This window comes from Sander vitreus, chromosome 12 (assembly GCF_031162955.1).
Source record: "Sander vitreus isolate 19-12246 chromosome 12, sanVit1, whole genome shotgun sequence".
In the NCBI taxonomy this organism is placed as follows: domain Eukaryota; kingdom Metazoa; phylum Chordata; class Actinopteri; order Perciformes; family Percidae; genus Sander; species Sander vitreus.
Window position 1 is genome coordinate 16,699,392 of NC_135866.1, and position 130,251 is coordinate 16,829,642.

At 38.7% G+C, this 130,251-nt stretch overlaps 4 protein-coding genes across 8 annotated transcripts; 1 reads left to right on the top strand and 3 right to left on the bottom strand.

Annotated features, from left to right (window-relative positions):
* Positions 1 to 10,754: 10,754 nt before the first annotated feature.
* Positions 10,755 to 26,682, top strand: cacnb2b (calcium channel, voltage-dependent, beta 2b). Its single transcript, XM_078264331.1, has 16 exons — positions 10,755 to 10,799; positions 10,837 to 11,273; positions 11,580 to 11,829; positions 15,601 to 15,666; positions 19,326 to 19,448; positions 19,616 to 19,755; positions 20,855 to 20,916; positions 21,012 to 21,037; positions 21,388 to 21,468; positions 21,653 to 21,711; positions 21,818 to 21,927; positions 22,833 to 22,841; positions 23,669 to 23,820; positions 23,986 to 24,081; positions 24,889 to 25,062; positions 25,957 to 26,682. The coding sequence occupies exons 1-16, from the start codon at positions 10,755 to 10,757 to the stop codon at positions 26,680 to 26,682; spliced, it is 2,556 nt and encodes an 851-aa protein (XP_078120457.1).
* A 7,950-nt stretch (positions 26,683 to 34,632) lies between these two features.
* On the bottom strand, positions 34,633 to 65,211 carry LOC144526589 (macrophage mannose receptor 1-like). Of its 2 annotated transcripts, XM_078264144.1 has the most exons (33): positions 65,000 to 65,210; positions 64,250 to 64,606; positions 61,808 to 61,969; positions 60,800 to 60,955; positions 60,516 to 60,626; positions 59,164 to 59,301; positions 58,873 to 59,052; positions 58,179 to 58,333; positions 57,734 to 57,847; positions 56,503 to 56,618; positions 56,179 to 56,327; positions 55,523 to 55,722; positions 54,682 to 54,803; positions 54,199 to 54,271; positions 53,943 to 54,093; positions 53,659 to 53,697; positions 53,410 to 53,573; positions 53,232 to 53,293; positions 46,300 to 46,400; positions 46,021 to 46,163; positions 45,747 to 45,852; positions 43,766 to 43,893; positions 43,439 to 43,477; positions 43,159 to 43,197; positions 42,881 to 42,919; positions 40,107 to 40,209; positions 39,687 to 39,919; positions 38,213 to 38,375; positions 37,792 to 37,962; positions 37,562 to 37,678; positions 37,003 to 37,161; positions 35,560 to 35,589; positions 34,633 to 35,471 (listed from the first exon to the last, which is right to left on the bottom strand). In XM_078264144.1, exons 1-33 carry the CDS (start codon positions 65,061 to 65,063, stop codon positions 35,215 to 35,217), a joined length of 4,341 nt encoding a protein of 1,446 aa, XP_078120270.1. In that variant the 5' UTR covers positions 65,064 to 65,210; the 3' UTR covers positions 34,633 to 35,214. The 2 variants fall into 2 exon arrangements, with proteins under 2 accessions (XP_078120270.1, XP_078120271.1); XM_078264145.1 differs by lacking the exon at positions 42,881 to 42,919 and having other exon boundaries at positions 65,000 to 65,211.
* Positions 65,212 to 76,315: 11,104 nt separating this feature from the next.
* LOC144526592 (macrophage mannose receptor 1-like) lies at positions 76,316 to 103,751 on the bottom strand. 3 transcript variants are annotated; one of them, XM_078264148.1, is made up of 31 exons: positions 103,588 to 103,750; positions 102,868 to 103,224; positions 102,432 to 102,602; positions 102,017 to 102,169; positions 101,703 to 101,825; positions 100,860 to 100,994; positions 100,550 to 100,729; positions 99,164 to 99,318; positions 97,877 to 97,990; positions 97,562 to 97,677; positions 97,235 to 97,383; positions 96,945 to 97,144; positions 96,207 to 96,325; positions 94,275 to 94,347; positions 93,999 to 94,152; positions 93,790 to 93,828; positions 91,173 to 91,336; positions 90,993 to 91,054; positions 90,443 to 90,543; positions 88,441 to 88,583; positions 87,768 to 87,873; positions 85,686 to 85,816; positions 84,999 to 85,049; positions 82,852 to 82,954; positions 80,525 to 80,757; positions 79,784 to 79,934; positions 78,485 to 78,652; positions 78,280 to 78,396; positions 77,894 to 78,052; positions 76,997 to 77,032; positions 76,316 to 76,909 (listed from the first exon to the last, which is right to left on the bottom strand). In XM_078264148.1, exons 1-31 carry the CDS (start codon positions 103,649 to 103,651, stop codon positions 76,659 to 76,661), a joined length of 4,278 nt encoding a protein of 1,425 aa, XP_078120274.1. In that variant the 5' UTR covers positions 103,652 to 103,750; the 3' UTR covers positions 76,316 to 76,658. The 3 variants fall into 3 exon arrangements, with proteins under 3 accessions (XP_078120274.1, XP_078120273.1, XP_078120276.1); XM_078264147.1 differs by having other exon boundaries at positions 79,769 to 79,934; positions 103,588 to 103,749; XM_078264150.1 differs by lacking the exon at positions 77,894 to 78,052 and having other exon boundaries at positions 79,769 to 79,934; positions 103,588 to 103,751.
* Positions 103,752 to 110,766: 7,015 nt separating this feature from the next.
* LOC144526595 (macrophage mannose receptor 1-like) lies at positions 110,767 to 126,681 on the bottom strand. 2 transcript variants are annotated; one of them, XM_078264153.1, is made up of 31 exons: positions 126,514 to 126,681; positions 125,789 to 126,145; positions 125,302 to 125,472; positions 124,867 to 125,022; positions 123,713 to 123,823; positions 122,954 to 123,091; positions 122,665 to 122,841; positions 122,200 to 122,354; positions 121,910 to 122,023; positions 121,558 to 121,673; positions 121,290 to 121,438; positions 120,995 to 121,194; positions 120,013 to 120,128; positions 119,661 to 119,736; positions 119,390 to 119,543; positions 117,907 to 117,945; positions 117,409 to 117,572; positions 117,220 to 117,281; positions 116,726 to 116,826; positions 116,472 to 116,614; positions 115,560 to 115,665; positions 115,183 to 115,310; positions 115,043 to 115,087; positions 114,703 to 114,805; positions 114,202 to 114,434; positions 113,719 to 113,884; positions 113,048 to 113,212; positions 112,769 to 112,885; positions 112,096 to 112,251; positions 111,609 to 111,638; positions 110,767 to 111,432 (listed from the first exon to the last, which is right to left on the bottom strand). In XM_078264153.1, exons 1-31 carry the CDS (start codon positions 126,614 to 126,616, stop codon positions 111,185 to 111,187), a joined length of 4,299 nt encoding a protein of 1,432 aa, XP_078120279.1. In that variant the 5' UTR covers positions 126,617 to 126,681; the 3' UTR covers positions 110,767 to 111,184. The 2 variants fall into 2 exon arrangements, with proteins under 2 accessions (XP_078120279.1, XP_078120280.1); XM_078264154.1 differs by having other exon boundaries at positions 119,661 to 119,733; positions 126,514 to 126,680.
* Positions 126,682 to 130,251: the final 3,570 nt, after the last annotated feature.

Genomic DNA, 130,251 nt, shown 5'->3' on the forward strand with positions numbered 1-130,251 from the left:
CTGTATGACTTCCTGAGATACTTCTTACCTTACTTGAGCAGAACATTTCAGTCATGATGTTATTGTAGTGTTCCAGTGACTTACATCATTCTCATCATTTGCCTGAAAAAATGTATTTTACTTACAATTAAAATACCAATATTAAAGCCACATGCAGAGAGAGAAGTTATCTATTTTAGTGAGCACCTACCCCTTTGTGCTTCTCATGCATGAGCATTACATTCAAGTCACAGAGTGAAGTATCCACCTGTCAATCTTTGAAAAACCCAGAGGGTTGGTTTACAACACTTACTGCTGTTCTGAAGGTTTATCCAGAATCCCTAAATACTCTTCTAACCATCTGGATAAAGAAATTCTCTGTCTGCTGCACGATAAAAATCATTTTTTTAATTTTTGCAATTCTTATTTCTTATTCCAAAGATGGTAGCTGGAAATTACACATTATATGTCCTTGCTTAATTTCGACAACGTGAACCAAAATTAAAACGTTTCATCATCAGTTTATAATTTGTCTGTATGAAAGTTACTTGCCACTATTTTATATTTTAATATGAAATAATACATTTCCTCCATATCTGCTGGATGTGTAAATAAGCAACTGCTTTCTAACATGTTTACCATAGCAACTAAAAGGTATGTCAATGTGTGGTTTATAAGTGGCCAGAAAATCAATTAATGCCGGTTTAAGGATTCTTGAAATACTTTCAGAACAACAGTTACCGTTGCACAACATTCTGGGGTTTTCAAAGATCTCAGGGTATTTATTGAAACAGATCCTCAGCTCTGTGACTCAAATGTAATGATAACACATGAGGGACACAAAGTGGAGCTTGAGGAAACCTCAGTGTCTGGATGGCATACTGTCCTGCATTACAGTGTGCAGGTTAGTGCTGGCCCACTGCTTGTTACCTAGAATAGGAAAAGCCTCTTAGTAGCTGTGACTGGGGCGTGACGTCCAGAGACCTGCTCTCCATCCAGGCAGGAAGTGAAGCAGTAAGGTGAAGAATACTGGGTAGACCTGTTTCCTTTGGGACAGTTTCCATGTTGACGATAGTATTGTTTTAATTTTTATATATCTATCTTTTTTTGTGTTTAACCTGACAAAAATGTCCTCAATATTTTCCATACCAAGAGTGACAATGTGTTAGTGGTGGTTCAATAATTGCCTCAGTGCAACAAATGAAAAAAACAGGAATGATTGGCAAATGTTTTTGTTTTTTTTATAATCCCCAAACACGCACACCCCTGCTGATACCAACAGTATTCATGATAACGCTGTGCAATTCATACGAACAGAGAGACTTGCCTTCTATGAACTCTAGATTAAATATCCATTATAGGAGCCAAGCAAGCCAGGAATTAAGTTGCATAGATACTATTAATGCAGCTATTGTATCTCTATCTGATAACTGTCAGGGAGTTTGAGCACATGCAGTCCAAGCAGCAGTCTGTCTGTCTGCTGTCTATGAGGAGGTTGCATTCGCTCTCTCTCGCCCTTAATCCTGGATTGACGCATGCCATCTTAATCTCCTTATTCAGAGACAATCATGACCCAGAGAGAGAGGAGCCCAAATACACATAGTTTTTTCCCCCTGTAATTACTTTTTTCTTCCAATTTAGTCTTTGATTCTGTGATTTTCTTTAAGGCAAATCATTTTTGTCTCTTTGATGTCCCTTGAAATGTGCAGATTCTCTCCATATTAGTACCATAGACTGTTAATATTAATGGACAGAGCATGTGTGATGTCACCCATTGGTATGTGTAGATCTGCTATGAGTCATCGAGTTTGCTGTTAGGGGCGCAGCCATCCTGGTTGGGGATGTGACTATTTTAGACGAGAGGGAAGAGTGAGGGAGGAGGCCTTACACTCCACGTTACGTTACACACTTTCACTGGCAATCACGTCATAGCCACGCCCTAAAACACCCCCCGTTTTATTGCCGATTTTAAAATCAAAGAGACCATAATTAAAAAAATTAACATCATTCTGTATTGCAGAAGACTTAAAACTAGCGATTGAGACCATAAACTCATTATGAAAATGTTTACTGAGGTAATAAATCAAGTGAGAAGTGGGTCACTTTCTCATAGAGATTCTACAGAAACCGACCTCCTTTTGCAACCGCACGTGTCGCCCCCTGCTGGAATTCAGATAGAATGCAGGTTTAAGGCACTTCCGCATTTGCAGCACTTCGCCGAACCGGATAAAATCGTATATGATGTTAAAAAATCATGTTACTCTTATTACTTTTACCTTAAGGGTAACATCTGATCGCAAACACTGAATGAAATTAATCAAAAAGGAATTGACAGTTCATCAATCATTCAGTTACACAGTGGTATGCATGGGGCAGTAGTCAAAGTAATACTCTGTTTATAAGAGATAGTGTTTTCTTTTTTTCTCACCCACCCCAAAACCAAAACCATTAAAAAAGTGTAATAAGTGGATTACACAATGTACACCAATGTAAATTGCAAGCTAACAAAATGCCCTTAGCTAGCAAAAAAAATAGATTAGATATAAGCATATCAAACCTTTGTCTACCAGAGAGGACCAGTTAGCTGTTAGTAAGCTAATGTTAGCTATGTGTTAGCAAGCTAAGGCACTTGCAAAAATAATAGTGCGGTATGCAACTTGTGTTATAGTGAAATGTGGATAATCAACATTTCACTATAACCCAAGTTGCATAGGGTCAAAAATGCTTTAGCTTAATTTACAGAAATATAGTTAGCTTAAAACTGACATATGTCAGTGCACACGTAATGTTAGACATACTTAGGGTGACCCGGGACAGTCCCGATTTTGAGTTGTTTGTCCCGAGTCCCGACAAAAGCCTATCGGGGCGCTAAAATGTCCCGGTTTACACCAATTGTAAGCGATTACATAGCCGACGTGAGCTTGCACACTGCCTGCGTGATGACGCCTATTTTTCACGCGACACGCAAGCGTGTTGGAAGTATTTCCAGGCAAAATAGAAAACAAAAAGATGTTTATATGTCATTTTGACACAAATACATATTAATAAATGACATTTTGAACAAAATATTCTGTCTGTCAATACTGACGACGTTGTCTTTGGGGTGCATTTCCAAAAGAATGCTTTAATTCTAAAAAATAAAGTTGGTCCCACATGAAACTCACTCAATGTCTTTTAATATTATTTCTTAGATATGTAGGCTACATACCAAGAAAATTCATGAATATTAACTGAGCTACCCCATTATGTTGTGAGCAGTAGGCCTACGTGTGCTGTTGGCAATATTGTGTCTAATCTGTCTGTGTCTATGTCTGACCTGCGCTGGCACAGGTTCACGTTAAAAAGCGTGTGTGTGCACGAGCACTACGGTCACGTGCAAAGTGTCCCGGTTTTAGTTCCGGGAAATTTGTTCACCCTAGACATACTGAGTGTCAGGATCCCACAGTTTTCCCGTTCTTCCTGCTGCTTCCTCTCATGTCTTATTGCCTGTATTGACTTTTGTCTTCCTAAAAGCTCAGTTATTTGGTTCGGCAGCTTATAAAAACTAAGTTATGGGTTCTTTAATGTGTTGTGAGTGTGCATTCCACCACACAGCAGCTTTTATGCATTTTTCTGTTGTTTGCTAGCAGACAGAATTAACAAGGAGGCAGCTTCACACAATACAAAGTCAATGGAGAGCAATGAATTGTTTTCCCCTTCCGGTGTGGGCGGGACTTAAACGCGCTCTGTCTCTATGGAACGGAATGCTTGACAGGCCTAGCAACAGTAACTAAGGGGGTGAGGCTTAGCGAACTTAATTATTTGTAGTTTCCACTTTTCAACTCTTCACTTCTCTTTCATTTTGTAACCACAAGCTGGCGACATCAGTAATAATGATCAAACCCATATTAACATACTGTAGCCTATAGACATAAATTAGTTTTAGTGCAGCACAGATCCACTGCCACTCTTGATCTATAATTGGAGATCTAAAGGGCCTTGATGCAGCCTTTAACTCCACAGACGGAGACTTGTGCCAAAGTAAAGGTGGCGGTGCCAGCCAGGCCATATCTGCTCTATGGTAGCATCAGGCAGAGGGCATGGAGCCAGCCTCCTTCAGACAGATGATGCAGAGCAGCTGATTAGACAGGGCTTGGAGAAAACCGAACACACACTGCATGTTAATGAAGGAGAGAGAGAGTAGCAAAGAAATCATCACAGTATATGGAATAACACAGAGTAAATTAGTAGCAGCTAAATTGCAAGAGGATTGTTGTTATCAGATAACATTTCACTGTTCTTCTTCAGCAGAAAGAGCCAATACAAAAAAATATGTATAGGCGAAATTGGGAATTTGTGAACACCTGGGCTTAGTGCCAGCAGCTCATTGGAGGGACGACAGGAAATTGGTCATAATTAGATTAGTGACCTGCCCTGCATACAACAATGAACTGTAGTAAACGGTGCTTTGGAAGCAGGCTGTGTTTTTATTGGTTTCAGATGCACAACTCTATCCACTGAAGCTCACCAGCGAGGTTTTTAGCAAAGCTTATTCATTTAAAAGCTACAAATGTTTCTGCAGATCAACTAGAATATCCCAAGATATGAGGAAACATATTTCAGTTTTAATCTTCTGTCATGAAAACTCTTTTACACTAGATCAAAGCACAAGCTGCTCTACTCTCCACTAGAGTTGTGAATGGGAGGAGTTATTTTGGCATCCATGGTTTTAGAAATACAAGTTATGTTGACTTGCTGCAAAGGCAATTTTTAGAGGACTGGGTTTTTAGAGGAAGTCTGAATCTGTTATCTGTACATCTCTGGAGGTATATATGCGGAATCTTACCCTTGTGAGCAGCAACTGACCCACTATCGACTTGTGCAACCTCTGAACAGACAGATGAGACAGACATGATGGGCATGTCCCAAAGTTTGAAATATGGCACGTCAATAATAACATGTTGAATAAAGTAACTAGCACTGTTTTGCAGTTTTCCTGTATTGTTAGATTTTTTATTTGCATAGCTGAGCTTGTTGCAGGTTTACAATCCCTTGAACGTTTCCATCACACTGCTTCACTGATCTGCTGCTCCTACTGGAGCTGCTTTGTCGAGGTGTGGAAACACTGCACCCTAGTTGTCTTTTCATAGCTACAAATGAGAGCTAGATAACAGCAGCACCTGGGGGAGCAGCCAGGAAGCTGCAAAAATGTGGCAGAGCGAGTGGCAAGATTACACACACACAACGACACACACAGACACACACACTTCTTCTCAAAATGCAAACAATCAAGATAACAGCCCACCCAACCACGCAGACTTTCTCTCTCACACACACACACACACACACACACACACACACACAGACACGCACACACATACTGTAGTCTGCCACATACCCTTCATCTCGACATGAACCCTGCTTTCTCAGTCACCGTGGAGCTACTCTTTCACATGATACACCTCACCACTGCACCACTGCTGCTTCCATATGGACTCTTTGATGCTTACATTTTGTACTGACATGTAGCCAGCTTGAATGACACTTTACCATTTGATGTTTGACGTCTTTGACTGTAAGATGTACAGTAGCAGTGATGTTGAACGCTGCCAAGTTGACTTCATTATATGGACATTCTCTACACAAGGTCTAACTGCCACTTCAGTAGCTCCTCTGTGGATCTCCCATTGATTTCTCCCATTGATTTCACTGTTGGCGCCTTTTACAGTATGAGGATGTCGTGGATTTTACTAAATGTGTTGGAGGTACTGACGCAATACAGCATACAATTTACAAAGGGAGACGTGTTTTGCATCAGTGGGAGTCATTTATGCTTAGGTGGCATATTTCTCTAGATGGTTGCCATGGAAACGTCTCCACATATGTTGAGAGTGAATGTACATAAGGAATGATATCTTTAGTAACAGAAGTGTATACTATCTGCTGCAAGAAAGAAACAAAAAAAAAAAAAGCCTGGTTGGTTGGTCAGATGGTAGGTATTCCATCACAGATAGTTCTTCATCCGTATAGCATTTCTATCAGTATTTTCATCAGTGTCAAAGATTTCCATGCTTTCCATGCTCTAATATCTTCAAGGCTCGATTTTTGCAACTCTATATTTTAGTATCAACCAGGCCTCTGTTCACTGCTTACAACTGGTACAGAATGCTGCAACCAGAATCCAATGCAAACGTAAAAAAGAACACATTACACCTGTACTAGCATCTTTGCACTGGCACCCCGTTCGGCATTGAATTCCTTACAAGATTTTTCTGTTTGTGTTTAAAGCCCTGCATGGTCTCACCCCGAGCTATATCCCAGCTCAGGCTAGGCCTCTCAGATCTATAGATCAAAGGCTGTTAACCATCCCACGATCTCATCTAAAACCTTTTGAAGACCAGGTCTTCTCAGTAGCTGCACCAGGACTCTGATAAGAACAGCAGAATCTTGTGACTATTTTAAAAGGTGTCTCAAGACCCACTTTCACTCCCTTGCCTACACCTGCAATAATTCTTAACATGATTTGCATTCTACATTGACATGCATGAATGTCTGTATGCGTGTGTATGTGGGTATACTGTATGTTTATGTGTGCACTATGTATTTCTGCATATATTTAAGTATTTATGCTTTGTGATAATCCTTTAGCTCAGTTATGTTTGTTGTAGAGCACTTTGGCAGAAAACCTGGTTTGTTTTTAAAGCGCTCTATAAATAAATTTGACTTTGACTTTGACCTTTCTAGTTTACATTAAATGCCTGAAAAAAAATAGCAGTAGCTCAGTCTGTAGGGAGTTGGGTTGGGAACCGGAGTGTCGCCTGCTTTCTCTTGACTGTAAAGCAGTGTATAACTTAACCCCTTTCTGTCATGTTAACCTGACAAATGTCTTACATTAACCAACCCAAGTTAGTTCTCCTCCTTTTAAGCATTTTTTTTTTTGTAGAATAGTGTGTCTTCTTCATCTCTCTTGACATACTCAAAATCAAACTCATACAAGACACAAAGCTGAGGTTAAAGGTACCATATGTAACTTTTCTGCTATAAAATGTCTAAAAACGACCATACCTATGTTATATATTTTTTTTAGTTGTGTAGTTACACTATCCCAAATGTTTCCACCAAATGGCAAACCCAGAGAAATGTGTTATTTTGTTTCAGACACGTCACGTTTCATTTAACCATATAACCTTTCACCATCTAGTTACTCGTAACTTCCGTCAAAACACGGGCACCCAGATGCTACGTTCGAGAGTAATTGTAAATCATACAATGTTACAGAAAAAAATACGGGTAACACTGCCACAACACTGCCAAAAGGCATCATTTTGTGATTAATTACATGCCACTTTACAACACAGTAATACAGCAGAAACCTTATTTATTGATAATATCAATATTAATCCAGCTTAATGTTACTACAATGTATGTGCTGGTTGACAGTAGCTAATGTTAATGCTAGCTAATGCTTGGTGGATAACATTATAGGGTTACAACATCGTTCATCACGCTCATAAAGTTATTAGTAGTATGATTGTTTTGACCATGGATAAAAGCAGCACTGCGCTAACCCACAAATAAGTTTACTAGTAACGTTAATGTTAGCTGTATAGCTAGATAGACGATTAATCTAATGCTAATTTAGCCAGCTAGCTCACCCCGCTCTGCCTGCCTCACTCCCCCAGCACAAAGAGACTTCATTCAGGATGATAGCTGACAACACAGCCGGGACATGTAGCAATAGCTAGTTACCGTTAGCCCCAGCCGGTGTCGGGTGCTAATGACGCTAACGGCAGTTTAATGAAGTGTTGGGAATTAGAGAATAGCAGACTCAGGCATCCTAGTCACAACATCGGCCATCCATAATGTTAGCTACCGGTGTTTGTACCGAAAATCTCCAAAAGATTACAGAAAAGTGAAGGGGGAGATCGGCTAGCTAGCGTTACAACAAACCCCGTCCGCCAGGTAAAATCCAAAAGGTGACATTGGCATGTGAAATATACTGTGATAGTGTGATTTTAGCTGCTGGCTAATCATTAGCCAGCAGCTAAAACCTGCTAACGTTAGCCCTGGCTAACTAGCTAACCGGTCAGCTAGCTACCAATACAGATTGAATCAAGAAAAACGTAACTATGTTGGGGAAACTGCAGCTATTTTATTAGCATGACATGAATAAACGTTACTAAACGTAGCGTGAATAAACTTGAATGGGTAAACTCGTCCGTGAACAGATACATTCTAATCGACGTTACGATAGCGTTTAGCAATAAAAACTCCCATAATTCCATGCAAGCTTCATCAAACGTCTGTGTTTACAATCCATTGTTTTGGTTGAGAGACCCCTAGCGGCAAAAAGTTACATATTGTACGTTTAAAGCATCATTGTAAGTGTTTTTAAATAGTATGTTTTGGTATAAGAGAAAACTTACAGGATGAAGACTAACTGGTTGGTTTGCAAATGTACATCAGTTTAACTTCCCTGCTTTTGATGAAGAGCAGTGCATAGCCTGTTCCCTGAGCTTTTCAATGGGAAGCATACAGATCAAAGACAGTTCCAAACGGCCCTACGTCCAACTAAGACTGAACTGAATGAATATCATAAAAGTCCCTTTATTCAAGGGCCCCAAAAGCACTTGAACATGGGCCCCTTTCTTTTTCCTCTGTGCCAGTATTTTGTGCACAAAATGTGTTAGTGTTAAGTCTATTTTCTTTGGTCAGAGATTGGTTGTGAGAAAATTTACTTTGTTGTATTTTTGCACACAACAATGTTCTCTTTTGTTTAGGCCCGTTTTGCACATGTGAGCAGGGCTTTGAATCAATTGTTGTATGTAGCTTATTTTATAAGACCAAGTAACATGTCATCTTGCATACAAGTCTGTTTGAGAAAGACACATTTTCTCAGCTGCTCAAACAAATCAAACATTAAAGAGGTAAAAAATGACAAATTTGTAACTGCTTGAAATATCTTTCATGAGAACATAAGCCCCATCTCAGCATTTCTTTAAGACCCAGTCCAGAGTTAAGTTTCTCCTCAGAATCGCAGTGCTCCAGGCCTCTGATTATTTCAGTTTAGGGATGGAGTCCATCTCCCCAATCAGACGCTCCTTTCCTAATGTACTCCTTTGGCGTGTGCAGAAAGAGCTGTGTAAACACTTTTGTGCAGGAAAGGAGTCACCTTCAGGTAGCACACGAGAGAATGTGGCTTCACTTATCCACCCACCCTCCCATCATCCTTGTCCTCTACCTTCCTTTGGTCACCCTCTAAGCCACGTAATCACGTTAATGGGCTAGGATAGCTCTCCAACTGGGAGGGACAGTGGGGAGAGGAAGCAAGGGGGATTGGTGAAGAGATGGAGAAATGAATGAATGAAGAAGTGGGCTAGAGAATTTGAATAAAATACCAAATTAGAAAATTAGAGGAGCCATATTAGATTTTTTTTTTTTTTTTAAAGAATGGCATGAAATAAGAAAAGAATGAATAAATATAAAATACTGCACAGTATAGTATTATTATAACTGTTTAGTAATTTATGGCAAAGCCCTTGTTTTTTAATATCACAAAGTGCTCTGTAAAATGTAACAGGTTGCAACTAATGATTTTTTTCAGCCATTTTCTTGATTGATTTGGTCTATAAAACGTCAGAAAAAAGTGGAAAAACACCCATGTTAACTGGTGATGTATTCACCATCATTCCAAAACTCAAACTCAAAAATAGCTTTTATAAATCACAAAGAAACACATTTGAGGAGCTGAAACCAGAGAATATTTTGGCATTTTTGCTTGAAAAATTATTGAAACAATTCATAGAAAAGCATAATGCGTTAATTTTTTTAATCGTATTAATTGCATGCCGCCATTTATTAATTTATTTTCACTTTACTCGGCTTTGCGTCGTGCCTAACAGGCTACTATTTTGCCGTACTTCCTCGTAACACATCCTGCTGCTGCAGGAATAGCAACGCGGATTTCAGTGCCTCATTCTGGTGCCACTGATATGTCTGCACTTCTCTCTGATGCTCTGAAACAGACGTTACAGGCAACAGAAACATTGCTGCACGTGACGCTAGTTAACACTATACTCGACAGCAGCTAACGTTAGCCTACCGCTAGCTAGTAGCATAGTTACAATGCTGACAGCTAACGCTAAACGATGTAAAGTTTGTCTGTATTTCACTGTAGAGGATTCCGACACCGGGATGTAACAATCTGCAGCTGCTGTTGTCAGAAAAAAACAGATTGAGCAAACAACAAACAATGAAACTGGTAATTTACAGCCTCGTGGTGCATTCAAAGTTAAATGCCCTTTTCCCATCTGGTGGTTGTTTTTGTCATTCAACAGCTATTTACTAGTGAAATAATTTATTGTTATAGTGATTACATTATTATTAAACATTTAATTTTGACAATATGGCCTTAGCAATAAACAAGCCATTCTTTAATGTCGCCAACTGTTTGGTACCCTTCTTTTTTTTTTTACTTTCTTAAAAAGTATCCATTAAGGTACCGGTACCATTTTAAAAGTACCGCTTTAGCACCGGTATCCAAACCAAACAATACCCAACCCTAATATTGACTCTAGATTCAAATGTATTAAATATATAATAAACAAATACAAATCTTAAAATCAAGTTCATAAGTAATTTTTTTTGCATTCATTTGATTCCCAATCAAGATACACTGGTAAGAATTGCTTTCTATTGTTAATATAAAACAGTTCTGAAATGCAAAATAATAGAATTTTAATCATGTGATAAAACATGCGATTAATCGCGATTAACTATAGAAATTCATCAACATCATGAAGACCTTCGAGAGGCTCGTCCTGGAGCAGCTAAGGCCTATGGTCAGGCCCTTCACTGATCCACTACACTTCCACACAGCCCAGCCTGGGAGTTGAGGACAGCATCATCTATCTGCTGAACAGAGTCTACACTCATCTGGACAAGCCTGCGCGCACTGTGAGAGTCATGTTCTTTGACTTCTCCAGTGCTTTCAACACCATCCGTCTGGCTCTACTGGGTGAGAAGATGACTGCGATGCAGGTGGAGGCCCCCATCGTGTCCTGGATTGTTGATTACCTGACGGGAGGACCACAGTACGTACGCCTAAAGAACTGTGTGTCTGACAGGGTGGTCAGCAACACTGGGGCTCCACAGGGGACTGTCCTCTCTCCCTTCCTCTTCACCCTCTTCACCTCGGACTTCAACTATTGCACTGAGTCCTGCCACCTTCAGAAGTTTTCTGATGACTCAGCAATAGTTGGCTGCATAGAAAAGGGTGATGAGAATGAATACAGGACTGTTGTGGGCAACTTGGAGTGAGCTGAACCACCTGCAGCTCAATGTGACAAAAACGAAAGAGCTCGTAGTGGATCTGAGGAGGGCAAAATCATCTGGGACCCCTGTTTTCATCCAGGGGGTCCCTGTGGACACTGTTGAGGAGTACAAGTACCTGGGGGTGTACTTAAACAATAAGCTGGACTGGACTAGACACGCCGAGGGTGTCTACAAAAAGGGCCAAAGTCGACTCTTCCTCAGGAGGCTGAGGTCCTTTAACATCTGTCGGACGATGCTGAGTCTGTTGTGGCCAGTGCTATCTTCTTCGCTGTCACATCCTGGGGCAGTGGGATGAAGGTTGCAGACACCAACAGACTGAACATACTGATCAGGAGGGCTGGTGATGTCGTGGGGGAGGATCTGGACACATTGATGACCGTGGCTGAGAGGAGGATGCTGTCCAGGCTTCAGTCCATCTTGGATAATGTCTCACACCCTCTCTACGACACACTGGCCCAGCAGAGGAGCACCTTCAGCAGAAGACTCCTCTCACCCAGATGCACCACAGAGCGCCACAGGAAATCTTTCCTGCCTGCGGTCATTAAACTTTACATCGCCTCCATCAGAGAGTCACACACCCCCTCTCTGTAATAATCTCATCTCAAACATAGACAATCACTTCTCTTTTTTATTGCACTATTTGCACATTAACATTGTACATTTCATATTTTATATATTATTACTGTATATTTGTTTTTATTATATATGTTAAAAGTCTGGATAATATATGTTGTTTGTTTACCTGGAGTGGTAACAAAAATAATTTCCCCCTGGGATTATTAAAGTATTTCTGATTCTGATTCTGAAATTCAACAATTAATCGCGATTAAGAAGATTTAATCGTTTGACAGCCCAATTTACTTTACATACTAAACCTGTGGTGCCTTAGACCGCTGAGCCATCACGATGGCTCACGTTTAAGAGATGAATCCTATTTGGATGATGTGGATATATAATCTGTGACCTTTTTTGGGTAGATATTCAAATTAACACTAATGCAGGACAAAAATAAAAGCCAGTGAATAATTCATATAATTCCCTTATTGTTGCAGACATTTCTAAGTCACCTGCAGTAGAGCTCAACATTGTTTAATAATTCAGCGGGGGCGTTTTGTACTGTTGGCTGGGTGACATTGGCTTGCAGGAGAGGCGTGCTGTGCGAACAGATGTCTACACCCGCCATGGGTAAACAAAAAGCCATGCCTGGGCATAATTCTGCCCCAGGGAGATTTCCTTCCTCCTCCTCTCTTATCCCCTCCTCATCATGTTGAATTCTCTGTCTTGACATGTTCTTGCTGGATCCTGAATTTAAGCCATAAGTATTTTTAATAGAAAATGTAATACATTTTGAATATGATATTGGTCACTGTGTTTCACACAGTTTTTTCATCAGAATACCCCCTTTGCCCTTACTTGAGTTATGCTTGATATTGTGAGCTATTTTGGACAGATCTGGTCTTTTTTGTCTCGCCAATTCAGATTAATTTTGACACTGTCAACACTTACGTCATTTGTTTTTGCCACATATCCTCGTATCACTCCACTCTTTACTGGTACTGTCTCTTTTTCTCTCTCACTTCCCTCTCTCTCTCTGTCATCCCACTTACAGTAATTTCATAATACACGCTATTAAAGCTGAGTCTTTTGGACTTGAAGATAGGTCCATCATAACTATTGGCATATAGTAATGACATGCTGTATAATCTGTCATCGTCAAAGTGTCAGGCAGCGCAGTGTGCACTCACTTGGAATATCGTAGAGAGTAGGAGTGGGTGTCGGGGTAAAGAAGAGCCAAAGGGAAGTTGTTCTCTGCTGGTTGAGCATAAGGTTTGAGCAGTGAACACAGTCAGAACTGACATTCATACTCACCCTGTGTATTCTTATTGCTCTCTTTAATTAACATAAAATAGGGTAACCTTGTCTCCTACTAAATGCTTTCATATTCTAATAATTTGCTTTTCCAGAGAAGTTTTGTAGGACACATAATTGCTCCTTCGCTGAAGGAGGGTCTGGCTACTCCACATAGCATTCGGGGATGGGGGAAAAACATGCTCTGGTTTATTGGCATTTCTTTAAACCAATCAGAATCGTTATGTGCGGTGCTAAACTCAGCACAGAGCCGCTGCAAAATAGTTGTGCGAGAGAAAACTCAGATTGGACAGATAGTCTAGCTAGCTGTCTCAATTTGCCCTGCAGAGATTTGAGGAGCAGTCAACAATAGTCCTCATTAATCCACAGAATTTAAAATTCCAACACAAAGAAGGCGGAAGGAAACGGAAAATACATGCATGGAATTTTCTGCTGCACCGGAGCAATCCCGGAAGTGTAGCGTCAAGGATATAGACTAAAATGCACCAGACTGAGCAGAGTGTCAACCAGGCAGCTGATTTGTGACTTTGGGATGCAAGTGGGTATTTTGAGTGCCAGATTGACGCAGAGGGTTGTGCCACCTCCTGGCTATGACACAGAGACCGTAATTACCATGTCCTTGGGGGGGACAATCTAATCGCTGGGACACATGGCACATAAACCTGAGCATCACAGGAGGGATCTGCTGCAACACTTCCTGACAATTAAAGACAAGAGGGTTCTGGGGAGAAGGGAACAGTAAATGAAAAGGCATGTCTTGGAAATGTTGTTAGGTCAAAAGCTTAACAGTGAAGCGTTCAATCAGTGTTTGCATCCTACAGTTTAATGGGCATGAGTTTCGAGGTCTTCCCAGGTCCGAAATGTTACCATATGTGCATAAATTATTGTTTTTGTGAAATAGAGACCTGATCCATTTAGAACGGAGGATATTAGACACGATACAAAATACTCAAAAAAAGGCCATAATAGAGAGCAACGGTGCCCGCAGCAGCATGATGCTCTATCAATGAACAAGACAATTCTAAAAGCGAGTGTAAAGTCATAAGTTTTATTTCAATAAAAGAATTTGTTTAAACTTTATATGCTTCAAAGACTGATTTATAGAAATAATTGTTCCGTAGCCAACTGGGCAATATATAAAAAACTATTCTCTAGCCAATTTAACATCTGTAAATGAAATTCCAAAAGGCTAACTGTCATTTTATAACATACACCTGTGAAGACCTTTAATATGAGGGTAGTAATAAAGCAGAGACTTAAGCTATAAACATCCACCATCATAGCTCCTCACATGGCTACTTACACGTCACCATCAGAATCCCTCAATTGTGAATTAAAAGGGGCACTCCAATGTTCTGTTTTTGTAGTCACTGTGTAGTACTGCTTAGTCTGTAAGAGTAACCGTAGTAACAGTAGTAATGCTTTCTGTGGCCCAGGAGGAGCTTAGACAAGTCTGAGAAAATGTAATCAAGTGACTCTTTTGGTCTGCATTAGTACTGTACTGAGTTTGAAAGATGCTAGCATTCACCAGTCAGGGAAGGTCTAACGTAGGATGCTTTATAGGAGGCGTAGGCTCACGTGTTTTTGGAGTGTGACTGACACTAGTGACTAATCAACCATTGTTCTGTCTCTTGCAAGTCCCCCAACTTTATGGTGTTACAAAATCAAATTTCCCGTCTGGCCTCTGATGTTTGGGGATAAATTTGAATCTCAATGTGTTAGTCTTAATTTAGTGTTTTTATAGTCTTGCATTGCCAGACCATAGTAAGATCTGGCTACAACACCTTTTTATTAAGGGATAGGGGGGAAACAACGCTCTGGCTTGTTAGGATTTCTTTAAACCAATCACAACTGTTCTGGGTGGCGCTAAACCCCGATAGCGGAGATAGCGAGTGGGGAGGAACATCATGTCAGGCTACATCCCAACAATGTGCATCCGTTTAGCCAGACTAGTGTTTTTATAGATCAGAAAAAATAGTCATCATCATCATCATTTATCGATATTGATCAGTTTGTCTTGAAGAAACTTTGGTCGTCTACATCATTTCCATTAGTTATTTTATTTTACGATTTTATTTTGTTTAAACGTATTTTGTGTCATCTGTATATAATTAGTCTGTAACTCATTGTTATCACTGCCTCTCTTTAATCCCAATGAGGCCAAATAAATACATTATCAATACAATTAAGTGTTTCCAACCGCAACTTGAATCAATCACACGACACATTTTATCTGTAAGACTGATGTGTTTAAGTGATTTATACGCAATACTTACAATTTCTTTGTGTACTCCATCTTTCTGTCTCTCATTCTTTTCTTACTTTATAAACAAAAAGGAATTTTCCACATCTTCAAAAAGTCTATAACACAGGGCAATGCACAATGATCGAATCAATGCAGATGATCAACTAATCATCATTACTCTCCCTCTCGTGCAGGGAGAACGTCAGGACTCGGACGTCGTCGAGGAAAGAAACGCCCAGGTGCAGTTGGAGAAGGCCAAGGTACTTTTTCACTGTTCTTGGTACCATCACAACCCGACCCACCGCGGCCCTCACAGACACATTTTTCAGAGTGGCTGCTCTCAGGGAAATTATTACATCACAGACAGTAAACACAGACATCAGGACATCAGATTAGCGGAGCAATATTCTGCTACTGAAATGAGTCATTGAAGTCTTCATCCTTGCCATCCCTTTGTGTTCGATGTCTGGAAAAGGATAATAATGAAGGATATTAATTATTACTGATTCAGTTCAAATTAATTCTGACCTTGTCTTCAGCCGACTGCTTTTATAGCAATATAATATATTTCCACTGAAAGAAACCTGAGTCTAATGCAACAACATTCAAAATGTTTTTGCATTAACAGCTATAATGATATACGAGGACAATAATCTGTAATCCAGTGTGCTTTGAGGTAAGGGAAAGCACTTAATCTCATTTTACTACTATGTGTTCGAGCACAAATATTTCTACTTTATCATTTATCCACATACAATTCAAGGCTATATAAGTAGACTTCTTAAAGTATTGATTGATTGATTATGATTATTTTCTCATTTATTTACAAGATAGCAACCAGATTGCTTCATGAAAGGTATGAACGTCTGAAGGGCATTTCATGAGAAAAAAAACAAAGATTCGAGAAATATGAAAAATGAACGTGAATGACAAATTATTTTGTGCAGCAGAAATGTTTTCCCCTCTTCTTTCCTATCCCATTAATCATCTTGAAACCACTTGGGGGTCCTGGCCCCCAGGTTAGGAACCAGTACAGTATGAAATGACAGAAACTAAAGGAGAGGGTGATGCAAACATTTATTTAATTGTTTCTGATCCGTTGTGCCTCATACAGTACAGTACACCTACAGTACATGCCTTGTTGAGCTCTTTCAGTTTGTGAAATGGAATCCCCATGAACAAATAGTCAAGTAATCCGCACAAGAATGCACACTAATTAATTTAAATAAATCAACAAACTGAGTAAAACCACTTGGGCTGTGACTTAAATGTAATTTATGTATCCTTTAACATCAAGTGTATCCAGAATTTACCTGCTAGGTTTTCCAGTCGATCACTGATGTGTGTGTTAAATCCTTGAGTATATAGTCTGATGACGATAAAGAAAAGATATTCACCACTATGACATTACGTAGGTTGCATTTATGAATAGAAAAACACTGCACATAAATTAAGAAACAAGCCAATTAAGGAATAGATTTGCTGGATAATGGAGCACATTTTCAGACAGTCTCTCCCTGTAGTTCACATGAAAAGTTCTGCCAAGAATGAAAAAACATTATAGAGAGAGAAACTCAAACTCTGGCTCCTTTCACACAGATGGCAATTTACTGTTTAAAATGGATGATAATGTCAAGGCGTCGATTTGAGAAATGGTCAGCCTGTTTGCTTGTGTAACAATACGTTGTGCTCTCAAAGCCACTATATGTAATACTGGTATATCATGTGCAGTACAAGAACACAAACTGTATCTGAGAAACTATCTGTGGAGTGCATTTTAGAAAAGAAAATCCCAATTGTGCCAAAATTTAAAAGCAATCTCAAACCAAGTCAAGTTGAACCATTTCAACCTGTTAAATAAAACTTGTTGCCAGAATTCTCCCTGCACTGGCAATCACTGTTTAGAGTGGCCTACATAGGCCAATTACAGAAGGTGAGGTTTTCTACAGTTTTTTATGAAACTCTCTCTTATATCAAACTCTTATCGCTCAGCGCCTGCTGATACACGTCCCATTGAATAGTGAATTAAATCCTCCCCCACAGATTTAATGTGCCCCCACTGGCGCTTTGTAATTAAGGCAGAAAACACACTCGACCTGTCTCCTGCTGTCCCCACAACCTCTCCCACAGCCTCATTTTTCCCAAAGTGGAATAATTAGCAGCTTGATCTCTGTGGCTACTGACATTTGACTCTGATAGGATTACACCTCCAATAGGCATTAAATCAGAAGGAAGCATACTGTAGCTTCTGTGAAACAAATGCATGGGTCTTTTTTTTTACAGCAGGCATTTTGCATTTGTCATAGTGGGAAAGGAACAGGTAATATCATTAAGGATGGCTCTGTTCTGTTTAAGTGTCCCAGTAAGCCATGACATGTGTCAGTGAGCCAGCATACACAATACCAGGACTCTGAAACTGAAGCAGCTAAAGTGAAAGATGCAAGAGGAATGGTATTCTCGAGTTAAATCAGTTTGATAGAAGACATTTAAAAACAGCAAAGTATTTTAGAGTGAATTTTTAAATACATGTATATAATTAAAATGCATTTAGATAAATAATTAAAGAAAATAGAGCATAATGTAAAACAATTTGTAATTTTAACATACGTTTAAGGGACACTATATTGTTCAACAGGCAAACAGACTAATTCCTGTATATCCACATATCTCTGGCTCATTTAGATTAGATTTGCTATGCTCTGACAACCGTCACCATGTTCATTTTGCACTGCATTAGGCTGCACAGATGGATACATGCACTTGAGCCAAAGCTGACCAGTGTTGCTGACACAATGTTCAATTTAGTTACACAACTCGAAGGGACAACCAAATGTAATGAATGTGATAACCTAATGATATTAATGTGGTGGAATGAATCCCGTATTTGTACCAAAACACAGCATGCTCTTCCTGCTGCTAACACTCCTACTTAACTGACTATAGAGTAGCCACATTAACCTGTAACTTCAGTTCATACTGTTTTTACTGTTTCAGTAACTTGATATTGAGTTTTAGCAGCAGGTTGATTAAATTGTCAGGGCATAGACAATGCAATTTAAATATGCTGCTGGGATTTCATGTAGTTTTGTATTGATTTTGTAAGTTTAGATATGTATATGTAGCAATACTTGAATTTTCAATGTTGTGTTATCTTTAATATCCTTACGTGTGGTAATTATATTATTTCTGATATATTTTGTTACTTTGTGTGTCCAAATTAATTTGTAATTTTGGGCACAAATTAATTCCAGAGCACAATTAATTAATTTCTGTGGAAAAATGATACCAGCTGGGTTCTGTATATCTGCAACACATTTCGCTATCTTTTCCAAATACATCCTACTTTAACTGTTTTGCATTATTTATTAATTTCCTTTACATAAGTACTGTAAGGTCAAATGCTACAATTTACAAGTTATTAATATTTAAATGCAGAGCTGTTTGGGCAGTAGGGAAAACGACCCAAATCAAGACATGCCACACACACATACACACAGCATGCATACAGGCAGGTACAATGGCATGCTCTCCGGCATGCACACCATAATTATGCTGGTATCATGATGTTTAAAAAGAATATTTACAGCTTAATACAAACTGAACTATACAAAAAACATTTATTCTCTCGTTAACAAATACACCGATGCTTCAAAAGCACTTTTGGGCAGATTACAGTATTTAATGTTTCTGTGTGCAGATGGCTTCATTTCACATTAGTTCCACTCCTCCAATACAACATTAGTTGTTCCTGGTTGATGTAGATTTATTATAATGTGTTATATATAATATTAAATTGAGTAAAATATGAATGATTTTTTTGTGTAAAAATGTGTATGTGGGTAAAATCTGGGAATTAAAGAGAACTGTGACATCCATTAGTAATTACATTCTGTTAAGAACACCTGTCCTGTGTCCCCAGTACAAGCCTGTGGCATTCGCAGTACGTTGCAACTTCTCATATACGCCAGCAGACGATGACAACGTTCCCGTACCAGGCCAGGCCGTCACCTTTGAGGCCAGAGACTTCCTCCATGTCAAAGAGGTTTGAAACAAACACACTGATCACACTGTCACATACATGTGTGAGGTAACAATGACATAAAATGCAATAATGCAGGTGTTGAATAGACTTATAAGCATCATCAGAGTAAGAAATAAATATGAGCCAGGCCTTAAATTCACCCCTTTTTTTTTTCTTCTAATTACCAGAAATTTAACAATGAGTGGTGGATTGGACGGCCAGTGAAAGAGGATGGTGTGGTCGGCTTCATCCCTAGTCCAGTCAATCTGGAAACCATTCTCATCAAAAGAGAAGTCCAGGCGAGAAAAGCTGCCAAGGCCTTAGCCAAGTATGTACAGCATTTCCACTTTCCAAAAGTTTCAATACAAGATTCATTCGTAATCCTACAGCCTAATAATAATCTTTATTGGTCCAGCACACATACAAACACAAATATCACTACAAAGTCACATACAGAGGATTATATGGCAAAAACATCCACAGATTTGTCAACTATATGTTGAGTAAAACAGTGCTTTCATTGGGAAAAGGTCACACCAGGAATTGTTTTTTAGATAGAAGGAAAGCAAGCGTGGCTGGATCAAACTGCAAACCACTGCACTGTGGCAAAAATTAGCTGAGGGCCCCAACTGACCCTCCTTTCTCGCACTCTCTATGCATTAGTGAGCAAAAATGAACCAAACAAATACAATGTACACACTTAGGGGTGAGTTGAGGTCAAGTCAAGTCAGATTTATCTATATGGCCAAAAATAACCAATTTATGTCAAGGGCCTTCACAATCTGTACAGCATACAACACCCTCTATCCATAGACCCTTATCATTTCAGTGGAACATACTCCTGAGCAAATTTGTAATTAATCAAATACTGCAAACCAGCTGTCACACAGTGATACTGCGGCTTTTTGGGGCTAACATTTTTTTAAAGATTTTAAACATTTTCCATAGCTATCAGACAGCCATTGGTTTCGATTTATTTCAACATGCTATAAAGTCCACTTTCAAAGAAACAAAAAAACTAGTTTGAGAATCAGGAATGTTTACCTTTTGTTCAGTTAGCAGGTTGCTTTTACTCTAATCAGCCTGGCAGGCAGGACGATCCACTACAGACTGAAAGATTTGGACTTTACCTAGTTAGGCTGAAAGAAACTCACATAGAGGATCTTGGAAATTTGGCTTCGGTGGCAACTGTGTGTGCTGAATCATCACTTCAAGGGATTTACCCTCTAAGCTTTATATAGCTGTGTCTTATAAAAGTAGATATACAGTCTTTAAGCACACATTCTTTTATTTCATAGATACAGTACATGGTGCTCTTTTTTCACCATGAGTGAAACATTAAGATTTTGACCCTAAAGAAGAAGGCTGTTTGTCTTTGTCTTTAGTGAAAAGATCTGACCTAATTCAGGACTTTTCTCTCATTCCAGCAAAGCAGCGTCTCAAGTAGCTCAAGATTTGAACTCAAAGAAATATACTCCTCCATCACAAGGTCAGTGTGTGTGGTCAATTAAAGATGATTTTGTTGTTTTATTTTTGGTGATTGAGTTAACATTAGATACCTTTTTTATCCTTCTGCATAAACAGCCAATCAGCAGGTGAAAAAGAAACCGGTAAGTGACCCAATGTTTGTTGTTCTGCTGACATCTGTTTTAACCCATTATTTTACATCAGTATCTGGAAACCTTTGGTAGACCTTTTCTTTTATTATAAAGAGCTTTATAGAACATTAGGGCGAGAACAAACACTCACATTCCATCCATGTTCACTTTGTTTTTCCATCTACTTTTATGTTATCTTAGTCTTTTGTATATTTGCACTCTTTTGTTTGTTCTGCAACTTATGAATAGCAATTTCCCTTGGGATGAATAAAGTTTTATCTTATCTTATGTTTGCCCTGCATGTTGCATCAGCAGCAACTTGTACAGTGACTTAAACTTGCGTAACTTCTTTGTGGCTATAGGGGGAGCAGGTGGCTATGTATGATGTAGTGCCTACAATGCGTCCTGTGGTTCTAATGGGACCATCACTAAAGGGTTTAGAGGTAAGTCTGCCTCACGCACTCGTTAATGTTATCTCTTAATAAGTTGCCTTTGTCTTGTGAAGGGCCTAAGATGCTGTAAAGCTGAGACAGCTAATCTAGTATTTCAAATACATATTGATGTTTTGTATTGAGCTTGAATAGAGGGAAATTTTATTTAAAATCCATGTTTCTTTTGTGATTCCAGGTTACAGATATGATGCAAAAAGCACTATTTGACTATTTAAAACATCGATTTGAAGGCAGGTAAGTTCTGATTTAATTCTTTAGTGCCACACCTTTTTATGAGGAAATAAAACATAATGCAAATCACAACTGTGTAACAATCCCTGCTTCTCTGTGTCCTCTCCAGAATTACTATTACACGGGTAACAGCAGACATCTCTCTGGCTAAACGGTCCATCCTCAACAACCCTGGCAAAAAGGCCTTAATGGACCGGTCGAATACCCGCTCCAATTTAGGTACACAGCTTTATCATCGCAACATGGAGCCAGTAGTCGTGACAAATTTTCTTTGGCACCACTTTTATCTGTTTTAGAAGCAGGACGGTTGGGGTTTAACTCATCAGTACAATTCACAGAGTATCAGTAACAGAAAAGTACACTAAATTGACTTCTAAAATAACTTTTTGTAATTGTCTCAGCTTTCTGGCACTCGTGTTGTCCCTGGTGGCAAACCTCACCCATTTGCAACCCTAATTAGGTTAAAACAAGCAACCAATACTATCTCACCTAAGTCTAAAATGAATGTGTCATACTTTCCCTTTTTCTTTATCTCATTAAAACACTGCAGTTTGGATTCACAAGATGTTTTGTATATACTGTATACTGCATATGATGATCCTTTACTCAACGGAATAATAATGCCAGAGATCACTGTATGCACCACAATGAAGATAATAATAGGAATAGTTCTACGTTTTGGTAGATACACTTATTTGCTTTCTTGCCGAGTGTTAGATGAGCTAGCTGTTTCCCCCCCATTTCAATTCTTAATGCTAAGATAATTAGCTGCTAGCTGCAGCTTCATAATCAACGTACACATATGAGTGTGGCATCGACCTTTTAATCTTATTCTGGCAAGAAAGGAAATAAGTTAGAAATATTCATTTAAGTGTAAGTTGGAAAACAGGTTGACATCTGAGACATAAGTAGGTTGTTGGATTGTGTCAGTAAAGCTTGTATGGTAATAATTGTAGTTGATATTTACTGGGCATTCACTGTCTTTGCCCCAGTGACATTGTGCAGTAGGATAGGTTAAGTCCCCACTTTGGTTACAAAAATAAAGAATGGGTATCAGACAGAAGGGGGATAAGATTTACTTGGTTTTCTCTACTCTTCTCTTCCTCATTGCTCTCTCATCCCAGATGCTGCCGGTATGTATGACTGAAAGCACTGGTAGTCCATGTCTGTTTGAATGTCCACCTTCCTTTCATTACCTCATCAGCACCAACAGCCACTGTTCTGACACTGTTACTGTGTAAACATACACCAATGTTTTCTCTGCTGTCTATTTGTTTTAGTAAGCTAACTAACTGAGATGTGTAAGATGTAATTCAACCCTTCTTAAAGGGCTGAAATGTGCCATGCTTTCCTGTTCTCCCTCTAGTGGACAATCTTTGAATTACTCCTCCCATACATCCTTTATTTTATAACCATAGTCTCACAAGTGTTTTGTCATAGGTCACCTTTACAATTTTTAATCTGTTGAAGGGTTTTGTAAGCCGTCATGTGAGTTCTTGTGATTCGTTCAGCTACTGCAGTAAATTGATCATTTTTTTTGTCAACTGCTGTTTCAACAATAAACCTTAAATCTCAAAATATAACTTGATAATTTAATTCTTACCTTACCTCTGGTTTGGTAGGTCTAACCTTCAAAATAAAAGATTTCAGATTGCATCGTCATTTCTTCATCTTGATTAAATACAATAGAGAAGAACGAAAAAAAATCTTCACTTACCAGCTCTTGCAATGCAAATACATGTGAAATAACTTAAAATTACACACAGTGGCATAATGTAGGTGTTTCAAATAAATTATCGTAAAGTTGTGCAATAACAATCCAAAGCTATGGGTCAGTGACAGGAACATATAGACTGTAAGTTAATAAGTTATATTTTAACAAGGAAATTAAATATGCACAATTGATGGATTTCCTAGATCTTAGTTGTCAGAGTCATGCTTTTCTTCCTTGCTTTTTCAGCCCAGATCCAAGGGGAGGTGGAGCGTATCTTTGAGCTCGCCCGCAGCATGCAGCTGGTGATTCTAGATGCAGACACAATCAATCACCCGCTCCAGGTGTCCAAGACCTCCCTGGCACCCATCCTTGTCTATGTCAAGATCTCCTCACCAAAGGTAAGCTTTACTAGAGACCTGCACCTTCTTTGGCCTGACTGTTCCTAAGTTCTCTCAATATTTTGTACTGCATGTGTATACTAAGCAAACATGATCCTGTAAAATGCAGACAGCCACCTAACCTTTTTTCCTCTGTTCTTTTTTCTCCTCATCTCTTCACTGTAGGTGTTGACGAGACTGATCAAGACTAGAGGGAAATCACAGACCAAGCATCTTAATGTTCAGATGGTGGCCGCAGACAAGCTCGCCCAATGCCCGACGGTGAGTGCCATCTAGTGGCCGGTGTGTGATATTGCTGCAGTGGTAGTTACTGTTCAGAAATACTAATACTGTAATCTTTACAGTCATGCCCCGAAAGAACCAAGCAGGACTGCGACATTGCACAATCCAAATTTTCTTCAAAACTTGCCATTTTCAGCATGTAGCTTGCTAGCTCGAAGTTTGTTGTTTCCCGAAGCGAAGGGATTTTGAGAATGGCAACACACAGAGAGCAGAAGTAGAGGGACATCCGGCGTGTGAGCTGAACGGATGTCAGGCAATTATACTGGAAATGTACTTCTGTTGATCCAGACTATGTCCCCATAATTTTTTTTCTTGGAATTTGGGGGGGTTAAACAGCTTGATGGGAATTTATATTCTACAATTTTAAAACAATGTTTGTGTTTTTTATTTTTTATTTTTAAAGTATTTCATTTAATAAAACACAAATGATTAAACCACTAACAGAATAAATAAATATGAAAAATTCAATAGAATTTTTTAGAGACTTGTCAGACTTGTTGTTGTAGACTACATAGTCAAATTCAGCATATATTTCTGTTGCCAAATTCAAAGTCTTCACTGAATGCTCATGTCGCTCTTCACATTTTTGAGATGACCTTATTTCCTTACTTCCCTTTCCCTGAATCTGGTCGCAATATCTCATTACAGGCATACTTCTTCTGCCACATTTTCAATGGAGTCATAGATTATACTTTCAACTATCGTCTCGATTACAGGGTAGTCCTTTGTTTGTTTCCTACTGTTGGTCTTTTACGTATTCTTGTCCTTATTCTCATTTTCCTGTAGGAAATGTTTGACGTCATCTTAGATGAGAACCAGCTAACTGATGCCTGTGAGCACATTGCTGATTATCTGGAGTCTTACTGGAGAGCCACTCATCCACCAGAGATGGAGCCTCCCAACGCAATGTTGGCCCAGCTGGCCGAGAATACACTGCCCACCAGTCCTTCAGCAATACCGGTACATGTAACACAGACACATACTGTATATGGGAAACAACTACGTTAACAATAAAGTTATAGGATGTAATATAATTTGCAAAGATTTCATACATCTCATCTCATCTCATCTCATCCCACCTGCACATGCAGTCTGCTGAATGTGGAAAAACTGTTTGCACAGTAAATTATGAGCTCAACAGGAATGTTATTTTTCTAGACAGAGGAATTCCACAGTGTGCTGCATCTGTATTTGTTTCCATGTATTCATCTAACATTTTCATTTCATTTCTCCTCATCCTACTCCACTGGAAAGTTGAAGAAATGAAATAGGTCTACTCTGGTGAGTGAAATAATTCTGTGTATTGTCTAAAAAAAATTAGATTAACAAAGATTACCATGGGTTTTCTGTTTAGGGTTAGACAGGTGCAGGCAATTTATTGCTTTAATATGATAGCTTATTTTTTATTTTTAAAATTAAGAAATAAAGCAACTTGCTGAAAACCAGTAGAATGACTTTGTAAAGGTAAATAAATCTGCTGCCCTCAACCATGCCACATGAAATCTGTGTCAGCTATAGCAATGCCGTGCAATGATGGCCCAAGGTCCCATGATAAAACTGAGCATTATCATCCAAAAATATTCAAATTGCCTCTGGTAATTGCCAGTTTAGGCACTTGAGAGCCAGCTGCCTCTCTAACAGCAGCTGTGTTTGTACATATGGACTTACAAATACAAGTGTGTAGGTGAAGACATACAGTGTATAGGATTGGGCCCAGTATTTGTGTGTGTGTGTGTGTGTGTGTGTGTGTGTGTGTGTGTGTGTGTGTGTGTGTGTGTGTTAGAGCAAGCTGTCTACATATGAGTGTCCTTCGTGTGGATGTATGTGACATAACGTTGCATTTTCTTTTCCCAGGATGGGCAGAAAAACAAGAAGTCAGCTGCCCCCAAGAGGAAGGGTTCCCGAGAGAACCATTTAGACCAGGAGCAACCTTTAGCCCCAGCACAGGAGCAGAGGGCTGAGGAGGGCCAAAAAGAGGAGGAAGAGCAGCTACTGAGGCCTGAATCAAAGAGACCCCAGCACACCCACCACCATCACCACCGCCGGATGGAGCATCACAGCCACAGCCAGCACAACCAAACATCCGGTGGCATGGAAGTACGGTCGAGCAGAGATTATAGCCAGAGGCTTCCCCGCAGGCGCCTGCCTGAGGAGAGGGAGGAGGAGGTGGAGGATGTGGTGGAGGAGGACGAGGAGGAGAAGCGCTATAACCACCGAGGCCATAACCACCACCATCATAACAGCAACCACCACCATCACCACCACCAACAACAACAGCATCACCGTGGGAACAGCCAGTTACACGTTAAGGAAGACTATGAGCAGGAGCACAATGAACGCAACCGTCAGCACAGACATCACCAGCATATTCCACCACGGACACACCAAACAGGTCACTACCCTGCACACAATCATCACAACTACCACGGCAGAGACAGGGACAGAGACAGAGACAGGGACAGGGACAGAGAAAGACACAAGGACAGGGAAAGAGACAGAGATAGGGACAGAGAGAGAGATCGAGGTAGAGATAGAAACAGAGATGCACGACAATTGCACAGGGATTCCTATATACACTAGTGACTGTTGTTTCTTCTGTGGGTTGGTGCATGGTTTTATGCTGCTCAAGTTATAATGCACTAATGGACAGGACAGAGTGTGTCATCTTTGTAGAAATGTTACTCCTCATGTTGTTTGACTTTTTTTGTATGCTCTGCCACTCACACACACTATCCTTCTTTGTTTTTCTGTTTTTTTTTCGTATTAGTTCTTATTTTCCTTATTACATTAGACAAGATTATTGCAACGTTGTGCTCATGCAGCATGTGTTTTTGATTTTGCATTGGTCACGCAAAATGTACAGAAGCCAAGAACAGTCGAGGTTGCAATAATTTCATTTTATCAATTAAATTACTTTTCTGTTATCTCTGGTTTATTTTATTGTGATAACCTTAGTTAAATAAGATAAGATAAACGTTATTGTTCCACAATGTGGAAAATTTAGCTTGGGCCAACCCCCATGCTGCTGCTATTACCATTACAAACATACAGACATACATACATAGATGTTATTGAACAAACAACACAGCAAGGTTCCTAAAACATAATCATTTATCAATGAAATTACTTTTATTGTTATCTCTGGTTTGTTTTATTGTGATAACCTTTCAATTACACTGAGATGCTGGTTTATTAGGGACACCTAGCTAAAGAATGCAGCATAATACAACAGTCCTGCAACAATGTTGGTGGCCTCTAGCTTACCCAGTAAGAGTGTTTGCCCTATGTTGGCTGAGTCCTGCAGCGCCGCGGGTTTGAATCCGACCTGCTGCCCTTTGCTGTGTGTCATCCCCCATGTCTCTCCCCCTTTCATGTTTATCCACTGTCTCTACACAATAAAGGGAAAAGCCCCCCCCCCAAAAATTTTTATTTAAACTGTTTAAGAGTGGTGTTGATTCAACCTCATGATCATTTTGGAGGATGTAGTTTGTAAAGCTGTTGAATTGTATTGCATTATACTGACAGGTGATTCTCTTATGTTGCCTACCCTCATTGATATAAATGGGGTGACCACAATTCAGTTCAACAGCATCACAAATGACATCCTCCAGAATGATCACACCTCTCTATAACAGTTTCAATTAAACCGAACATTATAACCTTTGTGAAGGTAGGAGTTATTACAGGAATGTTGTATTATACAACTGTAGTATGAGAAAAACAAAAGGTTCTTTTATCGAGATATCTCCAGAAAACAATTTATTTTCTCAAGATAGCAAAATAGTTATCCTTGATTAATTTGTTAGTAGCTAGTTTTTAATAGTTCCAAGCAAAAATGCCAAATATCTGGTTTCCGCCTGTCTGTTTTAGAACATTTTATTTAAAAAATAAGATATCTTTGGGTTTTGGACTTTAAGTCGCACTAAACAAGCTATTTGAAGATATTACTTTGGCCTCTGAGAAATGATGATGGGCATTTTTTCACTTCTTTTGACATTTTATACGCTAAATAGTTCATTGATTAATCAAGAAAGTAATAAGCAGATTAACTGATAATGAAAATGATCATTAGTCATAGCTCAAATCAGGTTATCATGGACAACATCTCAGTTATCCCGACATAATACAATAAAAAAAACTTGTGATCGTGAGATAATGGGATACAATAAAATAATTGATAAACGGCTGTTCTCGGCTTTCGTAAAAGGAATGCATCTCATGATTTTTCTTTCTACAAAGTTACACAAAGGGATGTTTTGTCTGATCAGATGGTAAAAAAAAGACTGTAGTACAACAGACTTGTGTGTTTCAGTGTCACATCTGACTCTGCCCCCATGTGTTACAATCGGTGTATCTTCAAAAGCCAACAATTTATTTTAAACATTGGTAAGGAAAGTCAAACTATTTTTCTATGTGATTAAAGGGAAGTCATACTTTGCTTCCTACTTTTCTAAATGGTGTTCAAGCATATTTATTGACTTGCATTTGCTCTGTCTGGAAGCATGAAATATCTTTTGGTGACATTGACCTGTGCTATATGCTGGATACTCTATGCATCTTCTTGTGATAAAATATATTGCTTGAATACAATCTCTATGCATTTGTACATACTTCATAATTGCCTTGTTAGGTAAATGTAAGGAGAACCAGAAAGCCTGTTGCACTGTTTGGTAGAACTTGACCTACTGTATATGATTGCTTTGAGTTGATGAGATTGAGTTGACTCGGTTCTTTTCAAAATGATTTGTTTTGGTTATTTTTGTTTTGTACAGCATTCAGATGTTAATTTTGAAAATTATTAAAATGTAAAACAAGCAATGTGTTAATTAACATTTAATGTAAAGATGTCAGCACCTCCATCACTTATTACTCTCCAGATTTGTCCTTGACATGAAAGTTGCATGATACTTGTGTTGTCTTATGTTGCAGCTGATAAAAGTGTGCCTAAATTTAATTATTTTATACATTGGTTAACTTGTGAATGTCCCCCTGAGGATCAATTATTTTAATCTATATAATATAACATCTATATATATAAATTACATAAACATTTAGCCCCAGCGCAGGAGCATTTAGAATTACATCAACATTTATTTGTTGATTATATTTTGTATTATTCATCTGAATTTGCAAAGTACGTAGAAACTAGTTTTAAGTTATATAAAATAAATGTAATGGAGTAAAAAAAAATATTTTGTCTCTGACATGTAACGTTAGTGGAGTTGAAGTATAAAGTAGCACAAAATGTTGGGCAGGCTACAAGTAGCCCATCTCAAATTTGTACTTTACAACACTTGAGTAAATTTACCGGTACTTAGTTACTTTCCACCACTGTTGCATTATATTACATTTTTATTTAGCTGACGGTGCTTTTATCCAAAGCGACTTACTGAGAGGAAGTTAACAAGGACCTACGTAAGCGGTTGCTGCCATGGATGTAGGCTACCGGTATTATACGACCGACCCTTTACTGTCTATGGACCGGCCGAGCACAAGGAATTCCATGAAAAGGTCCAAATCCGAAAATAAGTATATCTATCTATCTATATCTATCTATGAAACAGCGCCCCTAGCACGTAACGGCTGGTAAATGTAATCCAGTCGTGTTATGTGTAGAAAGATGGTAACGAAGTCTACTGAATAGGTAAGGTTGACATTCTTTATGTTATTTTTAGGGCTATCAATCAATTAAAAAATGTAATCTAATTAATTACATACTCTGATTAATTAATCAAAATGAATCACATACATAATTAACGGTGCCTGAACCGATACTTTTTAAGAAAGTAAAAAAAGAAAAGAAAAGAAAAGGGTACTAAACAACAGTTGGTGACATTAAAGAATGGCTTGTTTATTGCTAAGGCCATATGGTCAAAATTAAATTATTTATTAATAATGTATAACAATAACAATAACTTATTTCACTAGTAAATTGCTGTTGAACGACAAAAACAACCACCAGATGGGAAAACGACATTTACAATAACTTCAAATGCACCACGAGACTGTAGTTTACCAGTTTCATCAGTCTGTGTTAGGCAGCTGCCTGCAGATTGTTACATACTGGTGTTGAATCCTCTACAGTAAATTTTACACCATTTAGCATTAGCTGTCAGCATTTTAACCGTTTTTAATCCAGCTACTAGCTAGCGGTAGGCTAACGTTAGCTGCTGTGTTAACTAGCGTCACATGCAGCGGTGTTTGTGTTACCTGTATGTCTGTTTCAGAGCATCAGAGAGAAGCGCAGACATATCAGTGGCACCAGATTTCGTTAGCCAGGGTTGGCAGATTTTTACAAGTAAATGTTCCAATTAATGATCCAGGCAGAACATTCTCGTCTCCCTCCTTCATTTTACAGTCGAATGGTGGCTAAAACCCCACCGGGTCAAACGTCAATATGGAATGGATTAGTCTGCGTTATTTTTTTAACGTGTTATTTTTTTCTCATATTAATTAATCAAAATTAACGCGTTATTTTGACAGCCCTAGTTATTTTACATTAGCTAGCTAGCTAGAATCAAACAATAAAATGCGGTCACACCACTGCGCAAAATGTGAACTGTCAGGTTCTCTAGAAAAAGAAATACTCATACCTTAAAAATCAAACATTATAAATTTAACAACTAAAAACAACAGGGGACAGTTGTTTGCGTTGGCTAGCTTGTTTTCCAGTGTTACGTTAGCGAACTTAATGTAGGGTGACCAGACGTCCCCGGTTTCCGGGGACAGTCCCCGGTTTCGGTGACCTGTCCCTGGCTGGAGCTGTCCCCGGAAATGTCCCCGGTTTTCACTGTGACTGACAGAGCCGAAATTGGAATGAAATAGTCGTGCACCCTACACGCACAGGCTCAAGACAGCCAGAGCAAGCCTCAGAGCTCAGAGATGTTCTAGACTGCCCATTTTACGATGCTAAAATTACTGTTTATTTACATGGAGTCTGGTGGGTTCAGCGAACGCAATTTCGCGGACTTTTTATGTTTTAAAAAAAGATCTTACTCTTTAACAGAAAGGTCGACCTCCTTAGAAATACTTTCCATAATGTTGTCAGACACTTAGAATATTAATCTGAGTCTGTCAGTGGCAAAACAGGCACTTTTATGAACGTAAAAACAAGCTGTACAATTGACGTCCTATTAACTTACATTGTAGCTTGTTTCGCTGTTGCCGACTGCAGCAATCTCGTTTAATACTAATTTCCTCAATAGTTTTAACTCAATGAGCTGTTGCAGAAACAAGCCCAGCGTGAAGCAATAAAGCAAAAGCTGTCAGATAAATGTAGTGCAGTAAACATTACAACATTTCCCTCTGAGGTGTAGTGGAGTACAAGTATGAAGTAGCAGCAGAGGCGATTCTATGATCAGACCTTTAGGGGGGCTCAGCCCCTATGAGAATGTGACATGGATATGGCGCATGCAAAAGTGTTAACCCCATTGCTGTGACAAATTGCAAGAAAATTAACATTGAACTTACATGAAATGTTATCATATTTGCATTCTGCATAAATCTCTGCACACCCATTATTCTCTGTGAAATATCTCACAAACTCTTCACTCAACACATGCATCAGTACAAGCGGTCCCTGAGTAATCCGGTTTTGAAATTGCAACATAATTTCTACATGATCTACAAAATTATAATGTATTCTCATGTAAACTATTGATGTCAGCACAGATATTTTTTGTAAATTGCTTAGCCAGTGTATTCCACCATAATGGTTATTATATTGCCAGATTCCAGACAATCCCACTTACTTATATATAACCCACTTACAAATATGAATATATATTTCTACTGGTATGCTTCCTAGTGACATTAATGCAAAAATATGAAGAAAAAAACTATTCCACCTGTGTGTGCATGGTTAAAATTCTGAAGTGCAAAATAGCTCAGGCTACAGCACAAATATTTCCATCCATAGATATATGAATAATCAAGTCTAACCTCTGAATTTACACCAGATTTGAATTTGCACCAGATTGATGCATTTAAACATTAAAATCCACAAAATTTTCTTACAGGGGAGCATGCCCATGCTGTGTATTTAATCGTTGGCTGTGTTTTTGTTAATGGATGTTATGGAGGTTATATTATTTGCTCTGCAGCCTGGACTATATTGCTCTTGCATTTTAACTGTTGTCTGCATTGATGCTTTTTGATGTGAACATACACTGCTTTAATGTTTTTGGTCTTTTCAGTATTTAATAATATCTATGGAAAGTTTTGAAATAATGTATTGCATAGGCATGGGCCTATACGATTCTGATGGTATGACAACCTTCAGCAAAAATCTTATTTTTAAATGCACTGCACACTGGCAGGGAGAGGGATTTCTAAATTACACTTTCTTTCCTTGACTCATAAAAAACAGCTCATACTGCAGGAACGGTATGACGGAAAATTGGAGTGGTTTTGAAACCGTGACTTTTTTCAAACCGCGATATACCTTGAACTACTACCTATAGAATTGCACACTTTTTGTATGCAGAGAATATTACATAAGAAAGTAATGGATTTTAAAAGTTATTTTGGCATTGAAGAAACACTAGCCCCTGCTTCTCAGTGAATCCACTGTTACATTGTCACATTGCACACAAGATGTTGCATTTATATATAAATAACTTGAAAACAGTGAAACCGTTGGCCTTAACAAATCACCAGTGTAAACATCTTAAACAGTCAAATTTCCCTGAATAGTTTTCCCATTGAACTTTTTGAATTCCCCATCAGAACACGAGACAAAATAAGAGTTTACTTGCAAAATTGAAAGGTCCAATATGTAACATATTTACTGTAATAAATCCAAAAATTACCCCAATGCGTCATCAGATATTAAGGAAACATGCTAAGTTGAAATACTATCTTTTCTGACAACAATGCTAATGCCAGTATTTTCTCCTTTTGAAATTTCTGTTCCGTGATGGAAGTTTGTTGTTATCAACTGCCCAGTTTGTCAGCCAGGCCGGGTTGCCAGATATACCTGTAAAAACGTAAACCCAGCGCGCTACAGTTGTTAGGTTAGTACAGTCATAAAAGCAGCAAACAAACGAACAGGATCAACGGAGATTGATTTTACCCGATAAAAAAAAACCCCGTCTGGGTAAATATTGGAGATGTATTTGAAAGATGGAGACAGCTTAGAGCCCAAAAGGACGCAGAGTTGGCTAATTTCCTCCTGAACAGGTAAGCATTAGCTTCAGGCTAATTTATCACAGCTACTATGGACGGGCATTTTATGTCATTTCAACATTTGTGTAGCTACTCACATTGAATTATATAGCTAGAGTACCCGAGTTGGTTACTCGCAAAAACAATTGAGACACAGTCAGTGAAGTGATCCCGACTGGTCCTGGCTAACGCCGCCATGCTAACCCTGCTAACTGCTAACATTACCAGGACCAGGCAAGCAGCCACGGCTGATTACAACGTGTTCAGCCGCTGTAGCCGACAACGGTGAGTTATTTGAAGCCAAGAGAGGGGGGCTGTAAATCGGAAAGAGAGGACTTTGAGTTTGCAGTGTGTTTAGCGATTGTTGCCGTAATTTTAAGCCAATAAAGTGTGTTCAGTCGGGTGGAAAAGGACGCCAACGTAGTGGTATTTTTAGCGGTTCCTATCGTAGTTCTAAGCCGAGGAAGTGTGTCTGTCTGGCGCGTGGAGAGGATGGCGAGGTTGTGGAATTTTTAGCAGTTCCTACGGTAATCCTAAGCCGAAAACATGTGTCTGTCAGTTGGGTACACAGGCTTTTATGACTGTCAATATAGCCAGCATCTAACGTTAGCTACTCCGCTGTGCTATGGAGTGATGTCTGGCTATGTGAGACAAGCGTCTAGCAACATTGTTGTGGATGCTCCGGTATCAGCCTGGCAACCAACGTGAACTTCGAGTCTGGGGAGGAGGGGGGTGGAGGAAACGACTCTCTCCAGTATTTTGAATTTGTACTGCAGTAACTATTTACAGCACCTTTTTAATGTGCAAAAATTAATTATCTCGAGTACATTGTTTTTGTGATCCAAAATCGAAATCACGATCAAAATCTGATTAATTTTACAGCCCTATAATGGCGTTTTAAACTTTCCGCCACTTCTTTTTAACAAAAGCTTTCATAAAAAAAACCCTGAATAACTGTTTTAACTGTGACTTCACATAAACACTGCCTTTTCTAGCATCCTCTAGGTAGATAATACTGTTGTCCGTATCCTGTTTGTCCAGGTTATTTTATTGGTTCTCAGTAAACATAGCTTTTAAATAATCAGTAACCACAACCAGCAGATATAGGTAAAGGATATAAAAGGACTATATTTTTGTTTAAGAAGTGGTGGACTAAAAGTATAACCACTTCAAAATGCTGGTAAGTAAGGCACCTGGGTAGCTCACCTGGTAGAGCGCAGAGGCTCAGTCATGTCATTCCCCCTTTCTCTCTCCTTTCATACCTAAGCTGTCCTATCAAATAAAGGCCTATAATGGCAAAAAAAAGCATGTCAAAATACACCCTTTGACCTTTCTTTTTAAAGTTTAAGAAAAAGTCAAACACAATTCAATCTTAATGCCCATGGGTATTTATTCACAATGCTTTTTAATACAATTGTTTTAATTCTCATGTGCAAGACATATCTTTGGAGTCACCTGAATTTTTAGACCGATGAAATGTTATCCACAGTAGCTTCAACAACGATGAAATGCAGTGGGCATATACGGTCCTTCTTAACTCATACTATGGTCCAGTAGGGACATTAATATTTCCGCCTTGTTAAATGTCTAGTAGACATTTCACAATCCTAGCAAGCATAGTTGTTTAAAGTAAAATATGGTATGATTCAATGAATTAAATCAATCAATAAATTCTCCATCCATCCATTAAGATCCCCCCTGTTCATTCAATCAATCAGTACATTCTTAGTTGCCATAAAATATACAACAACAAACATCATTTCAAATTTTTTTAGAGATTTTTATACCAAATAAGACATCCTACAGCTTAAATTGTTTTGTTCATTAAAGCCAGTTATTGCCATCTACATTGATACTCTCATTTCACTTGGTCGTGCAAATGAGAATGCCATCAACCCTCTGCCCATGATACATTGAATGCCCCAGTAGATTCTGCTGGTATTTACATCACACAGTTATAACAGACCCAGAGTTCTCTTCCTCTGCATTTGCTACCAGTTTATTAGTGTCGACCAGATCAGGCTGGGACCGCTCATTGTTGAAAAAAAGTGGGTTGTCAAAGGTAGATAACCTTTCAGGAATAGGTAAGCTGAGGCCAGACTTCTTGAAGAGAAACAATGCGATGACTATGGCGATCACAGTAATGGCCAGCACAACTGCCAAAATGATGTGGCCACGGGTTTGATGTTCCAATATAGGATTTACTGCACAGATTCAACACGTAGATGATGAGCCAGAAGAACCAATGTATAATTATGAGTCAATTAAAATGGATAAGGAGATGTAACTTACCAACAGGTGTCTCTGGCGCTTGTTTTAATACTAGAAAGATAACAACAAAAGGCATATCATTTCTGTATAATTTGATTGATATTATATTTTACATATCAAAATCAATTTATGAATATATTTTTGATTTCATTTGTTTTAACTAGGGCTGGGCAATATATCAATATTATATCGATATATGAGGCTCGATATCGTCTTCAATTTTAGATATCGCAATGACACAAATGTTGTCTTTCCCTGGTTTTAAAGACTGCATTACAGTAAAGTGATGTAATTTTCTGAATTTACCAGACTGTACCTAGCTGTTGTATTATTTGCCTTTTCTAGGGCTGTGATGGTATGGATTTTTTCACCGCAATATGGCGGTCAACCGCAACCCCGTTACCGGTAATTTTCACTGGATGCGTAACAGCTGCGGATCCGCTCCGGAACGTCGGCGGAGTCATTAGGTTTCCATTAAAGTCAATGTGTGTATTTCCACTGACTGCGGAACGGCTGCGTTCCGACTACGTCCCAGCTCCGGCAGTCCGCAGCCCTCCGGAGCAGATACGCAGAGCTTCTATTTTTGCTCCGCAGCAATTCAACACACGGCAGATAGTGCGGGACAGGAAGTCGAGCACAGAAACAAAATAAAAATCTAGTTAGTTTTCAAAATAAAATACACCGTGCTCACGGTAGATCATATTTCCCTGCACTACACCTTGAAAACACAGCACAGAGTTGTTTCCCCTCTACTCCTCTGGATGGAAACAAACTGTTGTTGGTTTTGTGGTTCTATTCTACGTGAATTCGCGAGATATTGTGGGTCCTCGTGACTACAGCTGTCAGTCATGGCTGCAGCCGTGCCGTAACAAATCCGGGCCTAGTGGGTATTTACGGACGGCGGAGCACGCAGCCGTTCCGCAGCGGAGCCGGTCCGCAGACGTTCTGCATCCAGTGGAAATCCGGAGTTACAAGAGTAGCGTAAGTTAGAGCGAGAATGGCAAGGTGCGTTGTGTGAGTGACGTCAGTCCCTGTGTGCAGTGTCGGAAATTAACATTTTGACTCACCGGCCAAGTTGGTGGGTAGATGAAAAAATCCACTATTCAAGCATATTTTTTACTGGACAAAATATTAAATTGTGTTTTTTTTAATATACATCACAAAACTGCTGGTAGCAATGTTACTGATTAACTGTTCTCTAGCCTTTACCCACGTCATCATAATATACACGTTATTGATGATTATTTATCAACAATTTGTGTAATTATTTTGCAAAAGCACCAATAGTCAACCTTACAATATTGCCGCAATATCAATATTGATATATTTGGTCAAAAATATCATATTTGATTTTCTCCATATCGCCCAGCTCTAGTTTCAACAGTTTATGTGTTAACTATTCCCTGTTATTGTAAAGGCATAAAGTTAATTCAAACTGAGTTCTAATAAGTATGATGATCTCACCTTTTGGTGTTTTGCAAACATATCCTCTGTCATACCAGTGTTGGCCTGTCAACCATTTCCCATTTCTAATTGTAATCAAACCATAACTGTTGCCATCAGGTTGACCTTCACGCCAGTTAGTGTAGTCCATGGTGGTTTTATCCAACCACTTCCAAATTCCTGGGGACAAATTGAAATTCAGTATTTTTCTCTCTACAGTTTCTTTTTGTGTACTAGATTAAGCATTGTTTTAATATCAGGGGGCGGTGTTTGTGTTTCCTGTATCGTCTGTTTCAGAGCATCAGAGAGAAGCGCAGACGTATCGGTGGCACCAGATTTCGGTAGATTTTTCTCAGATTAATTAATCGAAATTAATGCGGGATTTTGACAGCCCTAATATAAATATATATATATATTTATTTTTTTGTTGACCAAACATAGTTTCTATGCCTTTTATTATTGCAGGAATAAAGATACAGTAATTTTGTAACCGCTTTGTGTCAGATCTTCTGACACACTTTTTATGTTCAAGTATAGCTTAATGTTTCTTTTCATGAAAGAGCAGACAATTTGACTGTACCTGTGTGAGTTTTATACAAGCCGATCCAGAACGAGGATTGGCTGTCTTGAAATATTTTAATATTGCTCTCAATGAATTCTTGCTCAGAAGGATCTTCAATGCTGGCGAGATTTCCACCTTTACAAACAAAGAAACAAATGAAACAAAAAAAAACAGTAGGTATTTAGTTAAAGCTAAACACAGCTCAGTGATTAAGAATATGTATTAGACCATCCAAAGGAAATCCTTACCATGTCTTACACAGTTAGCAGATGCATCTGGCCACTTAGTCCTATCTTGGATAATAAGGTAACAATAATGCCTAAATGGTAGCCAGCTGTTCATCTGTATTAAGTGTCTAGGTGATTCTGGGTCTTCAGGGCAATATCCTGGGAAATCGCTTGACTCTGTTGGTGCCACATCTTTGAATGAGAGAGACATTGATGACACTGGGATTAACTACTTACTGTATAGTACATGATTTCAAATCCAGTGCACTGAAAAAAGCACCTACTGTATGTGTCAATATTATAGAGTGAAAGAACTACGTCGCATCTACGTCGCAATTGTAATAATGTTCCAAACAAGTAAACACAGGATGTATGTGGAAATTAACAGTAACATTTAGGAATGAGTCACACATGAATTTATTAACATTTACATGAGCCTTACCTGTAGACTTCATGCAAATGCTGGCCATTTTCTGTTTGCAGTCAGAAGTCTTCCATTTTCCATTCACATTTACAAACACACAAGGTTGATACAGTGGTTCCCGGCTTTCCCAATTGGTTAAGGTGAGACGCCGGCCGTCAATATATCGGAAAAATCCACCAGTCTGAAAGCAAAGATTGATCAAACTGCATTCGGCATCATTAATTCAAAATATAGTCAAGTTATTTTTTTAAGGAAATATTTATATAGTTAAGTATTTACTCTCACCTTCTTCTTACAATTAACTAGTCTCCAACATTGATAAAAAGTCAGTTAAGAAAAGGGGACTATGCTTTTGCTGCGGCAGCTCCTAAACTGGAATGATCTGCCTCTACCCATTAGACAGGCATCTTAACAGTCTGTTTTTCAAACTCTTCTCCCTGGCATTTGACACCTGATGTTGACATTTTGTTTTTATTTATTTTTATTGTATGGCTGTTATTTTTTCTTATGTTTTATGTATTGTTTTATTTGTATTTTAGTAGCATTGTGTGAGTTATGTATTGTATGTCTTTTATTGATTCCTCTATACAGAACTTTGGTCAACATTGGTTGTTGTAAAGTCTTGAGTTAAGTCTCATTCACACGTTAAACGCAACACACAGTTAGTAGTTTAACCTTAAGCAGCTGTGTTTTATTGTTTAACGAGCCCAGGTTAACTTTAGTGTTTGTAACACTATACACAGCCATATAGTCTAGCCTATCTAACAGCTTGAACCCAGGTATGTGCAGAATAGGTATTAAGGAAAAGTCAGGGCAAGAGGGAAACATAGCAATAACAATGATGAGTAATTTACATTTTTGAATCACAGTACCCAATGGTGTCCGCTCTGGCTGTTCTAGTGTTAAGGAGATTGAAACCGCATGACTTATTCTAAATTTTTATTAACAGTATAGGCTACATTTGTATACCCTTATAGGCTATATATCATGCTTTATTGTGAGAAACCCACGCCATTCTATTTAAATTTAGACATTCAGCATCCATCATATAGCCCAAATTTTTTTTTGTGTGCGTGCGGGGTTAGGGGGTTAGGACTTGATTGCACAGCTTTGTTCCTATCAAATTTTATTACAGTAAATTCATACTTTTACATACTTGTGAAGGAGTGGGGGGGACTGGTTTTAGGATCTGGAAATGACTGAGCCCCTGATAATGTTATTGCTGCAACTTTGCACATATTTGCTGTGAATGTGTTTGTCAAATTGTATATTCTGATGTTTTGTATTCCACTTGCATTGAATATTTATTGCTCTACCCACCTGCCCAGGGACTACGGGTGGAAAATAGCAATTGGGCTACATCCTGGTGGATGCATTTCTCCTTGTTTTATACTATGTTAATGTTTAATTATGCACTGTCCCTGTTTAAATAAAATTACATTACAATTTCTAAGGTAAGCATCTTAAGTTTAAGAGGCTTTCTGCCCTGTACCTCCATTTTGTTCAGTCCAATCCACAGAGGAGCGTTGAGATTCAAAGCCAGCAGCTCCACATAGGCCTGTGACCACTCGTTTCGCAGGCTAGCCAGTTTGGCACCATCATCTTCGCAGTGCTTTTTGGCTTCATCCCAGTTCATTTGTTGAGTAACAACCTTGATAGAGTCATTAAGTATTTTGACATAGTCGTTAGAAGTTGTTGGTTCTAGGGAGTCTGGGAGAGATGGGTCTGTTTAGGGTGAGAAATTAGATACATTTAGTTTTTCTATCCTTGTATCGAAAAATTGGAATATAGACCATGGCAATCTCTATATGTAACAAATACAAATGGACAATATTGTGCCAGCCATTGTGAATTTAAAACATTCTACTCCATATGAAATGCATTCTAGAGAAAGGGCAGAGAATAGGCTTACCAACATTTTGAAGACAGACATATCCATTGGTGTCATTGCAGGAGCTTTTTTTCCATTTCCCTATACCAGTGTTGGGATTGGTAGTCATCACAACACATGCTTTCTAGTGAAACACAGCAATGGTGAGTTAAAGAGAAAACTATGGTAAAATCCAGGTGACTGACAGCATGTTTCCCATAAAAAAAATTACTATTTGGCAAAATATTATCATTAGTTGACCAAGATATCAACTATCTAAGAGGAGGCAGCCCTAATGTCGCTGCCTGCACATATAAATCACCAACATGAACAAACCAATTAAAATAGCAGGGCACCCAATCATTTATATACAGTATACTGTCCTTTTAAAAGGGTTCATTGTAAATTCTTGATTTATTTATTATTTTATTTATTTAGACATATTATTATAAATATCTTTACAAAATAGCAAATAATCCAAGTCAAGACAAATTAAGTTGTATTGCACATTACAGTGTGTCAAAGTATTTTCTCATAAATCGTTGGCCAATTACATGGTTCAATATCCATTATCTTAAATGAAAAATCAGGATGTCAGAAATGTGTATGCATATAAACGGAAAATATATTACAAACAATACAGATGCATATTATTAATCAAAAATAACCCCAACTTGTCAAAGTGTAATTTGGCTCCAAGTCTAAACAAATGAAATGGTATTACATAGGCATGGGCCAGTTACCGGTTTTAAGGTATACCACGTTATGAAACGGTATCAAACTAATTCAAGGTAATGTAATGCTGTCTTTGAATGAACGTTTGCAATCAGCTTTGAGATTTAACATAGCATGTCTGATAGTGAAACGATTACTTCATGCTGCTACCGAGGCAGATAACATGGCTAATGTCAGCTATTTTCCTTCCTAACGTAACTGTACTAAGCAGAAAAGTACACATTTTCTGCAAAGTTAGTACTTTTGCTGTGGTGTTAAAATAAATTCAGCTGGTGTCACGTCTGTTGTTTAAATCTTTCACCATTGTGTACATCTGGTTTTGCGACTATCTGTGTTGTACAGAGAGAGCACATGTATGTATGTGTGCACAAAGTAAAATGTACTTTTTACATAAAAACAATTAGATCCAGTGTTTCCTCTATGTAGATTTGGAAGTGGCGGCCTGCCACTGCAAAATTTCTGCCGCCACCGTATCAGTAATAGGGCAGACGCACAATGTAGTCGCGGTTGCCTTTTAAATTATCCTGCCTGTTGGAAAGCCTGTCCATGCCCCCCACAGGTGGACGGCGATACTGTAGTCTGATGTCGGTTGAGTAAGAGGCAATGCGCCTTGATGTCTGTTTAGAGAGGCAGCAGACTTTTTATTTATTCTTTTTCTTCATTCTGTCTGGTTTGTGCGTTCGTGAGGAAAACTTGAGTATTGTAGGCTACATGTGGAGTTTGTTGTGTGACACCATGCAGGACAAATATATCTGTATAGTTTAACAATTTAGATTGAAGTTATGGCAGGAGTTGTCATGAAAGCCTTATTTTCTTTTCTCCACGGCACACTTGTTAGAGTCTACTTAGCTAATCATCGCCGTTAATATGTGATGTGCTCTGTAGGCTATGTGCATTTAACCACCTCGTGATTTATTCAATGCTCCATGTCTGTAGCCTACTTGTAACATTGGTAACAGCCACAGCTAATATCATTGTGCACTGTAAGTTTATAGCTGCTGCTTTTAGTTCACTTCATAACTATATTATATATACTGTGTACTATATATTGGAGCCTGATTCTTTGACCGGAGTCAAGTCCATATCCATGTCCTCAGATGTTAGACGTTAGCCCCAGATGAGAAGCTAACGTTAGCGAACGCTGCGGTCCCTCTGCTTCCCCACTGCAGGAGACGCTGTATTAAAAAAACTGTATTCCTCCTCCGACATGATGATTAACGGTACTGTTTAAAACGCTTTCCAGGTTAGTGGGTATGCATCGCTCAAAACCAACATTAAAAACGTAGTAATCTTCCCTCAGCGTTTAGTTTTGTTGCTAAACTGTGTGTAAAATGAGCAGTGACGTTAAATCATGTTTCAGGTACCGGCACCGTCTATTTGCTGGATTGTTCCGAGGTAACCGTCGGTAGCTAACGTTAGCAGATAAAGCCGTTGACAGCAACGGTATGTTGTTCGTATTTATGCACAATGACAAATAAAACCAACTTGCTAGAAAAGGAACTCCACACTGTTTTCAGGTAACGTTACTGTTGACGTTCAAACAGGCAAATCTAAAGTGCAGTGTTATGGAAGAACCATTCCAATATCCAACTAAAAAGATAGATAGATATCTTTTTAGTTGGATATTGGAATGGTTCTACCATAACATTGCACTTTAGATTTGTGTGAATTTCCCACACCAGGAGTAATTTATATAGTTCTATTTTAGAGCGATCGATTATCTATTCAAAAAATGTTCTATGCAAAATGTAAAATTTCTCTATTAAAGAAAAGTTAGAAAATAAATATTTGTGTGTGCTGTAAAGTGGTTAGACAATATGAACTCGGAATCGGCTAAAATCGGTATCGGCTGTTCAAACTCAATGAAAAATCGGAAATCGGAATCGGCCTACAATATTGTAATCGGTGCATCTCTGTGTGTTCAATGGAGGAAAAGAAGATGTTGTTTTTTACCCAGACATTTCAAAATAATACGTTTTAGAGCTGTAATTGCAAAACTGATATTTTTGCTGAAGGTTATCATACCATCAGAATATCATACCAGCCCATGCCTAGTATTGCACATTACAATAAGGTTTTACCTCAGAATCGTATAGACTATAGCCATAAAACTGTCGCCTCTGCAATGGAAAATAAGGATGTTAGAAATATGTTATACCAAAAAAAATTATTATAAACATTACAGAAGTTGACACAGTTGTTCAATACCTCTTGCACACATTTCAAAATAATACGTTTTAGAGCTGTAATTGCAATACCATGAAACTGTGGTATTTTTGCTGAAGGTTATCATACAGTCAGAATATCATACCAGCCCGTGCCTAGTATTGCACATTACAAATTGTCAAAAAGGTTTTACCTCAGAATCGTGTAGTCTAAAGTTGTGAAATGATGGCCTCTGCAATGGAAAATAAGGATGTCAGAAATATGTGTTATACCAAAAAAAATGATTATAAGCATTACAGAAGTTGACACAGTTGTGCAATGCCTCTTGCACACATTTGAAAATAATACGTTTTAGAGCTGTAATTGCAATACCATGAAACTGTGGTATTTTTGCTGAAGGTTATCATACAGTCAGAACCTCATACCAGCCCATGCCTAGTATTGCACATTACAAATTGTCAAAAAGGTTTTACCTCAAAATCGTGCAGTCTAAAGTCGTGAAAAGATGGCCTCTGCAATAGAAAATAAGGATGTCAGAAATATTTATTATACCAAAAAAATTTATTATAAACATTACAGAAGTTGACACATTTGTGCAATGCCTCTTGCACAGTAAAGTTTAAACATGTTAACTACTCCAAAACAGTCCTCAATCATTGTAAATGAAGGATATTGGTGCTGCAACAAAGGTCACATTTTCATTAAAAAAGGTAAAGGATTAGTTAGTTATTTAGTGTAGCACATACTTCTTGTACTTTACAACTTCACGTTCTAATAACAAAATTACAGTGTCCACTTACTTCATTCCCCCAGTTGGTGTATCGCATTGGTCGCCCATCAGTCCAGAGAAATGGATTGCCACGTGCATTAGACAAACCAATCCACAGGTCTGTGGTTGGTGCCTCAGCCATTTTAGTAGTCAAAAATACTGAAAATGTAACACACATTGATCATTTGAAGTTGTCAACAGTAACGTTACCTAAGTGAATACAGCGTGTAGTTCCTTTTCAGCAACAGTTTGCTTTATTTGCACATATGTCTTACAATTACATTCTAGGATATAGTATTCTTTCTCTCACAGAGTCTTTGGATCAAAATAAAGTCCATTCAGCTTTACGGATATCACACATAACGTTAGCTAATGAACATCTCGGATCACATTTTCACTTATTATTACCACTACTACTGTCATTACTAAACGTGCCAAAATATAAACATAACGTTGCAGTCAGTAGGCTTATTTGCTAGCTAACCACTGCTAGGGACAAATCCAGCACATATATGGTGCCTTAGGATATGTGAAACAGGGAATTTAGGGTGTTTTCACACATGAAAGTCTGAACCAAGGTCCAGACCAAGGTTCATGTTTTTGTTACATTGTAAACATTTGATTTGGTAAGTTTTGGTTTCACACTGCAGTTATGCAAGCGCACTAAAGATCTATACGTGACAAAACAACGTCCTGCCGTCATCACATACGTGAGCTGCCTCTCCAGATACTTATAATTGATTGGTTTGTAGACGGGCTTCTCCGTCCTCTCGTATCCTCTCTCTGTGTTGGAGGTTTTTCAGCTGACTGCTGCTCTCCCATACTGCCACGGCTCTTTTTGTTTTGTTGCAATGTTGAGAAGCAAGACACGGGAACTTTCTTTCTGGAGAATTTATTCAGAGACAAATGGAAACCTACACTGTACATTTACTACCACTTAACAAATAAACTGCTGATGTATTCTCAGCTCTGATAGCCGACAGCTGTCTGCTCTGAGCGCATTCACCGTCACTCTCTCATCTAGCATACACACTAAGCACCGAGCTATTCCTTAAAGGAGCTTCCCCGGTCTTGTAACACAAGGAGAGCCTGCCAGAGCTTCTTGTATTTGGTCTGAAAGTCCGAACCATCCAAAAAAATCCCTAAATGTCACCGCTCATTTTACATACAGTTCAGCAACAAAACAAAATGCTGAGGGAACATTACTATGTTTTTTTTCATGCTGGTTTTGAGCGGTATGCATCCCCACTAACCTGGAAAACGTTTTAAACAGTAAGTGGATACGGTGTGTCGGAGGAATACAATGTTAGCTTTTTGTCTCACCTGTGGTCTGGTAAACAGTAACTTCATCAAATTCAGTGCGTACCGTATCAATGTATATAGCGGAAACACTGACCCAGCCACAATCTTTTTCAATGCAAACAACTTCAAATGTGTATAACGGTTCAATAACAAAGCCCATTGTCTCTACCTGACTCTATTTGGACACCCAGCAAACATTTACATTTTTATAAAATATGCATATGCATTTATGGCATCAGGTTTATGTGCTGCTTAGTTTTATCCACACAGGTGCCATTAGTTTCCTCTCCCTATGTTTTGTTTCACGCTCACAGCTGCCTGTACATTTCTCGATTCTTAAATTAGCGCAAAGAGTAATATCTGCACGTGTGAAACAATATAATTTGCTCGTGAGCATGTTTTATCAGGCTCACAAGATATGACATAAACCTGATGACATATGCCTTCTGACAGGAAGTTAACATTACTGTAACTTCAGTCTTGCTTTTAAATGTGTTTTTGGGAAGAAAAAACTTCACACTGTAACAAAACTATTAAATAAGCATCAAACCACTAATTCAAACTGTTTTGCCAGTGTGGATGTGAAATAGGTCTTAAATTGCATTCATTCCGGTCTTAAAGTCTTAAATTGTACTTGTAGAAACCTGCAGACACCCTGAAAAACAATAGTTTTCTGGAAAAAACATACTGTAATAGTGGAATAAACACACCTTGCACTTGTCTTGAGAGAATTGAGGCCAGATTTCCTCCCATTGTTTTGCATTCTGTCCTCGCTCTAACCCACGTCTCCTTCTGGCTATTAATGATGCGGTAACACTATAGGTGAAAAATCAACAGCTTAGTGTGATATCTCAAAAGAGCAGTAGCTTATTTTTTAATCCACAAATAGATAAATGCCTTTTAAGATTGAAGGCACATTTCATGCAACATCAGTTGTATTCCCATCTTATCAAACAACTATAAAAATGTAAAGTGACTTCTGACCTTCGAGGCAAATTTTTCCCAGTTCTGTTGACAGCCACCTTTTGGAGAAACTGTTGGTGCTACAGTGGTGTTGGCAGGTGGTGAGCCACTGCGTTTACAAATTGACCTATGCTCATACCCACAATTATAATCATGCCAGAACCCTGTAAGTCAATCAAAAAATATTAAATAAATAGTTCAGCAAAAACAATTTAAAACCTAATCTCAGAACAATTCTTTATTATATATTTATTATATGAAAGTATGCCAGTGCAGGTTAATCAAATTTAAGTTACTCACCCATTGATGTAGTTATGACAGCACAATTCTCATCATTGCGTAGGAAAACAGGTTGATTTTCATCCCACCGTGTAAACACCACTGGGGAACCATCCATCCACCTTTGGGAACACAATAAATTCAGTTGAAAATTTAAAAGACATCATGGCACGCTCTTACTTTCATTTCCATCTTGTTTTTTTTTTTAATAATAAGTAGTAATACATTGCTATACAACGCAACATAGTTTAAAAAATAAGCTCTGCTCTTGAATCCAGACAGAAAAATCCACCAGATTTTGTTCATATTTAAAGGGATACTTTTACAATTTAGCATTAAGCTTTGTATCAGTAGAAACCCGGTAGTATTTTTGAATGACCGTGCTTCCCTCCCTCATGTCCCCCTATGAGGGGAGATCTCTTTATTGTGGGTCTGGAAAAAAGCCTCTTATGACGCAAAAATTGTCATTTTGCGTCATAAGACGTCGCAGAGGCTATGGACTACAGTCCAACTTCCGCATATTTCCAACCTGCCCATAGGGGGGCATTCTCCGAAATTTCACGAAACAAAACGAGTGTCAGCCATCTTGAATCCTCGCGTAGCTTAGTGGCTTCTCGGCATCAAAACTTTCGATAGATTTATTCATCCCGACGGAAATTTTAATTATGTGCATTCAAACTACCGCACACGTGTACCAATGGGATACATTGGTACAGATCGGAGATATGCAGGACACTTTATAGACGGAATACTCGAAACAGCTTCGCTCGCCTGCTATGGAGACCTGCTCGAAGCCTCTGGCCGATAAAGGGACATCATCAGCGGGGGACGTTGAACGAGTTTGCGGGTGGAAAACTAACGTTAGCCGGCCATCTGTTCCATCAATCCTGCTTGCAAGTGTCCGCTCATTAGACAACAAACTGGACTGCATCCAACTTCAACGAAACTCCCAACGCGAGTTCAGAGACTGCTGTGTTTTTGTTGTTGTGGAAACAATTGCTGAACAACAGCTAACGCCGGGTAAGACTAGTGGAGGTGGGCTGTGTTAACACGGACTGGTGCTTGTATCCAACTAACTGCTAACTGCTGGTGAAGTTTGTGACTGTTAAATGCCGACCATTCTACATTACACGCAAATTTGTATACTCGGTGATACAGCCCACCAAGCGCTAATGCTAGTAGCTAGCTATGTGTTAGCTGAACCTTACGGAGCATATCATGTGTACTAAATGTAGCCTGTTTCTTATGTCGTTTTCATATATTTTCATTGTGTAACCAATTGAGCCACGGTGAAACGTTTCGTGTATATGGTTGAAATGACAATAAAACGGACTAAAGTTGAGTTGACTGTCTCACTGTCTGTCTGTAACGGTAGGCGTGGCTTGGGGGTAGACACTAAAGCAGCGAAGCAAGTGCATTCTGGGATTTGGTGTCTTTCATCCACATGAGCCAAAAACACATTTTCTGGCTTTTCTCGGCCTAGAATCCACCAATTTCTAAAAAAGAAATCACATTTCTACTACATAAGTGACCCAATTTAAAGATATATTCATCTTTCCAACGGTGAAATATCCCTTTTTAAAGCTGCACTAATTAATACTTAGGGCTGTGCAATTAATCAAATTTTGATCTTGATTTTGATTTTGGCTTCTAACAATCACAAATCACATCACAATGGTAACGAAACGATTATTATGCACATTACGTTTTGGAAGTAAGCTATTTTGTATTGTGTTCTGAATGAAAAAAAACAACTTTAAAATGGTAAAAGTATTAAGGAAAATTTCACAGTTCAAGGTGTTTTCACTGTTGATTTGTTCAAAAGTCAATAAGTAATCATGTTAAATAATCATAACAAATAATTGTTATGATTTTTTTCCATTATCAAGCAGCCCTATCAATACTTTACTCTCTCTAATACTCTAATATTAACAAGTCGTATAAATGAGTTTGTGTAGTGTGAAAGAGGTTGCTTGAAACCACAGAACTACAACCCAACTCTGCAGTCCCCCTCAGCTCTCAAGAGTCCTTTAGTCCAGGGGTCTTCACCATTTTTTTTTAAGCCAAGGACCCCTTAACTGAGAGAGAGAGTTGGATCAGGGACCCCCTACTACACATATTGTATAAAATGAAGTTGCATATTAAAGTAACACTAGAGAACCTTTCCCACTTCAGTCCCACTACAGGTTGGAAGCGGAATTGTCCCATTATGTCTCATTCGAACTATAGATCCGCTCCCCGATCTGGCAAACTTGCATAGTGCGGTTATAGCCTATAAAGGGTCGCAAAGTGAATGCAGAAGTGCTGTACACCCTGTTTCGAGTTAATGAACCACTGATATGATTTTGGAAACATTATTTTAAGTTACAAAAAGGTCTCTAGTGTTGCTTTAAACTGGGCCTAAAATAATGTGTGGGTGGCCTAAAGCCTTCTTACATACCTTTTTAGTACATAGAATAGAATAGTATACACTTTGTCCCCGAGGGGAAATTTGTCTTGGACATAGTGCTACAATCTGTTGCTTCACAACATAAACAACAAAAAACATTCTCAGATTAACATAAAATACAAATACAATACAATAAGATAAAATCAACATGAAAGTGAGATCAGCACAGCATCCTAAGACACAAAAGAAGGACACACATGACAGCACGGACGACACAACATCCTAAGAATGAACTGTAATAATTAAAGTGTGAGGTGCAAAAAGTGCTGGTGTATTTACTGCACCCCAGCTCTGCTGGGCTAAGATTTACTATTGGAGTTCAGCAGCTTGATTGAAGTTGGAATAAACGATAACTTTAGTCTGTTTGTTTTACATCTTGGCACACGGAATCTCCTCCCTGATGGCAGAAGTTCATATTCATGGAAGAGAGGGCGTAGAGAGTCTGCAGTGATTCTTTCAGCTTGTTTTCATACATACATAGAATACTAAGCTAATAAAATAATAATTGTTGGCGTGATTTTATAAATCATGTTTTAATGTTAAGCATACATGTGGCAGAGTGAATCCTTAGGATTAACTGTATCTGTGGATAGCTACCTTACAGACTACCTTACCTGTAGGCCAGTAAGCCTATCATCAATGTGTGTTTTTTTTCCCCCCACAAGCCAATTTATATTTGCAAATATGTTGGATTCATGTTAAGACATTTACATTTTTGACCAAACATTATACAAATTATTATACATTGTACCATAATTTGGCGGCCCCCCCTGCAGTAACTCTGAGTTCCCTATCTGCTTTAGTCTATTTTTAATCATTGTTTTGGTTTTCTGGCCTGCAAACTCAGCTCTCATCAGCTTCTTTACCAGCCACGGCAGGCATCTGTTATAAAAGTTATGATAAACCAATTGTATACTACCTGCCCGGCGCTAAACAGAAGATACTTAAAGTTAGAAAACTAGCTAGTGAAAAGAAGTGACGCATCTACTTTGTAGTAAGCTAAAGAGAATGATATTTCCCTCAGGAGTTGGTAAAGACACTAAGAAAATTAGATTGAATATTTGGCTTACTTATTTGGGTGGCCATAAATGTGTGATGGCCATGACTAATAATACTGATAATGATTAATTTGACATGAAAACATAAAGACAAACTGGCATTGTTTCGATGCGCCTGAAGCTAGAGCAACCAAATTAATAATGTTTACAATAGACACAAAAATCCTATGAAAAATCGAGGAAGGGATGAAGTGACCCTGCCCGGAGGAAGCCCGGGGCCCCCGTCTGGAGCCAGGCCCAGATGGAGGGCTCGTCAGCGAGCGTCTGGTGGCCGGGTTTGCCACGGAGCCCAGCCGGGCACAGCCCGAAAAAGCTACGTGGCGGACATCTCTCCATCCCATGGGCCCACCACCTGTGGGAGGAACCGCTGGGGTCAGGTGCGCTGCCACATGGGTGGCAGTGAAGGTCAGGGGCCTCGACGGACCAGACCCGGGCAGCAGAGGCTGGCTCTGGGGACGTGGAATGTCACCTCTATGTGGGGTAAGGAGCCGGAACTTGTGCGGGAGGTGGAACGCTACCGGTTAGATCTGGTCTCGGTTCTGGAACCATACTCCTGGATAGGGGTTGGACTCTTTTCTTCTCCGGAGTTGCCCAGGGTGTGAGCCGCCGGGCAGGTGTGGGGATACTCACATGCCCCCGGCTGAGCGCCGCTACGTCGGAGTTTAACCCGGTGGACGAGAGGGTCGCCTCCCTACGCCTGCGGGTTGTGGGGGGGAAAACTCTGACTATTGTTTGTGCATATGCACCAAACAAGAGTTCGGAGTATTCAGCCTTCTTGGAGACCTTGAGTGGAGTCCTGCATGGGGCTCTAGTCGGGGACTCCATAGTTCTGCTGGGGGACTTCAACGCGCACGTGGGCAATGATGGAGACACATGGAGAGGCGTGATTGGGAGGAACGGCCTCCCTGATCTAAACCAGAGTGGGTGGTTGTTGTTGGATCCACTAGTCATGGATTGTCTACAATGAACACCATGTTCGAACATAAGGATGCTCATAAGTGTACTTGGTACCAGAGCACCCTAGGCCAAAGGTCAATGATCGATTTTATAATCGTTTCATCTGATCTGAGGCCGTATGTTTTGGACACTCGGGTGAAGAGAGGGGCGGAGCTGTCAACCGATCACCATCTGGTGGTGAGTTGGGTCAGGGGGTGGGGGAAGACTCTGGACAGACCTGGTAAGCCCAAACGGGTAGTGCGGGTAAATTGGGAACGTCTGGAGGAGGCCCCTGTCCGACAGACTTTCAACTCACACCTCCGGCGGAGCTTTTCGTGCATCCCTGTGGAGGCTGGGGGCATTGAACCCCAGTGGACAATGTTCAAAGTTTCCATTGCTGAAGCTGCGGTGAGGAGCTGTGGTCTTAGGGTCTTAGGTGCCTCAAGGGGCGGTAACCCACGAACACCGTGGTGGACACCGGTGGTCAGGGAAGCCGTCCGACTGAAGAAGGAGTCTTTCCGGGATATGTTATCCCAGACGACTCTGGAGGCAGTTGCAAGGTACCGAAGGGCTGCAGCCTCTGCTGTGAAAAAGGCAAAGCAGCGTGTGTGGGAGAAGTTCGGAGAAGACATGGAGAAGGACTTTCGGTCGGCACCAAGGTGCTTCTGGAAAACCGTTCGCCACCTCAGGAGGGGGAAGCGGGGAACCATCCAAGCTGTGTACAGTAAGGATGGGACGCTGTTGACCTCAACTGAGGAGGTAATAGGGCGGTGGAAGGAGCACTTTGAGGAACTCCTAAATCCGACTAATACGCCCTCTATGGTAGAGGCAGAGCTGGAAGATGATGGGGGATTGGCATCAATTTCCCTGGTGGAGGTTGCTGAGGTAGTTAAACAACTCCACAGTGGCAAAGCCCCAGGAATTGATGAGATCCGTCCAGAAATGCTTAAAGCTCTGGGTGTGGAGGGGTTGTCTTGGTTGACACGCCTCTTCAACATTGCGTGGAAGTCTGGGACGGTGCCTAAGGAGTGGCAGACCGGGGTGGTGGTTCCCCTTTTTAAAAAGGGGGACCAGAGGGTGTGTGCCAATTACAGGGGTATCACACTTCTCAGCCTCCCCGGTAAAGTCTACTCCAAGGTGCTGGAAAGGAGGGTTCGGTCGATAGTCGAATCTCAGGTTGAAGAGGAACAATGCGGATTCCGTCATGGTCGTGGAACAACGGACCAGATCTTTACTCTCACAAGGATCCTGGAGGGAGCCTGGGAGTATGCCCAACCAGTCTACATGTGTTTTGTGGCTCTGGAGAAGGCGTATGACCGGGTGCCCTGGGAGATACTGTGGGAGGTGCTGCGGGAGTACGGGGTGAGGGGGTCCCTTCTCAGGGCCATCCAATCTCTGTACGACCAAAGCGAGAGCTGTGTCCGGGTTCTCGGCAGTAAGTCGGACTCGTTTCAGGTGAGAGTTGGCCTCCGCCAGGGCTGCGCTTTGTCACCAATCCTGTTTGTAGTATTTATGGACAGGATATCGAGGCGTAGTCGGGGTGGAGAGGGGTTGCAGTTCGGTGGGCTGGGGATCTCATCGCTGCTTTTTGCAGATGATGTGGTCCTGATGGCATCATCGGCCTGTGACCTTCAGCACTCACTGGATCGGTTCGCAGCCGAGTGTGAAGCGGCTGGGATGAGGATCAGCACCTCTAAATCGGAGGCCATGATTCTCAGCAGGAAACCGATGGAGTGCTTTCTCCAGGTAGGGAATGAGTCCTTACCCCAAGTGAAGGAGTTCAAGTACCTTGGGGTCTTGTTCGCGAGTGAGGGGACAATGGAGCGGGAGATTGGTCGGAGAATCGGCACAGCATGTGCGTTATTACATTCAATTTATCGCACCGCCAGAAGGCAAAGCTCTCAATCTACCGGTCAGTTTTTGTTCCTACCCTCACCTATGGTCATGAAGGCTGGGTCATGACCGAAAGAACAAGATTCAGGGTACAAGCGGCCGAAATGGGTTTCCTCAGGAGGGTAGCTGGCGTCTCTCTTAGAGATAGGGTGAGAAGCTCAGTTATCCATGAGGAGCTCGGAGTAGAGCCGCTGCTCCTTTGCGTCGAAAGGAGCCAGTTGAGGTGGTTCGGGCATCTGGTAAGGATGCCCCCTGGGCGCCTCCCTAGGGAGGTGTTCCAGGCACGTCCAGCTGGGAGGAGGCCTCGGGGGAGAAGGAAAGGAAAGGGAAGTTTGGGGTCCCCTGCTGGAGCTGCTACCCCCGCGACCCGACCCCGGATAAGTGGATGAAGATGGATGGACAAAAATCTGAGTGACAGTCTGGTGGTCAGCAGTCAGCATGACTGGCGTCAGGCTAACCTTGCAACAGCAACTATTTAAAAATGTTCCAATGATATTACTTAGCCTACAGCACAATACATTATTTAACTGGTCACACCATCTACACGTCACATAGTTTTGATCCTTTTTTAAAACGTATTTTCTCATTTTTATTTAATCCATTTAATACATACTCACCCATATGTTCTATCAAGATCTACGTTCAGGCCTATCCAGTAGGACCCATGACTTCTGGACACCTACACACAAACCGAGGCACACAGTAATACCAGCAGTATTTAAATTGCAGTTTGTTTTGAGCTTAAATGCTATGGCTAGTAAGTTATGTCAGTAATGTAGAATAAATGTCACTCACCTGTTTCCATAAAAAGACACTTTCAGCTTCACTGTTGATAGTTACCAAGTCACTATGCCTCTGTTGGCAGAAGCGACGCGCTTCTTCCATGGCCATCGAGATCTTGTTAATATAATACTGAGTCCCATTCCATTCTAGCCACCCATCTGACGTCTTATTGTAGTCTGAAAATATACACAATATGTAATGTATTACAGTACATTTGCGATTTTTTTAATATGTAGTTGCATAGAAAATATTTCCACTTACCAGGAGTGACACGGTCTGGAGGTGGTTTTGGAGTCACTCCTGTTAGAACATACAGTAGATAGAAGAACATTATACTCAGAACACTAAATAGTGAGTGCACGGGAGTGATAGTAGGCAGCGCTGAGTTGCGAATATGTTCACCTTAAATTTGAGGAACACATTCTTGGAAGGTCAAGCTTGCTCAGTTACGCTTCAACAAAGGTTACAAAAGAGTGACATGCTCTTCTTTGAAACTTTGGTAACCAAACAATAGAGAAAAAAATGGTTTTAGTCTCTCATTTTACCTATACGGATTTGGCACAGCCATCCACGGTACACCTCACAGTGCAAATCGTTCCAAGACCCACTGCTATGCCCCCAGATTCCAGATTCAACGCAAGATTCCACATTGTTTTTATTGTTTGGCTCTCCATCCGACCAGTGTTGGAACTGCAGCTGTAAACAAAAGCAAAAAAACACACTGTGGTTTATAATGTTGTCTTTGAGTGTCCTAAACTAAAAATTATTGACTCAACTATTAGTAAAATACTGTTAACTTACTGGGGATCCATCGCTCCATACATAACCGGTGTCTGGGTCAGGAGCACTAAGTCCTATCCAGAATGACCCAGAGCTATAATGGACAATATTATATGATTATTGTTAGGGGTGTCACGATTCTCCAAATCCTCGATTCAATTATATTTTCGATTCTAAGGTCACGGTTCGATTCTCAATTTTTTCTTTTTATAGCATAAAATTATTTATATCTTTTTATAGATAAAAAAAGAAAAAGTAAAAATATGAATTTAAATGAACATTAAAAGATGTAAACATGTTTAAGTTGAAACAAAATACAAGTATGAACCTTAAAACAAGTATAATAGGTCTCCCTTAAGTTCGGCAAAACTGTGTTCTTTAAACAGTTATCTGTAGAAGCACTGTCCTATTGCTCTGCTGGACTCTAGCCACTTCCACCAGAAGCAGAAGATAAAGTTAAAGATGTATTTTCTTAATTATGTACTGTGAAAGGTCATACTGTACCGTTTTGGTAGCTTTTCTTGCTCATCAGCACTGTGGATGCTGAGCAGGTCTCCTCCGATGGCCCTGCAGTAATCTCTGGCCTCATACCAGGTCCTACTGTTTGAAGATGACTCTGAAAACAGCTTGACCAGAAGACAGAGGTTCAACATGGTTTGGTAGTGTGACTTTACAACAAGCAAACAGTGTTTTATTGTCTTTACACTCTTTGTATGTGTGCCTATTAGTAGTTTCAATATTTAGTTTATAGCCCAAGCGTATACACATTTCTATGTATCTTAACCGTTGTGCTTGAAATGTCGCTTACACTTGAAGGTATCTACATAAGAGTGACATGACACTGTCATGAATGTGTCATAAACATAAACAAGTCATAAACGTTTATGACATAACGCTGTATTTAGTTAAGTTATGGTTAGGGTTCATGTGTCATGACAGTGTGATGTGTTCATGACATTGTCATGTCACTCTTATGTAGATACCTTCAAGTAAAGTGTTACTGAATTGTCTAACTTATATGTCATACTTACACTTTCAACTGTTGAATAGGACATCTTTTTACATTTTGGGTAGTTGATTTTGAGTGAAGTAAAAGCATGTGATTAACTATAACGCTTTAACTCAAGTGTACATTTTGTATGTACACTTGAGTTAAAGCGTAATGTACATTTTGAAATAAAATTACTCCATTTTTTTTCATCCCATGTCCCAAATTTCTTACAGTATAGATGGAAAATAAGGGAGCAATTATTTCCGTGTGTATGTAGGGTATTTGAGAATTGTATTAAGACACGTAAACTACCATACTTTTATGCTTTTTAGTTTTTGTTACATGTGGCTGTACCTTATAGCAATATTGTCTTGATCCTATTCGAGTCCAGCCGTGCACACACGTGGCAGGGGTAAAAGTGGGTGGTGCAGGGGTTAAAACTGCCCCCTCAGCCAGGTGTTTGCAGATGTATTTTTCCTTATTGGTGCAGGACAGCACATCCCACAGGCCAGCAAAAACCCCAGTTGTCATGGCAACACAGCCCTGTCGGTGACCTTGCATTTTTGAGGTAGAAATGGTGAAATGTCAGTTGTGTGGCCACTTTCAGACAGATTTTACAGATGGACTTTAAAGTGTATCCGTACTAGAGTGCGGAACGGGCCGCATTTTTCTGTCCGAGCCCGGCCCGCGTCCAACAGAGCAGTAACCAAACCCGGCCCGAGCCCGACGGGTATTTTTTCTCATACTAATGACACATACGTTTGTTTGTGTGGAAAGCCCGCTTTATTAAGCAACTATAGGAAGGCATTTGGAAATGTCAACAGATGAGCGCATCAGCGCACACGGGGCAACAAGCGCACATTAACACAGGCGCCCACCTACATAATAAGCTTTTTAAAATTTAAAGCCCGACCCGAACCTGAACATCATTTCTAAATATCTGTCTGAACCCGGCCCGGCCCGTCGGGTATCAACAGGCTCGGTTTGGGTATCCATCCTCTAATCCATACCTGGCATTTCAGCATTCCAGTGAGTAAACCTCACTGAGTCTGTGTTGGTCCACACAAATTGATCAATGTCTTTCTGGTTTGAGAGGCCTAGCCAGAAGTACTTCTCTGGTCTCATCCCGACCAAGCTGATGAGGAAGGCATTATCCACCCTGAAAATATTTACACTATTAGGATCGTGAAATGTCTTGTGTCACTAAATGTTGTATAGCAACAAAACCTTACATGATTTTTTTCTGTTTAAATTATGTTTGCAAATCCCAATACATTACACTTATGAAATGCAGTATTGCTCAGAACATTTGGAGTAAAAATAAATGTTCTTACCCATTTGAAACATCAGCTAAGTAAGAATCTGAGCTCTCGCATTCATTTTTGGCTTCATCAAAAGTTTTGGTCTCTATCCCTATAAAGTAGCAGTACGAGGCGTGTCTTCTCCACCCCTAGATTGTAGGAAAACAAAAAAGTGAAGAAAGACCATTGTTTGATTTTTCATAATTTACAGTGATTCATAATTTTTTTTAGAGGAAAAAAATAGACAGCAACACACCCCACCAACCTAATAACCTGATGCTGAAATATGCTGTAATCACTACAATCACAAATATATAAAGTTAAACGTAGCCCAAATGCAAGTGGCCTAAATTATAAAGTATTATGAAGTTAAACATCTTATTTAATAATGCATTCATGTAGTTGATATACATTGTACCATAGTAGGAGGAGTAAGGAGGGGCATTAGCATTCAGTTGAAACCACCTGTTAATGTGAGAGTAATATTTAATCACCTTTTAGCAGTTTATTTGGTCTCTATATCATATAATATCTGTCACTTAATCTGTTTGGTTCTCTACTGTGTTCACCAGCTATCTTGCCGAATTTATTTGTCTGCTTTGTCGGTGCTGGGCAGGTTGAGTATCATGAATTTATCAGATCTTTGCTGCGCTGGAGATAGAGATGTTCCGATACCAGTATCGATATCGGCTCCAATACTGCCTAAAACACTGGTATTGGTATCGGGAAGTACTGGAGTTTATGCACCGATCCGATACCACGTAATAAAGCCCTAAAGAAAAAATACGTTAAAGTAGTTTATGTTCTTTTTCCGTTATAACTGACGGTCAAACTGGATAATAAAAGAACGTTCTGTGGCATTCATGTTTCACAAAGAGTTTAACCTGAGCCAGACTGACAACAAAGAAATAAATCATATCACATCCATACAGGGATAGTATACAGTTCTTAAAACATGATAAAATATATGACACACTAGTATCGGATCGGTACTCGGTATTGGCCGATACGCAAGTTCAGGTATCGGAATCAGTATCGGGAAGCAAAAAATGGTATCGGACCATCTCTAGCTGGAGACAACCAAAACACTGAGCAAAATAAAGGCTAAAAATCTCTGTTGAGCTTTAAGAGGGTAGTGAATTGGGTTAAGTGCCTTGAAGTTTTTGGGCTACACCCAAGTTAAACTTTGGGGATTATTTCATGAACAAGCCATAAACTATTTTGAAATATAAAAAAAAAAAATGAATAAGTAAACTTAACGCACAGTTTTGCAGCCTAAATCCTGCTCCACTTCATCTCCAGTGGATTTTGAGGCACTCATCTTCATACAAATGGAGCCATGTTTTTCCTCACACACACGGTCAGCCCAGTTCCCATTCTGCAACAAAGTACCGTTAAATATTTATACATGTGGAGACTGGATGTACTGGAAGGTACTACAGGCAATGCACTGGTCAATCAAATGTAAAACAAAAACACCAAAGTCTTAAAACTGTACAGTATGAATATACTAGACAATGTATTTAATTTAACACATGTAGAGTTAAGTAAAAGATGTGTATTTTCAAAATGAGCCATTTTGCTGCCTGATAGATCAGGTTTCAGAGCATTATTTAATGTCACTTTATCTCATTTTTGTTTGTGTATGTTCTGTGCATATACAGTACATAAAGGTAATATGTCCACCATATCTACATGATGCTCCTTACCTCTCCCCTGATGAGAACACAGTCCTTTATATCAGTGGAGACAGCTGGTGTCCCAAATTCCCAGCTAGTGAAACTGACCGTTGAGTGATCAATCCAGTCAAACAGCCCCTCCATCTTCCTATCATTCAGTCCAATCCAAAGCTCATCAGTGGATGCTGCAGACATGAACATAAAAAACAAGATCTTTCCAAAAACAGTTTGCCATTAACTTGATATGTTACTAGTGAATAACCGACATCTGCACATGGTATTTAGGCTATATGTGTTTATTCATATGTCCTTATGTTGTACCAGCTGGCTAGTATTGTTCAATTTCAACAACAAAGCAAAGTCTATCTAGTTTTCTGCAGCCTATTATAGCAGAGGCGGGCCACCTTGCCTGAATTAAAGACCACCTCCACTGACATCATTGCTAAGAAATAATTCTACAAATGTAATATTGACCTTCAAAGTGTACAGAGGTGGATGCTATATCTAGTAACTAAACTGATCATGTCAAAAGATGAATGAACAATGACAATGAATGATTGTAAATTGTACATTCCACTTGAGGTAGTAAATCAGGGCGGCACATCACAATGCCAGGGAAAAAGCTGAGAGAAAGGCCTGAGTGCTTAAAGGGGTGTTCTTTGTTGTAACTAAGGTTTTCTTACTTATAGATAAACATGCGTTTATTTTTATTGTTTTCACGTACTGTATCCAAGTTGAGAGATGACAAAGCTTTGGTCCTCCACATTGCGGATGCTGACTAGGTCCCCTCCTTCATTACGACACTCTCTTTGAGCATCAGACCATGTTTTCTGAGTACGATTAAGGTGGAAGCAGTGGCCATTGTAGGGAATCCAAGGTCTTGAACAAAATGCTGTCTCAACAGCTGATCAAGATAAGAACAGAGAAATATTATGACTGAGTGTCAGATGTACAATATAGCTATATGGTTCTGAGTGGATGCGTGGAATATACTGTAATAGATCTTTGTCTTTACCTTGTGTAGGCAGTACCTCGGCCGCTTTACTGTAGCAGATGTACCCAAGTTTTTTGCTGCAAGTTGAACTTTGCCAAGAGTACTGTACAGCGGGATCAACAATTGCACAGTTTTGTCCCGGATCAGGAAGTGGATGTCCTAAAACAAGCAAATGTGAGGTTAAGATATTTTTCTGTATTAAAATGTGCCTGATGAACAGGAACTGGCTGGCCTGTGAGGTTTACTACATTTGGTCTTCCATGAAGCAGCGAATACATTTGTTCATTTGTTCATCGGTAGAACGGTTTTGAATACAGTTACCAGTACTATTTTTGGCCTGTACATGCATTTGCCAGGGTGTTAATGATCTATTCATTTCTTAGGATTGCTGATAAAAGATTTGTGCTGACTCGCTCATAGGTCCCTATCTTGCACCTGGCGCAGTTTAAGACCGACGCAAATATATATATATATATATATATAAATAATATTGAAGTGAAGGAAAAAGCTACCTGCAGGGCTCAACGCTAACTTTTTAAAGTGGTTGCCGGCTTGGCAACCAGGCATTAGCTTTTGGTTGCTGAAATTGATAATATGGTTGCCATGTTTTAAACTGCCTATATTTGGAGCAATTAATTTCTAAACCACACATTTTAACAATGAAACAATGAGATAATGGTGTGCAATATAATTTCCCATCCCTCTCAAACAGGGGTGCAACGGATCACAAAACTCACAGATCGGATCACGGTTTTGAGTCAAGGATCGGATCAATTTTCAGATCAGCACAAAAAAGGGGGGAATTTAAATGATTAAAAATTTAATAACAATAACTTAACAATAATTACTTTTTTTCACCAGTAAATTGCTGTTAAAAGACAAAAACAGATGATAAAAGGGTATTTTACAATAACTTTGAATGCACAACGAGGTATACCAGATTCAAGTAAACACAACATTTAGTCCCGTCTGTGTTGTTTTTCCGACAACAGCAGTGACCAGTGCTAGTTTGTCTTTTAGCTCATAGCTTTAGTGGCAGACTGTTGTACGTCCCGCTGTTGGAATCCTCTACAGTGAAATACAGTCACACAGTACACCGTTTAACTGTCCGCATTTCAACCATGTTTAATCCAGTTACTACTGTAGCTAACGGTAGGCTAACGTTACGTAACGTAGTGTTTAAACTTTAACCAAATAAAATATTGACTTGAAATAATATTTACCAGTTGTGTAAGTTTTGATTTGGTTTTATATATTAAAAAACACAAATATTGAACAGGTGGTTGCCAAAGGGGGCAACTAGAGGCCACAAAACGGTTGCCAATTGACTTAATCTGGTTGCCAAGGGCAACCGTTACTGTCAAACCCTGCACCTGAGTCCCATTTCAGATAGCGGAAAGGCCTCCCATTAGACCACTTCCAGCCATGTTCTGGATCCAGGATCAGCCCCGTCCAAAGCTTATTGCCCCCTGTACCTAGTAGTGCTGTTGGGGACATGGGAAACAAAAATGACAAAATAATGAGTCTTTCCCTTCTGTCATGCATTTAAAAATGTATGAAAAATCATCTTTTTCATTCAGTACTATTATAAATCTAATCCATTAATGGAAAAACATATGCAGATGCATGCTCTTGTATAGAGTCACTGTTACCTTACCTGTGACATAAGCCTGCTGGTGAGGATCGGTGATACTAAGCAGGGAGGACCCCTGCTGTTTACAGCTGGCTTCAGCCTGGGGCCAAGTCAGAGCTGCCTTTGTGTTGAGCTGGTAATACGCTCCTGTTGTTGGGTGTATAGTCCAGCCTTCTTTTGCTATGAATGTACAAAATATGGATAGGTTATGTTTGCTACAAAGTATAGAACGATACAGCATAGTATCACAATATTTTCCTTGGTACAGTGGTACTGTATCGATACACAGGCGCCAAGTATCAATCTATTGCACGTGAGATTTAACTTTTTGGGACTAGAATAATAAAATCAATAGTTTTTTTTCAGTCCACTAGATGGTGCAGTTGAGTTTTTTTGTCAAAACAGAAATGTATCTTTTTAGATAAACAGATGTTGACAAAGTTTTCCTTAGGGTACATCATTTAAAGTTGGAAAAAAGGTATTATATGTTTAAAATCGCAATAATACTGTATAGTGACATAAGTATCATGATACTATCGTATCAGTGGGCCACTAGTGATTCCCACCCCTAATACTTAAAGCATTGTCTACTGTCATGGCTACAACTTTATGTTCTGTCCTGTTCCTCTGGTCGTCTACCACAAGCTCATTGGCTTTGCTGAAATTAAAATTCAGGTATTTGTCGTCACCATGTGACGAAGCTTTCTATCAATCCTCTGTACTCCTCTTTAAAAATAGTCTCTAAGTGAAGACAGCATCCAGTTTCTCACTGGAAATGATTCACTGGAATCATTCACTTACATTCTGATAAAAAAAAATACACGTAATACCCTTTATTAAATTCCTTCAAAGTATTCACTACATATATTATAAATCCTAATAATGATACAGTAAGGCTAGTTAGTTAGTCAGTTAAGTTTAGCTTGACTTAATTCTTTTTACTTTAATTTTTTTTTTAAATCTTGTATAGTTACGTTGGCAGTACTGGCTCCTGAAAGATTTCATGACCGACTTTTGACGTACAGTACTCACAAGTTACTGGGCAGTAGCCCCAGCGTTCACTTTGATATTTAGTTTCAACGGCACACCAAAGATTCTGTCCGACCGTAGTGCAGTCTGAGTACCATTTGTCTTTGTACTGGAAGGGAAACATGCACGGGAGTCCAGCAGCATTTCCACCAATGGCATACAATTCTAAGAGGTGATAAGAACAAAACAGGTCTGCAGTGTTGTACAACATACGACAAACAACTTCAAAACATGATGCTAAATTCTCTTTTATATGCTGAATAGAATTCTCAGTTTATGTCAGTTTTATCTTTACCACATTTTGAATGAAGTACTTAAAGCTATAATATATAGTTTGTCAACCCCATGAGGAATTCTTAGTAATGACAGCACCACTGTTGCATCCACATGATACAAGCCTTCCGTGATCGTGCTTTACCCCCAACCCTCCTCCACACAGTTTCTAGTAGCCAAGGAGGACACGGAGGATTACAGAAAAATTGATGTACTCTTCAGAAGAGGTAATTATCTTTAGAGATGCACCGATAGACCGGCCGGTGACCGGAATTGGCCAGTTTTCACGTGCTCTGCCATGACCGGTGACCGGCAGGTCAGTCTGACATATGCCGATTTCATGCCGGTCAATGCTACAATTAACTGACAACATAAGTTATACGAGTTACAGTTCTCAAGGACGCACGCACGCACGAACGACAGCACAGTCTCTTTTTCCTTTCGCTCAACTTTTCCGCCGTGTGTCGCGCGTACCCGCGCAGTTCTTGAACATGTAGGGAACCTCGTGAATTAACCTGCAACATGTCAGCTGTTTGGAAATTCTTCAGCGTGTGTGCAGAAGATAACAAGTTTGCAATATGCAACACCTGCAAGGAAAAAGTAGGGCGTGGAGGGATGACACCAAAAACCAAAATCACATTTTTTTTTTGTTGGATATTGGATGTGAAAAGAAGGAAATGGTTCTAACATTGCACTTTAGATGTGTGTGAATTTCCCACACCAGGAGTAATTTATATAGTTCTAGTTTATAGTGATCCATTATCTGTTCAAAAAATGTTCTATGTTCTGTGCAAAATGTTCTATTAAAGAAAAGATAGAAAATAAATATTTGTGTGTGCTGTTAAGTGGTTAGAAAAAATGAAATCGGAATCGGCTAAAATCGGTATCGGTTGGCCTAACTCAAAGAAAATCGGAATCGGCCTAGAAAGTTGTAATTGGTGCATCTCTAATTATCTTCACTCAAGTTTCTGTGCGCTAAGTCGCCGGACGACACCAGTTTCTGAACTTAGCCATACTGAGAATTACAGAGAGAGTTTTGTGAAGCTGATAGGCGTAATTAGATTTGTATCAACTAATTTGGCAATGGCTTGAATGTAACGGACGTTCATTAATATAAAAAAAGTTATGCACTAAAGCTTTAATAAGTAAATAGTAGGGCTGTCAATCGATTACATTTTTTTTATCTAATTACATACTCTGTGATTAATTAATCTAACTTAATCGCATACATAATTAATGGTGCCTGAACCGATACTTTTTAAGAAAGTAAAATAATAAAAAAAAAAAAAAGGGTACTAAACAACAGTTGGTGACATTAAAGAACGGCTTGTTTATTGCTAAGGCCATATGGTCAAAATTAAATGATTTAATAATAATGTATAACAATACAATAACAATAACTTATTTCACTAGTAAATTGCTGTTGAACGACAAAAACAACCACCAGATGGTAAAGGACATTTACAATAACTTCAAATGCACCACGAGACTGTAGTTTACCAGTTTCATTAAACGCACCGTCTGTGTTATTTTTCCGACGGCAGCTGCAGATTGTTACATACCGGTGTTGAATCCTCTACAGTAAAACACAGTCAAACTTTATACCGTTTAGTGTTAGCTGTCAGCATTTTAATTGTGTTTAATCCAGCTACTAGCTAGCGGTAGGCTAACGTTAGCTGCTGTCGAGTATAGTGTTAACTTTGTGTTGCCTGTATCGTCTGTTTCAGAGCATCAGAGAGAAGCGCAGACATATCAGTGGCACCAGATTTCGGTAGCCAGGATTGGCGGGAAGAAGATTTTTACAAGTAAATGTTCCAATTAATGATCCAGTCGAATGGTGGCTAGAACGGCTCCGGGTCAAACGACAATATGGAATGGATTCATCTGCGTTATTTTTTTTACCGCGTTATTTTTTCTCAGATTAATCAAAATTAACGCATTATTTTGACAGCCCTTGTAAATAGCAATGCATGGGTAGCTGTTTACCAGTTTGACCTCCTGTTGCATAAAGTGAACATGTACATACAACGTAAATGTAATGTTTAACATAACCTCATCATCTCTCTAAAAACATAATCTCTAAAACGGTTGTCTTCATCATTAAATTTTATACTTGAAATTCTATGAAAATTGTTGTGATTTTGTGTTTAACAACACAGTTGTATACTGTACCTCTGTATGTTCTTGCACAAGCACCACTGGAGGTCCCTGAAATTGTGAGGTGGTTATTGGGTCCTATTGTTTTGGAGAGAACTGCTGTGTTATCTGCAGTGAGCTCAATGTAAAGCTCTTGGTCTTTGAGGGCGAGCACTGTTCCATTCTTGCATTCCCACTTTTGGAGGTCGCTGTTTTCATCACAATCGTAGAGGCTTATTTCACTTCCCACACTTTTCCCTTGGACGCCCAGGCACTTTATCCTTTGTTGAACAAGAAGTCGGTCACCAGTTGTCCAGCGTAGGTCATTGCAGTTGATATTTGTTTTAACCAAACAAAAACCAGTGTCCTTGTTGGTTAGTTGAAATGGTGAATCTGTATCGAAAGAATTACACACTCTTCAATGTTTATTGCAAAAGAATTTAGAAAATCCTTTGAACAATTGTTTGCACAGTCCATCACTGGGGTTGTTTTAGTTGTGTCTAATTACATTTAATATTATTTGGACAATATAACTGAGGTATTCACAGAATAAACAGAATATTTGTAAGCAAACAAAGTTACAACCATCCCATGTCTGCAAAATACAAATGAAAAAAGTTAAAATTGCAATCACCTTGATTTTACGCTGGATCAAAATTAAAAGAATGTAACCCAGGTGACATGCACTGACATATGGTAAAGGCCAAAACAGTCTCACATAAAGAGTATAGTGTACATCTACACAATCTCACAAAAAACTCAAAATCAAAAGTTTGAATACTCTACCATCTGAAGCCAAACATTGTAATGTTTGGATGAAAAGCACAAAGGCTGTACAAGTTATCTTCATTATGTGTTCTTCTGAGATGTCTCACAGCTGACGACTAACCATGCATTTCTCACAGAGGATTTAGGAGTTGTGTGAATGATTGTCAAAAGTCAATCTTAATTGTACTGACCCATCCTATCTCGTCATCATTTTCTTACTACTAATACCAGTTTTTTTAAAAAACGGAACCAAAATTCTGATGTCTGTTTCATTGTAATACACTTTCCATAACGCACTACTATGTGGATGTGTCATTTGCCATTGCATAATAAACGGACAATGTGGGGAACAAGAAGTTCTTGTAAGTGAGCTTTAAAATGACGACCAGTCTACGCACATACCATACAAGTCAACCAGATCAAAACATTTCAAATTTTTGATTGTGTTTGTTATCATTTATCTTATTCATTACAAGACATTAAAGGAGAACTCCGGGCAATTTTTACGTTAATCTTGATCGCTATAAGTATGTGAGTACTGTCGATAGCAAAAAAAACGAGCCGAATTGGTGCTTGCAACATGGAGCTGCTGCAGCTGATGCTGAGAGCTCCCTCTTAGCTAAAACGGCAGTTTTGAGGGAATATCATAAAGAGTACCTTTGTGCCTCTTAACAGACACAAAATGCAATTAAAATGTCTGTGCAACATGAACCGGTTACATGACAACAAGATGCGTTTTCAACTCAGACATTGTTCAAATTCACTTACCCTGTTAGTTGTTAGCTGCCGTCTGGGATGAGTGAGTGTGTTCAGCCAGGCTTCGGTAATAATCATCACGCAGCAGTTCTGTGTGTATTTGTAGCATATATATCCATTTTGTGTGCGATCCATCTGGCGTTGGTGAATAGTAGTCTATGCAGTGGCAAACTGTGTGTTAGCTGTAGCGCTGTCAATCGATTAAAAAATGTAATTTAATTAATGACATACTCTGTGATTAATTATACTACTAAACAACAGTTGGTGACATTAAAGAACGGCTTGTTTATTGCTAAGGCCATATGGTCAAAATTAAATGATTTAATAATAATGTATAACAATAACAATACCTTATTTCACTAGTAAATTGCTGTTGAACGACAAAAACAACCACCGGATGGTAATGGGCATTTACAATAACTTCAAATGCACCACGAGGTTGTAGTTTACCAGCTTCATTGAACGCACCATCTGTGTTGTTTTTCCGACGGCAGCTGCATATTGTTACATACCAGTGTTGAATCCTCTACAGTAAAACAGTCAAACTTTACACCGTTTAGCGTTAGCTGTCAGCATTTTAATTGTGTTTAATCCAGCTACTAGCTAGCGGTAGGCTAACGTTAGCGCTGTGTTAACTAGCTTCACGTGCAGCGGTGTTTGTGTTACCTGTATCGTCTGTTTCAGAACATCAGAGAGAAGCGCAGACATATCAGTGGCACCAGATTTCGGTAGCCAGGGTTGGCAGGAAGAAGATTGATTGGCAGCACATTCTCGTCTCCCGCCTTCATTTTACAGTCGAATGGTGGGTAAAACGGCGCCGGGTCAAACGTCAATATGGAATGGATTAGTCTGCGTTATTTTTTTTTAACGCGTTATTTTTTCTCAGATTAATTAATCGAAATTAACGCGTTATTTTGACAGCCCTAGTTAGTTGCTGTAGCCAGGCTAGCAGGCCCGACCGGCATCCTTCTACTTCCTCCCTGCCTTCCCTGCCTGCCGCGGCCAACAGCAATCCACGGGCACCCGCTGGTCTGCTGGATGTCCTCCAGAGGACAGTTCATGCTTTCGCGGTCAAATTTTTGCGGCGAAAAAAGTGTATTTCCCCCTCAGAAATAGGTATTTGAGCACTGTAGTGGTTATGATCATATCAGTGACTATGTAACTACATGGAAACGGGCCAAATGATGCCTGTTTCTTGTAAAGTAACAGCGTTACAGAAGGCTGGCTGGTAGTCTTGCGCTGAAGTCCCGCGGGAATTCCGTTGTAGCAGGAAAAGGTAAACAGCAGTGTGCAGATTGGAGCGTAGTGTGTGAAGAGTGAAGAGCGCAGGTGATCACAAGGGAAGACGCTTGGAGTAACGTAACTATGGAGCTAGAGCTAGCTTTCAGTAATGCTATTACTGTACAAGAAACAGGCATCATTTGGCCCGTTTCCATGTAGTTACATAGTCACTGAAATGATCATAACCACTACAGTGCAACCGGAGTTCTCCTTTAAGGTAACCGCCACTTATTCCATTTATTAATCATCTACACAATTATTCCTGAATGTATTTAACATGTATGACTACGATGAACAAGACTTGATTGATTGAAGATGATTTTGACACTATTTAAAGACAAAGGAAGCAGATGTGATACAAATTGCGGTTGGAGCAGCCAAGCATGATTCACACAGATGCTAGAGAAGTTGGCCGTTAGAAATTCTTGTCCATTTCAACTTGATTGGATAAAGTATTGTGTAATATTCACAACAAGGAAGCTCTCATAATGCTGACTTGGGTTGTCACGGTGAAGGAATTTCCCTGTCATCCTGTCTAATAGGTAATGGAAAACATTAAGTGCTTGATTAGAGGGAAACTGCCGATTTTCAAACGACTCTGTGTCACTGCAGTGCGGGCTGTACATGCAGATGAATGGCACCCGGTCTCCCTCCATGCCACAGCGCACAGAGCTCCCCCTACTCATCCTCGTCCACCGGATGACGCCAATTGTGTCAATTAGCGTCATCCCGCTGACTTTTACGGGCCTCCTTTCCTCTTTAATTTCATCCAACTAACCTCAGCTTCATCATGTCCATCATCAGCCATCATATAATAAGAAAAAATGGGGGAAACTATTCTGGGTTTTATTAAATCTACTATATACTATAAGAACACTTAAAAAAAAAAAACACTAGAGGACACTGAGGTAGATTAACTTTATATATTAACTTCACAGTAACTAAGTAAAGAGGACCAGTCTACACATTTGTGACAATGATTTTGTCCATTCGTAAACTTACAAATTGAAGACAAATGGTCCACCAAAATCAAAGACTAATTCAATTATGATGTGTCACATTCTCCCTGACCAAGGCAAAACTTTCCTGACTGACTACTTTTGGACTGGTGTTTCATAGCCCAACCCTGTCTCCTAACAATTAACTTTAAATGCTACTAATTTGTAAAAACAAATACTGAGCTTAAGTGTTCCTTACTGAGCTTGGACATATATTTCCCAGACCTTTCAGTCACATATCCTCCAATTGTAAAGCTTTGGCGCTTTAAGGTATATTTTTGTTTTTAGCTTGTCTTTTGTATGTTTTTATATTTATAACCAGACATGCCCAATAGCGTCTGTATCCTTTTGTCTTGCTGATGGGCTATTAACGTGTCATCCCTCTCCATCTTAATAGCACTACATTAATCTCTATAGCAGCAAGGACACACACAGTCCCCCACACACCATACACAGCCAGATAGTCTATATAAAATAGCCTACACAAAACTGGTGTATACTTAGCAGTGTAAATGTGCTATTTTGCTATCTATTTTTAGAAAAAATATTTTCAAGCTGTCACCAGATGCAGTAATAGTCCGGTGACGGTCATTTGCCCTGTGTGTCATTTAGTTTAGTATACACAAAGTCTCGGAGGTCAATTGTGAGCAAAAAAAAAATAGTTTTTCATGAAAAATACACAATCTATTTGTTTATATCTGGTGCTGTTCTTTCTAAATTGTAAGCAGCCTATAACATGTAAGGCTAATGAAACAAATGAAACCTTTTTCAACTAAGTCAACTAAATGGTAAATGTAATCACAATAAAAATGATAACATCACATTTTGTCTAACGAAAGAACGACAATAAGTCCCCCTTAGCATTTATATTTGTCTCTCCATCTCTCACGTGCGCACTGCATCTTTTTAGTTCTACAGCCAACATACAACTGGCCATCTGATCGCACACATCCACACCAACCTATAAAAATAATACAATTTAGAAACGTAGAAAAAGGTTTTGTTCAAATGAGTCACATAAATAACATTCCTAATATTGTTGGAACACAACTTTTATAGTTAGACAAAAAGTTTGATTAGTTTTGCTTTTATTTCAGATATTTTACACTTATAAAAGGGTAAATACTGTGGGGGCATACATACTTTAGTGTGATTATAAGTGAATGTGAGTGAATATTTGCGTGCAAATTAGTGTCTGTCTGTCCTCATTGGCCCATACTCTTAACCCTCAGCTTACTTGCGTGCATGGTCATAAGGGAGACAAAGTGTTTGATTAAAGAAGCCAGTTGATGTTGAAATACTACCTTAAGCACACTTATCTGAATACCCAATGATAATTGTTTCTGTACCGTAAATGGTTTGTACATTGTGTTGTTGAATTAATTAGTATTGGGTTATAGAAAGTAGGATGTGGTCGATGTGTCCCTTTTTGAAAAGAAACTTACATTCAAAGAGGAAGTGGATTCTTTGAAACTGAGAAGTAAGCTGTGAGCACACTAGTGTTGAGAAAGAAGTCAAAAAGTATACCGGTGAGATGTGCTAGTACAAATTGCTTAGTTGACAAAACAATTGGGCAACATCACATTTTAAATGGAAGGTTTGGTAAGCTCTGGTGAATCGTTAAATCGTTCTCTACCATTTCCTCTAAAGAGTCTTTGGCCTCCTCCAAATACATATCTTGCCACTTTTGTCCAAACTGAAAGATATAAGTATCTTGCTTGAATGTAGTATTAACCATGATTTAAGGGGTCAATGACGTGACGCCCATTTTTTTGTGTCTATAAGGTTAAATTAAATTTAAATACATTAAATTTAAAAAATGTAAATTTAAATTACGTCAATACATACTTTTTTAGAGGCCATATTTTAAAGAGTTTGGTTTTAATTAATTTTAAGAGAATAATTGGCGATTAATGGCAAAAATGTGGCAAAAAGTGGTGTAACCGTCAAAACTTTGTACCAAAATGTTTAGCTTGCTTAAAAAAGGCAAATTTCTTAATAAAAGATCCCATAAATTACTTGGGCATTAACCTAAATTAAAGGTTATTATACCTATTTACAATATATTTTAAAAGTATACTTATATTTATTTTAATAATTTAGGGAATCCTGTCAGTCATGCTAGCTTCCTGAAATGTCAAGGTGGTGTAACCACCACTCAAGGTGCCATTTTGTTAAAATCAGCAAGAAGACCACATGACCGCATGAACAGTGGGATTTTCGTTGCTGCACACAGCAATTTACAGGCAACACCAAAAACTGCCGTGAATTGTCGGAAATTGACGTGGGCCTTGCTTGGCAGTTGTCCCCCCATGACCTCCCTCCCCCTAATTCTAGGGGAGGCTTTAACATATAAATGAAAATGCTGTGAGCTATACAAATGCAAATCAGGGTAGCAGCAGGGTAACCTGACTCCGCCAGATGGATTGCTTCGCATTTGCTCGGCATATCCATCTAGGAACTTTTCGTTATAAAAAATATTGGTTAGCTGATTGGATAAACCATCTGTCTATTTGATTGATTGATTTCTTTTATTTTGAACATGTAAATAAAATAAAACATCAGAAAACAATAGTAATAAAAAAAAAGTTAAAAAATAAAACTCCACAACATAATTTCCAGTACTTAAAGACCTCTATTTACACATGCAAAAAGGAGTAGGAAGAAGTAAAACTTATGTACTCCTACCCCTTTGTACCCTTTCTATCATAATAAATGAGTTAGCTACAAAATAATAAGTCTATAGAGATAATAAATCTGTAATCAATGAAAATATATTTTCAGAAGTTCTATTCACATTCATATATTTACCCATACGCAACAATAATTATACATATACCACAAATTGTTCAATATAAGCACAGGTTATTAATTGCACTGTGTTTCTCTGTACCTCTGGAATATAATTTCTTTGAACATCTTTTTGAATTTGAATATGTTTAGACATTGCTTTAAGTCATTATGTAGTTTATTCCACAATTTAGTTCCACTGACAGATAAACAGAAACCTTTCCTTGTAGTTCGAAAACTGGGAGTCTTAAAATTTGACTTTCCCCTTAATTCGTAGCCCCCCCTCTCTTTCAGAAAATCTTTTCTGTATATTGCCTGTTGTTGTTTCTCGCCTTGAAGATAATTACTGCTGTTTGAAATTCGACTAGGTCAAGTCATTTTAATGCTTTAGACTGTGAAAATAGTGAATTGGTGTCTTCCAAATATCCAGTGTTATGAATTATTCTTATTGCTCTTTTTTGAAGTATAATTAACGATTTCAATGAATTTTGATGTGTTTCCCCAAACCTCTACACAGTAATTTAAATACGGTAACACCATTGAACAATACAAAATTTGCTTTAGCCAAGACTGAAATACTTCTAGACAGTTTTGTTTGGATATATTTTATGTGAGATTTCCAGCAAATCTTGTCATCTATAATCACTCCAAGGAATTTAATTTTGTATACTCTTTCTATATTGACACCTTCTATCTGTAACTGAACTTGATTGATTGATTTACGATTGCCAAATATCATGAATTTGGTTTTACTCACATTTAATGATAACTTATTCGTGTCAAACCACTGTTTTATTTTTCTGAATTCTGAAGTGATAATGTCCAGCAGTTGCTGTAAGTTCTGACCAGAACCAAAGATGTTTGTGTCGTATGCAAATAATACAAATTTCAGTAATTCAATACTTTATATATATCGTTTATATAGAGGATATATAGTTTTGGTCCCAATACTGACCCCTGGGGGACACCACACACAATGTCCAAACATTCAGATGTATAATCTCCCAACTTCACAAATTGTTGCCTGTCTTTTAAATAACTGCTTAACCAATTCAACACTAACCCCCTAATCCTGAGTCGTAACAATTTATTAATTAATATTTCATGATTAATTGTATCAAATGCTTTTTTTCAAATCAATACATACCCCAACTCCATATTTCTTTTTGTCTATGGAATTTGTGATTTCTTCAATGAGATCAGTTAAAGATAGTGATGTTGACCTATTTTTTTCTGAATCCATATTGACTATCCGTAAGTAATTTGTATTTATCTATGAATTTGTCCAATCTGTCATTGAAGAGTTTTTCTAGAATTTTTGAGAATTGAGGCAGTATAGAGACCGGCCTGTAATTTGTGAAGTGGTGTTTATCTCCAGTTTTGTACAAAGGTATGACTTTTGCTGGAATGACAAATTAAAAATATGAGTTAATTGTTTTGAGATCCCATCAATTAATTTTTTTACTATCTTGATATCTATTTCATTACAATCAGTGGATGCTAAATCTGGTCCAACATTTGCAAAATATTTATTAAAATTATTGACCACGTCCTCCATATTATTAATGTTCTTTTCATTACAAGTGAAATACTGGGGATAATTAGACTGTTGCGTGCCCTTTCTTATAATACTATTTAGTATATTCCATATACCCTTCATATTATTTTTATTATTATCTAATAGTTTACTATAGTATTCTCTCTTACAAGTTCTCATAATCTTAATTAGCTTATTTTTATATTTTTTATATTTATTTTCTGCTTCTATAGTTCTGTGTTTAATAAATTCTCTATAAAGTGTATTCTTTTTTTTTTACAGGCATTTTGTAATCCTTTTGAAATCCACGGTCTATCACTATATTTTTGTTTTCTGCAATATTTTTTTATCGGACAATTCTTATCATATAATAATTTAAATATTCTTAAAAATTCATCATATACTTTATCAATATCTTTTTCCTGATATATTATTTCCCAGTCTTGTGAAAGCAGATCATCTTTCAGTGCAACCTCTTCTGTTCTGACCCATCTGCATAGAGGTTTATTGTCCTTTTTAGATGTATAGTTACTGTTTTAAACTGTAAAAACTGGTAAGTGGTCACTGATGTCATTTATTAATAGTCCACTCACTGTATTGTTATCTATGTCATTTGAAAAAAATATTATCAATTAATGTTGCACTGTGGGAAGTAATCCTGCTGGGTCTGGTAATTTGGGGGAAAAAGCCCAGACTATACACTGTATTGATAAAGTCCTCTGTCATATTGTGCTTATTTGGATTTAGCAAGTCAATGTTAAAATCACCACATTTATTTTTATTTATTTATTTATTTCAGGACAATGCACATTTGATGAACATGTACAGAAGTACACGTAAAAGTGCCAGATTGTAGCCCAAGGGCTAATTTCCATCTGTAGTCCATTCATCAGGTAGATATTACAATAAAAAGGACAAAAGATACACAGCAGCAACATTTGCTATATCAAACTAAGTACAACAGGACGAAAGAAAAGAAATACAGAATAATTCATTAGTCAATGTTAAAACAGAGACACAATTCATTAGTATGCTCCATCGAACTAACACGGCACAGCATACAGGTGGAGATGACCACATGCTTGGTTAGCTCCAAGCCAGATCCAAGACCAAACATATAGGCTACAGCAATAACATTTGTTATATAAAACAGGGAGAAACAAAATGATAAAAAAATAAACAAGACAAATCATTAGTAAGTGTTAAAATGGAGACACAATTCATTAATACGCTCTACTGGGCTAATACGGTACAGCATGCAGTCAGAGGTGATTGCATGTTTGGTTAGCTCTGAGCCACACCTTTACCTGGCTCTTAAAGGTGGCCAGAGTGGGACATTCCCTTATAGTTGGGGGTACTATGTTCCATAATGCACTACCTTTAATAGATAGTGCATTATGGCTGAAAGAGGTTTTTCTAAAAGGAACCTCACAGTCCCTGTTTACAACAGCTCTGGTGATCCGAGTCTGTCTGTATTTAATAAACTCTTGCAGTGGTGGTGGTGCCAAGCCATGTAGTACTTTATAAATTAAGCACATTGAGGAAAATGTACAAAAATTATCAAAACTCAGTAAGTTGTATTTTTCTAAGATCTTACAATGATAATAAGAAAAAGGTTTTTTATCTAGAGTTTTGAGTGCCTTTTTGTACAAAAGCTCAACTGGTTTTAGGATAGTAGAACCCGACATAGACCAGCTGGTGATGCAGTAGTTCAGATGTGAAAATATCATCGAGTGAAGGAACATCAGAGCAGCTGCATCTGACAGAGATCCTCTAATTTGCTTAAAATTAAAGAGATTGAATTTAATTCTTTTGGATATCATTTTAACATGGTCTCCTGCTGCATTGCTGGTTCCCGGCTTAGATCTGCTGAAAGGCCGCAGTCCAGCCAACGCCAGCCGGGCATTGCACGGCTTGGACCGAGGTTAGTGGCGCGGAGGCAAAAACAGTATCGGGCAACAGCAGACGACCCTCGGCCCCCCACTGCCGCATCGCCAGCCCACGGCTCAGTACTGTAGCTGACGCGCTGGGTAGTGCTTCTGTCTCGCCGATGGCAACTAGGCGCTGCCCTGCTGTTGTAATGTTGGTCAGGGGTGGTGGAAAGAGGTATTCCCTAGGCTCCCGCTGTTGCATAGCTGGTTCTGTAGTTGTTGCAGACGGGCAGCCACTGGAAACCCGGCTCTGTGACGTGAGCCCTCAGCCCAGCGGCTCTGTAGGATGAAACGCTGCAACTCGCCATGTCAGCTGGGTGGGGTAAGTTGCCAAAGGCAGCACACTTGCTGCTGGAAACACTGTGGTGATGGTAGGACTTAACAAACCGATGTTAGCCACAGGAGCCCAGGGCCATATAGGAAATGACCACGGCTGATGGATGGTCGCCGCTACAGGCCACGTCGGCCCCAGCCACGGCTGCGTTAGCCAGTAAGAGTGGGCCAACTGAGCCTGTTGTGAGGCTAAATTAGCCTGGAAGTTAATATTCGTGGAATGAGGGCCAGGGTTTATCTCCACATCGCCTGCCAGTAATAGCATAAATACCAAATATAAAAGTCTCACAGTTTTACTGGCTGGGTTGATGTTTCCTTGTAGCGTGGATGGCACTTTGGCTCGCCCATTGTTTAGGAAGGTAGAGTACAGGAGACACTGACTTCCACAAGACGGAGCACAGACATTGTATTCGATGGATAAGTGCTGCCGTGTGGTTAGTAAAAGCAGACATAAGATAAAAACAGCATAGGTATCCAACTAAAAAATGGAAATACTTTTTTGACGGCTTTAACCGAGTTAGACAGCACACACGGGGCACCTGCCGAACCGCGCATGTGCTCGGCTGCCGTCTTCGACTAAAAGATAAACAGGGAACATAACTTTCTGATTTGTTTTTTGTAAATTTTTCCTCCATCCAATCCTTGAATAAATCAATATTAGCACCTGGTGATCTATAGATGCAACTTACAATAACGTTTTTATTTTTTTCCCTACAAACTCCTATTGTAACGCATTCGAGTAAATTATCCACCACTGTTGACATTTTTTCCACCACCTTGTAATTGAATTTCTGGTCCACATACAAAGCCACACCACCCCCATTCTTGTTTTCTCTGTTAATACAACACATTTCATATCCTTTTATTTCAAAATCTGAGCCCTTTTCACTGTTTATCCAAGTTTCCAATATAGCAATTATATTGAAAGGCTGTTTTAACTGATTTAAATAATGTTTAATGTTGTGGATGCTGACGTCATCACGGCCATCACCGCATTTTTTTTTTTTTATTACTTTTTGCTGGCAAAAGTTACAGGAGAACAGATGTTGTGTGATATGAAATATTATGAAAGCAATAATCATTGTGTAGTTATCCTCATCGACTGTCTTCTATCCTATATTTAAGAGATTATGGTGAAAAAAAACTTAAGTTGCTCCTCACTTCAGCTTTGCACAAGAGGATGGACATTCCATTAAGGCCATATGGGGGATTTGTTTTGTGTGTCCGATTATTATGATTTTTTTCTACAGGTAACGTTTATTCCAATACACGGTAGGGAGGGCAAAGACATTTCTCCATTTTCAGCTGAGGCGGACACATTAAGGTTACCGCTGCAGTGTTCAACATTGCACGTTACCCTAGCAGCTAGCAGAGTTTCCTTCTGCTTATAGCTTAATTCTGACAAAACCGCATGGTTACATTTTAGCCTGCATGGACGTTTTGTAGCCTAAAACAGAGCAGCTTATATTGGTAGAGAGAGCAACAAGTTAGCAGACTGCAGAGTCACCCTCTCTGCTCTGTCTGCTCAGCTGCTAGACTGCTGTGCTGCAAAGGGTCTTCCCTCGGCATTCTCGTTTTAACTTACGCTACTCTTGTAAGGGGGTTGCGGTTAATCGTTGCTTCTTCACCGCGGTTCAATAAAAACTATACCGTCACAGTCCTAGTATCATATAACTGTAAGCAGGATGAAAAGCAGTAATGAGTCATGTTTGGTATACTTTGTTTAATGTTGGCTAGATTACAACCTCTTGACTTTACACAGCAGCTGATCTGTAACAAGTATTAAAATACATAACATTATCACAGTTTATAACAGTTATAATTAAGTACAAAATGTGTATGGAATTCTTCCCATTCCCTTAGTCATTACAAAGTATATGATTTAATATGATTTCAAACTATCATTCCAAATAAAGACTTCCTACAGTCTAAATAGATTGACATTGCCAACTCCTCTCAGAACAGAACAGAATGTGAAATCATTGGCCATGCAAAAAAGAAGCCACTAACCATGAGCCCTCGATAGAGTATGCATTATATTCTGATTCTGTTCATTTTTGTGTTATAAGGGGCTCAGGGCTCTTTTCCTCTATGTTCTCTACATGATTATTGGTGTCAACCACATTAGGCTGTGACCACTCAGTGTTGAAGACTGGGTTGTCAAAGGTGGTTAACATGTCAGGGATGGGTAAGCGACGAGCGAACTTCTTGAAGAGGAATAAGGCAATGACCCCAGTGGCAATCCCAGTAATGACCACCACAACTGCCAAAGCTATGTGGCCACGTTGACGAGGATGAACTACTGCAAGATTGAAAAAGTAGATTATCAGCCAAATGAATTTTGTCACAATTTTCTGTAAAATAAAGAAGGTAAAGAGGTGTTACCTACCAGCAGCTGATGATGTTGGAAGCGTTGGTGCTAATACTAGGAAGAAAGAAGGGACATGTGATAATGATTGTTTTTCCGGTGTAGAGTGTCATTTTGGAAGACAACCAACATTTGTGAAGCCTCGTAACTGTATTTCGTAAACATGTGTTTTTGTCATGTGTGGACTTCACTGCATTTGTGTGTGCGTTTTTTGAGACCCCCATGCCATGGCTCAATTACCAAATGCATTTTTTTAACAAGGAATTATCTGTAGCCAGTCAGATGGCTGCTTACCTTTCAGCCAATCACGTAAGTGCAGCTTGTGTGCATTCATTAATATTGAGACTGATCTGACTCCATAGTAGCCTGCCATGTCTATCTGCCAAGTCACCGCAAGAGTAATCACTTAATCTGACACAGAGAAGCAAGCTTATGACCGGAAGGCTGTGGTTTAATTCCCAGAACAGCAGGATAAATCTGGGTGGGGAAAGCTTGCCCCTCCCTCATTACCACCACTGAGGTGCCCTTGAGCAACGCCCTTAACCCCAACTGCTCCAGTGGAGTTGCTCAGTGGCCAGCAGATCAGACTGTGCTTGTACTGAACAGCTCCAGGTGTGAATATGTAAATGTGATTGGGGCATTTCTGAAAAAAGGTCTCAGTGAAACACCCTCCCTGAATAAATTCAAATTTGAGTATAGAACGGATTATGTAATGTGTGTGTGGTTAATTTCCCCCCATAAAGGTGTCCAAAATGTTTTTCTCAGCAGGCAATTTATTCAATTCACAACTTTAAAGTGTATTTGTCTTTAATGGTGAGATAGCTTACAACAACACTAGTTACCTCAAAACAGTGGCATAGGTATTAACACTCCGCTCCAACTCTCCCTTAACACAACAAAAGAATAACACATTTTTACCTTTGGCTGTTTTGCAAATGTATGGTCTATAATACTGCCGATGGGCTGCACTCCACTTCCCAGTTGAAGTGCTAATCGTTACGTAGCTGTGTTGACCAGGTTGAGCATTAGCCCAGTTAGTGTAGTCCATGACTGTTTTGTCCAACCACAACCATTCCCCTGGAGATGCATACCGGTAGATGTAAAAATCTTTTTCAGTGTCATTTAATGCTCTTATTTTACTCTCCAGAAAACAATAGCCAAACAATAAAAATGAATTATGACAACAATAAGTTGTTTTTTTTTCATTAGTTTTTCACCAATCATAGTTTTTCTTTCATAAAGAATTTTCTTTCTGTGGAGATGAATATTACTTTTCATGAAAGAACCAACATATGTAACTGTACCTTTGTGAGTTTGAAACAGGCCAATCCAGAACGAGGTGTGGCTGTCTTTAAACTTGTTTGCATTGTTTTGAATGAATTCTTGCTCAAAGGGATCTTCAATACTGGCTAGTGATCCACCTTCACAAAACAAAGGAGAAGTCCTTACTGAGAGCTACATGCATTTTAGTGCCTAAAAATATCTTGGACCATTCACAAAAGGACGTACCATGTCTTACACAGCTAGTAGATGCATCTGCCCACCCTTTTTCTTCTGTGACAAATATGTAACAGTAACCTTTAAATGGTAGCCAGAAGTACTGCTGGCCTATATTTAATACATCTGGATCTTCCGGGCAAATTCCTGGAAAACCACTTGACTCTGTTGGTGGCACATCTGTGATTGAGAGAGACGGTGATGATACTGGGATTAACTAATTAGATCTTTTCATAGTTTACTCAAATTAAATCCAGTGGCTTGAAATAGGCACTTAATGTATTTAACAATATCTTATAAAATAACACTTTGTAACATCTAAGGGCGTTTTCACACCGACAGCCTTTAGTTCGGTTGAATCGAACTAGAGTTTGTTTGTCCCGCTGGTGCGGTTCGTTTGGGCAGGTGAGAACGCGGCAATCGAACTCTGGTGCGCACCAAAAGCGGACCAAACAACAGCGTACCGAGACCTGCTTGAAGAGGTTGTCTCGGTACGCTTTCAATTGAACTCTGGAGCGGTTCGTTTGTGGTGAGAACGTGATCCGTACTCGAACCGCACCAACTATATGTAGGCTACTCCGCAAGTCTGAGCTAATGTCTCCTGTAGTCAGGTGTGTTTAGCAATCTGCGATGCAGCAGAGCAGCAAACTGTAGCAGCTTGCAGTGTTTCTATCACAGAAATAGACTGCGGTCAAGCTTGCCGTCCGTCACTCGTATCTCCGTGGTCAAACCAGCTGCCGCTAAAATTGGAGACAGACGCCGGCAGAGCAGAGCGAAGTCTCGGTGACCAGATCAGATGTAGTAACGTCTCTTGCGAAACAATGTCTGATAATTTTAATGAAATGAGCTGGTTTGACCACTAGACCAGAATACAGGACCTCCCCCTGTATTTACTTTCTTGCTCCCGCCCCCAGACATATCCGACCAATAAGAGGGCTGGACGTTCTTGCCTGATTTGTAATGACGCATTTTGGTACGCTTGGATTTTTCCAGGTGTGAAACCAAACCGAACCAAACTGACCGAGGGCAAATCGCTCCAAGTTTACTAACTCACCAACTGATTCGGACCAAAGCAAACGAACTACAGGTGTGAAAACGCCCTAAAAGCATACAAAGGTAAAAGTGTGCAATCCATATAATTTATACTTATGATCAGTGATTAAAATAATGTTCCAAACTGATAAGCATATGACTTTGACCTTTACAGGTCAATACCTGAAATATCAGACATGTTGGCCTTTATAGATGAGTTGCACATTAATTTATTCAAATGAACATTACTGTACTTTGACGTACATGTAGACCTCATACAAACACTGTTCATGGTCTGATTGCAGTCAGCAGTCTTCCATTTTCCATCCAGATCTACGTAGACACAAGGTTGGTCACTGCTTGGTTCATTTTTGCCCCAGTGAGAAAAGCTCATGTGCCAGCCATCAGTAAATGTGAAATGCCCATTGGTCTGAAAGGAAAGATTGATCAGACTGCATTCAGCTTTATTATTCATTTCTTTTTGAAAAATAATCTGCAATCTCTGGTTTTTACAGCAATGAATGATTGAAAGAGCATTTTAGCCACATTAGTAGTGTTTCTGTATAAATTGAAATCTCAGTCAGTCCATTACATACAACTACTGGATGGATTGCCATACAATTATGTACAACCCTCCATGGTCCCCAAAGGATTAATTCTACTGACTGATTCCCTGACTTTTTGTCTTGTGCCACCATGATTGACATTTGTGGTATTGAGTGAAATGGCTCAACAACTGTTACTGTACATAGATTGCCATTTAATTAAATACAGATGTAAGATGAATTGTAAGAAACACACTACCATGCAAATACAAATAGGTTTTACTTTTCTCTAAAATAAAAAAATAACATTTCTTTAGTTAAAAATCTACCGTGTAACAAGTCTGTGTAAACAGAAGTGACAAACCTTTTTGTTGGAATTTAGACAGTAGTAAGTAGTTGTAAGCAGAGGTTAGTTATGTTACTTTTCTGTGTGCTATTTGCAATGTGCTATGTGAGTTTTTTTTCAGCACTGTACCTGCACTTTGTTCAGTCCAATCCACAGAGGAGCGTTAAGATTCAAAACCAGCAGCTCAACATAGGCCTGGGACCACTTGTTTCGCAGGCTAGCCAGTTTGGCACCTTCACCTTCGCAGTGCTTTTTGGCTTCATCCCAGTTCATTTGTTGAGTAACAACTTTCATAGAGTCATTAAATATTTTGACATAGTTGGTAGAAGTTGTTGGTTCTGGGGAGTCTGGGAGGGATGGGTCTGTTTAGGGTGAAATTAGAAATTAGACACATTTAGTTTTTTGTTCATCTTAAGGTCAAGAGGTCTGTTGCTTAAAGGCGCTGACACACCAAGCCGATAATCGGCCATTGGACAGTCTGGCGATGTCCGTGACTCGAGTCTGTTCGGTGTGTTCCGTGCCGTCGTCCGTCCGACGGGCCGTCAGCCTTCATTTTGGCCGATTTTACACGTATAATCGGCGGGGCGGGCACTGCTGGCAGTCGGACTCAAATGACCCATCTGATTGGTAGAGTGCTAACCCGGAAACGGGGAGCGGAATGAGCGTGACTAGAGTGTCTCAAAATCTGACCAAAATCTTTTAAACTGACATTTGTTGATCTGAAATGAAGACAGATTCAGCAACTGCATGGCCTATTTCTCATTTAAAATGTTTTCAGAAACACGTTGCGGTGAACTATTTTAGTACAATATGAGATCATATTCTGAACAAGCCGCCATGACAGTCTGTCTTTGAATTTCCGGAGAAACCAGACCCACGTGACGCGTTCGTCCAATCAGCTGCCGGTTTTCATTTTTGGGTGACAATACAGATTAGCGCCGCCTGCTGTTACTGTATGTACACACCGCCGCCGACTTGAGCTGCAAAGAAGCTCTGGCCGCCCTGTCAAGGACGCTTGTCAAAAAATACGGGGAAGCTTTTTGACGCTTTGGCTGCTCTGACATGGCAGCATGTTCGATCATGTTCAATACACGATTGAAGAAAAAGCACAAGCAGCCACTGCACGGCCAATACATTGACACTAGAAACCTTTTATAAATTACATATATAATGACAGAATTTGTATTGTTTGTTAGTTGCAGCGGTGTCTGTTAGCAGTTAACTCGCTCGTTAGCCGCTGAACCGCAGCAGAATGCAGGCAGAGTGAGCAGCCGCCAGCTGTTGATCCGTGCTGGACTGCACTGTGAGCGGACTGTTTAGAGACGATGTGACCGGCAGGTAACGTTAACTGGTCTCTATACGCAAACAACGTCATATCATAAATGCGAAAGACATCTATATTCCGATAGGTTGCTGGCGTTTGCCGCTGAACCGCGTCATAGCTCATTACCATAAAGTTGACCTACTTTCAACTTTCTGATTGCCGCTCTGGTCGCTCAAAACGCCCAAAATGTGACGCCGACAGATTTTCCGCTTCTTTATTAATTTTAATTTCTTAATTTATTGAGCTTCCATTGAAAACGAATGACTTCCGGTAACTTTAGAAGCTCAAGTCGGCCGCGGTGTGTACGTACAGTTATGGAGACGTATTACGTCTCGTCGCTTTGGTGTGTTCCAAGGCACTTTTTTTGACCAACTCAGGGAGACTGATCAGTCCAACTTCCTTTTCTACCGAGGGTCGGCCGTCTGGTCAGTGTGTCTGCAGCTTTAGACTCACTTCCTTGAACCTGCAATAACTGAAGTTTTTGGCCATTTGAACACAGAATTGACATATACAGTAACCAGTTTAGTTGATAAGGAAAAACTCCAATTATGGAGAAACATTAGCTTTCATTTGGCGCTGTACTTCTGGCCACCAGTTAAACACAAGTAAAATATTCACTCTCTTTTAGCTCTGTATTTGGTTTTTAACAACTGGGGGAGATAAATCCTCCACTGTGTTTACCAGCTAGTCACTAACTGTCTATCTGCTGTTTGGTGCAGAGCAAGTAGTGTATAGTGGGTTTTTAGAGCTTTTGAACTGAAAACAGCCTGTTGCAGCTGAAAAACAACGCTAGAGAGCGGCGGGATTGAACCAAATACCTAAACAATGAGCTGAACATCAATATAACCCTACTTAAAGAGAGGAGAGAGGGGAACAGAGAGGGGGAGCTAAAGATTCAAGAAATAATTATCTGTAGGCTCATCACTATAATGCAACCCCTTTTAACATTGTCACATTGTTTCATAATTTAATACATTTTTATCGGAATTTATTGATTGATTGATTATAGCCGGTTTAAGAAATACTTAATCAATACTAAGATAGATAAGAAAATATACCAATGCTTGTGTACTAATGAGTAGGCATTTTTAGACCACATGTTTCAAAGAGAAAGGTCAGAAGATGGGCTCACCAACATTTTGAAGACAGACAAATCCATTTGTGTCATTGCAGGACTTTGGTTTCCATTGCCCAGTACCAATCGAATGATCGCTTATGATTACAGCACACTTTTCCTGTGGAAGCACAGAGAGAGAGTAGTGAGAAAAAGAGAAAACTCTGTATCAGCCGCTCTGGTGAGAGGGTGATTGGCTGCAATCTGCCGTCTCTCCGCTTTTTCTTCATTGAAGGCCCCGGACCCCCACTGACATTGAACCTTAATCCTACACCCTGTCCTCTGCACATTCATATAGAATGTCCTGAACTTTTGCACATCCCTCTACATTTTTTCACATCCTACACTAACCCATACAGCCTTTTTCCTTTTGAAATAGAAATAGTTAGATGTATGTATTTATTATCGGTTTCTGTATTTACTGTTCGTTTATTTTGTATTATTGTTTTTATGTATGCACCATATACCAGTCCCTTCATTGAATTAATCAAATTTGAACATATGTGTCAGTGGCTTGTTGATCTTTACATTGTTAGTTAATTTCCTAACCTGGCCTGGGCCACACATTCTTCATACGGTTTGATAAAGTACTTATTGGACTTTAACTTATCATTGCACTTAAAATAACAAGCGTAGCTGCCCTCTATTTAGGTCATAGTGTACATCTCATCTCCGTTTTTTCCTGTATCCACCGTGTGTTTGTGTGTGCGCACGCGTCAGTTGCGGGGGGAACTGAGCAGCAGCCCCGCCCACTGCAGAGGGTCGACAGGATTAAAACAGACTTTAGAGTGAAAAAACGTTGTGTACAGTGTACATTGATGTTAAAATGTATACAGGTTGGCAGGACGGTCTGAAATGTTTTCCACGGTCTTTTGCTGTACGTTTTGTTGGTAAATGTGAGATGTTCGAGTCAGACGTCTCTTCAGAAACAAGGAAATTAATTTGGTGACACACGTGTGTTACATCACCTGCTTAGTCAGTGGCTCTCAGAGTACGTAAGAGTCATATACTGATGCAAAGTCTGGCACGTGGGACTGCTGGGATTGGTTGAACTCTGGTTTTCGTCAAATTTGCGGAAATGTTGCGGTGATTGGTGAAAATTGCAAGTCGCACCAAATTCAAGGTGATTGGTTGAATTCGCGTGAATTGTTGCGATCACGAAATCGCGAAATCCTGGAGGAACTGATATACCAAGGCAAATTCCTAGTAGGTGTTACTTGCCTGGCAATAAATCTCTTTACGATTCTAAGGCCGGCGACAGACTGGCTGCGCCGCGTGAGAGTGGCGTTTCTGTTGCGTGTCAGCGGTGTCTTTACACACCAGAAACGTGTCTGACACGGTGCTGCTGCTGCTAGCCTTGTCTGTACACATGTATGTTTCCCATTGATAAAATGAAATACCATGTTAAACATAAATATATACTCATTTAAATTACAGCAAAGACAATGTTGGCAGTATTGATGGCAAAATAGGCTACAGAATATTTCTTTCTGTATTGACAGGTGCAATATTAGAAAATAGATATTTTTTTTTTATTACATTTATATCTGCATTTATATCAAATACTTTCAAACAACATGTCATTTATTATGTATTTGTGTCAAAATGACACATATAATATGACAACATATTTTCCTATTCTATTTTGCCTGGAAACGCTTCCAACACACTTGCGTGTCGCATGAAAAATAGGTGTCGGTTCCATTTCTAGCAGGCACGCATTTTTGGCGTGGTTCGAGCCGCGCGTGAGACATGGGAGCCGAAATATAAACGGTCACACCACGCAGCTGACACGCTCACGCCATGCATCCAGTCTGTCGCCGGCCTAATTCTGATTCTAATAATAGTGTATTCTTGTTTACTGACAGCCTACTATCCCATGGGGGGGGGAATAGAAAAAAACAATTGCTGTCCCATTTAATAGAAATTGTGTCACTAACGAGATCTCACTCATATAAAGACCAAGGTCATTATATGCCTCTGTTGAATAGGAGGCAGTTCTAGCACACGTTTAATTTTAAATGACCACCCTTTGATATAGACTAGTTTTCCAAGTTAACTTCAACAAACCCGATGAGACCCTAACCCTCCTCTGTCATTTTTCTCTAAGTCATGACAAAGTAAGTAGTTTCTCACTTTACAATAAAGTTTGAAAAACGTCATACCTCTTGTAGAGCATGTATCCATTTATAATAAATGTCAGCACCCTCGTGGTTCTGCAATGTAAACCCAGATGTTTGCAACTTTAGTTAACTATTTTCATTATAAAAAATAAGGAACATTTCAAACATTTCTGTATTACTCTGTTCCAACACTAAAACATTTTTCCAAAAGGCAATAGGCTATAAAACAAAACAAAAACTCTTGTATGCTATGAAATAGCATGTTTGATGTGTTTTCATTCATATACCCTACATAGGTGAACAAATGGGCACACCTCCTTTGCTTATATGCAACTCTCGCATAGTAGTATCGCACACCAATCAGCTTGTTGTGCTAAACTCAGCACATGTTGCTAGCGGCCTACGGCTAAAAGTTTCCGAGCAGAACTCACATAATGCATTACTTGCAGCAATCTACATACCGTGTCTACTGCGTGCGGCTGCATGCACCGGGCCGTGACCCTCTAACTGCGATGGTTCGGCTATTTGTTGCATACACTCTTATACACAGTTAGGCCTCAAGTTAAATTTAAAGGTGTTACCAGAATTCCTGATCCAAATAGATGGAAAAAAAATGGAGAAAAATACAATAGAGAAACAAAGTGTCACATGTGTACACACACAAATTATCGGCAGTGCTACACACACACTTACAAATTATAAAACGCAATTGAGATTCTTTCCACTTACTGCTAAATCCAAGTTGACATAATGCCTCGGTCGCCCATCAGTCCACTGAAATCCATATATATCTGTTCTGCGCAAACCAATCCATACGTCTGTAGTAGTAGGTGTGTCAGCCATTTGAGTCATCAAAAACACTGAAAAATAAATCGATAACAATAATTCAAGTATCCGATATTTGCATGAAAGTTTTCAAAATGTATCCCCCTATTTGGGGGTCAATTCCTAATTGAACCAGGTGCATTATAAAAAGTATTTGGGGGTTGCTTCTTGCTTGTACAATTTACGGCTTACGGCAATTTAAGTTCTTTTAGCATCAATTTTATATCCAAGCAAAATTTCCCTAACCTAATTGATATAGAATTGGAAATGTAATTTTATCGTGACCTTGTGAATTGGAATCGAATCGATTCAGGAAATCATTGGCAATACCCAGCCCTACATAAAAACACATACATGTGCTGTTTGGCTCTTTGTATTTTCTGTATTGTTGAAGGTGCACTGTGCAGTACAGTATAGTCAGTCCCTCCAGGATTTCGCAACCAATCACGTGAATTCGGTGCGACTCACAATTCTGACCAATCACCGCAACTTTACCGCAAATTTGACCAATAACCAGAGTTTCCGTGACTTCAACCAATCACAACAGTCCCACGAGCCAGACTTTGCGTCAGTATGTGACTCTGAGGACGCGACTGTCTGAGAGCCACTGACCAAGCGGGAGTGAGAACCTCTTAATACATCCATGGGGAGAACAGGTTGACGTAACACACGTATGTCGCCAAATTCATGTCCTAGTTTCTGATATGAAGACGAGACGTGCGTGACTCGAACATCTCACATTTACCAACAAAACATACAGCGAAAGACGGTGCAAAACATTTCAGACCGTCCTGTCAACCTGTATTCATTTTAACATCAATGTACGCTGTAACCTTTTTTAACTCTAAAGTCGCTGAAAGCTGCTGCTGTTTCAATCCTGTCGGCTCTCTGCAGCGGGTGGGGCACACACACAAACACACACGGTGGATGCAGGAAAAACCGGAGATGAGGACCTAAATTGAGGACAGCTACTCTCGTTATTGTAAGTGCAATGAGAAGTCCAATAAGTACTTTATCAAACCGTATGAATGTGAGTCCCAGGCCAGGTTAGGAATTTAACTAACAATGTAAAGATCAACAAGCCACTGACACACATGTTCAAATTTGATTCATTCAATAAATTCTAATTTTTTGTCTGAAATCATTATACCGACATTTGCAGCATCCTGAGCCTTTTTGGTAAGGTTACTAGGAAATCTCAGCCCAGAGTAATTTTATTATCCCCAAAATAAGTTTCCTTTTTATTTTTAAAAGAAGTATACCAACAAAAAAATCGCAATCCCAATTTTTTTTACAAAAGCTCCTGCAAAATCAGGCATTTTGGGCCGCAACAATCTCAAAAAAAGGCCCCGAAATCCTGGAGGGACTGTATAGTCTACTATAAACTGGAAAACAACAGAAATCTGTTTCATTCACAGTTTCACTCAAACTCAAGAGCACAGAGATCTGGCAAAGGATTTGGTAACTCTAGAGGCCACTAGCAGAGCTTTAGAATTTCTTTTTTTTTTTTTTACATTGTGTAAACAATAGTGACTAAGTCATGTTTTAAAACCTTTTCCTCAATAAAACGGGTTTGTATTAAGGTGATTATTGAACCAGCCTCACAACTATCACAATCAGGGTTTAAAATTACCTTTTTCATCCACCAGCCAAATGGCAAGTGACTGTTCAAATTTCACCAGCCACTCAATAGATTACCATTGTTTTTTTTGGAGGTGAGTGACGCAAACCTACCAGCCACTTGCATATTTTACCAGCATTTGGCTAGCAGATGGTGCTAATTTTGAACCCTGATCACAATCCCTCCATTTAAATCAGTCTTCATGTACAAAAGAAATAAAAGTATCAAATGTAGGTTTAGGTTATGTTCTTTACCTCCCATCTCAGGGTTCTGCTACACATGGACCTGACCATGCAACCATAAACAGGAGAAGATGTTAAAAGATTGGTGCATATTTTATCAGGAAAAAAATATATGAAACAAACCTTCAACATGTCTGGAAGAAATAGAGGCCAAGTTTCCACCCACATCTTGGCATTGTTTCCTCGCTTCACGCCATATTACCTTCTGGTCATTAAAGATTCTGTAACACTAGAGGTGAGGAATGATAAATTGTTTTACAACTCCTGAAAATACACCAAATACAGCCACTCAAACATTGTCCTGGTTAGTACATTGATCCCAATTTCACACAACAAAACAGCCTAATGTCCCATCTCAAAAGATCATCAGTAGGGCTGCTCGATTATGGAAATAATCATCATCACGATTATTTTTGGTCAATATTGAAATCACGATTATTTTACACGATTACTCATTGACTTTTGGAAAGATGTAGTTATTGAATTTAAAAAAACAAACCGTTAAACAAATCAACAGTGAAAACACCTTGAACTGTGAAATTTCCCCTTTGCAAACGTAATGTGCAAAATAATCATTTTTCTCGATTACCTTGTTTTTGGATCGATCATGATTAAAAATGTATTAATTGCACAGCCCTAATCATTAGATAAAAATGTGTAATCTAAAAGATCAATGTTTAATAGACAGTTTGAAATCAAAGGCCAATGCCATTGCCAACACTGAAAATGTAGTTCTGTCCTACATGAGTTTTTATTCCTGCAACACAACACGTTAAGGCTTAAAGTGACATCCGACCTTTGAGTTAAATCTTTTCCACTGGGATGGGCAGGCACCTTTAGGGGCCACTGTGGGTGCCACAGTGGTGTTGGCAGGTGGTGATCCACTGCGTTTACAAATGGAACTGTGCTCATACCCACAATTATAATCGTGCCAGAACCCTGTGAACCAATCCAAGACATGAATATAAATACTTTAGCAATTACAATGTGCTGTTTTGATTTAACATCAAATATCAGGTTAAAGTTATAATCCTTAAGAGTTCTCAAATATCAAACCCCATTTGTGATGCTGCATTGTTATGTAATAGCCATTTAATGTATTCACTCTGTAATTACTTCTCTACTGTGTATAGTAGTTTTTATTAGTAGTGGCGGAGTCTGCCATTCCTGCACTAGATGCAGATGATTTATATTACAAGAGATTCATATAGTGCAATTATCTCATTCTGTTCACTGTCTTTACACTCAATCAGAGAATCACTGAATCACCTTGACATCACATTAACACAAAAATCACTTCTGGGTAGACAAATGGCCGTTGATTTGAATTGCAGAGATACTTAAAATCGGCAAGCTTGTTTATTTATGTTGTTTACGTTTAAAAATATATAGTTAAACACAGTGGTCCGACCTATCTGACGTTCCTGCTTTTGCTTATTTTCTGTACTGTGTTGCTTTTGCTAAACCAAAAGGGTTAGCAACAGGGTTACGAACAGTGGACTAACTAGTTTGGGTGGTGTCATTTTCTTTAGTATGTGGCTCAACAGGTAAATTAGGTCTCCAACCTAACGTTAGTGAAAGTGTCGAAATATGAAAGCATCAAACATGCATTTTAGATGAATGGGATGAGAGTATATTCAGTTACTCCTCGTCCCGTTTGCTCAGCGCCGTTAAATTGTATGTACGGGACTCCGGAGTTCTATACCCGGAAGTTATTGTAAACAAAAATTGTGATTGGGTCTATTAATTTACTACTAAGACAAATGGACCATCCTCCTGATGCTGATTCACATTAAAAGTGTTCAACTGGCAGCATGACATTAATGGCTTTTATTGTCAAGCTGCCAAAGGAAACGCAACATATTTGTCACCACGATTAGCACTTATCACAATCGTTCATCAAAAGTGTGCCTACAAAACAAGGCAACGGCCATTTTCATAATTTTTCGTCAGTGTATCAATTTTTATTGACTTATTTTATAAGTCAATAATGGAATAAAAATGAGCAGCCACAGTGAGCTGTGAGATGAAGGGCTGCAGGCAACAGGCTGGACGTCTCCAACTCCTCAGCAATGTAACCAACTTTACTGTACTGTGTGGAGAACTACTTACACTGTGCGCAGCATGAAATCAGATTGGGGTTGCAATTATTGTTGATTGTCTTTTTTATTAATACAAGATAGTTTGTTTGGCTGCGCTGTAAACAGACCAGTTCCTATTCTTGTATTTCCGACAAAGTAGCTGCTCAACAAGTTTTTGAACAGATAACGGACATATTTCTGAGAATTTCTCCAACGTGGGTGTGACATAGATTTTATGATAAAATCTAAAGGAAAACGGTTGGAACTGTTTAGGATTTTGCAAAGTTTGCCTTGATTAAACTAAGCCTTATAGTGTAATATTAATATTACGGCTATATTGTAGGTAAAGAGAAGTACTTCCACTCTTGTTATGGGTAACAAGAGTACAAAGTCACATGTTCCTGCTGGGCCCGTGGTGGATGAGATGGTAAAGCAATATGGTCCTGCCTGTTTTTTTAAATCGTTTTTAACTGCTCTTTAATGTTTTATGTAAAGCACTTTGAATTGCCCTGTTGCTGAAATGTGCTATACAAATAAAGCTGCCTTGTCTTGCCTTGCCGTAATATTAAACTGCACTTGCTGTAACCACAGGTGTCACCGAATCAACCAGTACTGAAATCTTAAGGATTACAACTTTAATTGCAGAATAACAGCTGCAGGTGCAATTGTCATTTGCATGTATGTCAGTAAAGATTAATCATATATTAATTTACTCACCAGTAGAATACGTCATCACAACACAGTTCTCATCATAGTTCTTGAAATCAGGCTGACCTTCATCCCACCTTTGAAACACCACTTGAGAACCATCCACCCACCTTAATGTAACACAAACAAATCAGTTAAAATGTTGTCACAGAACAACTCATGGTTAAAATATTGTCTGATTCAAGTCTAAAGTCTTAAACTGTATTGTGTTTTGTTTCTTCCATCTTCACATCTCAAAGACAAATTATAAATTGGCTAGATAGTGGAAGAAAATAAGGAGCAAGTTAATGTGACCAGTAACTTCTGCCATTAGTCTGTACTGTATAGAATAAAAGCCACATTCAACAACAAAGCTACAGAAATGTTATCAACGTTAATATGTAACGTACATTTCAAACTTGTAATCATGTATAATATTTTATTATTTTAATAGCCCTAATTTTAATACTTTATCTTGGGACTTATTTTCCCCAAAAGTCTGATTTATTTAAATTAAATGTTTTATTAAATGTTGTGTTTTTTAGACTTTTGTCCTCGTTTGTATTTTATTCATACTCACTCAAGTGTTTGATCAAGATCTACTGTCAGGCCTATCCAGTAATGTTCATGATGTTGGGCTATCTGCACACGTTAAAAGCAGCATTACTTATTTTTTGTGCTGAAGTTAAATGTCTTGGTTATTGTACTTAAATTGTTTATTGCTTTAATTGTTAAATGTAGTATAAATAGCACTGCTTACCTGTTTCCATAAAAAGACACTTTCAGCTTCACTGTTGATAGTTACCAAGTCACTATGCCTCTGTTGGCAGAAGCGACGAGCTTCTTCCATGGCCATCGACAGCTTGTTAATATAATACTGATTCCCATTCCATTCTAGCCACCCATCTGACGTCTTATTGTAGTCTGAAAACATGTTAGAAAGATGTAATATATCGTCAATATATGTGTTTTCAGTGCTTTTAGCATCACAAACAAAATCTCTCTTACCAACAATTCACTTGGGTGGCGGTGTGAATCTCAGAAAGCAATATCTCTAAACCTTGGCAAATAAACTTATCTTCATGTCTAGATGTCCTTTAGAGAGAAGGTCCGTGTATTGTTTTGGGTATTTAATTTTCCTTTCATAAACGGGTATTAAAAAAACAAGTGGTTGTTTGATTTTTCGTTTTAAAATTGAAATACAAGGTGTTTTTTCCTTTTCATGGTCAAAAGGGGATGAGCAAATTTAAAATATGCTAAGATTTGCATTTTCTATTTCATATAACAAAAGAAATCACTAGAAAACAGAAAACAGAATGTGTTTTATTTCATATTCTGAGACCGGATGTTGTCATCTCCAAGGCAACAGCGCTGGTGTGGCCCACCACGTTTGCTCTAGCAGGCTAAAATGGCTTTGGAACCATACTCTGATGTGATTTTAGACATGGCGAAACAAGGTCTGTCATCTACATATCACAGGAAAGGGGGAGGGGGGCACAAAATGATTTTCTGCAAGAAATGTGAGGAGATTTTGCGCTGAAAATGGCTGAAGCTTGATGGGACTCGTCTGACACGACGCTGAAGCTTCTTACTTGGCAGTTAAGGGGAAAACTTAACGCTGAGCTCACGAATCAAAGGGTCCAATTCTGCAGTTGAGGTTAAGGGACATTTATGGGAAATATATCTTGCTGAGCGACTGATCCTCCGTTTTTTTCACCTCTTTAAGGAATGCTGTTTTATTCAATATGAAATAAACGAATAGGCCTACGAATCTACTGTTCATATTATATGTTATAAGTGTTAGATGGTTGCGGGTGAGTAAAACCGATACATTATTACTGAGGATAATATTCTCTAAACTGTAACGGAGCAGAGCTGTCTGCCCCTGCCTTGCTGTGCACATTTACGCAAGAGGACATCCGTCAGCAGCGTAAGTCCATTGATTATTTCAGAAGCTAAGTTAAGTTTTCACTGTCCAGTTTTCAACAACTAACTAAATAACTACAGTTTTGAATTATGCTGCTTAAATGTCCCACGATATTAGCTGCAGTGACATTACTGCGCACATGACGCTCACAGTTACTGAAAGCAGCCTCTCCAATCATTAAAGCAAATCTTTAAAGAAATCAGTCATACACATACAATACATAATTTAAAAAGCAATAGCTTTCCCATAATGCTTTTGAAAGTGTTTGACCAATCAGAGGAGTTGCTTTCAGGGCCCGTGATATAAAGTCGGAAAAATACATATTTGACCGACCCACAATGCTGCAATATTTTTTTACAGAATAGTATGGAATTAAATACAGTTCAATAATAGTATGACTATCAAATGGCTGAAGATAAATATCAATTTGACTAATACTTGAACAAAGATTTGATGCATTATAAATGTGTTGCAAAATAAATGATTTATGCTATTCAACTGAACTTGTTGAGATATGTAGAGCATGTTGTTTTGCTATGGATCTAGTGACCACATTTTCAAGTGAACTTGGGCATGGATGTGTTCACACTTATCAAACGAGTAGGACTTTGGGGTCAACTTTATGTAGTTTATTTTATGAAGTTATATGTTGTAGTTATGGCTAATACTGGGGCAGCAGGGCCATCACAGAAAAAAAAAGGAAATTAAACAAAGAACAACTAAAAGCTAAAAGGGAGAGTGACAGATGTCGGTCGGGCAGAGACAATTACGGGATTGTAAAGGATTCAAAACCAACCATGTCCCTCTTCCTTCTAGACAGGTATGCAATATATCTATTTCATTCATAAATTAACTTTATAGAGTGTAAGACGTAGTACGTCAGTAATCTACAGAAATGACGTCCCCCTTTCATTAAGCATCCAGTTTTTATTTCTTTTCAGCCTGTTTGTGTTAGCTTACTATTTTCTTTTGGTCCCCCTGTACTTGTGTAAAGCGTCATTGGGTTTCATGAAAGGCGCTACATAAATCTAAGTTATTCAGAGTGCCGATGTGCTGTGTATTGTATTATTTTTACGTTGGTTGCTACAACAAACTCGCTTTGGCTCGTGACACAGCGACGCCAGGTTTAGCTCACCATACATCCAAAGTAGGTTAAATTACAGTATGCAACACTTGAAATGCAACGATGTATTCTCTAATTGTAAATTAATTATGTTGTGTCTGACCAAACCAACAGTTATAAGAGATACATTTCCTTTTAGGTACGGCTTTTTTTTATTTTTATTTTTTTTAAAAAGAGCACAGGACACGTAATTCACTGATTGTATCTAATGATGCAGCAAAAAAAGACTATCCATTTGATTTCAGTTGTACTTCAACCTATAGGCCTACTGAAATCATGCAAAAAAAAAAGCGTATTTCCTTGTGGTCACATAATTATCCCACTTACCAGGAGTGACAGGGTCTGGAGGTGCCTTTGGAGTTAGTCCTGTAAGAACATGGATAGAAGATAAATATAGTTGAGTATTAATTTCATACACCTGAACACACGTGAAGAAGACATTGATGAAAGAAGTAACCTCGCTCACTCAACTATCAACAACAAAAGAATTACACACTTTTCTTTGAAACTTACGTAACCGAATAACCATGCTTTACCTACTCGGATCTGACACAGCCAGCCATTGTCCTTCTCACAATGCATAGCTTTCCAAGACCATTCGTGATCCCGCAGATGTGGTATAAATTCAGCACAATTTTCCACATTGTTTCTATTATTTGGCCCTCCGTTTTTCCAGTGTTGGAAGTTTACCTGTAAACAAAAGCAAACACTTAAACATGCAATGACGAATGGATTTAATTTAATTTAATTAAGATTGCATAGCTAAAATTGATTTACTTAACCACTGTAGAAAGAGAAAACTGTTAACTCACTGGGGATCCATCGCTCCATATGTAACCAGTTCCTGCGTCAGGGGCATGAAGTCCAATCCAGACTCTTTCAAAGCTAAAATAGACTGACTTATATTAATGATTTAAATATGCAACCTGTGAGAAATGTTTAAGGAACAATTGTTTGCCTAATTTCCTAGTTATCTGATGATGCAATTTCCCAGTGCTCTCCTGGGGCCACATTTGTAAAACTGTGTGGCGAATTTGCGTCAGAAGTGGCGTACGGACGAAACATAGGATGTGAGTATGCACAGAAATATTCGGATTCATAAAACCGCGCACACGCACGTCCTACGCCGGATTCCCTTTATAAATCACAATCAACTCTAAATGTGGCGCAGCTTTTGCGGCTTCATGTCACGCCCATAATTGCCCTTAAATAGGCTACTTGAAGTCAGTGAAACGCCCCCAATTAATATTCATCCATATCGACATCATGCATACAGAGGTAAACAAAGCAAAGGACTTTCACTCAATGTGAAGTTGTAGTTCTTGTTAGAGAGGTGGAAAAGAGGAAAATGTGTATAGAGGGCACAGTGTGGGCATTACTTATGCCAAAAAAACTGTAGAGTGACAACATGTTGCAGACGCAGTTAATGCCACATCCTCAGAGGTCGGACCATGGCCCAAATTAAAAAGAAATGGTCCGATTTTAAAGTTGATGCAAAAAAAACGCCTAGCGCTACCCCGAGAAAGTGTTTATGCCACGGGACACTGGAGCTGAGGCAAGGCATAGTTTTTCCGAGTGCTCATCTGTAACGCTGGGCCCAAAACAGCACAGAGATTCAACAGGACAGCTCGATGAAGTCGGAACTGGCTCTGAGGCCACTTTTCCTCGTATGCCAGCTAGTCTTCTTACTGTCGGTCTCCATTTGCCAAATCTTCCAACATTGTGCGTCATTACGCATGACATGCCTTTACCCATTCATTGGATTGTATCTAAAAAGCTAAAGGTGTCGGAATTAATCTAATTGTAAATGACAAATAGTTCTACGCAAGGAGCATGTAATTAGTAAAACATTCTATTGCACCTTTCACAATGGTTAAAACATGCTTTAGGCCTACAATAAAAACAAACATTTCAAACAATCTCAACAACAAATCTAAAGCCAAAAAATAAACACTGTATAAAACACTATGATAGGCTACTGTAGGCTATATGATGACCATGATGTGGTCCGCCAGATGGAGGCATCGAAAACAGCATCAGTCTATTTTTATCGTATTTTTCATGAGAATAAATTCCACAACATGCCAATATAATTACAAAACATTTGAGTCTTTTTTGCAAATATATCTTTGTTTGAATTTACGATAGTATCTTGTTTTATTTTGTCTGTTTTTCACCGCAGATGGCTCAAACAGGTGTTTGTGTAGGATATCAATTGTAAGAATGGCTTTGTGAATTCTTCTTATCAATAAAGGGAATATTTTGATTTGTTTTACATAATGGTCTCAGATTCACACAGTTTCACGTGTTTCATCCATCTGCCGTCTGTGTCGCCGTTTCTCATTTCACCGCTCATTTTACACCTGGGTCAGAGTGTCCGTGGAGGACCGCACATTTTCCCGTCAAGTTTGCTTTTTATAAATCCCAATTCTTGTGTAGAGAGCGGCGTACGTCTTCTTTTGTGCGTATGCCACATTTATAAATGAGGCCCCTGGACACTAGCCAACCTTCATCTTTTGCAACCAGATTTGTACTTTTTTTAAATTCCTTGAATCTTAATTTTGTAATTTGCCATTTACTATACACTTACAAGATGTTCTGCCAATAATCATCCTTATCACCTGATATTCATTTTGACAAACAGGACAAATTTACAGCATGACAAAAAGAGTGACTACGTAATTTATACTGGGAAGATTTTGTCAATTGTAGCCCTAATGGTATGAGACCAGGTCATACTGTACCGCTTTTCAATAATTTGCTCAGCAGCGCTGTGGATGCTGAGCAGGTCTCCTCCAATGGCCCTGCAGTAATCTCTGGCCTGATACCAGGTCCTACTGTTTGAAGATGACTCTGAAAACAGCTTGACCAGAAGACAAAGAGGTTCAACATGGTTTGGTAGTGTGACTTTACAACAAACAGTTGCACTCTTTGTATGTGTGCCTATCAGAGTAGTTTATATGTTTTGTTTATAGGTAATGGCACAAGCATATACACATTTTGCTGATGGCGTTACTATTTGGAGTTGGGTAGGCAGCCACTCACAATAATATTGTTTTCTCCTGTTTTTAGTAAGGGAGGTAAGTGATTGTAATTTGGTGTCTTTAATTTTGTTATATATTAGGTTATATCTACTACCACGCTAGCTACATTACTGTTTTGTTGTTTTATGTCATGGTGGCCTTGCTCACCCCAATCATTTGCAAAATTCTACAATAAGAAAATGTCTTTATATATTTCAACAATAGGCTCAGACCTTAACCTGAGATTTGGTGAAAATTTGTCTTATGTTGTGCCTTAGCCAGTCTTTAACAGGGCATAACATGCCTGACTTTAGTATTGGTGAGGAAAAACTAGTAGAAACCATTGCTCCTCTAAGTAAGCTTAGAGGATCAATTCAATCACAGAAGTCAGTTAGCAAATACATCAGATTTGCAGGTGTATGTGTTGCATTCCTGTTTTTAAGCTGCATTGAATTTCACCTTATAGCAGAAATTTCTTGTTAGTATTTTATTCCAGCCGTCTGCACACTTGAGAAGGGTAGGAGTTGGTGGTGCAGGTGTTAAAACAGCCCCCTCTGCCAGGTGTTTGCAAATGTATTTTGTCTTATTGGTGCATGGCATAACATCCCAGAGGCCAGCAAAAACCCCAGTTGACATGGCAACGCAGCCCTGTTGGTAACCTTGCATTGTGGAGGGAGAAATTGTAAACTGTCAATTGTCAAGGCAATTTCGGACACATCTTCCAGATGGAGTTTAAAGTGTATCCATACCTGGCATTTCAGCATTCCAGTGAGTAAACCTCACTGAGTCTGTGTTGGTCCACACAAATTGATCAATGTCTTTCTGGTTTGAGAGGCCTAGCCAGAAGTACTTCTCTGGTCTCATCCCGACCAAGCTGACGAGGAAGGCATTATCCACCCTGAAAATATTTACACAATAAGGGTCACAGGATTTGTCATATCTGTGAATGATGTACCCAACATTTTGTTTGAATTTTGTTGGAAGCCCTAATAAATCCCATTACATCCGAACTACTAAATATAGCTTGCTCATTTTTAGTATGCTCAAAATATTTGGGGTCAAAATAATTTTGTTACCCATTTGAAACATCAGCTAAGTAGGCATCTGAGGTCTTGCAGTCATCTTTGGCTTCATCAAACGTCTTTGTCTCCGTTCCTACAAAGTAGCAGTAGGAACCATGTCTTTTCCAACCCTGGATTGTATTAAAACAAGTGGGAACATATCATTATGTTGTGCTTTTATTTAGTGTGATTAATTCATTTTCAGAGAACAAAAAGCTAAACACAACAAAATGATTAATATGTCTGCAGGAATCTGACATGGTTGCTGGGGAATAAACCATTACAGGACAGATATTTTCTCATACATTAGAAGAAGTAAAGTTTACGCACAGTTTTGCAGCCTACATTCTGCTCCACTTCATCTCCAGAGGGTTCAGAGGCACTCATCTTCATACAAATGAAGCCATGTTTCTCGTCACACATACGGTCAGCCCAGTTCCCATTCTGCAACAAAGAAGCACATTAAAATGTTTATCTATGTAAAATCTGGATGCACCAACAGATAAACGAAATACAGTGTATGTTGTCAGAGAAAATGCCATTCTCTTAAAGGTACACATTTATTATCATAGATACACACCTATACAATTCCACCATTTTGTGATTGTTGAACATCTCATTCCAAAACCACAGCTATTAAAATGCTACTATAACAGCCTTCACTCTCTTTGGAAGGCATTTCCACAAGAGCATTAAGCCTCTACAAAGCAGTCCAGTTCAATTCAGTTTGTTACACAGTGGAACGTTTTCTTTGCGTTTCCATTAGCAAAGGTTTAAGATAGTACCTTGTGCTATCTTTGGTACCTTTAAACACTGCAGACCACTAATTGGTCAGAGAGAATCGTCACTTGCGCGACATGGGACATCCTTCACAAACCCACAATTTTTAAATTGCCAGGCTACCATCAATAGCAACTGCAATTTTCCCCCCCGCTTGACCCAGATAAAAACAAAACAATGGCAGCCTGCAAATCTATGACATACACTATGCCGTACAAGCGAAAAGGTGCAGACATTCCTCTGTTTGGTTTGCTAATGAAAAGAATCAGTGAGTGTCACATTAAAGATGATATCACGGTAGTTTTACGCAGCGTCGTTATGAGGGGGTGCTATCAACAGTGGAAAACAAAAAGAGAAAAGTACTGGTCCCAAAAAATTTAGTCGAGCAGAGCCGTACCGTACAGACGGCAATAGTGAGGTCAGCTAGTGATGTTGGGGGATTAAGCCTAAGTAGTTTGCATTTGGTGCTAAGGTCAGGGCCTTGTGCGGGCAAATCAGGCAAATTCTTCCACACCAAACCTGTCAAAACCATGTCTTTTTGCTTTATACACAAGGGTGTTATTGTGTTGAAACAGGAAATAGCCTTCCCCAAACTGTTGCCACATAGTTGGAAGCACACTGTTGTCTAAAATATCAGGAACTAAATGGCCTAGCTTAAAACATCCCAAGAGAAAAAGTACACAAAAGTATGTGGACAGCGGTTTCCATCCTCATTCGAATAAAGTGTGATACGTAACTGCACAATCTGCCAGTTTGCTTGTAGCAGGTTTGTTAGTTGGATAAATAATAATCATTTTACAAAAGGCTGGCATATGCACCATATCCATGGCTCCTTACCTCTCCTCTGATGAGAACACAGTCTTCTTGGTCAGTAAAGACGGCAGGTTTCCCAAACTCCCAGCTGGTATAGCTGACAGTAGAGTGGTCAATCCAGTCAAACAGCCCTTCTGTCTTCTTGTCATTCAGTCCAATCCAAAGCTCATCAGTGGATGCTGTAGACATGCACAGAAAAATGTATCTTTGTGGATCTTATTGTGGAGCTCTGCTAAACTTGCTATGCCTGTTCACTATTTTGTGTGTCAGTTGGAGACTCTTGTTGGTCATCAATGCTAGGGGAGGTGGAGGCTTACTGGTTGAGAGATCTGTGTGCAACATCTGACAATAACACCAGTAATTGGTATTGAATAGGGGTGCACGATTCAGAAAATGTCACGATTCGATTCAAAATCGATTTTTAGGCTCACGATTCAAGTAAAAAAAAAAATGATTCTCGATTAAAAAAAACGATTCACGGTATGTAAATGTAGTTACTTTTCCCATATGATTGCAGTAGACATACAGTTTAAAAGAAAAGAAACACAACAAATTAAATGTAGTTTGATATTACTTTATATGACTTCATACAAAAATAAAAAACTTTTGCAACTAAAAACTGCAAAGTGCCAAGCTTTGGCTAGCTTTCAAATACATTTAATTCAAGTATAAAACTGTTAAATAAAAAGAGCTTTTCGATCAGAGTTCGATGGGAGTTTAGAGCATTGAAAGAGAGTGTGTTGGTTGACTGGCACGGTAGGAGGAGGTATTTTAGGTTGTTGTTCGTCCACGTCTTTAATGTTAATCTCTGGGTGATGCCATACCATGTGAGTTCTCAAGTTTGTGGTGTTTCCAAAATACTTAATTTTCGCTTTGCGAAGCCTGCATGTAGCATGATTCCTATCAAGTTCCGTCTACCCCTCGAGGTTATAAAAGCCGAAATGTGCCCAAACTCTTGCCTTCAATGAGGATGGAGCAGGTTGAATAACTCTTTCTGTGAGGTTTGCCATTGTTTGCGCCAACTAAACTACTTCTGCTGTACTCCTTCTTCTGATTATGACAAGAGTGCCCAGGCGTCAGTGTGAATTCAACGCAGCACCATCTATGGGAATGGCGAGCTAAACTAATTTCAGGACAATAGTATACACGCCATTACAAAATGGAAAAAAAGAAGAAAAAAAATATTAATCGATTTTTGGAATTCTATGAATCGATTTGGAATTAGTAGAGCTTGATTCGCGATATGAATGTGAATCGATTTTTTTGCACACCCCTAGTATTGAAGTGCTAAAGAAGTAACCCCCCTGTAAGGTTTTGCTTAAGAGTGGCACAAGGAGAGGCCTGCGAGCTCACAGGTGTGTTGTTTGTTGTAAAGACTTCTTCTTTCAAGCTATACTTAATTTTCTTTACCATAGCCAAGTTGAGAGATGACAAAGCTTTGGTCCTCCACATTGCGGATGCTGACTAGGTCCCCTCCTTCTTTGCGGCACACTTTCTGAGCATCAGACCATGTTTTCTGAGTACGTTGGAGGTGGAAGCAGTGGCCATTGTAGGGAGTCCAAGGGCTTGAACAAAATCCTGTCTCAACAGCTGATCATGAAAAGAACAGAGAAATATAAATATGGAGTCACTGATATCATGCAATTAATTAACAAAAGACAAAATAGTAACACAGTAAACTGTGGAAATAGAATAGAATAAAATGTATGTTTTTCTTTACTTTCAGTAGGAGCCACAGCTCCTTTACTGTAGCAGATGTACCCCAGTTTCTTGGTGCATGATGAACTTTGCCAGGAGTACTGTACAGCACCATCAACAATTGCACAGTCGTGGCCCGGATTGGGAAGTGGATGTCCTAAAACAAGAGGATGGTTAAACCTAAAATGTCAGGTCTCACTTCTCAGATGTGTCTGAGTTATCAAATTCACATACATTTTATTCATAACACCTAAGAAAATTATAATGCTAATAAATTAAATCATTTTAAATTCAGTAGTATAGCAGGCCTAAACAATAATTGTAATACAAAGTTAGTAGTATAAGAGAACAGTAGAAACAGCAATGAAAAAAAGAAGAAGTAAAAATAGAAAAAAAATAGAATGATATGCTTAATGGCTGGACTGGTGTAATGATCTGACTGATTATTTTGCGGAGCAGTGAAGATTCATCATGCTGTTGAAAATAAGTCAATGGTACATCAGGGATACAGTAGACATGTTTTGTACTGTGCTAAGCTAAGTTCTGAAATACAGTAAGTTTCACTGGAAATGGAGTTTGAATAGAGACACAATTATGTGTGATTTGAAATGTGCACATTATTTTGAACACTACCAGATTTAAATGCAAACTGAATGGACTAAATTCAGGCCCTATTATTGTGAGTCTTGAATCTAAACTGCTGAACAATCAGAAGTCCTCTGTTCCCGTAACTATCTTCAGTGTAGCCCTTGCAGTGGTTTGTAATAGCAACTGTGTCTAAAGTACAAATGATAAAGGAAATATGGAATATATACAATACATATAGATACAGTAATCTTATAATAGAAGTGGAAATAAAACTTACCTGAGTCCCAATTCAGATAACGGTAAGGCCTTCCATTAGACCACTGCCAGCCATGTTCTGGGTGCCGGATCAGTCCAGACCAAAGCTTATCCCCCTGTCCCCTGCCCGCTGTCCCTATTAGTGCTGTGAGTGTGTTTGTGTGTTTAAAAAAATAAAAAGGGCACATGAAACAAAGACGATGAAATGATAATGAGTAAGGCTCAAACATCAATCAGAAGCCTGGCTACTGTCATAACAGAAATTTATTCATGCACACATTTTTAATGTATCAAGTAGTGTTTATATATAGTAGCTGTATAGTAGTTGCTCCTTACCTGTGATGTAAGCCTTCTCGTTAGGATCGGTGATACTGAGCAGGGAGGCCCCCTGCTGTTTGCAGCTGGCTTGAGCCTGGGGCCAAGTCAGAGTTGCCTGTGTGTTGAGCTGGTAATACGCTCCTGTTGTGTGTTTGCTCCAGTGTTCTCTGGCTGTGAAATATACATACACATATATGGAAATGCTTTGCAAAATGTAAATTTTTTTTAATGTAACCTCAAGTTGAACATTATGCCTCCATGTTTACATTGAATGTTAAATTATTAAAAGTAAACTAGTGGTAGGTCATAAATCAGAGAACGCCCATTATTATCCTGAAAGCCTTTATTATCCCCTTCATTGTAAATCTGTGTACACTTTAAAAATCATGCATTGTAACCATTGCAGTAATAAACAAAAACAGGCAGTACTTACAGTTAGTTGGGCAGTAGCCCCAGACCTCATGTTCATATTTAGTTTGAACTGCACACCAACGTCGCTTTTCCGAGGAGTCAATCTCAGTGCAGGTTGAGTACCAATGGTCTTTGTACAAGAAGGGAAACATGCAGGGTCTACCATTTGCATTTCCTCCAATAGTATAAAGTTCTAAATGGACAAAAATAACAAAACAAAGAATAGCTTGAGTATTTTGAGAACATCTGTAACTGTAATCATTTACATTTTATGAAAATTTATGACACACTACTTCACCACTTATGATACAAAATAATTCAAATCTGGGGTGGAGTCCTTTCAGTGTCTTTTTAGCTTCATGGCTCAAATGAGTCAAATAAGAAAATGAATATAATTCATCTAAAGATTTACAAAGAATTGACACAGTGTGGACAAAGAATAGTGTTGTATACTGTACCTCTGTATGTTCTTGCACAAGCACCGCTGGAGGTCCCTGAAATTGTGAGGTGGTTATTGGGTCCTATTGTTTTGGAGAGAACTGCTGTGTTATCTGCAGTGAGCTCAATGTAAAGCTCTTGGTCTTTGAGGGCGAGCACTGTTCCATTCTTGCATTCCCACTTTTGGAGGTCGCTGTTTTCATCACAATTGTAGAGGCTTAGTTCACTTCCCACACTTTTCCCTTGGACGCCCAGGCACTTATTAAGCCCCCAAACCAGTAGTCGCTCACCAGTTGTCCAGCGTACGTCAAAGCAGTAGTTACTTTTTTTAACCAAACAAAAACCAGCGGCCTTGTTAGTTAGTAGAAATGGTGAATCTGTAGAGAAAGATTGTTCAAAGAATCAACAATTACAGTTGTGTTTGTGATAGAATGCAGAAGAAATCCAGATTGAAGTTGTTTCAGTTGTGTCTTTTGTGGGATTTTATATAACACAGACAATACTACTGACAATTATTCACAGAATAAACAAAAATGTAATAACCAAACAATATCTTTATAATTAGAATCACAACCACCATAAAACATTGAACTGTAACATATCTACAAACAGGGTAACACAGGCAACACACTGACGCATGGGAAAGGACGCAACAATCTCACATAGAGTTAGGTATATCGAGCAATGTGCTCAGTAAAACCCCCATAAAAACCTTAAAATTAAAAGTTGGAATACTGTACCATCTGAGGCCAAACATTGTAATGTTTGGATGAGAAGCACCAAGGCTGTGCACGTTATCTTCATTGTTAGTATTCTTCTGAGATGTCTCACAGCTGAAAACTTTATCTATGCATTTCTCGCAGATGATTTAGGAGTTGTGTGAATGATTGTGGAAAGAGGGGCATTTTAATAGCACTTACCACAGTGACAGTGTTTCCTTCTGTTTTGATTGAATCAGCATCAATTCTCAGACTTAGGGTTTGTCAAGTATGCTGTATTCCAAGAACCCCTCGTCCAGTCACACAGTATTTCAGATGAATAGGGAAGGTCAAATGCTGATACAGTATTTGTTTTTTTCTTTTGAAGGGTGACTATCGTTTTTTTTCAACCTGGCACAATTTCCCATATTTTTGTGTCTACGTGACTGATGGGAACATATGCGTCAGTGTGGGGACGGAGACGCATTCTTTTTGTTTTTCTCTTTCGCGCAGGTCATGTTTTGAAAGACACTCTCCTGTAGCTTACTAATGTAAATGAATAAAAATGTATACAAAAATGTGACGATGTCCGACACGTTTTATGAAGAAGAAAGCCTTTAATTTTCAAAAAGCAGAATTCAAAATAGAATCTGACAATCCTTGAGAAAGACAAACACAAAGCAAAAGTCCCTGGCTCCTTGGAGATGTGTAGGAAAAAAAAGTTTATCCGAAGTTAGAGCGCAAGTGAGCGGTGTTGAAATGCGAGCAGGCGGCTGAGCTTACGCACCGTCCCGTGGAATAACGGTGCAGGCGCTTCAGTCATATTGTGCAGCACAATATTTGTAGTTCTGCACGACAGAACGGCTGTGTCTGTGCCGGCCCTGTGGGGATAGTAGAGATTTTTGTGGATTTGTTGGCATCTGTCGCTCAAGAATTATATGTGTTATGAACTTTATTTATTTTTTTAAATAAACTAAATTGAGCTCAAGGTTTTTAAAAAAAAGTGGTGGGAACAAAATTACTCTTGACGAAATCTGATAGGTACGCGTCCCCACCGTCCCCACCGAAATCGACGCCTATGGATGGGAACAACAATATTTGACATTGGTCCTGTATTAAGCAAGATCGCTGCAGTCGGCAGCGGGGAAACAAGCTACAACGTAAGTTAATAGGGCAATTGTGCAGCTTGTATTTACGTTCACATAAGTGCTCGTTTTGCCACTGACAGGCTCAGAATAATATTCTAAGTGTCTGACAAGATTATGGAAAGGCTCTCTAAGGAGGTCGACCTTTCTGTTAAAGAGTAAGATCCTTTTTTTAAACATAACATCCGCGAAATTGCGTTTGCTAAAGCCACCAGACTCCTTGTAAATAAACAGTAATTTAAATATCGTTTAAGTAATACTTCATTCAAAGTTGACAGTAACAAAATAAAACTTTGAAAAGCCGTTTTGGGTCGTCTTTCCACTTTTCCAACCATCACAACCCTATTTTTTTTTCCAACTTTTTTTATTTAGATTTTAACAATTTAACATTGAGAAGTGACAACATAACAAACAAGGTAAACACAGCCAAAGAATTTCTAATAAGGGAAGAAGTTCCACTCTCTCGTTACTTCCTGAACTGGTTGCAGTTCCACCAGAGTTCCATATAGGGGGCGCTCACAGGCCAGTGCAGAATGAATGGGACTCTATGGAGCTATACCACTCAAAATCCACTTTTCTCAGGATATAATTTTTTGTCTAGTAATTTGAATGTTGCATTCGAAAGGGGAGGCTAAGAAAATACACACTGCTGGGTGTTAGATTTTTTTAAAGTCACTTTTTTTGTTCTAAAAAGCCTTTTAAAATGTCAATGATGTCATACACATATACGGCCAGAGATACTGCTTTACGGCAAGCTCTGAGTCACTTCCTTTGTTCTCTCGAGGCATCGACAACACAGCTGACAGGTTAGGCTCTCCCTGTTAATACACGTGGTAGAAAGAGGTTTGCTAATGTTTTAAAGACCACGCCGAAATATTCACTCTGACATTCTGGTTCGGCTTTGGATGCCGTCAAGCGGGATCTGCGATCGTAATCAGTCCTTCACTGACCAATCAGCATTCATTAGCAGAATGCTAGCGTGTTATGGGCAACAACGACTCAACCTGTAAGAAATCGAAAGGACACAAGTACTCGTTCATTCAACTTTTGACCTATAATCCGTGTTGCAAAAACTACAATCAAATCTGAGATTTCTCAACGACAATCAGGCGAAGGAGACAAATTTAGCCGTCTAGCTCCATAGAGTCCCATTCATTCATTCATTTAGCACTGGACCGCGATCACCTCCAGTGGAACTCTGGTGGAACTGCAACCAAATTCAGTTCAATGGGGCTGAATAAGGAGTGGAACGGCTTTCCGTAGACAGGCTTTGACACAGCACAGCGGAACCAGTACGTCACTTCCCCTCAAATCCCCACCCACCCGCAGTCTAACCGTGCATTCATGGACATCGGAAAAACGTTTTTCCGAGTGAAAACGTCATCATTCACGTCCCTTCCTGTGGGAATCAGAGGTGGGAAACTCGGGCCAGATTTTGCTAACTGAGTTTCCCAGTTGGTGACGCGTTGTTGACAACTGACGTTTGATGTAGGCGAATTTGGTTCACTGAACATATTTCAATGACAATAAACTTATTTATTGTGGACAAACGCCTCTGCTGAGAAACATACACAGACATAACATGTTTCAAATTATTCATAAATAGGCCTATGTATAAAAAACACCTGTTCGTTGTCCTGCAGATAACACAAACACCTGACAATGTGCTGTTTGTATGCTCGCATAAGAAAACAGCAGCAAATTATTGTGGCCTCACACACCTGATGCTCTAGGCTACAGCCAACAGTTGGTGGCAGTCATGCAACAAGTTGTTATGCCAAACGCCAATATAACAAAAGTAGAAGAACACGCATCCCGACCATCCTAACCTTTTTTTTTTTTTTGATTTTTAATCGCCTTCAAAACGTCCTCTTGGGCTATGCTATCATCACAATAGTCTCTGTCTTCTGTGGATATAATTCTACAATGGCTGATAGAGTCCATAAATGATTTAGTTGGTACCTCACAGTAATTAGATGTGTATAGATTGTTACAGAAATTATAGCAGTGGATGGCTAACTCTCTTGGATCTTTTAGAATGTTTCCCTCCACTTTAATTTGATCTACAGTAGCCAGGACATTTTTACTCTTTTCAAGTCTAAAGAAGTAGGCTGAGTTTTGCTCACCCTCTTCCATCCATTGCTTTCTTGGTCTTATATAGGCTCCCTTAGCTTTTGATTTATGAATGTCATCCAATTTATTTTGTAATTTCGTATTACATTTTTCCTCATTAGATAGAGACTCTTGTTGAGAAAGAAACTCTAGCTTCTTAATAACCTCGTCTTCAACTACTCGTCTGTTCTTGGCCAGATCACCACCAAACCTCCTGAGAAACTTCCCCAACTCATATTTTAGAAGCTCCCAATTTGTCCCATAAGCTTTCTGAGAGTTTGCTTTATTCCAAAAGTTTTCAATCAATTCTTTGACTCTTCGTTTGACCTGATCATGTTCAAGGAGGGAACTATTACGTTTCCAAAATGAGGCTTTTGGGCCAGAGGACTGATCCGAGGACAGAGTTATTGAGAGGTAAATCACTTTGTGATCGGTCAATGGGGTGTTACTGATAGTGACTGAAATGTTGTTCTTTGTTAAACATCTGGAAACTAACCAGTAGTCAATTCTGGATTGTCTTGAACAGTCCTTATTGGACCAGGTATAGGGTCTGTCATTTGGAAACTGTTCCCTCCAAACATCAACCAGGTCAAATTTATCCATGAGACAATTTAACACAGAGTTAGGAGACCCTGACCTCCTTGGTGGCCATCTGTCTAACATATTATTCATCGCTATATTAAAATCTCCTCCCACAACTAAAGAGGCGTAAGGGTATTTGTTCAACCAGTGTGATATTTTATCCTCTATGGTATCAAGAAGCATGTTATTCTCCACAGAGGAGTTATATCCATATATGTTTATAATGACTATTGTATGATTATTTTTGGTAATTACCATTATGAGGAAATGCCCTGAAGAATCTAAGTTGGTATTTTGAATATTTCCATTAAAATTGTACCTAAAGATTCCTACACCAGCAGAGTGTTCTGATCCATGTGCTAACCAGATGTTGTCTCCCCACTGTGACCTCCAAAAATTGCAATCATTGGCTGTTGAGTGACATTCTTGAAAAAAGCAAAAATCTGTCTTATTAACAGAAACAGAGCCTTGCGTTTCACACTATTTTTAAGACCCCTGGCATTAATAGACATTAAGGACAAAGACATAGAACAATATCAGGTATAACCTGAAAACTGGAAAAATATATAATATTCTCTATAAACACTTAGTTAGAAAGTTGTTGTAAACTCTGCAATAGAAAAAACAAGCCCCTAGCAAAAGACCATGGGCATGTAGGTAAATTCTGTATAAATATTTTGAGAAATCTACATAAAAAATAAAGCTATGTCCTTTGAGGAAAATATTTAGAGACATTTTTCCTCCAAGTAGGCTATAAAAGAGCCGTTAACCTTACAATTAACTGACTTTTAAAGTATAGCTACAAGAGCCATACGTAACTTTAATTAATTACCTAGCATATTTTTACACAAAAGAGGAAATACCACATTTAATTCTGTCTTTTTAACTTGTGTTTTTTATCTGTACCCTTCATTTTCCTGTTCTACCCACCTTTTCTGAGGTCCTAACCATAAAATGATATTCAGCATTGAGAGCATTACATCTAAACTTGAAAACAAAACGGCCTATATATCCATCTACAGATGACCCATATTCATGTCATCCAATCAGTGGAGAGTTGCTACCATTCATACAACTCATAGTAGGTTCTAGCAACTTTACAACAGAGGTATTGTGTAAATTATTCACACTAGCAAAAGTAGAAAATAAATACGTAGATAACCTTGGGTGAGTTTGTAAATACAGTAGGTAAAACCTTTGAAAAAATTTTAAAATTTTATTTTGTTTGTGAATTATAACCTTTTATTTAATTTTTTAGATTATTATTATTCATTTTTTTATTAATTTTTTTTAATCTGATTTTTGTTGTTGTTTAGTGTTCACAGTTGAACTTGGCTGGAGGCCTCGCTTACATTTCATTCACTGTGACCCTTTTACCATCAATATGTGCGAAATGTCCTTTTGAAGCCCGCTTTCTTCCCCTCCATATATTACAGTCCAGGGCTTTATTAATCCATTAAAATTAATTCATGTGGGCACCCAGGTAGCTCAGTTGGTGGAGCGGGCGCCCATATGTAGAGGTTTACTCCTCGACGCGGCGGGCCCAGGTTCGACTCCGACGTGCGGCCCTTTGCTGCATGTCGTTCCCCCTCTCTCTCCCCTTTCATGTCTTCAGCTCTTCTGTCAATAAAGGCCTAAAAATGCCCAAAAAATAATCTTAAAAAAAAAATGAATTCATGTATCATTGAGGTGAATAATTGTCATATGCACATTTAAGGAGGTTACTTCCTCAACAAAAGACGCAAAAGAGGAGGGAGGAGTAAATGATAGGCTACATGTGTGCTGACTCAGATATAATTCGAAAAGTGGATCTACAGGAGAATAAATAGCAATAGGCCTACAGAATGCCTGAGAGCCTTATTGTAATATATTCCATTATGTTTTTATATTTGGATTGTAATCTATGTTTCCCTTTACATAAAGATATTTCCAGCATACATTGATTCAGAAAAAGGTAAATAGGTGCATACAAATTCACCAGAATGCAGGAAATGAAATGTTTAATGCTCAAAATTTGCTGCTCATAGACTACTTTTTTTTATTTTAATTTTTTTAAAGAGACCCCCACAAAGATGAAATCATAATTCGAACCCTGGTTCCACGTCTCTAGGAATGTCGAGATGGAGCCTTTCAAAGAAGATCTAAGCTTCTCCAGCTTCAAATTGTCGTGCACCTCTTTAATCCAACGCTCGTGTGTAGGGGGGCGGGGAAGCTTCCAGTTGAGCAGGATCAGTCTCTGAGCTAGCACAGATGTAAATGCCGGGCCGTCTCAGTACAACAGGGAGGTCAGCGTCAGGGGAAATGCCAAAAATGGCTGATAAAGGGTTAGGGGGGGATAATGTGCCCGGAGGCTCTACTCATGGTGTCAAAAATGCCCATCCAAAAAGTTGTTAGTTTGGGGCAAGACCAGAACATATGAGTATGGTTGGCAGGACACTGGTTACACCTGTTACAGGCGTCCCAGACAGCGGAGTATATTTTAGATAATTTTGCGTTTGTGTAGTGGACTTAATGAAGGACCTTGCATTGGATTAGGACAACTCTAGTTTTAGTTGAAATAAACACATAGTTTAACAACACAGAAAAGCTAAACTTACATGTCTTCTTTGGAATGTAGCCAAAAAAAACTATTTACAAACAAGATCAAAACTATAGTGGAAATTACTCTTCAATACCTCAACTTTCAATATGTGTTGTCATTTTGTCTGCATCTCTATTCTAAGGTGTGCTGTTGGCATTGGAAATAGGCCAACATTTCTCTTCCAGCCAGCTGGTATGCATGTTTTTATAAAGATAACATTGCCTCCACAGCAAACTTCTCCTTCCACTGTACTTTACAGTTTGTGTTTGTCATTTGAAGTTGACAGTATAATGACAGTAATTTTGTCTTATCTTAGTTCATGTAGGTTCAGTCAGTTGGTTTGCTGCACTGTTTCCTTTAGTTCAGTAAAAAAAAACTTGCTTAAACATGTGCTGTTTATAATGGTTAATAGTTGAACCGTCATGTATCTTCAACTGAATTATTGCCATGTGATTGCTTTTGTGGCTTTTACTGTCTTTCACTGAGCTTTTGACTAGTAAGTAACACATTACATAATAATCACAATGCAAAGTTACATTCATGATTCTTTAAGTGGAAGTTGGTGTTAAGGATTAGTTGGTATGTGTACTGAACACATTTGTCTTGATGGGTTTTATGTGGGATTCTTTCTCATTTTTATCTCTGAGAGTTTCTGACCTCTGCCATCCTCCTTCAGCCATCAGGTGTAAGTATCAGCTTAGGTATTAGTATCCAACAGCTTAGGATAGGGTTGGAGAAAGGTGCTCTTTGCTTCTGCATTAATTGAATAAATAATAAAAACATGCAGTTTACCAAAATGAAGGCATTGTTGGTTATTTTGTGTTATTTTATTTCACGAGATAGAACTCAATTGCTTAGTGCCAAGTTTAATGTTCATTTAACAGTCACAGGCACTACAAGCAATGAACAGCATATAGTGAGCACAAGCATAACATGTAACAATTATATACATTTAATCATAGATAAAAAGACAAAATCAAATACCAATAATTCCCATTGAGACATCCTAGAGCCTAAATTGTTCTGTTCCATGAGGTCAGACATTGCCAACTCCATTGAAACTAACACTTAGTGACATATTGTTAAATAACTGAATATATACCAAATATAGTAAAAAACAAACAAAGCATAAACACTAATGAAGCATCAAAGTGAATACAAAGGTCTGGGATACAGTACAGTATAGTGTATGTCCCACTAGATTCTGCTACTTTATAAATCACAGAGTTATAATAGGCTCTGGGTTTTCTACTTCTGCATTCTCTATCAGTTTATTGGTATCGACCACGTCGGGCTGGGATCGTTCACTGTCGAAGTAGAGTGGATTGTCAAAGGTGGGTAAGGGACGAGGAGACTTCTTGTAGAGAAAGAATGCAATGACTATCAGTGTAGAAGTGATAGCAATGATCAGCACAACTATCAAACTTGTGTGGACACGACTGCGAGGATCCTGACCTCCATGAGGTTCTGCACAAAATTCAGTAGATGTTGGTCAGTCAAAACAATTCAAATCTAAATTTGACTTCAAATATTATTATTTTATATTTTTGATAACCATCAATGTTGCATTATATGTACCATTTTATCAAATATTATTATTAAATAATTCAAATACTATAAGGAGATACAAAGGTATAACTTACCAGCTTTTGATCCTGAATCTTTGGGCATCACTGTTGGGAAAAGAAGAATGCTCAGATAAGTAACACTCTTAAAGGAATAACAATGTGTAGTTTGACCATCTCCACATCCAGGTCTGAGCTCCCCTAGATGGAAGACTCTGATCCCTGTCACTGTCCAGCCTAGCGGAATCCACATAAATTAACCAGTAAAATAACCAAGATGCAAAAGATGATCTGATCTGGATGTTGATTTGATGGCAGTTGAAGGAGGATGGCCCTTATTCTTGTTTGGAAACAAGCCGCATATTAATATAAACTGTACAATCATAAACGCGCAACGTATGTTTAAAAAAAAAGAAAAATCAATTTTAGTAACTTTTTAGGGAAAATTGATCTTTAACAGAGTATGATTATGGCTCCCTCTTACTCCTGAGTATTTTTAAGTGTGAGAGTGAGAAGTGCTTATTGAAACACTATACATTCAACTACATTGGTATGATGATCTTACCTTTGGGTGTTTCACAGATGTATGCTCTGTCGTGCCATCTGCGACCTGTCCTCCAAGCCCCATCTAAGGTTCCGATCTCTGCAAAGTCATTATTACTATCGTCTAGAGCCCAGTTAGTGTAGTCCATGACTGTTTTATCCAACCACAACCATGTCCCTAGGGTCAAACAGAAACTTAATTTATCACTTTTTTCAAATGATGACGTGATACATATTCCAGCAAATTGTTTCACATTATTCCACTGATTGACAGGTGACGGTAAAGCACCAAGATATACATCAATGCACCATCAAAGGTAGTAAAGAAGAAGACTGCTAGACAACAAACATGGATGTAAACAAAGCAGGATTTTTTTTCCAAAGATTTTTTTTTTTGGCATTTAAGACCTTTATTAGCTAGGACAGCTTAGACATGAAAGGGGAGAGAGATGGGGAATGACATGCAGCAAAGGGCCGAAGGGTGAGGACTGAGCCTCTGTATATGGGAGCATGCTCTGGTGAGCTACACAGGCGCCCAACAAAGCAGGTTTTAATGTGTTTGGTTTGTTAGCTCTGAAAGATACACACAATGCGTTTTTGGTGAGGAACAAAGAATGTAAACTAAACTTTTGTTTGTTTACAAGAAAAATACATTTTTTTTCTTGAAAATATTTTTTCAAAGAGTGTAATCATACCTTTATGAGTTTTATACAGGCCGATCCAGAAAGCACTGTGGCTATCTTGAAATCTTTCCAGATTGCTTTTAATGAATTGTTGCTCATCAGTATCTTCAATGCTAGCGAGGATTCCACCTTCACAACAAAAAACAGTCTAGTTGTAACAATTACTAAACATGTATTACTAGTTGCTGTTTATTCCTTTTTGCTGACATCAGTAAACAACACATCATACCCTTGATCTTAAATTGTCCAATTCTCTCTGCACACAATTCTCTCTGCCTGTGTGTCTCTTACCATGCCTGACACAGCTGCTAGCTGCATCTGCCCATTCAATTTCCTCTGTCATAAACAAATAACAATGACCCTTAAATGGCAGCCAGGTATAACTCTGTTGGTACTCCACGTTTGTCTGTTCAGGGCAAATCCCTGGGAAGTTGGTTGACTCTGTTGGTGGCACATCTGTGAGTGACAGAAACAATGATGAGGGGATCAACTAATTACTAGTTATTAAATGCAGTGAACTTTATATACTGTCATTCTAATAACTAGCTCTGATCAAGATCCTGGATAAAGGCTAGAGTATTGGGAATTGACCTTTTTCAGTGCTCATGAATTTCTATAATCGAAGACTGTTGAAATCACAAACTCACATCAAGGTGGATATAAAGTAACAAGACCACATCTTAAAACAGAACTGTTGTAGGAACATTGCAGTAGTGCTCTATTCCGTGAAAACCATGTATCGGAAGATTTGGTGACATATTTTAGATCAGCTGAAGGATTAAGTATTCCTTTATGGCTTGCTAACAAGCAACAAGCTAACATCTCACACACTGTATACCAAATGCGTAAGCAAAATAAAGAATATTAAAGCATTTACAGTATAATCACTTTAACCTACAGTAGTTGACACTCAGCATGATACCTGGATTGTGTTCATTTACATTGCCTGCTAGTGATCATACCTGTAGACAGCATGCAAACACTGTTCATGGTCCGATTGCAGAAAGCAGTCCTCCATTTTCCATCCACATCCATATACACACAAGGTTGGTCTCTGCTTGGTTCACCTTCAGCCCAGTTAGCAGCGTTCAGGTGCCAGCCATCAATATACCTAAAAAAACCACCTGTCTGAAAGCAAGAATTTATCAAATCAACATTTGAATTTGGGCATGCATTGTAAATGGCTTTTTAAAATGTCTTTCTTTGCCAAATAGATTAAACAAATCTACGCTTTTATATGACACCACAGAGTAGATGGTCAGCTGTCTTGTGAGGGTTCTATGTTACATGTCATGGATAAAAGCTAATCATTTTTAGTAAATTAGTTATTCGTAATTGTTGTATAGTATCCGACTACTTTTTTAAGGTTCCAGTTTTCCCTGGAACTAGCCTGTAGGAGTTTTTGCGCTACAGTGTAGTAATTTTAGTTGGTTGCAGCGCTGTACCTGCTTCTTGTTCAATCCAATCCAAAGAGGAGCTTTGAGATTCATAGCCAGCAGCTCCACATAGGCATGCGTCCACTCAGTTCGCAGGTTAGCCAGGTTGGCTTTATCATCTTCACATTGTTTCTTAGCATCGTCCCAGGTCAGATTTTTAGTCTCAACCTTGATGCTGTCATTTCCCAGATTAACATAGATGTTAGTAACTGCTGGCTCTGGCTGAGGGTTGGTTTTTGGGTCTGTTGAGATGAGAGATAAATCCATTTTTTAAAGTTTTTTTTTTTTTACAGACGTCATTATTGTCTCAGGAACTGTAGGTTAATTTTACTGTGAACAATTTTCCAAACCATGTTTAGTCTACTGCATGGAATGCATATTGATGTTTGGGCAGAATGGTGCTGTAAACCAATTGCTTAATGTAAGACCTACATACTTTACTTACAAGATATTGCATGATTCATTTTTAAGCCTCGGACAATTTCTAAAAGAGAAAAAGGATGAACTCACCAAGATTTCGAAGACAGACGTATCCATTGGTGTCATTGCAGGACTTAATTAACCATTTACCAAGGCCAAAGGTGGAACTGCTGGTCATCACAACACATTCTTCCTAGTGAAGTACATTGGGAGTGGTTAGAATTTCAAAAATCTTTTCAGTGTGACATCAAAGTTTATGCTGACTGCCTGGTAAATTTGCAGTGAGCTTGATTGATTGATTGATTGGCCTGATGACTAACTCTTTGTTTGTCAGCTGACACACTTTTTTCACTTTCGTCATTTGTGTTTGTCATGACACTCTATGTCATGGCTAACAGTAACAAGGAATGATATTTTTGATATATGTTACCTCATTCCATCTCTGATAAAAGACCCCCGGAGGACGTCGATGTTTCTTAAGAGCAGAACAAGATAAATAATATTTCAAAATGTTTTTATTTCAATTAAACAGTACCTCAAACACCAAGCTAGTAGATTGTGCATACTTACAGAATGGCCCCAGTTGGTGAATTGCCTTGCTTTGCCATCGGCCCAGTAAAACGCATCTCGTTTTAAACAATTTAAACCAATCCACAGGTCTGTAGTTGCTGATTCAGCCATTTTGGTGGTCAAAAATGCTGAAAATTTCAAAGGTAGTAATGAAGTATTTTCCAACGGTACTTTTTACAAAGGTTTAATTTTGCCGTTTATCCAAGATTATGATTAAATTAGATTTAAATCAATATGAAAAAAAAATTCTAAAGATATTTTTGGTGTTTTTTCCAAGGTCAAGATTGAACTTTCACATTCTCTATTTACATTGTACACACGATTATGTACGATTATGATCAATATAAAAGATATTTGGAAAAAACAGAAGAACAAACCTTGCACACGCCTTGAGGGAATTGAGACTAAATTGCCTCCTATGGAAATGCACTGTCTCATTGCGTCTTCCCAGGTGGCCTTCCGGTTACTAATGATATTGTAACACTGCAGATGAGAAATAAAATAGTGATTTTTCACTCTACAACTAAACACTAGCCATCTTTCAATATGCTTTGATGCCATCTGATCTGATCTTAAACATGTTTTTGTGCTTATTCACCAAACTCTGTATTTATTTGCTCCTTCTTTACAAAAAACACATGTGAAAAAAGATGTTTTACATATATGTACAAGTCTGAAACTCTTATTAAAATGTATCACATGAAAAACATTTCATGTAATTTTATCACGTGACTTTAATGTTTTCACATTTGATGTCTTACGTTTGAATTCATCATGTAAAATGGTGTTCCACATTTGATAAATTCACAATTTGCTTTTTTCTAATTTTATTTACTTTCCTTTATACAGTATATGAAGCATAATTAAGGTACTTTTATTAGTTATACTTTCAAATATGCATCTAGGCTACTCTGTATTGGAATAGTATAACTGGATTATGGCACATTACAATAATTGATAAATATTATCGGGGGATTTTCTACATCATACCATTTATGCATGTAGGGTTTCCAAATTAAACTACAAGCCTTCCATTTTCTGTAATACACCAATAGTTGCAACACCTGCCTAAATAAGGGCATGTTGTATAAAACAGGACAGGTGGTGTGGCATACTGTAATTTTGAAAGCTGATTCTTTTACCACTCACTTCAGATGTTGAATAACAGTTTTGTAAAACACATCTGGACTAATCAATTCAGTCCCAAAGGCTCTTAAATGAGAGTGATTTCAGATCAGAAGAAGTTTTGCACTGAAGATCTAAACTAACTGTCAACAATGATTTCTGACCTTGGAGTCAAACTTGGTCCACTTGAGTGGGCAACCACCTTTCGGAGGAACTGTGGGGGCGGCAGTGGTGTTGACTGGTGCTGAGTTTCCTCGTTTACAAATGGACTGTTGCTCTTGGCCACAATTACAAGTACGCCAGAAGCCTGTAAGTACAGCAAATATATAATGTGTAACATTTCACCAGCAACGTTTTACTTAATCTAATCTTATCCAGAACATTTTAATTTGTCATTCTTCAGTTTGCAATTACTCACCCATATAATAACTCATAAAAACACAGTTCTCATCAAAGGCATTATAATTTGGTTGATTTTCATCCCATTTTTGTAACGCCACTGGAGAACCATCCATCCACCTTAAAGCACACATGGTTTAGTTGAAGCATAATGTGAAATCATGCAAACAATAATGACTTCACATTAGAACTTTTTATCCAACTTTTTGCTGTTTTGCATGGTAAATAAACAGAAGACAAATAAAATCTAGCGATGTAGCTGAAAATCCCCACTAAAAATCAAGAACTAATGCTTATGAAGTCAAACTGAAGCATTAAAGCTGCTTAAAAAGGTTTATGAGTTGAATGAGTGAGTTAAGGGGAAATAAAATGAACTATTGTGCTATTTAGGCTGCCAGCCTGCCTACTGTAAGAGCCATTAATACAAAAAAATAAATAAATCAATAGGCCAAAGTGTTTTCTCTAACCTCCTGATTCCCTATATTACATTCAATGGCATTCATTAATACTTACCAAAATGACCCATCAAGATCCACTGACAAACCTAAATAATAGGACCTATAGGTTCTGGAAATCTGTAAACGCACACACACAGAAATACACATAAGCTTTAAGTCCTACTTTTCTAGTTAGTAAGTTCTTTCAATATGCGTAAAATTTGACAAGTTTGTTTAGCAAACAAAAACACAATCAAACATCTACCTTTTTCCATAAGAATTGGTTTTCATCTTTACTGGTGACAGATACCAAGTCACCATGCCTCTGCTGACAGAAGTGACGAGCATCCTCCATGGACATTGCATTTGTGTTCAGAAAATACTGATTCCCTCTCCACACAAGCCAACCATCTGAAGTGGTGTTATAGTCTGCGAAGGTTTTAGAAACATATTGACAATTTATGTGTTTTATTTTGAAGTTTCTTCCTGTTATACATCTTTTACAGCATACAATCTTAATGTCTAATGTGTTATACACCATCAAAGTGAACATTTTTTAATGGTACCAGCTAGAATCGGTAATATTACTTACACCAAGTGTGCTGTATTTTTGTTTGGTTGCGTTTTTTTAAGATATATTGGTCTGCTCAAGTGGACCAAAACGGGTTAAATGTGACTGAAGTTAAACTAGCCATCACTAGTTTGTTGCATTTTATGTGTTTGTCACCCTGGGCGTGTGTTTGGTTATACAATGTCAACTTACCCACCGCAGTATTATTTGGAGGTGGTTTTGGAGTCACTCCTGTAAGGCCACAAACAAGTGTTCATTTCATGTAGAAATAAAGCAAACAAATATGCCAGCCCCCCACTCTGTACCCTATTTTGAGTCTAATCTTGTATTGTGAGATAATGTAAATCAGAAGAGGGAGCATGGCAGTAGCATGGGCATACTGTAGGTTTGACCACTCATACTGTGAGTTACTATGGATAACAGTACGGTCAACAGTAACAGTATGTAGCATGTTTCTTGCCAAAGTGAGCAAAATAAGTTGGCATTGATTAATATACCAGACGTAGAGTACTTCTCTTGATCTCATGAGTATGTGTTCTTCAGTTTGCGGGGTGACCTTATGGAATGGACTGAACAATGACATCAAACAGAGCCATAATATCATTCCGTTCAAAAATAAATTAAAGAAATCATTACTTGACCAATACAGAAAAGAATAGACTGAAACACAGGAACGGAATTGTAACATAAAGGTATTGTTGTATATTGTTTTACTGTTTTAAGTTATTGTAAGACTGAAAAAATTGTATACTGTATTTGCATATCAACTTATTTTGTATCAATTTGATTTTGTGAAATAGGGGCAGGACCAAATAAGCTATTTGCTTCCGCCTGCTCCTTCTCGAACTAATCCCTTTTATATATATTTTTTGTTGTTGTTGTTTTGTCTTGTAACATTGTTGATTGTTCAAGATAAATAAATAAATGAGTCAGTATTTGATAACCTGACCTTACTTGTCCAAAAATGAAATGTTCATTTAAAAAGTATTTGCTTTTTAAGTTTATACAGGTGTACATTATAAAAAACATATCAAAGGTTAAAATGCTGAATTTCAGCAATCATAGAGGTTCATAGTCCTTTTCATACATAGTCCCTCAAATGTAAGGACAATGCAGCAGGACAATGATCTTAAATATATAGATTGTCAATGTAGACCAGCAAACATATAGATTTGGCTGGGAAAGTGACTTAATTTACATTCATGTTAACTTATCCTATTACTCTCTCTGTGGTCTAATTAATCATATTGATGATTTAACCATTGTGAAAGTTTCACTTGATTGTCCTGAGTTAATTAATTTGTTACCTCTACTGTCTGTAGATTTCTTATTATGTTTTCTTGTAAAAATCTAAACTAAACAGAAATGCTGTTTATTTCTTCCATCTTGCATAGTTTAAATATCTGATCTGGTTACCGGCCAAATATAATGTAAATCATCTTTGTAATTAGTCAAATCAACAACTCTTAATCCCTGTTGTTGGAGATGTGTTCGTGATATTTCTTGTGGGAAGATATTTCTTGTGGGAAGCTTTGCAGCATTGGAGAAGGCAATCAAAGGCATGAAATAGCATGCATACACAAGTCAGTTTTTCCTGGATGAAGGTTAAAAATGATTTCTCTTCAGAAGAGACAAAAGATATCTGACAAAAAATGAGTAACTTTTTCAACTGTACCTGCACGGATCTGACACAGCCAGTCATTGTAACTATCACAGTTCACATCGTTCCAAGACCCGGCCTCATCCAACTTATAGATTCTGAATTCAGCACAAGATTCATCATTATTGTGATTGTTTGGCTCTCCTTCTTGCCAGTGCTGGAAGTTTACCTGGAATCAAAAAGTAATAACAAAAATATGGAAACATTTAGAAAACAATAAGAAATGTTTCTTGGGGTATATGATGGGGTAGATTAAGTTGTAAAAAGTAAAACACAGTTAACTAACCGCGGATCCATCACTCCATGTATAACCAGTGCTCGTGTCAGGAATATGAAGTCCAATCCAGGCTTTTCCATGTCTGCTGAACAAAAACTCTGCGATGAGTACCACAGCGAAGAAGTACTTGAGCCAATTATCACGTCTTAATAGCTGAGTAAATATTGTATTCTATTTAATTTTACTTTTTATTTATTCACTGTAAGTGTGAAACTTACACTTGAATGCCTCTATGAGCCAGTTTTTGTTTTTTTTCTTGCATACCGAAGTATTTAATAATGTATATTAATGGGTGTTATCTTTTTTTATAGGTGTCTTGTGCTGCAACTCTAAGTTAAAATTGTATTTAACCAGCTTATACCGTCCAACAAGTAGCTCAGAGGCGCTGTGAATGCTGAGCAGGTCTCCTCCAATGGCCCTGCAGTAATCCCTGGCCTCAAACCAGGTCTTCTCATCTGCACGAGGCCCTGTGAAAAACTTGAACACAAGAGTGAAAGCCTGATTAAAGTAGCCTAGTCCAGGTATGTACACTAGTAGAATAGATTATTTAAATAGACTTGTTTATATTTATTTTAGCCAAGATGTGTGTATCATTGAGAGAAAAAATTATTTATTTCCTTAAAGAAAAAATATATGCGACCCATTTCTAAACCTACAATGTTTTTTTTTCAGTCACTTAGGAACAGCAGAAACAAGTTGTAAACACAACATTCACATATTATCACCTTTTCAGTTGATATGGTTTGATAGACAAACAATTGTTGTATATCATACCATTTGTATATTTATTTATATTCACTCTCTTTTAGCTCTGTTTATGATCTTCACCAACTCCTGAAGCAAATATCGGCCTCTTTAGCTGCTAAATGCTACACGATGTTCACCAGCTGGTTGCTAACATTGTTTGTCTGCTGTGTCTTTACATCGCTGTGTGGATGTGCTGGGTCGGTTTGACCGACACAGACACACATGCAGCGACAGGATGAAGCTCTGCATTCACACAAAGTGCGGCTCCTTTCCGCAGGGTTGTGCTTTAGAATGTAACCACTGTAAAACAATCGGAAAATAACGTTTTATTCCTCTGATTCACAGCTTTGTTCCTGCCAGCGTGGCTTTCTCCCTTCATTCACTTTCTAGCTCGCTCAACCACTGCTGCTTTCTCTCTATCTGGCTCGTTGAGCCGGAGAGGAGGGAGCGTGTTTGCTTTATTTGAATTGCCTGCAGGGGACATGTTTAATATATCATGGTGATTGTGGCAGGACACTTGTCTTGTTTTGTTGGTATTATCAGGTAGGGCTAACATGTTTTAATTTTGTTTAGCTGAGGTTGACCTCCGGTTGTACCTTGGAGCACATGTTTCTTGTTCCCACTCGAATCCAACCCTCCTCACACTGAGGAGGAGTTTGAGTCTGTGGTGCAACGGTTATAACTGCCCCCTCTGCCAGGTGTTTGCAGATGTATTTTTCCTGATTGGTGCAGGGCAGCAGATCCCATAGTCCGGCCAAAATCCCAGTTGTCATGGCAACGCAGCCCTTTTTGTAACCTTGAGTTGTTGAGGAGAAAAATTGTGGAATGTAAATTGTGGAACTGCTGTTTATGCCCTCTATTTTAAAGATAAAATTGCATCTTTCTCCATACCTGGCATTTCAGCATTCCAGTGAGTAAACCTCACTGAGTCTGTGTTGGTCCACACAAATTGATCAATGTCTTTCTGGTTTGAGAGGCCTAGCCAGAAGTATTTCTCTGGTCTCAACCCGACCAAGCTGACGAGGAAGGCATTATCCACCCTGAAAATATTTACACAAGTTCATAGATTTTTAGGTCTCATTGAATTATGTGAAATATACTGTTTAGTACTTGCAAACACAGTTATACCATGGCTAATAAAAACATGAAGTGTTCTTACCCATTTGAAACATCAGCTAAGTAGGAGTCTGAGGTCTTACAGTCCTCTTTAGCTTCATCAAACGTCTTTGTCTCTGTTCCTACAAAGTAGCAGTAGGAACCATGTCTTTTCCATCCCTGTAGGAAACCGAGCATTGATTAGAACTGAGGAGTTGTGATTTTAAAATGCACCATATCCATTTTGTTCATGAAAGACATTGAATCTACATGAGAGAGATGCTTAGCTGACCTCCCACTGAACGTGATATTAAAACCAGTTTTCAAAATAAATTTTTGGGTTTAATCATGCACTTTGATTACCCAGATTTAGAGGTCATCTACTATTTTCATAGATTACATGCAAATGTACTCACAGCTTTGCAGCCTATATCTACATCTACTTCATCTCCGGTGCTTTCAGTGGCACTCTGCTTCATACAGATAAAACCATGTTTCTCATCACACGAGCGATCTGCCCAGTTCCCATTCTGCAAGAAAACAACACTGTAAACATTTGCATTCTTGTGGATTGAATGTACTGGATAGATAGACTACATATACTCATATTCATAATGCTCTCTCTTTCTCTTTTGTTTTTTTCTGGGTGGTAATGAGATGGAATATTTTTTGCACAAATAGGATGGATAATACCAGGATGCCTTACCTCTCCCCTGATGAGTACGCAGTCCTCTGTATCAGTGGAGACAGACGGTTTCCCAAACTCCCAGCTGGTGAAGCTGACAGTAGAGTGGTCACTCCAGTCAAATAGCCCCTCTGTCTTCCTGTCATTCAGTCCAATCCAGAGCTCATCAGAGGTTCCTGCAGTGAAGAATGTACCTCATGTCAACCAGCGGAAAACATTTTACACTGTTAACATTATGTTCTACAAACTGAAATTAATGACGCTATTGGTACAATGCGAACATTGGTAAACATGGACAATTGTCAGCAATAAAACTAATAGGTCCTAATACACATGTATACAGTGTACACGTGTCCTCCCTTCCTATTCAGACTTATTGAGTTTTTGGGATTTTTATATTGAATACAAAAAAGACGTTTTAAAATCGGTCTACAGCAAAAACAGACAGAAGGTTGGACTGTCTTAATGTCTTTTGTCTTGACGTACCGAATCCAAGTTGTGAGATGACAAAGCTTTGGTCCTCCACATTGTGAATGCTCACTAAGTCCCCGCCTTCTTTGCGGCACTCTCTTTGAGCATCAGACCATGTTTGCGTAGCACGATGAAGGTGGAAGCAGTGGCCATTGTAGGGAATCCAAGGGGTTGAACAAAATCCTTGCTCAACTGATGAGCAAAAGATAAAGGGGATTAATTGACTGAAATTATAGAGTAAACGTCATCACATGAAACAGCCAGAGGAGGTTGGAATAAAATTGAGGAGATTATGTTTCTGTACTTTGTGGAGGCATTGGCGGGGCCCCGTCTTTGTAGCAGATGTAGCCCAGTTTCTTGACGCATGATGAACTTTGCCAAGTGTGCTGCCCAATAGAGTCAAGAAATGCACAGTTGTGTCCCGGATTAGGAAGTGGATTTCCTAAAATAAAAGTGGAGATCCACATTCATTGCATCCTTGAAAATTCAATAGAATATTCAATGAATAGAATACTGCATTTATACCTCCACTTAACTAGATAAACTGACTAATACAGCCTGGTTTTCTTTTATCTAAAATAATTTGATATCATATACAAGGTATAACATTTTGTGTAATCTAGTACAATATATACAATAACACTACATTAAATGGAGAATTGATAGGATCTAATCAAGAGATAAAAAGTAGAATTACAGAGTAAAGAAAAAAAGATGAAAAGAAAATGTTTTTATATGGGTTTGCCTTGTTAAAAAAAATTTAAACCTGCAGTAGCTGATGTTTTTCCACTTGGATTTGCAACTTGATAAGTCACATATTTACTCTCTATTAGCAATGTTTCTGTTCTCTACCAACTCCTGAGGGAATTGTCTGTCTCTTTCGCTGCTAAATGCTCCACTTTGATAACCAGCTAGTCGCTGACTGTTTGGTGCTGGGAAGGTAGTGCACAGTTGGTTTTTAGAGCTTCTTTATCTTTAAAATCTCCCTGTGTCTAGAAACAGTGCCATGAGGGTGAAACATAACATGAAAGTTTCAGGCTGTTTTATTGGAGTGAAGACTTACCTGTACTCCATCTCAGATAACAGAAGGGCTTCCCATCAGACCACTGCCAGCCATGTTCTGGGTCCAAGACCAGCCCGATCCAAAGTTTATGTTTTCCTGATTCCAATAGTGCTGTGTGTTTGTGTTTGTGTGGTTGAGAAGAATATAAAAAGGAAAAGGACAGAGTAAATAAATTGTTCCTCTTTTCCATATTGTTCCTCTTTTTCATTGCAACAGGTCAGCAAAAAGACAGAATTCAAGCTCTAGCACAAAACAATAAACCAAACGCATCAAAACACACAAGGGAAATCTTACAAGATGAATCATGTTCCTAATAAGTATCTTTAAGGCTAAAACAAACGCTGTATGTATCGGTGTATCTAATAATCTGTGATAAAGTTATGCTGAATAAATTGAGCGAGATTGGGGCACTTTAGTTCCTATGAGACCTTCAGATTTGCAACCAAAGTGCAGAGGCTTCATATCACTCCTGAGCAAAATGGATTGCACAATCTCTCCTCTGTGCTCACAGTGTCACAATGATCCTTGAACTCAATGTTTAACGCAACAGTAGATGGACGTCAAGCTTCTGGAACTCTTTTTTCCTGAAATAACTAATACAAATACATCAAGTTGAGAAAAATGGGTGCAAAAAGTAACCGGTAGTCATTTCATCTATGATTTCCTGTTTGCTTTTTCACTAAAACAGAGCTACAATCATTGTCTCTGTTATCCAATTGAATAACAATAAATGCAATTAAATCTCATTGGAAACGCCTAAAACATGGAGAACTGCACTGTGAACAAGATCAATCATCAAGTCTTACCTTTCTAAAATGTATTTAATATTTTTTTTGAATGTTTATAAGTATTCTAATGAAACAGATACTGGCCATTAGACTGCATACATGTTTTTTACTTCTTTAGAATGGATGCATTAAACTGCAGTTCAAATGGCAATTTATCAAAAAATGGTGCATATACTGTATATGATCATACATAATTAAAAGCATAACATAATGGAATGCTTATTTAAGGGCCTTTTGATTGAAAAACAAAATAGTTTTAATCCATGTGATATAAACAGTTTTTAATATCTGTATAATCTAACCACTGTGTTGGGTCAGTGTGTATCTGTTTAAATACAAGCAAACATCCACCAGGTGGCATCTTACCTGAGACAAAAGCCTGATCGTGAAGATCGGTGAGACTGAGCAGGGAGGCCCCCTGCTGTTTGCAGCTGGTATCAGCCTGGGCCCAAGTCAGAACCGAGTGTGTGTTGAGCTGGTAATACGCTCCTGTTACAATGTTATTCACCCAGCTGTCTGATGCTGTGCATCAATACAGAAACAGAGAAAACTAAATACTTTAGTCATCTAAACATTTTAATTGTATTACTACAACCTTAAATGTTGCTCCTATATTGAAAGCTATGTGTTAAGCATCAAATACGTTGTCTAAACTAGTGAACAACAACATGTAGTATAATCTAATGTGTGCTCTGAAACCAAATTAATTTGTCTGAAGATACATATGTGTAGTGCTGGTATGGCACCAATCATGCTTTTTACTCACTGTAGTGAGATTAAAATCATAAATGCAGTACTCACAAGTAGTCGGGCAGTATCCCCACTGTTCATGTTCATATCTTGTTTCAACCGCACACCAAAGACGCTTCGTTGAGGAGTCGTACGTAGTGCAGTCTCCAAACCACCGGTCTTTGTACAGGAAGGGAAACGAGCAGATCTTCCCAAACGCATTTCCCTCAAGGGTGTAAAGTTCTAAAAGGGAAAAAAAAGAGGTAGTTCACATAAAATCTTAAATTGAACTATTGCAAATAAATTATTATGCAAAGATGAATTGTTTTGCTCAATTATTATTTTTTGATCTTCTCTTTACTACAGATTACTCCAGGCGTGCAAAACCAAACTCTAGTGAGGAGGCACTTCATCATTTAACTTGATCATACGTCACCTGACACTAGTATCAATCATGTTGTAGGTGTTTGATGAATCCCTGTAAAACTACTCATGCATATTTGCTCATGTATTCTATCCTTCAGTCTAAAGACTTGGCTATTCAGTTTTTATACTGTACCTCTGTATGTTCTCGAACAAGCACCGCTGGATGTCCCTGTGATTGTGAAGTCGTTATTCGACCCGACAGTTTTGGAGAGAGCAATTGTTTCATCAGGTTTGACTTCAATGTAGAGCTGTTCGCCTTTGAGGGCAAGCAATGTTTCATTCTTGCATTCCCACTTTTGTAGCTCACTCTTGTTGTCACAATCGTAGAGGCTTACTTCACTCCCTACACTTTTGCCCTGAGCTCCCAGGCACTTTCTGGTTGAGGTAGCAAAAAGACGATCACCGGTTGTCCAGCGCATCTCAAGGCAGCGGGTTGATCTTTTCAGCAAACAGAAATCAGTGGCCTTGTTAGTGAGTGAGAATGGGGACTCTGCAGAAATGTAAAAAAAAAAAAATCAAATTATGTTGCACAAACTTCTATTTTTGCACATGCATTTATTGGGTTCTTTCACAGTCAGTGCAAGAACTTTGTTTAAAATGTTTAGTTTTTTTCCCAAACTGGATTTACTGACACCATTCATTTCACAAAATATTTTTTGAGTGCAGACATCTAATTTCATAAAATAAAGCACTTTTCAATAAACTATGTTATTTTTCAATTGGAGCTCCTTTTCAAAACATAGTTATTTTTTTGTACTGTGACAGATTAGAACTACACTCACTTCCACAATACATATCGGCAACATAGCCCTTACATGCAGAATATGTCACATAAGAAAGCTTGAGTGCATACTGTACCATTTCTTGTTGAACATTGAGATGTTGGGATGAAGAGCACAAAGGCTGCTAGAGTTATCCTCTGGGTCAGCATTCTTCTGATAAGTCTCAGAGTAACAGACATTGTCCACACATTGCAAGCAGATGACTTATGAGCATGGACATGCAAAGGAGGGACTCTTAATACTACTGACACTGTCAGTTTTTTTCTTCTCATTGATAAAGTGTCATGTTTCAGATTGGCACATTTCAACATTAGCTACTGGTATAAAGGGGGGGGGGGGTTGGGAGGGAAGTAGGGGCAGCATAGACAAAACACACACACACACACACACACACACACACACACACAGTCTTGCTTGCACGGATGTCACGCTCCAGAAATGGCAAAAAGTGGCCCCACTCACTTCCTGTCCTGGAACAAAATGATGTGTAAGAGATTTATGCTAAACATGAGTCATCAAATCCAATGGTCAAGTGCAGCATCAACGCTCATATACTTTGATGCACATTCCTGATATCTGCCACTGGTGTCTGCAAAGGCTCAGGACACTAGCAAGAGCTGACTTTTCATTGCAGAAATAGGGATGACATGGATGTTCTGAAACAATAAAGAAAGAGAATAAACTTTGAAAGAGAATGATGCGTTTATAGCAGGAAGTACTGTGTCAAGTTCTCTGGTCAGTGATGGCATGCTTCTTTTCATTTATCCATGCAAGTTACTAATGTACTGTCTTTTAATATGCCCAGTATACAAACAACAAACACGCCATCTTATTAATTGAACCCCTGGCATTTTGATTAGTGGCAACCTGCCCTGGTGTATCTGGTACCTTCTCAACAGGGAGAAAAGGCTGTGAGAGTGCTGAGGGCTTAGTGTGAGGCATGAATCAATACATCAGTCAGTCTGTTACTGCATGATTATGTGCTATATATTTTTAAGACTGTTGAGCCATTGTATCTTTGCTGTCAAACTATCAATAAATAATGTAAGAAAAGAACTGCCCAATCAGAGCTGACTATGTACTGTAAATTACTTGCAACGCAAACACACAAGCTTTAGACTTGTGAGAGACAAAAGACATCCTGCCACTTTGAATCCATATCCACCCACTCCTTTTTGCTATTAAAGTCTTAGTTTGCCTGAACAGCCCTGCAACCTCTTGGTAACACCCAAGCAACCACTGAATTCTACTTTGCAATACCCTACTGCCCTCTTAGAAGTCATACTGAACACCCTAGTACATCCCTGCAACTTCTTAAATATACCAGCGACCATCCCAAACACCTTTGAAAAATTCAAAGCAACCAGTGTTGCTTTCAACAGTGCATGATTGCATTAAAGGGTGCTGAAAGTATGTCCATCCAAGACCACCTTGTGAAACAGAAAACTCTGACCTGAATGTAGATTTGTGGGTGTTTCTTTTTATTTCTTTTTACTTATTTTATACATATATGTTTTATTTATTTTTTATTTTTTATTTTATTTTTATTTTTTAATTATTTTCTGGGGAATGCTTTATACGTAGTAGCTAATTTTGACATTGTAACTGCTATCTTTCATATACTTATCTCTCATGAGCTATGTATTGAATGTCGTACTGTAGTTTGTGCTATGCATGTTCAGAGTAAATGTGACTGTAAATGTAACATTTCAATCTTTTCTAATAAAAAATTGTTGATCACAAAAAAAGGGTGCTGAAAGTCACTAATTCACTGATAGTCTATATATTAATAGTACCATGATAGCTGTAAGGAGGCACACGATTACTTGCGAGTTTATTAAAGCAGAGTGATATTGCACTGTTGCTGATGAAGAGAAAATGTTGTGCATCCTGAGTGTAGCAACACAATATCCTGTTAGGGGACAGAGCCATTCAGATGTTGAGGTTTGTTCTCCAACTTTGCCTTAACATATATCATAGCATTTTGTATTTTCACTTCCTCTTCGGTTATTCTCCTTTTTGGGGCTGAGAAATCTGCTGAAATATGAACCTTTGGGACTGCAGTGATTGTTTCTATAGGGCCTGTAAGGAGGACTAGTTTTATACTGGTGTAGTTCCTGATTATCTTTGTCCCACATTAAATGTGTGACTGTCTGTCTCCAAACATGTTAAGGGTCATTCTTAATTTGGTATAGTTATAATAGATGAAAGGGAAAAAAATGTGTCACAACCTGGTTTAAGATTTGACAAAAAGTGGACTGCCCTGCACTGCGGTTACCTTCAGCATGCCACAGACGCGTTCACCATGCAAACAGCCTCTTCTGAGCCCCAATCAGACAGGGGCGGCTTTTGTAATTGTTGTTTTTTAATAGTTTGCCTTGTTGGGTAATCTTAATTTGGGTGTTTGGGTGGCTTTGTGCCTTTCCCCCTCTCTCTTCCATTAACAGAGTTATTACTTTTCCCTTTTCTTCCTATAATTTCCTGAAGAAACACAAACCTTGGCTCAGGCAATTTTAATAGTATGTTCTTTGTGAGATGATGTCATTGTCAGTTGTATTGGCCAGTCAGACACCTACACACCTGACAGAGAAGTCAGTTTACAGTTTACAGTTTTAGTTATTAGTTGTGTGTTCCAGAAGCTTCAAAAGCACATTTAAATAAAGGTTATAAATATACAATGCCCTGGCTCTTTAACAGTTACATACATAGTGGTTTGTAGTGTTTCTGGGACAAGTCTATTTTATGAGAATTTACCCAGACCTGGTTGAGGGTTGACAAAGTTAAAATTAAAAGCTCTTTCTCCCTAATATTTTGCAAAATACTCATTGACCTCATACACTGAAACTAGAACGTGGAGGAAATACGTCATTTTCCTTGTGTTTTTTTTATCTCCCAGTTTGATAAGATAAGTCACATAAGATCCAGTAAAGTTTGGTATTATCATATACTTCAAAATGGTAAATGAGAAATAAGAGCTACCCACTGTTAATTCAAAACTTACATTTAGTTAGGCTAGTGCCATGTTTTATTACAATATATTACATAATATATACTTCAGGTAGTTCTTGCAAAATATAGCTCTGGTTTGCTAAAGTGGAACATGCAATGAGGGTCATAAAGACAAGCGACGGAAATGTAATGCAATTTACTGATGAGAACTCTGGACTTTAAGTTTTAAGGGTTTTCCGATAAGGACTTGCAGCCTTAGCTCATTTGTTGTAATAAAAATTGCACACCAGTAATATAGGCTCAACTGCTAATCACAGGGTTAGCTGGGGTATCATATATGAGGGGTTTTCTCACCATGTGTAATGTTTCTCCAGACATGAAGCAAGTATTTTTTCTGCTATCAGGTAAGAGTCTTTATAGCTCAATAGAGCTGCAAAGATTAATCGATTAGTTGTCAACTTTTAAATTAATCGCCAACTATTTTAATAATCAATTAGTCGGTTTGAGTAATTTTTTTAAGACAAAAGTAAAAATGATTTGATTCCAGCTTGTTAAATGTAAATATTTTCTAGTTTCTTCTCTCCTCTGTGACAGTAAACTGAATATCTTTGAGTTGTGGACAAAACAAGACATTTGAGGACATCATCTTGGGCACTGATCCACATTTTTCACCATTTTCTGACATTTCATAGACCAAACAACTAATCAATTAATCGAGAAAATAATCAACAGATTAATCGACTATGAAAATAATCGTTAGTTGCAGCCCTATAGCTCAATATTATCTTTAAGGTAGTGTACATTATTTATGTTCATGCTGCTTAAATAAGGAGTGTAGCGCTGTCACTTATATAAACTACAGAAT

Excerpts from the sequence above, each read along its gene's own strand:
- cacnb2b (XM_078264331.1), top strand. The coding sequence starts at position 10,755 with ATGAAGACCTTCGAGAGGCTCGTCCTGGAGCAGCTAAGGCCTATG. Across the intron at positions 21,712-21,817 it reads AAACATCGATTTGAAGGCAG|AATTACTATTACACGGGTAA; the intron begins GTAAGTTCTGAT and ends TGTCCTCTCCAG. Across the intron at positions 24,082-24,888 it reads AGCTCGCCCAATGCCCGACG|GAAATGTTTGACGTCATCTT; the intron begins GTGAGTGCCATC and ends ATTTTCCTGTAG.
- LOC144526589 (XM_078264144.1), bottom strand. The coding sequence starts at position 65,063 with ATGAAGATAACTTGTACAGCCTTTGTGCTTTTCATCCAAACATTACAA. Across the intron at positions 58,334-58,872 it reads CATCTCTCAACTTGGATACA|CATCCACTGATGAGCTTTGG; the intron begins GTACGTGAAAAC and ends TCATGTCTGCAG. Across the intron at positions 54,272-54,681 it reads CAAGAAAAGCTACCAAAACG|CTCTGGGTCATTCTGGATAG; the intron begins GTACAGTATGAC and ends TGTCCATTATAG.
- LOC144526592 (XM_078264147.1), bottom strand. The coding sequence starts at position 103,651 with ATGAAGATAACGTGCACAGCCTTGGTGCTTCTCATCCAAACATTACAA. Across the intron at positions 99,319-100,549 it reads CATCTCTCAACTTGGCTATG|CATCCACTGATGAGCTTTGG; the intron begins GTAAAGAAAATT and ends GCATGTCTACAG. Across the intron at positions 91,337-93,789 it reads TCCAGACCCTGTCACTCCTG|ACTACAATAAGACGTCAGAT; the intron begins GTAAGTGGGATA and ends ACATGTTTTCAG.
- LOC144526595 (XM_078264153.1), bottom strand. The coding sequence starts at position 126,616 with ATGTCTGTTACTCTGAGACTTATCAGAAGAATGCTGACCCAGAGGATA. Across the intron at positions 117,946-119,389 it reads GCTGTGTCAGATCCGTGCAG|GAGTGACTCCAAAACCACCT; the intron begins GTACAGTTGAAA and ends GTGGCCTTACAG. Across the intron at positions 112,886-113,047 it reads TAGCAGCTGTGTCAGGCATG|GTGGAATCCTCGCTAGCATT; the intron begins GTAAGAGACACA and ends TTTGTTGTGAAG.